The sequence below is a fragment of the Anabas testudineus genome, chromosome 14 (genome assembly GCF_900324465.2).
Source record: "Anabas testudineus chromosome 14, fAnaTes1.2, whole genome shotgun sequence".
NCBI classification, from domain to species: Eukaryota; Metazoa; Chordata; class Actinopteri; order Anabantiformes; family Anabantidae; genus Anabas; species Anabas testudineus.
Window position 1 is genome coordinate 6,550,058 of NC_046623.1, and position 144,179 is coordinate 6,694,236.

At 40.1% G+C, this 144,179-nt stretch overlaps 2 protein-coding genes across 9 annotated transcripts in view; both read right to left on the reverse strand.

The window, feature by feature from the left end:
- Window positions 1-4,919: 4,919 nt before the first annotated feature.
- Window positions 4,920-83,666, reverse strand: LOC113170189 (seizure protein 6 homolog). Of its 3 annotated transcripts, XM_026372164.1 has the most exons (18): window positions 83,279-83,666; window positions 40,130-40,879; window positions 39,550-39,671; window positions 29,186-29,378; window positions 20,981-21,166; window positions 19,942-20,110; window positions 19,228-19,394; window positions 18,945-19,139; window positions 17,881-18,019; window positions 10,835-11,031; window positions 9,800-9,994; window positions 9,120-9,311; window positions 8,457-8,651; window positions 8,226-8,264; window positions 8,027-8,135; window positions 7,822-7,918; window positions 7,007-7,079; window positions 4,920-6,066 (listed from the first exon to the last, which is right to left on the reverse strand). In XM_026372164.1, exons 1-17 carry the CDS (start codon window positions 83,361-83,363, stop codon window positions 7,053-7,055), a joined length of 3,057 nt encoding a protein of 1,018 aa, XP_026227949.1. In that variant the 5' UTR covers window positions 83,364-83,666; the 3' UTR covers window positions 4,920-6,066; window positions 7,007-7,052. The 3 variants fall into 3 exon arrangements, with proteins under 3 accessions (XP_026227949.1, XP_026227950.1, XP_026227948.1); XM_026372165.1 differs by lacking the exon at window positions 7,007-7,079; XM_026372163.1 differs by lacking the exons at window positions 4,920-6,066; window positions 7,007-7,079 and having other exon boundaries at window positions 7,759-7,918.
- A 24,815-nt stretch (window positions 83,667-108,481) lies between these two features.
- Window positions 108,482-144,179, reverse strand: part of LOC113169555 (unconventional myosin-XVIIIa-like) — a 57,504-nt gene continuing 21,806 nt past the window's right edge. For 2 of the 6 annotated variants that reach the window (XM_026371067.1, XM_026371063.1), the window contains 28 exons: window positions 141,773-141,859; window positions 139,788-139,926; window positions 138,906-139,065; window positions 138,622-138,808; window positions 137,036-137,261; window positions 136,767-136,876; window positions 135,510-135,575; window positions 133,862-133,990; window positions 129,038-129,181; window positions 128,747-128,836; window positions 128,462-128,581; window positions 128,232-128,349; window positions 126,916-127,043; window positions 126,562-126,716; window positions 125,558-125,681; window positions 125,216-125,416; window positions 124,854-124,964; window positions 124,172-124,276; window positions 123,834-123,980; window positions 123,554-123,667; window positions 122,494-122,610; window positions 121,355-121,438; window positions 119,204-119,341; window positions 118,836-119,021; window positions 118,599-118,738; window positions 113,547-113,669; window positions 111,507-112,947; window positions 109,747-109,883 (listed from right to left, as the gene is read on the reverse strand). In XM_026371067.1, the coding sequence (XP_026226852.1) occupies window positions 111,522-112,947; window positions 113,547-113,669; window positions 118,599-118,738; window positions 118,836-119,021; window positions 119,204-119,341; window positions 121,355-121,438; window positions 122,494-122,610; window positions 123,554-123,667; window positions 123,834-123,980; window positions 124,172-124,276; window positions 124,854-124,964; window positions 125,216-125,416; window positions 125,558-125,681; window positions 126,562-126,716; window positions 126,916-127,043; window positions 128,232-128,349; window positions 128,462-128,581; window positions 128,747-128,836; window positions 129,038-129,181; window positions 133,862-133,990; window positions 135,510-135,575; window positions 136,767-136,876; window positions 137,036-137,261; window positions 138,622-138,808; window positions 138,906-139,065; window positions 139,788-139,926; window positions 141,773-141,859 (4,875 nt within the window). In that variant the 3' untranslated portion in view covers window positions 109,747-109,883; window positions 111,507-111,521. Of the gene's footprint in view, window positions 109,884-111,506; window positions 112,948-113,546; window positions 113,670-117,945; window positions 117,991-118,598; window positions 118,739-118,835; window positions 119,022-119,203; window positions 119,342-121,354; window positions 121,439-122,493; window positions 122,611-123,553; window positions 123,668-123,833; window positions 123,981-124,171; window positions 124,277-124,853; window positions 124,965-125,215; window positions 125,417-125,557; window positions 125,682-126,561; window positions 126,717-126,915; window positions 127,044-128,231; window positions 128,350-128,461; window positions 128,582-128,746; window positions 128,837-129,037; window positions 129,182-133,861; window positions 133,991-135,509; window positions 135,576-136,766; window positions 136,877-137,035; window positions 137,262-138,621; window positions 138,809-138,905; window positions 139,066-139,787; window positions 139,927-141,772; window positions 141,860-144,179 lie in introns of those variants that run through there. The other 4 variants (XM_026371065.1, XM_026371064.1, XM_026371061.1 and 1 more) reach the window with 3 other exon arrangements.

Below are 144,179 nucleotides of genomic sequence, written 5' to 3' on the forward strand. Positions count from 1 at the left end.
TCCTGGAAGGAAAACATCTCCTATCTTGCTGTAGCTCAGATAATACACTAGTGTGATCTCTCTGCATTACACACATACACAACCTTGCAGGCGCACATGCACAGATACTGCATGTAGCGTGTACAAACACTCTACAAGCTGTATTCATACACAAAAACACGTCTGCTTAAGCAGATACAAATGTCCAATCTATTAAAACAAGTACTTTGGTGCATGTATGGTGGGGTGTACTGGTCTTATCACTGTTTGTCTAGTCTGACATGTAGAAAACCAAATGTTACACTTGCACGTCTGCATAAATAAAAGGAACTTTCAGAGGATCTACGACCAAGAATTGATAATTTACATAAAAGCAGAAAAAAGCATTACAAAGTGATGTTAAAGACTTTAGAAATTACAGTTTGGCAAACTATCTACAAATGGAGACACTTGGACTGTGGCTACTCTACCAAGAAGTGGATGGCCAGTCAAAATGACCCTAAGAGCACACAGCACAGTCACACAGAGAGACAGCCAAAGATTTGAAGGCATCGTTAGAACTGGCTAATACATGTGTTCATGAGTCTACAGTACATAAAACAATAAACAAGCAGGGTGTCTATGGCAGGACACCACGAAGGAAGCTCCTGCTGGCTAAAAAGAACATTGCTGCTTGCCTGAAGTTTGCCAAGGACCACATTGACACTGCACAGCAGTATTGGCAAAATGTTTTGTGGACTGATGAAACTATATTGAACTATTTAGAAAGAACACACAACACTACATAAAAAAAATGGTCACTGCATATCATCATGAAAACATCATCCCAACTGTAAAGTATGGGGGAGGAAACATCATGATTTGGGCCTGTTTTGCTGCATCAGAACCTGACCAGCTTGTAGTGATTGAGGGAAAGATGAATTCCCAAGTGTATTAACAAATTCTTCAGGATAATGTGAGACTAATGTCTGTATGTCAGCTGAAACTGTGCAGAAGTTGAGTGATGTTACAGGACAATGACCCAAAAGACCAAAGCAAGTCCACAACCGTATGGCTGCAGAAGAAGCTGTGGAGTGAAACTCCTGTTGTAAGAGGACTCCCATCCCTACAACTGCCCCTATTCAATCCACTTACCTTTACCTGATTAAACCATCTTATGTTGTTTGTCTCAGCTTATTAACCCCGCATGTCATATTGCACATGCAGACAAACAATTCCTTTGCACCTCCACTTACATCATCATTCATCCCACCCTCACTTTTGGGAAGACCTCTTACATCTGTCCTCCATGCTTCCAGTATTTTCTCTGGGCCCACAAAAAGACAAATTTCTCAAATTTCTCTGAGAGGTTTCAGTCGAACATCTTCCTGCTTTATTTACCATTTATCCTTCCTCTACATCTATTCACCCTCAAGGTCTAAGTGCTGCCCATACAAAAATTAACCCTAATTGTCAATTGGCACATGTTGATCATCCTCCACTTGACATGTAATAGAGCAAGACATGGCAGTGCACAAAGAGCGGACAAAATGTCAAAATGAACATATTATATGTTATAAAGTAATAAAATAAAATAGTCTTTCTCTATGTCTGAGACGTTGTAGAGGTCAGAAATTCAAGCAGCTCTTTGTTTACTTGAGACTCAGTGATGTGAGTGCATTAGGGAAGCCCTGATCCCCTCTGAATGGTGGAGAGTGAGATTTGGCATCTTGCCACATCAAGCAGCATCAGAGGCGTGCAGTGGGTTTACCCTTTGTTTTGTGCAAAATGGCTTCCTGAGGCTCCAGTTTGTGACAACACAGACACTTAGCCCTGTCTGCATGTGCAATATGACATGGTTGCTCTCATCAGCCATTACTCCCCGGGGACCATAACACACACACAGTAGAGTAGGAAACTGGAAGAATGGTGTCAGATGAAAATGAAGAAGTATTCCTTTTCAGCCTCGTGCTTCATCCCAGAACAAAATTTAATTGTTCATTTCATTGTTAAAACAGTAAAACTACTCATTCTCCATATGTTCGCAGCAGTCAACAGTAGTACTTGTAATAGTATTCAAATTAGACTATGTCATATTTCAGTGCCTCTGCATCAGTCCTACATCAGTGTTGTGTTTTAACAAGACATTGGCGATTGCCTTCAATTAAATCAATTTATAAACAGCATGATGTCATAAAATGGCTAAATAAGCTTTATGTGTTTCAAATGAATCGAGTCTAGTGCAAAATATGAAGCACGAGTGCTGAATTGGTTACGGCTCACAGACTAATCTTCTCTTAAAAGAGAAATCTGGGCGCCCATATGAGGTAGGTCTGTGTAAACAAAGGTCAGGCATGAGGGTCACAACCTCAGTGGAGCAACCATCCCTGACGCCAACCTTCAATTGTCCGTGCACACCGGCAGCTACCGCAAAGGTGAGACTGCGTAAATCTGTCCGGGCTCCATTACGGAGTTGATTTGCCCTGCTATACTGTGTTAATGGCATGATAATCAGATTAATAAAACCACGCTTCAGGCAGGGAGAGATGTCTGTCAATCCCTGCTGAAAACACACAAGTAAGAAACTTGAAGCGGCCCGAGGGTGAACCATCAAAAGCCTTGATACATCTGATTAAACTTCAAATGTAGGACAAAATATTTACATAATTCACAAAAATGAAAGAGGGATAAAAGAACGGCAGCTTAACTAATTTGATATCTGGTCAAACCAGCGAAAGCAAAAAAATAAAAAACACACTTCCTCTGACATTGTTTGTGCTTGAGCCTCCAATATACTATAACAAATTATTTTTATTTTAAAATATGTTATTTTTGAAGATGTTTACTTGATTTGAAATGTCAAAACACACTGTAGTGGACATAAATACAATGCTGAATATTTTTAACAGCTAGACCTCAGTGCATACTTTGAATGGATCATTACATTAAACCATCTCTCGCCCTGTGGTAAGTCTACTGTATGCCCTGGGGCTGCTGACACAGACAGGGGGGTCTAATGGTCTGCTGTATTAGTGGGTTAATTGCCATGTCCCAGTCTACATTGGATTGTGAGTTGGGTCATTTTAGCTTAATTGTTAGCCACCCACAGCCCACCACTGGTGCACTGTGGGAGTATTAAGTGTTGGAGATGATCTTCATCATGCACTTCATGCACAGTTGACCCTTCATAGAAAACTGACTTGGTTATAGACTGCCACCTGCTGGCACTACGGTGATACTGAGTCGTCGCTGATGACCATGGGGTCCACACAAGGGACGGTCAATCTGCTGATAGTGACACATGTTAAACACATTTTAACACACACACTTTAATTTTGATCATTAAATTGCTGCCACATTCAACGTCTTCATATGCATTCTACTGTAGTTAGTGTTACTCACGCCAGCACACAGTGAAATTGTTGTGTACTGTACATGCAGCTTGGTCGCACTGGAAATAGTTTGAACCTACATATATTATATATGTAGCTTTATTCCATATCAAAAGCTTTTTATATGTTTAGTTGCTGTGAATGTGTGATTTTATTATTATTATTTAAATTATGTTCAATAGAAGGCACAGTGAGTGATCTCTATTTTTATTGACTGTTACATAAATTGAATGCCTTTAATTTATTACAGTTATTTTAATACGTTTTTTTTAATTTTGCACTCTTTGATTCTGAAAACTGGATTAAAATCTAAACAATTTCAATAAAACTGTAAAATAATAAAAAAAATGTATTGTTAAATAATATTGTAGTATAACAGTTGATTTTTTGTGCTTGTACTTTCCACTTTTACAGCATTATAATGTTTGTATTTTGCGACCCCCCCTTCACCTGACGGGTGCAGTGAAGAGAATAAGCTGACACATGAGCAGATCCTCAGTTGTTGTCCTTCTCGTGGACTGCACAGAAAATTTGCATTTTAATGGCCCTAGCTGCCTGGTCCCCCTGCATCAGAGTGAAAGCTCAGCTGAAAATGTCGGTGACTGCCCGCAATGACGGACTGGAACCAGTTTCCACGTAAACACAGCCAGAAAAACAAAAAACAACAACTTGACATGTGATATGAAACCTTCTAGCCGAATGTCCTTCATATATAATGAAAACTTTATTAGAATTTAAAAAATACTTAACCAAAAGGTTCATAGTGTTTGGTAATGGTTTGTCTGATTTAGTTTGTCCAGGTTAACATGTGTTACTGTGCATTTACTTCACTGTTTATGTAAACATATAACAAAAGTAAAAGGAACAGTTTCCAGCCATCTAACCCACCTTCAATTCAGTTCAATAAAAGGGTCCATGTGCAACATTTCTGTGCTGGATGTGGTTGTTTGGAAAAAATATAGAAATTAAGATTAAGTTGCAAAGATTATTTGAACATTTTACAATACGGTGCATACATTCTGAATGAGTATTATGGGTATTACCAGCAAAGAACTGCACATGTAATCAGAAAAGATGAGATTGTAATGCATTTAGGTTTTGTAGAAAGTACTTGCTGCAATGCTGCCATCTAGAGGTCAGCAATTGAATGACACCTTTATTTATTAATGACCACCAGTGTTTGAAGGGTTTTTATGGGTTTCTTTTGTACTGTATGTTACAATAGTTTGTGTTTTTCTCTTCAATCAGCCGCTCTGTTAAGATGTCACCACAGCCGATTACATCACTGTGTGTGCTACACAGTGGTTACAATAATGAAATTCATACTGTCCCAATATTATTTCAACTTGGTATAGACAATAACTATAAACTACATCTATGACATTTGTACCCCTATGCTTTTGTCTATTGTGCCAAATGGTCCAACGGCTGGCTGATTTTAACCACAGCAAACCCACTAGCTCATATAGTAAACGGGTATGAATATTCGGTTGATTATTAATCAAACATGACAATACTTTAAACAACAATTTATTTTTATTATTTATCAGAGGATTACTGTATATATATTTGAAGGTGATTTGGTTTCCTGGGTGTGGTTGGCCCAGCTGTGCGCTGAAAAAAGAACGATTTGTAAAGGTAAAGGATATACACAAAGGATATGAGGTCTATCTACACATGTAATGTCAGCAGATGCACCACAACAATGTGACCTCGAGTAAAAAGACTTCTCTATATGATGATTTTCTTTGTACACTGCATGCTTTTAGTTGTTGATTTGTGACACTTTTTGGCATTTTTGTTTCAATAATTTAGCTAAATCACGTGATTACTGTATTATCACTGGATTTCACTGGGTTTTTTACTCAGGTCTACTTATATTGAGGTACAACCACATTTTAGAACATACACAAATGAGATCCTTGCCACTTGTCTTTTGAGACAGCCTTCACAGTGTGGCTGAACAGAAAACAAGTTGTGCATAGCTGATGGGTCCCATATGCAAACATGAATCCTCTGGGACTATGAGCATTTGAAACCTCACGTCAGCTAGTAGGAAAATACCTGGCTTCATTTGTTATTGTTTCTTGAAGCGACACTGTATGATCTTTATGACGGAAAATACTAAATACTGAGTGTGCAGGATAAAGAATGCCAGGTCCACAAATACAAAACAATAGTTAAATGAAAATTTTACAAACATTTTCACACATGGATTCTTAGATTATAGTCAGTTGTGAGGCACTCATATTGGACAGGCAGTTTATTTACAAATAGCAGACCCATACACACAAAGAAAAGAAAGTAATAATGGCAAATTGTCCAAAGAATCTTGGGTGATGGGGATTTTATTTCCAACAGATCTCAACAATCGAAACACCGTCTCCCTTGATCTCTAATTGCTACAGGCTCAGAGCATCAAAATGACTCAAAAACATACAATCTCCGATGGTCATCGGCAATTTACTTTAGAAAAATATCACCATGGTGACCCACAGATTCACAGATTTGACCATGGAAAGAAAGACATATTTACAGTAATCCACACAAAAAGAAAAACAAATAGAAAAAAATAAAGAGGGATCAAAAAAAAAAAAAAAAAAAAAAAGGTTTGAAGGAAAAGATGAGCAGTGCAGAGAGGGTCCCAAAAGGCAAAGCTTGAGCAATTCTTGCTTTAAGGTCTCTAAATGGACACCTCTTAATCTTTTCATTTTTCCTGTAAAGACCAAGAAACGATTCAGTTATACAAGGAACAATAATAACAGAGGGTGGTACAATGTCAAAGTAAATACAGAACTATAACTGTGATTTATTACAGTAATGAGAGGACCTCTGTCTTTCTGTGATTTGACATTACAGAACCAAGAGTTTGGTTCATCTTTACACATGTATTAGGGTTAGTAGGTAGAAGTTTCTAGATGATTTATGATAACACACTGAAATGTGCACTGCAATACTAACAACAGAAACAATCACACCATGGATAGACATATGGTTGTACATGGTTCCACTTTACTTCAGGGTGTTCAGCTTTTTATTCTGAGTACCATGTATAATCAAAAAGTGTTATCTCCACATTTCTGACAAATGATAACTCACAGTTCTTCTTCCGCCAGTATTATCTGCACCTTTTGTTTTGCAATTTGGGAAAAGAGCTCACATTCATTTATTTGTGGGCACAGTCACTACATGATGCAAATCAGCTACAGTGCAACCCCTAAAGTAAAGTGATGAAATATGAACAGTGTGCATGTAACACAGCTCTTACAAACAGACATAAAACGGTTAGTTGTTTACCATGAAAACAGACCATTATCGGCTTTGCTGAAATGTCAGAATGACAGATGTAGGGAGGGAGGGAGATAGTAAAAAGTAGCTTCTTTACTTTCACAGCATGAATTGTACAGTATTTCTCAATAGGTCCCCACCCAACGTTGAGTTCCGTACACAAGTTCACAAATGTGGCTAAAGGACAGAATGGCTGGATCGGCTGCAGACAAGCAAAGTGCTGTAAAGTGCTGATTGAAGTGATGCAGTGAAGCCGGATCAGAAAGGGTGGCGGGTTTGGAAGATGCACTCACACAAATATGTGGCTGCGAGGGTCAGGGGGACAGTGAGTGAGAGTGAGTGCTCTCAGCATCCGAAGGAGATCTCACCTCTTAGTTGTCCTGCAGTGCAGCCACTTGGACTGACTGACAGGGTTTAGTATCTAGAATGAGTCTGCCAGTGCTGAATGAGGTGGGGGGGGGGGGGGGGGGGGGGAACAAACGAGAGGATGCTCAAGTCACAATTGAGATCAGAACACCACAATGAACGTGAGAAGACTTGTGTCCACACAGCTGCCTACATGGCAACATGGTGGTTATAACTACTACACATATTTAGTGTTGTGACTCATCAGGCAGTTGGACATAAGAAGAACTGGAAGACACATTAAACTAAAATGACAGAGTAGCTCTTTCAGAGCGGAGTACTGAAGCTATTTCTGTGACTGACCCATCATGTCTGACAAAGGGAAGTCTGTTTGATCATGCAATCACACATATGGTAAATGCGTAGAAGCCTATTACTGTTGAATGAGCAATGACTAATACTGACAATAAAGCAGAACAGTTTAGGTTCCCAAATGTGCACTTACACACCTGGTGTGATCGTCAACAAAACAAAATGACACAGAAAAATAACACTTGCAAGACATGACAAATCACAATGAAGTATGGAAATCCAGGATGTGAATGAGCTCTGATCTCAGTGTGGGAATGAGGGGGAAGTGCCCTTTCTTTGCATTCACATGCATCATCACAAGCTACCTCTTCCTGGTTGACATGATGAGGAAAGATGAGGCGAATGGTGCCCTCTGCTGGTGAAACATGAGATGACGACAGGGCAACAGCCAGATGGGAAAGGATCAGGACAGCACACTGGTGTTCTGTGAATCCACGTCTTGCATGCTCATGACATCTGTACTTACTCCACTCTCATATACCGGGTTGTCGAAAGCTGACTCTTCTGTCATGTTGTCATACGGTGGCAAAGATGTTGGCATTCTGATAGACTTCCCTTGCAGCCTGAGTAAAGAAACAGGGAACATCCAGTAAGGCCTCATTTGATTCCAAGTGAAATAAATGAAGATTTAAGCCCAAGTGAAATAAATAAAGATTTAAGCAACTACTTACTTTGCAAAATATATATAAATCCCAAGAACCACCACCAAGATGACTGCAGCTGGGATGAACACTGCAAGGGCAATATTGGTTCCATCCATGTCATAATTCCTATTAACAACTAGAAGGTAAAAAACATAAGAGGCATTATTTCTGTGAAACATACAGAATAAATATGTATTCTAGTCCAGTTTATTAAAACACAACCTACCATCTAGCCTGCGTTCGTCCACATACTGGGTCGAGGATGCTACAAAGACAGAATCTAGTCAGTATTCAAACTGTTGTGTAAGTTGTTGTGTAATATGAAACACAATCCATATATTGCATTTACATACAAAATAAATGCAAAGTCTTTGTATTTACAAAAAGCAACTAAATCAATGCAATGCATGTTAGGACAACTGCAGACACTGAATGTTTTGGTGTGGGTATGGTTTACCTTTGCAGGCAGGAGGAGTGCTGTTCCACTGTGACGGGTGTCCAGGGACACAGTAGATGGTGGCTTCACCCTGCAGCTCGTAGCCTGAGTGGCAGGAGAAGGTGAGTGTCTCTCCAGCTTGGTAGAAGGCTTTTTCAGAGCTCTGCACACTAGTGGCGGCAGCGCCGGGGTTCCTGCACGGCTCGTACTTTTCAGCTGAGAGGCAGGACAATGTCTCGTGTCACAAAAAAATGTTTCTTTTTGATCAGCAGAGACACTCGCACGGATGCATAAAAGCAGCGAGGGAAAAGACATGAAAGGCAACATAGGCCTTTTATTGTGTACTTAAATAATGCCCACATCCCACATCACCAAAAATGCATTATGGGTAAAACATCACACACGCACACACACACACACGAAAGACTCGCCGTCTGGTAAAGTTTTGTCAGACATTCTGACAAAACTTTACCAGACAGTGGTTCACTGAAATGGAAATAGAACTACGAAACCACAGACATGCTCTATGTGTGTATTGTCGCATGTTTGAAGTGAGCAAATGAAGATTTAGATTTTCTGCTTTAGCTTAATGTGATGAAAAATGAATAATTCAGTATGTGTCAAAAGTAGTAGAAAATCATATATTCAGCAATAACACACTATGAGCATGTGCAAGTGACTTACGGACACACTTCGGCAGCCTCTCGCTCCACTTGGGCGTGGCAGAATCTCGATTGTAGCAGGTCAGGAGGCTGTTTCCAGACAGCAGGTAGCCTTTGTTACAGATGAACTGCACTGTGGAGCCAACGTTGAAGCGGCTGCCCGCGATCACTTTACGGCTGTGCGCCACATTTCCTGGGTCCTGGCATGTCATAACTGGCGTATCACAAGAAGGAGTCACAATAAGAGTTTTATAATCAAGATATATTTAGAGAAACTCCAAAATATCCATTTGGGACAATTAAATGGAATTAAATCAACTTTAGGAAGTGAAAACACTTTGATTTTAAGAGCATTCTAATTTCACAAATCACACGACTGAGATAAACTGCTGTTAATTAGCATCACAATATTTTCCACCTGTGTACCAGGATTTTTTTATGTTTTAAGTAACAAATTAGAGATGTAATTTGTTTCTCTACTGGAAAAATCCATTTGCCATTTGGTGACTTTATTCACACTCATGACACAGTGTCCAACAAAGTGTAGAAATCTGCATAATGCAGATGTGCAGGTTAAACTCACATTGAGAGTTTGTTGTCAATGCAAACCAAAGATCATAAAAAGTATAATATATGTCCGTTGAGGTCTTAGTCTCACTATGATCATATGGAGAAACTCCCTGACTTTGTGTTTCCTCTCACCTTCCTCACACCTTGGCACATCACCACTCCAAGTCAGATCCCACTGGCACATGAGGATCTCGGAGCCAACCAGCTCATATCCAGGGTAGCACTGGTAGGTGATGACCGTACCGTGAATCAGATCAGGGTGGGAAGTGCTCTTCCAGCCGTTGATGATCTCCGGCAGCTCGGGGCACGTGTCGTTTCTTGGCACCTCTGTTGGTGTTGGGCGCAGAGCAGTCGGTGTTGCATTGTGTTGTTAGGCAGGAAGAGGGACAGAACGGAAAGTGCAAAATTGAGAATTACAGACTTGCACAGTGAGGAAAGACATCGGGGGCAGAGAAATGCTTTAAAGTTATTTTTTTTAACAATAAACGTTACATTTTTATGTTTTATACAAAGTCTAGTATATCAAGGGACACATGATGAGGTTCCTGAAGGACATCACAACATTAATATGCAGCAATTTCCTATGCAGGAAATGAAAACGACTGCACGTTTTTCTGTTCTGTGTGCACTAAACTGCGACGGTTTGGGAGCAAAATGTAAATAGAGGCTTGTGATGTTTGCTGGGAGGAACACAGCATGTGGTTTGGCACTAGTCAATCTGTGCCTCCCTAACTGCAGCATACATGGCCAAGAACACAAAGAATTGGGCAAAACCAGCTGACGTTGAAGTGTACCCTATTATTGTGGCTCCGTGTTTGTTGTTATCTAATCATGTGCACCTGCGATAAGGCAGAAGACAGAGGCACAGCAAGAGCAAGAGAAAGAGGCAAAGGCACAGAGGAACAAATAGAGATTTTCTCTAATTGGTAACATGCTGCTTTGTATGAATAACAGTTTCTATTCCATGCTAGTTACAATTTTTTGGCTTCTTGTCTGCCTTGCAAAAGGGAATTTTAACAGTACACGTGTATCAAACGATCTGAATAAAAAAAAAAAATCTAATAAAATAACTGCATTTGATTTAAATGAATTAGTGCAGAAAATGTTTTTTTTTTTTTTATGCAGTCTTGTCACAGTTTAAAAACAAAAAATGAATCACTCTCTTACCAAAGAAGTGCACCACAAAGCCATTATTGTAGCCATATATGTTGGTGGCAGGGTCGGACTGGAACTGAATAGTGACGTCAGCCATGGATGTATAGAGCTTGAAGTGTGGCCGTGTCCCGCTGTACTGACCCAGGATGTTGGCTGTGAGGTCATCACCATCGTAGAAGGTCAGCAGGTCATTCTTCCCCAAATGGAGACTAGGATACACATACAAAAAGTAACTGCACTTCGTCCTAATGACTTAAATTAAGGTTCTCATCTGAAATTGCAGCTGCACTGAACTTCTCCACGTATACGGTGGTGTGGCATGTTTGCTGTGGATGATGTGCAGGGCCTTAACAGTTGAGTTACTAGTGCTACCCTTTGCGTAAAATCAAATTCTGATGACACAAAGTGCTGTCAGCAGTACTAGTAGTAGCAGTACTTGGAAAAACATTAATTCTGTTTATATTGGATGGATCAAATGTGAAGTAAACACTAAATAATTCATGATGTATTTCTCTTTGCCTCCCACATTGCTCTCATGAATATGTGCTAAAGTGTATATACCACCTGCAAATATGAACATGATACAGAAACAATCCAAAGGAATAAATCATTTCAAATTACTCTTTAAGTTACTGGAGTGGCAACCAGCAGCATATAAAATAATAAATACATACATTTCCAATAAGTAATTCCAAATTCTCAATGTGGCAGAGCCGAGCCACAATGGTAATGTCAGTGATTAGCTTAAGAATGCATTAACCTTTTCCAATTGGAGATTCATATTTCCTTGCCCTCTTTATACAACATCAGTAAAGCTTGACATTTATTCATGCACAGGGGGTTGTGAATGGCGAAATAAAATAATAAGTCACCCAAGTTGTAGTTGCTTTTTCTGATATAATAAGCAAGGAAAAACTCGCTATTCATGTGGCTCGAGGCAAGCATCAAAATAGCTGCGCAGGTTGGCAGCGTGATTGTTAATATAAATAATAAACAACGCCATTCTTTACGCCTGTCATACTGTAGGCAGGTGTAATGCATTTGTAGCTACCAGCCGCCCCGTCCCTTATGTAAACTCTCTCACCGCTATTTATTGTGCATGATCAAGCAAATGGCCATGTGCTCAAACTATTTTCAGAAAACCAGTGTTTTGCCAAAGTGGAAACAGATAACAACCCTCCCAGCTTTTTTTTTTTTTTTTTTTCAGCTCCTTTGCACAGTTTCTATTAATGCAAATCACAAAGCCTGCAAATCACATATCTACACAGTAGCTCTTCTCTCGCACATGTAGTTATAATCACAGCCTCATCCTTTTTTCCCCCTGTACTTATCTGTCTTTGTCACTGATTAACTTTAACCCGTCAAAAAAATATCCACGCTGTTTTGTCATCTAGTTTTGCGGCGTGCTCTTTCAAAACAAATGTTTGTATGTATATGCAGATAGGTGTCAGAAACGCTTTGCTATTCCCAGATTAAAGAAGTGCCTGCGTATGCACTCTTAGCGGGGTTGCAGACATCAGACATCAGAAAAAAGGGGAAGCGAGAGCTGCGGCCTGAAAACGCTGATTCAGTCATTTGTATTTCAGATCTGTGAATCAAAATCCAACATGCTAGCTTGTTCGGGAATAAAACAAATGCACATTACCCGAGAGAACAACATATGTAGAATTTATTATATACATATAGAATTATGGTAATTTTGCCCTCTTGTGTATTTCAACTACATTTCATCATCTTAATGAACTGTGTTAATGTAACTTTAATTTTAATCATAGTTATTTCATCATTTACTTATTTATTTCCTGGCTGATAAAAACTAATTCAGGTCATTCTGTTCATGTTTGCTGCTTCCTGTATCATGATATGATTCCTGTCTGGTGAATGCCACCTGAGAGCCATATTTCTTTGTTCATATCGATTTTTCTGTGAACTCAGTGATTCGCTTCACCTGTCTGACACATTATATAAGCAAAAGGGAGATTTGCTTTCTTGTTTCTTCTTTATTTCCAGAGCACAATTTGTGCCATGGCAATGATTCACAGATTTAAAGATAAATATCTGTGATGCAGTTGAATGTGAAGCCCTCTCCACCTTTATGCCTTATTCTTGACCATTGACCATTGGAGCCCATGAAGCTAGAGAGTGAAACCTGGTGATCTGCATATGCACAGACTAACTTAAATTGCAGTAGATGTCAGCCTACTAGGTTTTATGTTGACATAAGGAAACAAATAACCCAGAATCAATTTACCTTTTCTCAATCTCTTATTTTCAATCTCCCCCACAGAATTTCCACATTATTTCTGAGCAGAAACAAGCGGCAGTTAAATAAAAAAAAAAAACACTTCAGATTGAATTAACCATAGCAGGAGCAAGTCCGACATGTAGAATTTATGATGACTATCATGACTTCCCTAAAGGCAACAATTTGAGACAAAAAACAGAATCACTGGTGACTTGTGTATCCCTGTGCAATGTGCAAGTGGTAAAATGTGGACAAACAGTAAATTCCAGCTTTTGCTGACACAAATAATAGATGCCAGCTCCATGAATAAAAGTGAAATGAGGTATTGAGCGACGAAGTACTCTCTCTGGTTAGCTGGCAGGCTATAGACACAGTTTTCACGTCCATGTTAACGATGGTGGCTGATAGAAATAACAGCAATGGCAACGCATGTCTCCTCTTCCACACCAACACGAGAACACTGCATGCCTACTGTACATGGATCTAATGCTAGCTGAAATATTTGTTGCTGAAATGTACGAGACAAAAGAACAGAAACCAACAAACAAAGGCTCTTTCATGTGATGCATCCTCCCCGATTATGATGCAGCCTGCATGCTAACAGTGACTGTGTAGAAGGATGTGGTATTCATTGAGAGTAATAGCACCTGGACTGCAGGTTTACTACTCTCTGCATAAATTGGCAGAGGCTTTTCTTATTCACTATAAAATAACTGGGCGTCCATCAGTGAAGTGCACGGACGGCCGCCACAGCAGGGCGTCTGCATCTGCTTTCGATTTCCACAGTTCCCACCCCTTCTGCTGATGTCAACAAGGCCTATCCGCCTCATCATTGCACTGCCTTTCTCCTTATCTCCCCTCAAAGACCTCCATGCATTCAGACTGCCCTAGAAGGAAGGATGTGATACTGTCAGTTGGCAATCTTAGATTAGCTTCTGTCTCTGCATTTTAATGCTCTCATTTTGCCCCACTCTTTACAGGTTTTCCCAAGAGCCACACTAATGCCATGATCCTGCTCGTTTCTTATTGTCCTGTAATGAACCTTTTTTTTTTTTTTTTTTTTTCCTCTTTTCATGTAGGTCTCGCTCTTGATTTCAATGCTTTTACTTTAACCAGGTTAAAAGTCTAAGCCATGTTCCTTTTCTTTATTTTCCTCTATTTCTCCACAGACCTCAGTAGCATTACTGTTGATGTTCACAATTTCTTTCTAACCTCATACCATTAGCATGTTTTTGCACTTATTGTGCAGGTGAAATGTGCTTTCAGCTTTTTATTTGTTCAGAAGTCAATCCTGTGCTGTGCCTCTGTGTTGTGGATGGATCTTGGATCCCCCCCTTATAATCTCTCTGAAATATATTTTGGTGGGTTCATTCATCAAACGGTGTACTCGTGAACAGCTTTTTCCTTCTGACAAACACAGAGAGACGGTTTTGTCTGATATGCGGGTTACAAGACAGATGTTCTGGATAATTGACAGAAATTTAAATCTATAATAGCATTTAGCAGCTATTGATGCCGCAGTCACATTACCTCACTGTTGCAGTCAAAAATTCAGTAAACAATCTTGGTCAAGATATAAAGCCAACACTGCAGATGTATCTTAAAAAAAACACCAGATTTATGGTTGCTATTATTTGAAAACCCACTTGACACACTGTAACCTCTTCTCCTGTCTTGGTTCTTAAATAGTCTCCCCAGTTGCTCCAACTTATCAAGAATGCTGCAGTCAACCTTGGTTTTAAATTTTCCCACTGACCCCATCTATTCGCTCTACTGTCTGCCTGAAGTGTATTCAAAACCCTGGCGACAACACGGAAGAATGCCAAATTAACACTGCCTTAGGTCCAGACTTACCCAGGCTTTCTGTGGTGAGTCATTACAGGTCGCTCAGCTGCCTTCTATGTAGCAACCTGGCAATCACTTCACCCAAATGCCATTCCACCTGGCCTCTTTTTAACTGATTTCCCTTCCACTCATGAAAAACGCTCACTCTCAATCCTGAAGAAACAAAAGAAATATTGACATTCTGTCTTCTGCATGTCCCTTAGTCCTTATTCTACATTTTAAAGGTGATACTTGTTTAGAATTGTCCTATTTGATTAAATATCTCCTTCATCAGGATGCCTTGGGTATTGCAAAGTTCCAGGGGACTGCTTGAAAAAGGACTTTCAGAGACTATCTGAAGACACCTCTGCATACCAATGGGGCACCAGTCGGGTTCTGCAGATGAGCGGATGACAGCTGTGTTTTGTACAAGCCTCCAGGCATTTTGTCACCTTCACTGACAAGTCAAGCCAAGTCAAGTTTAAAGCACCCAACAAATCTCCAGCAACTCTAACAGAATGGAAATGGCTTTCAGTGTGAAGATTTCAAAAGAAGACCTCCTTTGTCTACTCGTACACATACCTGACATTTCAATTGTTCGGCTCAATGAAAAATGGTTCCCCCTTTTGAAAAAAAAAAAAAAAAACCATTTAGTTTCCAGGCCCCCACAGGCCTCCCGCCCAAGTAGACGTCCAGATGGCATGTCATTCCTGCAGTCTCCACCAGAGGACTCTAGAAACCCAATATGTTCAATCTCTGATCTGGGGAAACTGACATGAACATCACTGCCACTTTAAAACACACTTCTTCATCAGGTTGCACTGTGAACACTTTTTTCCCCCAATACGGCAACCTTTGAATGCTAAAATCCTAATGCTAACCATTTACCTTGTTGTTGCACAGGTGGGGATATCAGGTGTAACCTCTTGTCTCCGGTTCTTGCTCGAGTCGTGCTCTGCGCTAATTAGCAAAAAGCCAGCCCTCCTGTTTGGCCTAAATTAATTAATCAGCCCTCATTATGCACACTGCTCCTCTGTAATTGCCAGCATAGGCATAGTGATGAATGATAATACAGAAAACATTCTCATTAATGTGGAAAAGTGTGTGCCCATCCTTATAATGAGACAGCTCTCATCCACAAGAGCCTTTTGTCACTTGAACATTTTTGACGCGTGCACACAAATAAACACACTTTCGCATAATTCGCATGTTGGCCGTGGCTTTAGAAATGTTACTCTCAAGCTGAGCAGACGAGACACAAGGGTAATGATAGGGTCTGCAGGGATCAAACAGGCTGTGTGTTGCTGCTGCCATGAAGGCCATGCATGACCAACCTTGAGATAAACTAGGGCTGACCACAGTGGCATTCATTTACAGTGGATGGCCTTGAGCAAGCTGGGTTAAAACCAACCTAAGGTTGCCAAAAGTCTAAATAAGATCTCGGAACGAATCAGTTTACCTAAAATCAATTATTTTTCTTCCGCACAGAAAGAAAAACCTCGGGTATTAATCACTGAGTCTTGAGTCTTCGTGCCTGTAGGCTAGAGAGATAAAGTTTGGGGCAGTATGTGCATCGTGGCGATGCAGAGGCATACAAAACTGGGACAGCACAAATACCAGCCGCACTTTAACCAAACCTTCTACTGTAGTGACTCTTTGCCATGCAGGGGAGGGAATCCCTGCAAATATTTTGTTATCCATCAGTGCATTTTAGACTTAACTCAGCAAGATCCACTTCATTTTCTTTGAAATGTAAAAGAAAAAATGCAGATTGTTGAAATATAAATAAACATCTCAACCATTTGATATAAAAATAATGATATAAGAAAATGTGTTGGTCTATTCCTGGGTGGTGCATGAGGGAACTAGGAAATGCTCAAGATGAAGATCTATTATGTCCATCTCCACAGCATTCAGACCTCGTGCTATAATTAAACCATCAAACTGTTCACAAATACATATTCATTCTTACAGCAAGAAAGAAGCAAATATTATCATATTTTAACAAACATTACAAAAACTGAAAGAAAGGAAATGCCTGCGTGAGCAGTAGCTAACAATAGCCTTTGTTTGATATTTGTCAGTGTCTACTTTCCTACAACCTCAGGCAGTATTCCTGCTGGTTTAATTTTAACCTCTATATGCCCTCTTGTGAGTAAGTGCTTCAGGCAATAACAGAAATCACTTATGTTGTAGTTCATGCGCTCTCTATACGATGTATGCGCATTGGAATAATGTGGGAATCACTCACATAAGGCGAGCCGATGCATTTTTAAAACACAGGCAAACAAAGATTCTCATGCATGTATTTTGTCTTTAAAGAAACATCCAATGTACCATGAAGAAAACGTAGCAGCGTTTTTTCATTCACACTTAGGAGCAATAACTTGGGCGGGAAGACAGGGGTGTGTTGCCTGCATATTTGTGTGCACAGGCATGTGTCCCTAGTGCAGTGGGATATTCATGTTCACCAAGAGCCATGGGTGAAGGAGAAACAGAGTGAGGATGTGTCTATTCTGACATCTGCGTGCAGGTGTGTTGAGTGTGTGTTGAATTACAGTTGGGAAAGCTGGATAAGTGGCTCAGAGTAGTTCACTGCCAGAGCATATTCATTTCAAAGCCAACTCTGAGACACACACCAGGGAAGTGGGAGCAGGGAGGCTTACTGGCTAATCTGGTCAGAGAGCGAGCTGGAAGCTACACAGAATTCTTAATGTAGCGGACAAAAAAAAAAAAAAAAAAAAAATCTAATTAGCGACTGCAACCACAGAAACACTTTCCCATGTGAATGTCTTACTGTGTCTATATGCAGGAGAAAGAGAGGCGAGATGAGACAGAAACTGACAGACAACGCTTGTGTGTGTTTGTGCACGTGCGTGTGTGTTTCTGTCCGTCTGATGGTGTACTTAACATCTCGAGGTCAATCTGACCTCCTCGCTCACCTCCCTATGAGATTTTGAGATTTGAAACCTCGGTGCACTCTCCTTACACTTGGATGTCAAGCATGATCCTCTTGTCCTCTTCCACGTGGATGCCCCAGATGCAGTCCTGCCCCTTGTCATAGGCCTCGGGCCAGTTAGGAGACAACACCACGCCGGCAGAGTCTGTGATCTCCCCGCTGCATACAGCTGCAACACACAAACACCTCAGGGTGACGATGAGGGACACATACGTTCCTATTGGTTTGTAGCACATTATCGTGCACCGCATGCATTTCACATGTAAATGAAAGCAAATAAATATCAAATCATGCTATTTGCAATGTGCAGGCAGCTTGGTGAAAAGAAACTACAGCTATAAAGTATATTGATATAGGAACTATGACTGTATGTGATTTCATTGGCTTGGAACTCCGCTTAATAAAACACAGCTGAAATCGAGTGTGAAAGCTCCTTGACATGAATCCTCCAAAACTGCATACTAGCACTGGACCGTTTAGCGCCCATGACCCCCAGGAGCAGAAATTAAATTTTCTCATATCTAGCATTACTTGGGAGCTTTTTAGAAAGCAATTTTACCGTGTGACAGAATGACCATGTAGGCAACAAAGACCGCAAGTAAGGTCAGCGTGTCATGTGTGGGAACTGTGTGAGCGAGGGAAAGTGGAGGAGAAAAGAAGGGCTCAGGGGTAGGGCGCTATTTAGTATGGTCCGTGCAGTGTGGCAGTGTTCATCCTAGGTCAACTATTGTGTGCCTTTAATCTTGAGCACTTCTAAAATCTGCCCTGCAAGCACACATATCATCATGCTGTTTCCTGCCTGCTTAAAAAAAAAAAAAAAAATCACATATCAGAGTAAATCGTTGTTACAATTTTAGGAGGAAATTTATCATGGATCAGAGAAAAGCAGCTTAGCAAGATACCGTTAAGTGCCAGGGGTATTTAATTTTTGAATAAAAGACTTCACCAGCTTCTGCATTGATCGAGCAGACAATGAGAGCTTTGAGTCCTTAGGTCAGTCATATCTGGCTCTAAGTTCCTCTCCAGTGGAAGCACATTTTTAAAAAGACGCAATGTCGCACAATTACTCGAGCCGATGCAATCTGTTCACTCACCCCTACAGGCCGGCTCTGTTTCATTCCACTGCGGATTTTGTGCGTCCACACACTCAATCACTACTGAGCCTTGCTCCAGCGTGTAACCCGGGTCGCATGAGAATTCGACCACTGCGCCCGCGCTGTAGCTGGAGTCACTGCTGCTGAAGTTCCCATACTTCACGAAGGGCTCGTAGCACATGCCTTTTGCAAAAGCTGGGGACCGTCACATTAAAAGTGAGTAGAGTAAACAGGATTAAAAAGTAGTAGTTAGCAAAATGTGCAATGAACTCAATCAACCTGCCTTCGTATCTGACGGCTGCACCCGTCGATGTTATTGTCCCGTCTGTGGTGAACTCTATAAACAGGTAACGTCCTGTGCTGAGCACACCCTCATTGGGCAAATACTCCACCTCATAGGAGTCGTACACAGGGGGAGAGTCTATGTTGTTGCCATTTTTAATCAGCAACCTAAACCACACACACACACACACACACACACACACACATACGCACAGGAGGAAGACTGATTAAAAGAGACATAAATGAGCCTTGAAAGGAAAAAGAAGCAGTTACAAGCCATCTGAGAGCTGCTCACTGTTCCAATGGTGGCTGTAATAACTTTGTGATAACATTCTCCACCACTTGGTAATGAGGTGAATGGCCATGTGTGACGATAGCCATGTGGATCAGTGAGGAAAAATGTAATGCAATTGCAGTTTCCTACCTCTCACTACCTTCTGTAGTCCCTTCAATTCGCTCGCTTGATAGAACACTGATAAAGGATTATAATGATAAAAGGTCCTTTCAAATTCATCTGTCACTCCCTAAAGATTTTGGTTATTTATAGCCTTTGAGGGTTTTAATGCTCTAGCCACGGGCATACTGTTATTCAGAAAATGAGTTTAAAGCCTTAGTGCCATCTATGAGCTGAAGATAAACACACACACAAGCACACACACGCACACACACACACACTCTCGCTCTCAATGTGATTTTAGCTGTGTGCATACACCACCTGTCATCATCCTCTGCCAGAGCCACCTTCTCAAAGTGAATGTGAAGCCGGTGTCCTTCAGGGGCCTCCAGGACCCAGTGACATGTCAGATTGTTGCTGTAGTTGCCAGGGAAACCAGGAGAGACGATTCGACCATAGGTGGCATTTTTTATCATTCCCCCACATGATGCTATATGAGATGGGAGAGATTGAGGGGAAGAAGACAAAGAGTTGGGGGGGTAGGGCTAGATGAGAAAAGTAAAAGTCCCTGCCTGAGCGTAGATTGCATCAGTATCTAGTGGACTGTGGCTGGGCTACACAAGGCAGCTCACATGGGTCTAGGAGTGTGTGACTGTGTGTGATGGACTTGTAAAGAGAACAGCAAAACAGCAGCGGCAACACTATCAGTTCAGAGCAGCTGCAGGCAGGCGCGGGGAAAATGCTGGAACTGGGAGATGAGCCTTTACCAGCAGGAGACGGATAGTCATGCTGACCAGTTCTAATTAAGGCCACGAGGTCCGACGGCCTTGTTTTGCCCCGTCTCCAAAGAATGGCTCTGCATGCTTCTAATCACATGCAAACACACTCATTTGGCCTCAGAGTGTAAGTAATCAACTCAGTAGGAGACAACCCAGTGAAAGCTTTCATTAATCAAAATCACCTGTTTTCAGGGGGAAAGCTGAAAAGAAAAGCACTTATAAAATGCCTCCAATTTAAAAAAAAAAAAAAAAACTATTACTTTGAGCATTTTCATTTTTAAACTGTCAACTTTTAAATATACTGAATCGTATTTTAAGTTTCTTGGAATTTCTTTGGATAAATTGTGAGTCTTGCACATCTGCCAGTCAGCTTGAACTCTTAGACAGTCATCGAAAGGGAAGAAGAAATTAAACTTCAGCATTGCACTTCACCTGAATGTATAAGGAGACGTACAGTTACAGAGATTTAGTTTTGCTCAGCTGTTCCGGCCTTGCTGTCCTGTAAGAAACCTACCTCGTTATCTTGAACTCTTGGTGCTAATGAGCTAACATGTGTCTGGCAATGAACCAGTTTGTCTTACCCACACACCGAGGCTCCTTCCCACTCCAGTAAGGTGTCGTGGCATTACGACAGGTGAGCATGCTGGGGCCTTGCAATTTGTAGCCGGTGAAACAACTGAAGTAAGCTCCTCCGCCGGGATGGAGGTGCGTCACAGAAACCTCTCCACCTGCAGGCTCTTTGGGGAATGCACAGCTCAGCACAAAAGCTAGGTAGGAAAGAATAGTCCGAGATGGGGAGAAAAAAAGAGAGCACAGGAGCCATTTTCATTAATTACAGTAAGTTAAATATTTCTTCATGCTATATTTTTGGCATCTTTGTGGCCTGCTAATGCAATGTCAGCGAAATGTATTCAATGTGTTATTGCTGTGACCTGTCCAGTTTGTAGCCTGTTATGGGAAACATATCACATATCTGAGTAGAACAGCATTACAAATGTAAATGTAATATAAGCACAGTTCATTAAGCTGTAAAATATCAGATATGTATAAATTAATGCACATATTGTATGGAATATTATGCAAGTTTTAGGAGTCCACTGTAAAAAATGACCACATGTATTTGGGTCCCTACTTTTCCAGGATTCAAGGTTTAATTCAGAACAAAAGTCTAGTTGTCATGTTGTCTCTCCTCCAAGCCACCACTGCACCAGCACGCCATACACATTTAGATGTAACTGGGGAAAAACATATTTTTTTATTATTTTTTTTCATTACTTGTGCAAATAAGTCGGGTTCCTATATTATGTCTCTGCCTTCTGCCTTCACACACACACACACACACACACACACACACAATTAAGAATGTTTTATAACCAACCTTCAACTTTGTTCATAAACACTCCGGCTCTTAATTAATTGCAGTTTACCAGTACATACACTATGCAAATGTACAGAGACATGTTTGCAGCACAACAGTAATTAACATGGCTGTGTGGTCCAGTGTGGAGCCACTGCACATACGATGACAAATAGGAATGTTGCCGATCAGTCGAACATCATCGCGGGTCTGTAACGTGATAGTTGGAAGAGGAATTGCCCCTGTGGAGGTTGTCAAAGAGTGGTGATTCCAGCAGGGTAAGATCAATGTTCCCCAGCTTGCTTTGCATTGTTGTCCTGTCCCTGTTTTTAAATAAATTGTGCAGGATGGTATGAGGCTTACGTTGATAATGGAGTGAGCTAACCAAGTCTGTAATGCAAGCCATTAAACAACCTTCTCTTCCTGTCTAATAACCTCACTGTTCTACCTCATTAGTGAAGGCACTTTAATGACCAGACTAAAACTTTTAAACTTATGGAAATGTGCAAACAACAGAACAAGCAATATAATTGGACCCACTACGGCTTGTGTTCCAACAACGCTGTGACAAAAGTACAGAAACCTGTTTAAAAGATGCTATATTAGTCCAACTCTGCAAGTTGCACGTCATGGCTCAGCTTAAGCAAATGTATGCAAAGCCTAAATAATAAGTCATAGAAGGAGAAAACAACAAAGGGCAGCCGGGCGACCTCTCTGTGTTGAAATCATATTTGCATGCAGTTTTAAAAGCAATTATGATAATATTCGAGAATGGGCCATGTAGTGTAAACACCTTAATCTACTTATGTTAATGTGATTGAGGTTATTGGGTCTTTACACAGTGAATACATAGGTTACTGCAATTTTCAGCCACATAGTTGCATTGTTGTTTAATTTAGCCTGTCAACATTTTTTTCCCGCATTTTCAGCTTTTGTGCAATCAAATCAATGAAGAAATTAAACCGTCTTATCCGCATTTAAAGGAAACTTAAAGTGACCGGTTAAGATTTATTTTTCTAAGGTTTATAATAAAGCTGACCTAATCTTGTCAGAATAATGGGAACTTTAACTGCACCAGCATTCATTAATAGACCCTGACAAATGTCCCTTGATAAAAAAGCTAAAACTTTCGTGATATTCTTGATAGACAGGCTTGTACATGGTACACATGAATATTTTAATAGACTTAGTTTTGGAGGTCTTGGCACACGCAGCTGCTGGACAAGTGGAGGTCGAACAAAAAAATTAAACATTCTGCAGCAGGTTGAATTTAAAGTGCTTTTATTCCAGTCAGCCAGTCATAGACGAAAATCACTATGTTAGCAATGTTTCGAGTTTTACCTTGATTCTAAATTGGATATTCATAAAAAAAATAAAATGTCATTCTATCAATCTTTGATGGAACTCAAGGGAAAACAGCTCTAAATGCGTAATGGCTATGAAAGTTTGCGAAACTGCCCCATCGACTATGTTTTAATCTATTGACTTAGGTTTTTCTTTTATACGAGCCACTGGTTCCTGCCATAATGAGACAGACCTTTCTATTGCAGTAAATCAGTGAGCCACAGGGACGAGGTACACTGCCCCTGGGTCATTCATTCAATTCATAGTTTATCACTAGCTCCAATGAACCTAGTTATTGCCATTATCATAGCAGCATTTACATCCCCATTGAGCATGCGGTGGGAGAGCCAGAGGCAAAAATTGTGGAGCCAATTCCTGAAGTATTAAATTACGTGCTGCCTCCATTCCAGTAGATGTGGTACGGGGCCATAAAGTCTGATTGTTTTGCCATTACAAATAATAGATCCACGGCGCAGGCAGCCAGGAAGATTAGCTGATGGTACTGTAGGGCCTCAGGAAACAGATGTGGAGCTTATGTCTTTAGTTATTGTTTCCTTGTAGAGGAGAAGAAATAGTCACTGGGTGCACTTTTCTGTGTTCCCATAATAGTGGACAAAAAAAAAGTCGACTTTTGCAGTGATGGGGTCTGGTAGTCAAAACTTGTGTAAATGATGACTCACCACACTGCGTTTCTCTATTTTTAAAAATGATGGCATTTAGGTGAAAGGGGGGCATCACAGTTCAGAACAATGAGGCCTTACTGACACGAATCCTGCAGTCGCTCCCATGCAGTAACACAATGTGACTTTGTTTTAATACATCTTTAAAAAAATAAAAATAAAGGTGTCCTTAAAAAGATTACAATGAGGAAAAATAGTTAAAGCCCCCGGGATTTATATGGCCAAAAATTAGTTTGAAAGTTATAGTTCTTTTTTTTTTTTCATACAGTGTGTAGCTTGTCAGAACTGATATTTGATAATAACAGATCTGGTCATTGTCTGAATGTTTTTTTTTTTTTTTTTTTGTCACTTCATTGCACTTGCTCACAAGAGTTCAGTGAGAACACATCCTGACTTACTTTATCTCTCTCACTCTCTCTCTCTCTCTTGCTTATCTGTGCACCACCAATGGGTTTATCCTGCCTTTTATTATTTCTATTTATATTGCTTCCTGGCCTTTCTCACCTATCTGAAATTCAAATATTTTGTGTCTTTGTTTATGATGTGGAACCATGAATCTGTATTTTGGATTCAATAATGGATTTCTGAGGCCCTCTGTCAAAAGCCACTGAAGATCAACTTTTGGAAATGGTTTCAAGACAGTATACATTTCCTGAAAGAACTCTTGGAGCTTCTACTCACACACTGCTGCCATTAATGAGCCTTATTCTGCTGTATGCACATTTTCACCTGTCTGAGAATTCAAATCGAGAACGCTGCTTTTCATCCATTAATGGAGAGATGTTATTGACTAGGCCGTAATAGATGAGGGGAGGATGCCAGTAATGGCAAAGTATCCATAATATTTGGACAAGCAAACAAAATGCCTTGCAATTTGGGCTTAATAAACTACTGCACTGTATTTCAAGTGTTGCCTGAATCCCCTCTTGTCGAGCTGGAATGGGATCAAACTTGGCAAGGTGAGGGCAGGAAATAATGAAGCAGGATGACAGGAAACAGAACACAAATAATGAAAAGTAGGTTGGATTTTTGTATTTAATGACAGGAGAACATTTCCTGCATAGCTGACTAGTCACATCTGCGCAGATGTTGTTTGTTTTACGCACTCACATGACAGACGTCCTGAAGTTAGCAGGTTACTTGTGGGAGAGTGTGACTGTCGCTGTATCCGAGCCACATGTCCTGGCTGTGCACCAAGGCATTACCTTTTACAGCAAGATCAATAATGTTGTCTCTGGCAAAGTGGTACCGTCGTCGGAAGCCAGACCAATGTTCTACCGTCATATGGCCTATTGATATTTATGTGGTTGCGTTAAAAACTCAATTTTAATGGTCATTTACTCAATAAAGTCTATTAAAGTGAGATAACTTTAGTCTAGAGGCGGCATCTTATCAATGCTACTGTGAAGTTGTGGCAAATGGTGGATTCCTGCCAGTGGCCGAGGTCCCCTAGCCACCTCGCTTGTCAAACCAGCTTATTAGTCACAGCCAATCAATAATCTCTGTAAAACATCACTGCCTTTAGCAACATTATTGATTAGACTCTACATACTTTATGACAGTGTGGAAGTACTCAGGTCTTTTACTTAAGTAAAAGTAACAATAATGTAGGCCAGTGTAAAAATACTTAGTGCTCACATTATAAATCAGGTAAATACGCTGAGTACATGTCATGCACATTAACTCATTTACAGAATACTGTGCGATTGGAATATAATTGTTCATGCATTATTTTGTTTATGTAGCAGCTGCTAAATGTGGCATTTTGATTACTTCATATACCACTCAATAATATGTAAATTTATAATCAGTTTATATTATGCTATATTATATGTTCCAAATCCGTATCTATGTCTATATTAGGAAGAGTCCCCTGAAGTCAGACTCTAGCAGCAGTGCAGAGATATTCATATATAACATTTTTCAAGAAAGCTAGCTCTTCTCACAGGTCCTAGGATTTCAACCATTTTGCTTGATTAATAGGTTTGGCAGTTTTCTTAATTATCTTAATTATATCCCTAATTATTACTTGGTAGAATCCATCAATGCAGAAACAATGACGAAGAAATGAAGACAGTCAAACACAAATAGTTTTTTGAATTTACGGAGCAAAATAATTTAATAATAGACATGATTGTGTCTGGTGCTGTAGTAGATATTTATCTGACTACATTATGTTTAATATGCAGTAGTCAACCTTTTAAATTGTAGTGTTTGTCAGCAATAGTGGCACAACAGATGTGAGAAGTATTAGTTCATTTACTTAAGTAAAAGTAGTAATACTATGCTGCTATAAGTACAAGTGCAAAATCATTAGCTAAAACAAACTTTAAATACCAGAGCAGAAGTAGTCATTATCCAGAAAAGCACATTTTACAATAATGAATATGATATTTTTTTGGTCATAATTGCCAAAATTTGAATGTGGCACCTGGTAATAATGGAGCTAATTTTAACATCTGTGAATGCTGTTTTGATGACCAAATGTTTTGAATCAAATGATAGTAATTGTTTCTAATCCTCTCTTCTTTTTTTTTTATCACATTTTATCATCATTAATAATTCTAGATACTATTTATAAACCTGCCACTTATAGTCTCACACGGAATCCACCATTGCAGCGACAATGATTAAGAAATAAAGCCAAGTAATCCTCACCAAACTAAATGAGTTGTGAGGAGGAACCCATACAGTATATGCAAAACAGATAAATTTGTTATTTCACCAGCATACCGAAGCAGCACATCTGTTAGCTCGTTCCCACTCAGGATGCACTAAATGGTGTTTTACGTGTGTGCATTGTTACCTTCATGCATATATGCAAACGTATTGTACTTGCACTGGCTGTCCCTAGATATTACTCAGTGGAAACATTAATAACCTCCTTTCTTATTGATGAAGATGTGTGTGTATTAGTGTGTGTTTTAGAGATTAGGATAGGAAGTGATATGCTTCTCTCCAGTCCTACTCTCCTACTTCCCACCGTCTACATCTGAACAGTAAAACCCACTTATAATCGTGTATCAGGTCCACTGCTGATGTTATAGAGGTATCCATCAGTCTGCCATCACAGGCAGAGCCAACGCTGCAGCAGATATTAATTACCCTGAGCTGAGATCCATCTCTCCACAGTTCTGTCTCCTTCTCCACGCTTGTCCAATCACATTTCTCACAGCCCATTATAAAGGACAAGGTGATACACTGCTTACCAAGGAGAGGAACACAAATTGAAATATCTTTTCCGCCCAATATGTCTAATCTTCAAGATATCTGGCCATTGCATTTTTTCTCATTAATATGACTAAATTTACCCCATCTTGTTCCAAACCAAAACAGCTTATCTAGTAGCCACAGATGCAGTTCATTTTCCGTGACTCAGTACAATTACTGCACAGATTTTGACTTAGACTAATTTTCTGCTACCTTGACTTCTCTACATTGCAAAGGGTCACACACCTCCACTACACTTATTTGATAACTAGTTTTGGAATCTGATTATTAATCCCAAATTCTGTGTGATAATAAAATAATGGATTTATTTATTTATTAATTAAGGGAATAATATTATATTAATCCCTGATTTACAATTCACAAGCTGCCAGCAGTAGTAATTAGAAATATAATGTTTTAGCTGGTGGTTTTGCATTTGTACCTGGAACAGAATATTCTTACTATTTTTAATTAGGTAAATGTTTTGCCACCATTGCTGGCAAACATTACAATGCAGATGTGCGGCTGCACGTGTGTATTCAACCACATTTACTTATTTGGACTTATTTGGATGTGTTATGTTAATTTAAGTCTACGTTAAGCTAACACTTTGTATGAAATACATTATTTTAATGAATTATTATTATTAGTTTGATTTTGGACTTTCTTACAGCTCAAATCAACGTTTGGCCTGTGTAGTCAACAACAGATACCAATTATGGATTTAATCATATTCTGAATAGCAATTAAAGAATAATCAAAACACGGTTATTCATTATTCTCTTTATGACTCATTTTCTTGGTTTCCTGAAAGCCTGTGACCTTTTGTCTCCACAGTGATGGCAACTACAACACATGACAGTCTGCACTTAGATCTTACTTACTTTACTTTATGGATGTCCTGACAACATGTTATCATTTAACATTTATGTCTTTTTTTCTTGCTAGTTCACAAGTGGGCATTTTTGGCAGCTGACATTCTAGGCGCAAACATCTGGCTTGACACTCAGTAGCTTGACTTCATTAATCATAATCGGCTCTGACTTGTGTCTCTGTTTGCTCAGATTAAGACAATTTTCACCAGTTTTATTGATATAATATTAGATAAATAGATAAAAAGATATGTGCATAGGTAATTAAAAAGTTTAGCATGTGCTCAGTGTATTAGTGAATGTTGTATGGACAGTAAAATCAGTAGGTGATCAATTACATAATGCAGGGTGTCCGTCTGCAGGCACCAATATATGTGAAAAATAATTTCACATTAAATTATGGTGAATAATATTTATAATACAAAGACCAAAGGAGAAAAGGAAGACCTGACAGTGTAATATATCAACTATTTTTCACCATCTGGTCCCATCTACGCATCACCCTGTATGATCTGCACTGACCCTTCGTTGTCATCATTCAACCTGACCACACAACAGATATTCACACATCCAGCCGCGATGGGCTCATTTATCTCATGTCAGCGGTAGGGTTTTGATGGTTGCTTTCATTTTTGAGCTGATGAAAAGTGCCACAGTAATGTGGTGGAATGAATGTTTTGTCCATCAGCTTCCACCATCAACTGAAATCGATGGGGCATGTAATTGGTGGCCACTTTGTGTGATTGCTAAGATAAACACACATTGTTGCAGACATGGAAGATCAATGTCACGCACAAAACAAGCAAGTGGGAGGGCAGAATTTATGAGCCATCATTTTCACCAACAACATGCAGTAACTATTTTTACTGACAAGGTCTGCTGCCACTATTTTATTACATTTAATAATTAATTCTGCATAATTTCAACCTATGCAAAGGTCAGTGGAATTTAGTATTCACAAGAATAAATAAACAAATTGCACTTTTAATCGCCTCACTAACTCATCAGCTACACTGTGCATGACAGTCTAGGATGTTCTGAGGACGTCGGCACAGTTAGAGATACACGAGCACACAATTTTCTATCCAGGACTGTGCTGTGAAAAGAAACGGAAACACTGACGTGCATAACAAAAATCGATTCTTTCAGCGGACAGTGTGAGGATCACTTACTAAGCAAACAATCCTGTGCACATGTTGTAGAATATGACCGTCACTTAACTGTGCAATGCTGTACTTACAACAAGCTACACAGTCAGCATTTTAGTTGAGCAGATGGTGGAGTGACATGCATCCCAGCTACAGCAGCGTGGTACTGGCTCACCTTGGTAATGAAGCAGGAGGAATCCGGAGTTGTGCTGTTGGTCACTATGAAAACGGATGGAGATCTGGTTGCTCCAGCTGCGTAGCACGAGGCCCCTCATCAAGACTGACTCATTGGCGAGGATGAAGGGTTCTCTGCCACCCGTATCCTCCACTGTCACCTGTTCTCCCTCCAGCACACTCACATTTAGCACCTAAAATAAAAAGAGGCCATTCCTTATGATTACACACGGGGCTTCATTGCTGCACCTCTGTGCATCTTGTTGTCATCTATCAAATGGTTCACCGAATTCTTCTTTAACGCATTGCACAAATGAAAATGATGGAGGGTAACAGCGTATTGAATAGTGTATATGCAAATGTTTTTCCTATCCACTTTGAAAGCAATAACAGGCTAAATTGATTGACTCCACGAGTGTACATAAAACAAATGTTATTGCACACAAACACAGTGACTAACTGTTGACTTATGATGTCTCAGTTCACACCAGATGGAATCTTAATTCAGACCCAGCATGTGTTTCCATTTAAAGCCAGGTTTCGTCTAATAATGTTGCTCTAGAAAAATGGGTCACCTGCTGTGTTACTTTGCTCAGTTGTCTACCGACACAGTTGAAAAGGGATATATTTGGTTAACCTACACCTGGATTGTAGACATGTTTTTGACTTATGGTAGAATCTGTCTGGCCATTTTTCTCATTTGTTTATTGCATGATTGACCTTTTTTTGTGTTGTCCTCAATAGGTTTGAACACAGTCTGCAGCTAGTGCTGGAGAAAGATCCTCATGCATTTAGTTAGCTTTGAGCCTGGAGTACTTACATATTTTGCAGCAACATCTGATTCATTCCCCACAGAACCATTAAAGAAGTATGTTAATCCAACAGTAGGTCATGATTATTATTCTGTGTGATAAACAGCTTTCACCTTCAATTGTTTTTGCAAGGCAATGTTGAACAGAGTTAGGGACTTTTATTGAAGCTAATCCAGTTCAAATCCTTTAAAAAAATCAAATTATTGAATTGTATTTTTGATGTGTTTTTAATTGCACTCATGGGACAGAAAAGGAGCATGTCATTAATCTGAGCCCCGTGCGATAACTTTTAAAACTAAAACTCTCAGACTGACGTTTGGATAACCTAAACAAGATTTCTAATGAAAATGAGAGAAGGGAAAAATACAGCTACTTCACCGCTCCATGCCTAATGGATCTTGTAACCAGTGTTGAAATTGGCCCAGCTCCTGTCTTGGAGAACAAGTGCGCCATCAAAACTAATTCCGCCACGTCTGTTTTAGCGAGCAATATAATTCATGTCATGTTTTGAAAGCTGATGCTGTCATAGGTAGTGGGCTTAGGTCTTAGGTATGCCATGAGGCAGAAAAAGGGTTGTGCTCCACAGAGTGATGTCCCTGAGCTAATATGTGTGCTGGAGTGGAGTGTGCAACAGCCAAGAAAACTGAGACAGTCTGCAGGATGAACACATAGCACAACAGCGGCAGCCAAATGACTTTAGTCACGTTGACTAACTGTCACTCCGTCGACAGGGAGCTGACAATAAACGCAGAGAGGCTAATGGACACTCTGAGATTGAGCTTGGAGGTGACTTCTTCTGGAATGATCCGTGAGGTCAGCCACTCCGATTGATTTGATTTTTATCACGACCAGAATTAAGCACCGGTTTTCAGACAAACTGAGAGTCAAACAGCAACTCAAATACTCAAACAGAGCACACTCCAGGGTTGCTGCATGCGCGACCAAATAAGTGGTTGTATGTTTTTATATCAAGAAAATAATAATAATAATGTCAGTGCAGCTTAGGAATTTCGTCATTGCAGAAGACACAAAAAGCAGCATCACAGTGAGTAATAAAGGAATGTCACATGGTTTTAGAATCCCTGTTTCTCAAGGGCAATAGCAATGACAAAGCCTTAGGCACAGTTTTTTCACGTCTGCTTTTTTGTCTGTGAGTTAATAAGGACTTGGAGATTTTGCAAATGAGGAGACTTCAGCTACTTTCCCATCCTATAACCTTATAATTCACCTCATAGATCAACACAATAAGTCTCCCTCAAATTATATATGTATTCTTTTTTCTTTTTTTTTTTACACATTTTACATACTAATATAGTCAAAGAATATAGAATTACGATCCACTAACCATGGGTTTAGCTTGTCTGACAAATTATACACATGGATTCTCCACTTTAAATTACATGATTGCCTGTATCACAGTTCATTGTTAATTGGTACGTTCATCAGTGTATGCTAACCTGCACTGGACATTGCAGAAAAATATGTTATGAAAAGCAGTATACCATCTCTTTGTTTGTTTTTTTTAAAAATATAATTCACCATCTCATTCCACTGTCTGTAATATTACATGAATTTATAATCAGATTCAGCGAGGTTAAACAAATTGTACGACAGAGACCACTTGGTTTACAGTACATATAGCAGGGAGGCTTGTGAAGGACAGGTGAGCAGATAGTGTACATTGAACATTTGGGCTGATAGCTTGGTCCCAGAGGGCCCTATCATCTGTCATCCACCCTGGGACCTGTCAGTGCAGCCAGCAACAGCTGTCCTACCTCAATTATGAATCATTGGGCATGTCAGGGGACATCAGACTACCTTATCTTCACCACTGCTGCAGCCAAATGCCCAGAGGGACTTTTTTCTCACTATCTCACTCTCTCTCACTCTCTTTCTGTCACAGATACACACATTGATGTGTGGGTGTGTATTCGCATGTATGTATCTATGTATGTATGTACACACACACATGCATTTTCCACTGGACTGTAATGAGAGCTGGTTTATTGTAACTCCTAGTTGGAAGCTCTGCCTCAGCAGACATATTTGTGCGACTGGGGAATTGGCTGACCAAGCACAGTTCTGCACCTACCACAACATTATCAGAGCACGCCATCTAAACAATGTGCTGCTCTAGTTTGAAAATTGTATTAAAAGAAGAAAGTCTGTTTAGTGGTTTTGGTCCAGCTTATGAAAGGAAAACACTAAGCAATGCAAGAATAAAAACTATCCTCTAGGTAGGTGCTCTTTCATTTCAAGTACTCTTCTTCTCTCCTCCACTGTTCCAGTATTATTCAAAAAATTTCCCTGAGCCCCAAAAAAAAAAAAAAAAGAACGAGAAGAGGAGAGGATTCTTTCTCCTCTAGCCCCTGTCTTTCAATCAAAGCACTATAATGAACAGACCATCCTGCAAGGCCACAGTACAATTGACGAGCCTAAACCAGCACTCAGAAAAGGTTTCAAAGAAAAGCAATATTTGCAGGGATGAATACCGTGATCTTCTTGTTTTTTCCATTACCTTTGTTGAATGGGAGCCTTCCAGTGGGCTATACTAGTAAATTATGAGAATGAACAGTGAGCAGAAATGAAGATTCATCTTATCAAGTCCAAGTACCCTGGCAAGGCTTTTAATCTGTGACTTGAGTCACTGCCCGGATCTAACACTTAGTCCCACACAGGAGATAAACTGAATAATCTGTATCTTGTAATTACAGAGTTACTATTACATTTCTCCTGGTGATTCGAAATAAACAATCTGTCAAACAAATTAGACTTTTTACACATGCCATGTAATCTTTATTCACTCATTTATTAATGTATCCATAAGTACACAGTCTGAGTTAACTATCCGCAGAGGTTGGCTCTCACTGATAATTTACTGTTATAAACATCTGGTGGTGCTCTGCAATGAACATTTACACCGACTCACAGGAGTCATTGCAGATGCAGAATGAGCAGTATGTAATCGAAATGATCCCACCATACATGGAAATTAAATGACCCTGCTGCTGGGGCCAATAAATCAGCAACCATTGAACTCACCAGCTGCAGTGTCATCATTACTATGATAAAACCCACTGGCTTATACAGTGCAGCATGCTGGTAGTTTACCTTCACTGTCCCATATCTGAGGCTTACATTTGAATAATCTTGGTACACCACATCCTGTTGGTGTTTTTTTGTATTTCCTGATAAATTCACACACAAAAAAGAGTTCTTCCAGTGCTTATTATATGAAAAACGTTATCTTAATTAAACATTCACCTCTATATAAAAGAGCCAAGGCCATTTCCTGTTCGCCCTGTTGTCTAAAACAATGGATCCTCACCAATCAGCAAAGCTGAATTTTAATGAGAATGCACCGGAGCCAGTGGCTGAACACAATACTTACTCGCTCATTGTCAATTGTGTCACATTCGCGATGGCTCATTTTTATGCTCTTGAGATCATGAAATACCTTCATTAAATAGTGACCGTATTTCTCTAAGAGTTATCAATATCTTCCATCCATTCAGAAGCTTCGAGTAAAGCAGAGATTAAATTCATCTGCATTTCAAACACTTTCATGAGATGATATTCCTGCTCTCTGATATATCAGCCTGACTTCCTGAGATGCCTCTTGAGCCTTGACATCTCAGTTTATTTGCTGCACTGTGAATTTTTGCATAGATTTAAATTCATGCATTGCTGATTACTCTTCGTATTTACTTGCATGCATCTTTATTCTCCTCTCCTCGTGATGACACTGAAAGAGTTGGAGAGAACATAGCCTTCTGCCAGACAGAGTCTTCTCCCTTTATGACAGCTAGCTGGGTGTAGGAGCAATTAGTGTCACCTGAAAGCATTCCTCTCAGGATGGCTAGGCCCCATGAAAACTCATTTCAGCAAAGCCCTGACACCCTAAAAAGCTCATCAAGATCAAACTGGCCTTCTTTATGTCCTGCCTTACTCCCCCAAGGCACAACATAATGAAGGCTTCCTTCTGCCTCATCTCAAGTTGATTAAAGGCAGAAAGCCTGCCTTGGTCCCCATTACTCAGTCAGGCTCAGTTTCTCTGCGACATATCTGCTACATGCCGTGTGATTTGTGCTGCTAGGGCCCAAGTCACAGAATGGTCAAAACATGCATGCTGCCTTTTTAAGGCATCACTTAAAGCATGTCAGAGGTGAGGAGGAAGGATTACAGACACCATTGTATTTTAGGGAACTCTGCCATTGGTAGAAATGTCATAACGCTTTCTTGTGGCCCTTTCATCTTATAAAAGTGGTCACTGAGCACCAACAAAAGAAATTTAATTCCCTCCCTCATCAGTCACACTCGGACCTCGGGTCAATGCCATGTACATTTTGCTTCTTTTGGAAAAAATACTGGAATTAAAATGAGAGTGCAAGGATCAATACAACAATTCACCCAGCACTGAGAGGAGGCAGTGTGTCAAGTATTGGTGCTGCTTATTAACATGACTATTGATTGGAGTCAGAGGAGCGTGGTCGCAGAGGCAGCATCAAACACCAATCGTTAACCCTCAAGCCGGGGTTAGCTTTAAACACTTGGCATGCTCTGTAACGTCTCAATTCTCAAAAGAGGCTCATCCACCTCAACAGTGCTTTATCCGCCTCTTCTAGTAGGTGTAACTCATTAGCACGTGAAGCCTTGAGCTCATTAGACATTTGGTTCTTAAGTTTTGTTTGGAAATGTCTGAAACAATTTTCATTCATTTGAGGATGAAAAACTTGGAAGCTATAATTTCACCCTCTGAGACTCAAAGCCTCTGCTTGATTTTTATAAGCTTTAATTAAAGAAATAAAAGTTTTGTGTTCTTTTCTCACTTCTCCTACACAATTATTTACAGTAAAGCTATATTTAGCTGTTGAGAGCTACTTGCAATTTTCTAATCTGCTGTTGTTACGTTGTCACGTTTCGATGTGACTATCGCTTAACATTTGTAACTCGTACTTTTAAATAGCACAATCAGGATAAAGAAAAAGCAATTATATTACAAGTCACACAATAGTCATGTTAATTTGATCCTGCATCTTGATAATTTATTTCAATGTTCGGAAGAGGTGAAGCTGACTGAGACAGAGCAACTAGTAGGAAAAACAGTTAAAAATGAGAGCAGAGAAAAAGAAAAGATGAGATCCACAGGACTGATACGATATGATGGTGCTTTAAACATGTCAGAAAATAGAAACATTTCCCCCCAATCTGTCTTTGTGGCAGCGGGAGATATTGGCCACGTCTGGACTTCTAACCTCTGAAATGTATCAACTGCTCTCAGTCCTCCCCACACAATACATTCTCTTTTAGCAAGTGGCCTCCATGAAACAGAGCTCGGACAACCTGTGTAGAGCCTCAAATGGTAACTCCTTGAGACCCAGGCAGGTAGATCAGTGAGCACGGGAGACTAAGAAATCAGAGCGGGACAGATGGCCTGGAAGGAGCTGATAGCTAGCTAACCCACTGGATTTATTTGATCAAATAAATAAAAAGCACCAAAACAGATTTTAAGCGTTTTAATGCCACAGCCCAGTCCTGGAAATACTCCATCTGTCCCCTACTAAAACCTTACTGCTAAAGTGACTGTGGAGAAGCGAAGGAGACGGATATAGAGGACAGAAATAAGATGTGCTTAAGTTCACTAGTAAAAAGATTTCATTTCCACGTGTAATTTCACAGCGGAGAGTTGGAGGCTGAAGCTACAGGAAGCACAGGATTTACACACTATCGAGTCTAATGCGTAGGTAAGTATCTCTGCAGTTGTTCACTGTTTTAGACATGGTCATAAAATAAATCTACACAAAACAGCAGAGAACTTAACTTGATTATCTTACAGCATTCTACGCTGGTGAATACTAAGTTTGTTTCCTTATGGTACCAAGTGTCAATGACGTATAAACAGAGGGAACTAAACTCCAGAAAGCCTTGTCTTCTGGAGTACAACAACCCACTCTGGCTTTGAAGCTATTCATCATTGCTAACCTCGATATAATAGGTGGGTCACGTCAGATGAAAATCAATATTTTTACATCTTTACTATACTAACTGACAGTTTGAACTTTATCTGTTCAAACACAATGCACATATTTTATACATTTAACCACTAAGTACTATGTGCAGCATAGCAACCTTTTTTCGAACATGCTTTCAGTGTTTATTCCATTAATAGTTTATATCTGCACTGAAGGTTGTTGTTACATCAGCCTCCTAAAATCTGTGCAATTATTTCGCAAATAAATTGTAATGTGTCCAGAATCACCAGATGGGGCAATGTATTATATGCTGCTAGCTGTGGCAGTGGGGTTGAACAGTCAGGCAGAGGGCAGTAAATTCCCCTGATACATTTTTCATCCTGCCTCTCCTGCAAACTGCCAGGCTGCTGAAAGGAGTATTGACTAAATTCAGAAAAGGTCTGATCTTGCTTATTTATTCCCCACCAATCTCTGAGATGTTATTGAATGCTGGTGGAAATCAGAGGGGTGTCTAAGTGCTGTAAATGACAGACATTGCAAATCACAGTGGAGAGAAAGCACAAACGAGTCCTTTGGAATAATCTGCATTAAGATTTAAGGTTTTACTGATGTAAATTACAGTCAGATCGTCATTTAAGTTACAATTATGATCAAACACAGTATATTATAACTGAAATTACACAAACGTCTTCTTGTTTCTATTGACTAAACCCTTTTCAATATTCACATTGTGGGTTGGAAAGAAAAACTATGTGAACCCCAGGCTAAACACAGACACTCACATATGAACAATCAAAAATTTATGAGATGTGTTTTTCTCACAAGAACTTCTGACGTGATTCATCCCTCGCAAAGAAGATTTACCTTAAGATTTGTTGATTTGAAAGGGTAACAGAGTCACATCTATGGGGTTCTATATAAAAGTACACCAGCCCACTAAATGTCTATAAATAGATATAATTTAGTTCTGTGCCTGCTCTCCCTCGAAGTTGTCTCCCAAAAGGTAATAGCTTAAAGGAAAGGAATCATTGGAGCTGCAGCTCTAACACATAGATTCAAATGGGAAAATGTTCTGTGGCTTGTTGAAACTAATGCTCAATTGTTTGGGAAGAACACGGAGCACTGAGTAAAAATGTTGCTGAAGTGTTGTGGAGGGAGCATCGTGGTTTAGAGCTGCTTCGTTGCCACTGGGCCTGGATTGCTTGTAATCATCAACAGAAAAATGAATTCCCAAGTTTATTAAGGTATCTTCCAGCATTATGTCAGGCAGGCTGGAGCTTAATAGAAGCTGGATGATGCAGCTGGGCCACTATCCTAAACATCAAAGTAAATCTACTACAGAACGGCATTAAACAAAGAAGATCTGACTTCTGGAGCAGCCCAGAGTCCAGACCATGAACCAACTCAGGAGAGCAATTCACACCTGACATATATTAGTTTAACCACTTATTGAAATGGTTCACTTATGTTTCACCAATAAAACACAAAATATCATAAATATATGTGTGTTATTTGTGTTTTATACTTAAATGAGCATAATATTATGACCAGTCAATGCAGGTCATTCCTAAAGATTCATATATAGTGTATTTTTCCCTGCCACTGCATGTTTTATTGAACCATAAGCACACTAGACCAACATTATTATACAGTCATTGCATCTGTCCTTCAGTTTCTCTCTTACCCAATTTCCTTCCTTCACCCTTGCAAACTGCTGGTCTGTCTGCTTTAATGATGACTGCCTTCCATAACGGAGGCCAGCTGCCAAAACAGGAGCATGCATTTCAACCATAATGTCTCTCCTATGCCCCTTCCGCTCTGAAATGTGGAGCATAAGCACGGTCCCCATGTTAATGTTTGGCACTTTAAATTGTATCAAAATTCAGCCGACCAGAAAAAGGTGTGTCATTCCTATAGAGATCACAATTTGACAATGACAGATAAACTCATCAGAAAACGGATTAAATTAATATAGAAATATTTAACCTACAGTATATATATCAGATGAATCCCATTACCATTAGCTAAATGTGTACCCATCTCCATCTGCTTGCTTTAATTAAGAAATAAATGTAATATTAATTTAATTTAATAAAGAATTAAACACAGATGAGTGAGGAGGTTGGAAATTGTGAAATGCTGAGAACTAAATAGCTTCCAAATGTAAAAACACTCAGAACATGACAGTAACGTAACATTTCTCAACAGTGCTACTTTGTGAGCTCCTTCATTTCTTTAAAAACCTTGAGACCTGGAAAGTCTCCAGGCCGAGAAGCTCCACACACTGCTGATGAGAATATATGACACATGCTTGACTTCAATTTCTATCTTTCCATCTTCAGACAGTTTCTATCTTTGCCGGGAAAAGAGACCACGGCTCCCCATTCCCTCCAGCCATGCCAAGCAGTTGTCTGTATAGTTTGCCATCAGATCACTATCAGATTAGCTGTAGGAGGGAGGGCGACAGTGGCCCCATCTGTTCACACTGTGGTGCTGATCCACAGAGATTCCTCCATTTTCTTCATCGAATCTGGTCGATGTTTGAGGATAAACTGTCTATATGCTTTCCTTTTAACGGCTGCAGTTTTTAGACTCTCCAAAAAAAGTTTTTTTTTTTTTTCTTCCAAATGCTCTGGAAGACGCTGTGAAAGTTGGAAAGTTGATGTATCATGATGCAAAAGGCACATGTGCAGGTGAGTGTGTCTGCACTTACAAGGGGTTCAAGATTTACTTAACTTACCCAGAGGAAGCTTTCAGAGAAAAACACACTCTCAAACATATACTCTGTCAAGACTTATCTTAGCCCTCCAGAGGCAGCAAGACAAAGCTCACACATTTTAAAGTCTCCAGTGGTAAATGAGGTGTTTGAGGAATTGCAAATGCCAAGGAACACACACACACACACACACACACACACACTCACTGACAGTTAATTTTTATAACCTTTTGTGAAAAGACTTAGCAAGCAAACATTCAACCTGAGACAGACCCCATCACTTGTGCCCCCATCCACCTACTTACCCAAGCAATTTGCTGGCTGTCTATCTCCATCAACCCACACAAGAACAGCGAACACTGTAACAGCTAAGACTAAGCCAAAATATGTCACTGCTCTTCAGTGCTTGAATAAATCCTTTTTTTTTCCCCCTGCTACATTAGTTAACTTTTTTCTTAAGCAGTGTCTACAATCTATAATACAGTCTATATAATCTGGACTATACATATAATATAGTCTATGTTCAATATTTAGTCATAATTGTGCAACTTTCAGCTCAATGTTCTGGTTTTACAGCAGCAACCTTACTGTTTTGGTTCAGTCTCACTGCTCTAGTACTTTAAGTGGAGCAGGAAGTAGAGCACTAAGTATTGGATTTTTACTGGGTGGTCAGAAACTATTTGCTATTGTTGTCCCATATCTATTGGATGTGTAAAGAAGTAACTGCTTGCTTGCCATGTTAACTTAAACTAACATTGTCAATACATGTAGTGGTGTGAATACAAAAATGTAATGTTGTACTTTAGTTCATCAGTTGCCTCTTGTTGTTTAAAGTGTACTAATTAGTGGAAACATTAACACTGACCTGAACCTCAATGCCATATCCCAGATATACAGTAACCAAGTAGTTACACTCCACTCCAGATTCAAGTTGCTGCAGGATTTCGATGGTACCCTCAGGGTCAGTGAAATTCAGACTGCATGGCTCTGTGGGAGACAGTAAAAAGAAAAGTGATTCCCTTTTTCCCGGACCACTGATCTTTCTGACAGCCCACCTGTGTCTCTGTGGCCCTGTAACCCTCTAACTATCTCTGCAGATTTTCTCTCCGACACTGCTCATCTGGGCCTTCAGGCCTCTGTGGCCAGTGGGAAGGACAGACAGGGCACATCAGGAAAAATCAGATTGTTTTTGACACATGAGCAATTCTGTTGTCCCTGGTGGAGAGATGAATAGCTGTGTGCAGCATGCAAAATGAACAGCAGTGATGTTTATGGGCTCATGCATTGTTTTCTTGTCCTCTAGAATTGAAATGTTAAATCTAAGAGGGAAGGTATTCTGAATTTCAAATTTGCAGCACCAGGGAAAAGTGAGCTGCTACTAATTATGTCAAAGTTATCGAGTCATTCCTCTCAGTGTATCTTTGAGAGCCACACAACATTCCTACCTGATGTTTGCGTGACCGTAATGGTGGTGGTTGTGATGACGGTTGTGGAAGTTGTGGTGGTATCTTCTACTTGGGACACTTCAGTTGTGTTGCTTTTGTACTTCACTGGAGTTTCCCTAACTTCCCCTTTCTCCATCCTCGCTGAGGAGGGTGCAAACGTGGTCTCTACAGGAAAAGCACTCCAGCTTTGAGGTTGACTCCTCTGTGAGGACGAGGAAGCCCCTGGGTCTGAAACTCTTTTATTTGGTGCCATCTGAGTGGTGAGGGAGTCTGTTGTTGGCTCTACCAACTTGTCTGCCCTACTGGCCTTCTCCTTAGAGGACTTCTTTTGAGGAAGAGACATGGGTGGCCTGGGTGTTGTGGGAGAAAATGTGGTTAGTGGGGAAGTGGCAGCCACAGTGGCAGTAGTGGCAATGTCTGAGAAGGCTGGAGCATCCTCATGGGGAACTAATTGAGTGACAGGGTCTCTTTCATCTGACACTGACACAGAGCCCGGCATGGTGGGATACGCAGCCACAGAGCCATCCCGCCTAAAAAAGTGCTGATCCCCCTGGAAGTTCCTTGTAAGTAGGTGCTCATGAAGCAGCATGTCCTTGAAGACAGGCTGGTGGTTGGGGATGTTCACCGGTGAGACTGTGGTGACCGAGTGGAGTTCACTCTCTGTGTCCTGTGTTGATGATTGCGTGAACATAGCAATGGGTCTATCTGGGTCCAGTGTCCTCTTATTGATGCCGTTGCTCTCCTTTGGATCTGCGAAGAAATGAATGAAGATAATATGGTTGTGTTAGGCAAAATATTGCAGTCCAGTGAACTACAAAGGCAACATTCAGTACAGAGCAGTGCATCTTTTTGACAGTTTCATTATAGAATCATCAACTCTGCCAGCCTATAATCTACCAAAATTATGCCTAATGAGGTGAGAGTCTGTCCCCTTGTATAATTCTTCCACACATATTAAGCTGCTATTTTAATGAGTTCATTATGCACGTACATGTGAATGTGAGCATATGTGTGTGTGTGTGTGTGTGTGTGGTTTTTGGGGGTAGGGACGATGGCGTAGGATAACGTTTTTAGTATCAATTATAGAGACTTTAATAATAGCAAAACTATCTATGTAGGTCACTGCAAATAATGTACAGTTTGTATGATGCATGTATAATAATTTACAGTTTATTTTTAAGAGCGTTTTCAGCGGTAAAATCAGGACATCATGTTCTCTTTCAGTATTTCACTACATTTACTAGACTGTACATTTCACTGAGCCTCCATGAAGGACATTCTTTTAAAAGTCGTGTGGATTAATATTGACAGTCGTGAGTCCCAGCCTGCACAAAGCCAGTTTATTATGAAAGACAAATTCACACACTGCAGGCAATGGAATCTCAGTGCAGAGAAACACTGAGCAGAATTTGTCTAGCTCATTGTGGAATAAAGAAGGGTTAACATGACATGTTTTTCTAAAGGCTCCTTTTGTAGACTACTTTTCTTATTCCATCTTTTTTTTTTTCTCCAACTTCCCAAAGACACACACCAGGCATTGATAAAAGTTCCACATGAAAAGGACTCAACCAATGAATAGTCAGTAAACCACAAATAAACAAAATAAATAATAATAATAATATATATCCAGATTAAAAGATTAGAATGAGAACAAACAGGAGTTATAGGACAGTAAATTATGTTGGATCAGAAATGTTGCTGCACTGCATAGGAGATCTGAATAAACAGATACTAAATCACTTGTTTTTCCTTTTTCCCCACACTCTAATTAATTGTTATTGTCCAAAACAGTTTACTTGATATACTGTAGCTAGAACTACAGCGCTGCAGTTGTATGCCTCTGCTAACCGGTGACATTGTAAATGCCTAAGTCAGAGCCGATGTTTGTCCCAGATGTAATGAAATTCTTTCCAAGCATTTCTGAGGTATAGCACAGAGAGGACGGGACAAGAGGTCTCACTGACCTTGACCTTTGACCCTTTAACCACTGACATCTATTCAGTTCATCCTTGACCCCGAGTGACAATGTGTGCTACATTTGAAGAAATTCCCTCAAGGCGTTCCTGTGAAATCGTGTTCACAACAAGAATTAGATGCACATTAGGTGACTGTGACCTTGAAATGTGACCTTTCACAGCTAAAACCTAAACAGTTTGTCATGTCCATTAGGTCCAAGCAGACAGTTGTAGAAAATGACTTAAAAAAAAGATAATTCTCGATCAAGGACCGGGCGCAGTTTCTATGGTATTGGCCTTAAACCTATGGCCACCAAACACTCAGTTCATCAAGGACCCAATTTGGACAGCTGTACTGAAATTCAAGAATATCCTTTCCAGCAGATACTGTGATCACAAGAATTAGTTGGCCGTACACACGGACAACCTGAAAATATACTCTGGCCCTGGCTATCACCAGTGAGGACTCATAAAACATGCAATTCATTATTGCTGACACAGGTTCAAACATGAATCCTTCACCCGGCATTTTACAACATAAGTCAAAATTAAAGATGTCCCCTGGAGTAACCGTGGCATATTAACAAGCTAATCCATTTAAGAGACAGCTACAGCTCTGACTTTAACAAAACAATCACGTAAACAACATTAGAGTTTGGTGACAACATTTTTGTTCTACCCCAGCCAGATGCATGCATTTAATATTTGATTAAACAATAACTTTCAAACGTAATAATATATTTCCACAAATGGGAAATAAACAACATGAATCTGATTATTAAATTAAAGACAGGAAGGATCAAAGCTGCACGTCAGCTGCAAATGTCTTTGTGACATCTGTCTTATCAGCATTTGTGCAGTAGAAGAGCCTCCCATTTAAATAAGACAATGACACTTTGCTTCAGGCAACTAATTCAAAAAACAGTTATGGAGGTTTCCTCACTGGTAGAAGGTGACTAATCAAATATAAAGGAACAGTTCAGCCTAATAAAACTCGCTGTCAATTCACCTCTATCTTTTAACAGGCCTACAAGGACGGGCAGACCAACCAACTCATGCAGTGTAAGTGTTTTTGCAGCCAAATGATTGCACTGTGAGTCCAGGAGTGCCATATTTACCCCATTATCTGCTACATTTTCCTCACATTGGTTGTTTAGGGGGAAATCTGGCGGTTTGATGGTTCCCACCACTGCAAATCCTTAAACGCTCCAGACAGTGTAAACATCAGCAAAGATGAACTCCTTTCGCATGTCCTTAGCGGCTTTCACAGGACATTTATCCTGAAATGATCAAATGTTCTCCAGCTGGCTGCTAGTTAGCCCTATCCATACTCCGATGACAACAAAGACTTTTTTGCCTCGTTGATGAACGTTTATGTAGAAAAAGGGATTTTTTGGATGTTTTGAAATTCTAATGCTGACTTGCTGTTTCAAGGTCTGTTTTGGCAGGATTTCTTTCTATCTCACTGAAATAGAGGTGGGACTATAATGTATTTCTCTGGGTACCGCTGGACAAAAATGAAACATCTATGGCAATCACCATCCTTTTAGGATGGTGAGATGAGCTGACTAATAATACTACAGCCCACTGTGAATTCTCTCTTTCATGACAGCATCGCGGCTGTCTCCATCTTTCTCTCTTTGCATCCAATTTTCAGATCTGTTTCACCTTTACCTTTTGCCTTAATGTTTCCCTATGCACAGCTGTGTATTCTATGGCTAATCTGCAAACCAAAGGTAGGGAATATTAGCAAAACACAAATGTATTTTGAATTATAGCATGGATAATAGCTAAGATATAATCCTCTTACGTGTCTATGCACATGTGTCTACATGAAACAATGCAGCCTGCTTTGACACCTTAATTAGCTTGCATTCTGCATGACAGTTTGTCTTAATGAGGCAGAAAAGCTGTCAGCACGTTTTTCATGCTTATAGATGAAAGGATGTTGTTGACACAGGCAGCAAATGAGTGAGATATTGCCATGGTGAGTGTTTCTATTAGCTACAGCCCTCCAAGAGGATGAAGGAGCCTCAGCTGGAGGTCACGACAGATGTAAGATTCATTTAAAAAGGTTATTCAGAGGCGGTTAATATGTTAAGGCTATACATTTGTCCTCATGTTAAATTAAATATAGCATCGTGTCACTTTATCTCACATGCTTTCTTCCACATGCTGTAAATGTTTATACCTTGAAATGCTCTATCAATTTTCTAGCTCCACCACCCCGCTGAATCAAATAATACATCTTCTGGTCATGGTGAAGTTCATGGGCATTCAGTCTATTGTCTGTACGTGTTTAATCCCCCTGATTAAATTATGGAGCTCCCATACTGTACGATTGACTGATTCTTTTCAGCCGTATTGATTACTAGCAAAGCTGATTTACTATACATGAGACAGATGCTTAAATATGTTCACCGGGAGGCAAATTTTGTCTTTATCGACTCTGTAAGGATTCCCATCGCAAGAAACAAACATTTAAATTTCAAGCGAGAAATTGCATATGAATACATGTCAAAATTAACTGTGCCACAGGAGAAGCTCTGCTTTGCTCATAAAACTTGCAAGCCCAATGTAACATTTTGCTAATGCAGAGTCGTTTTACCACCACCCAGCACACTAATAAAAGTTTGATCGGGCTATTCGAGAGTAAGAGTAAACAATTTTGTTACAAAGCCTCTCCCAGGCTGACAGAATTGACACATGGTTTTACATTTTACTGGCAGCTGTAACAACCACATTTATCTTTCTTGGCGACAGAAGCAATTCAAAGACCTTTTGATGTTCTAAGATGGAGGAGAAACATTTCCTTGTAGCCTTATTCTGTCACAACAAGAGCAACCGAAGCCGTGCTATAAAGGCAAGCTAAGCATATTTGACATGTCTCACTACCAGAGAGAATAGAGCGTGTAAAAGAAGGTCTTCATAAATGATTTAAGTACATAAAGCTGCCCCCTCCTCATAATTGTAAACTATAGAGGACTCTCACACACACACATGCTGCATGATAAAGCTTGGGTACTGTCCTTTTGCCAGAATTATCGTTATTGCCGCATCGAACTGGTAACTTTCCCCCTGCCTCTTATTTTCTTATCTTTGTTGCACTCAATGTCTCTATCTGTGTTGGTCCGCTTTTGACCACCCAGTCGCTGCCCTTCAGTCGAAATATCGAGTGAGAGAGTGGAGAGTGAGGATGGAGAACTGGGTTAAACCTGAGTTTCTCATACACAGATCAATACAGGATCTATGTGTACAGGTTGGAGACCTCACTGTGGTGATTACAGAGGAGAAAGTACGGCTACTATACTGTTCTCATCTCTGAACCTTAATTGGATGTTTACAGCTGAGGTTTCAGAGAATGTCACTCATAACTGAATTTTCAGTGTTATTTGTTGAGTGCGAAGGCATGTATGAATCTCATCAAGTCAGACTGTTTGCAAATATGATAAAATATTTATTGCGTGAGAGTCACTGATCATTAATCTACTCTGTAAATTATGTGAATTATACCTTTTGTTGCTTGGCAACTGAGATAAATAAGATAATAACATATTTATACTAAAATAAGCTCAATGAAAAATGCAATGGGGAGAAAGCACAGTGGTCATAAGACAAACTGTAATTGCAGGGCACGGAAAGCAATAAAAAAAAAAAAAGATGATTTCTAAATGTAAATTTTGAGAAGCATGTAACAAGCTTCTTTCCCGAGGCTGCACCCGGATGGCAACAACGCCCCAGTGGAATCTGATTGGCCAGTACTGGTTCCTTCCCTTTACCAGATTTTGAACATGGCAGGCAATTTACCCTGTCATTGTTCATGTGCAGAAAACATATGAACAACAGACAACAACACGTTAAAATAACATTCTGTATAATGATGGATGAGCAAATATATTTACAAAGAAAGTCCTGCATACTTCAGCATCATTAAACTGAAATCCACCAGTATAATCGCTTTCGAAGAATATATCCCAATTCATTTTTTTGTTAATGTAGTTTAAAAATCAATTCCTCCTTTTAAAAATAACTTGTATTCATTAAGCTGCTATCAAGTATGTGCTGCAATAAATGTTTCACAATCCTTCAATCTCATCATTTAGAAAAATAATCACTACTATAAGAGCAAAACCATCAGTAACACTAATACAAATGCTTAAATTACAATCATTTGATTCACTTTTTAAACCCAGATCCCCTTAAAAGAAACACGGACTGGCCCTGTTCTCACCTGTTTCCATCCAATCACACCCTACTGGCAGCCAATTTAAATTTATTGTGCTTGAAGGACTCCAGTCAGATATAGATGTACTGTGGTGTACTGATATAACCAGTGTAGTGTCAGAGCAAAGTGATCTTCATGTGATCTGTCAGGTTCACAGAATCGGTATCGTGCTATCATATTTCACTCTATATACAAAAGCAAGTGTCCCAAGCACTGAACAAACAAAGAGATTACAGAAATGCTATTTCTTTTTTAAGTTATACTTTACTCCTAGTGGTTATAATGTTTTGTATACTCAGGAGGTTTTGTGGGCAACTGCTTAACATCACCTATTACTGGCTGGTTAATTAGAGCTAGTTCATAAATTAAAGGTGGTAATTACCACGATGAAATGAGATTACTGTTATCTTACTCTGAGCAGTGGCACAAATACAATAAAATACCATTTACTGTCCTTTGGGAAATTTAGTTAGTGAAATGTTGCCTCCGTGAGCACATTCAGTAGAGCATATTTATGTCAGGGCCTCGGAGGAATCAAATGGTCCTATGAGTGTGGAAAATGGCCATGTGTTTCTAAAGGAACCCACTGTGTCCTTATGCCCCATCACATCCAGCAATAATGTCATACAAACCTTAATGCTAATGGTTATCACTATTTTAAAACTCAGGTGACTTATGCAATCGTCTTCTAGTCACTGATGTAGAAAAATCATACGTGATAGTGTAATACAGAGGTGGATGTAGTAGTCACACTAGTCTAGCTGTCTTCTGTCAAGCCCATGGAGATTTTCTCTCATTGGTCTCTTCTGGAAATGCCTATTCATGTGGTTAAAAATGTTTTAAAGACATGTAGCCCGTCTATAAATCCTAAAAACAATGTGCAGGATATATTGTGAGAATGAATTGGGTGTTGGGCTCAAATTGATTGTCCATTTGTTTTTCTCTAAGAAAAACATCAACCGTAGCAAATACCATTTGCACGAGGCGTCTAAAATTCTAAAACGTCTTCACGGCTATTAATCTCTCCTGTACTGAGCCGATATTAATGACAGATGTCCAGCCGTCCTTATTATGTGAGACCTCTAGAGTAGAGGTACAAGCGCATGCTCTGCCCTGATGGATTCGACGGCTGCGTGACAATGTCCCAGTCAACACTGGCTAACATGACAGAGGGAGCAGTCTTGGGGGATTCCTCCTCAAGATGGCAACAGACAGGCTCCTCACTTCAGTTGCATATCAATGGAGTCATCAGTGAACACTCTAGAGCACTAATAGGATGGGACAGGGCACACTTGAGGCAGGCTGCTGATTGACATCAATCTCCTTATATCCAAGGGCTTTATTTCCTTATTATTACAGAGAGCCACTAGACAAGCAAATCAATAAGCAGCTTCCGCTGGGCACAGATACCACGTCTTCACATCACTCTGACTTCTCTAAGGGTCCTCAGTGGAGGTTTGCTTTCATTAATTTATTCTAACACCTAAGGTGAAAAATTCCTGTTAGTAAAATTTGCTGTGATTCCCACAGTATGTGCAGTTTCTACTAGTTTTTTTTTTCTTTTCTTTTTTTGTGTGTGTGTGTGTGTGTGTGTAACGAAGATGAAAGACTATAGGAAATAATGGGGTGAAACTGATAAATGATTCCATTAGTCAACTTAATGAATTGATCATTTACTTTAGTTTGTGGGTGTAAAAGATGCATGAAAGGGGAAATAAATAGAAAAAAGGTAGCAGGAAGTAAATAAAGAAAATTTAATTAAGAGGGCACTGGGTGGAGGAACAAGCCGTTCAAAAAACTAAAGGTCACAATTTCGTCCCTCACGCTGTAAATTATACCCCAAAAACAAGAACAGCGCATCCATGACAGTGCAGAGCTTGCAATTCTGAAGCATAAGATTTCCCTTTTTCTGTCGCATTGGTTCTTTTTGAGTCATGAGAATAGCAGCATGTTGAGATGAGACACCCTTATCCTCCATCTGCCCTTTGACTTCATTGAGCGGAACCATAAGTTTTCCCTTTCATTTATTATGGCCTCTCCGTGTTCTGGTTCATTGAGCACTGTCCTTCAGACAGGCTTTAAACAAACTGTGTCTTAATGGTGCTGGGAAGCTCATAAGACCTGACCTTTAAGCTGGAGCAGAACAAAAACAGAGCTACTCAGCACCACTATTTGCATGAAATCTATTGGAAAGCACCAAAGCTGCTGGGGGTAAATGGGACAGCATTAAACAAATCTGAATTCTACGCCAAAGGGTTGAAGTAGTTTAATTGTCAGTAAATGGTTTTATAATCTATAATTTAGCTCAAATCAGTACGTATTCCCATTGCCAGAGTTATCCCTGCTTCGCCACTTCTGGACAAATCTCAAGTTTTCATTTCATTCTGCCCAGGATCTAAAGAATGAACGAGTTCACGACTTGTTGTACAAATACTTATCATTAAAATTGCATCATTTTCTGTAATCATGGAAAAATCTGTCTTACACATACTTTATAAGCCACATCCTTTTTTTTGTATTTCAATTTACCAAGATGGTGCATCCTAGGAAATATTGGAAGGAATGTCTCTTTTTCACACTTCATTTCCTTCCATTAGAGTAATTTATCTTTTCATTTTCTTCTCATTTACTCCATGGTGGAGTCAATTAGAGAGCTGTGGGTGAACCAAGACTTACAACTTTGAAAACTGTAGTGGATTACCGCGGTGTTAGAAATTTGCTGTGTGTTTCCACAGCAGTTGTGAAATAGGATTAGCCATAGAAACGTTTAATAAGGACAATATACTGTAGCTCTCTTTGGGCTTTGCCCTGTATTAGTTATCGTTATTTAGTCGTAGAAGCAAACATACATAATGTCAACCTAAGCAGAGTCAGGTTATACTTTGAAGACCATTCTCTAAGGCTGCAGGTTGTATATCTGCCTCTCCTTCTGACAGCACGGCCATTAGCAGCAAATTTAAAAGCCTCTTGATTTCCAAACGATTTCCCGGCCCCTATAACTATTCCATCAGCAAAAGGAAAACACCACTAAAAGACCCCAGTGAAAGATTTTCAACAGCATCTGTATACTTGTCGTACACTGACATATTGACGCGCCGATGTAGGCGATTACACTTACCAATGCTCTGTATCTCATATGGGGGGGGGGGCTTTTGCGACAGCACTGAATCATCTGCAGGCCATCCACAGACAAATTTAATCTCAACTAATTTTGCTGGGGAAAAACTAGGAAAAACAAAGTGCCAGCAAGAGAAACTGAGGACATTTGTCATTGATTCGGGTTTTGCTTTGGAAACAAACACAGTGATTTTGTGTTGATGTTAATAAAGTTGAGCTGTATGTTTTGTTCAGCTCAGCAGGATGGAAGAAAAAAAGAAATCAAGACGGAAGAAGACGCCGATTGGAATACAATTAACCTGACTTTAACGTATACAGTATCGACGACAATGAAGAAATCCAGCGTCAGGCCTGCAGCTCGCTTCACTGTGGCTGTGTCATACTTCACAGTTACCCAAATTCCTCCACTCAACTTTCTTATCACTCTTCATATTCTGCATAGCACTCATGCAAACTAGAAGTCGTGTTGCCTCACACACTGTGCTGCAGCGTCACCTTTCTTTTGGAAATAAGCCTCCTGGCATTCTCAGTAAAACAGACACTGTCTCTGTGTCTATTTAAGTCCAGACTTAAGCCCCAGCACAGTTTACCTTGTACCTCAGTTCTCACCTGACCAGCTGTTCCATTTGTCTATCCCTTTGTAGTTTCACATACAGTACAGCACCACTCCTATGATCTGTGCTGCTGAGGGAAGCACACCCGCATGCACGCACCGCTTGGCTGCGCACAGACACACACTGCAAATGCTGTTTTAACACCAACCCTGTGCCTCCCTTGTGTATCAAACCCGCAGACGCGCTCGCATTTGACAATACACCGAATTTGTGTCGTTACTCAGAAGCAACATCATGTTGTGGTCAAAAGTGAACAGCGAGCCATTAAAATAGCAATGTTTGCTGACTCGTGTTTAGAGGAAAAATATTACACACACCCTGAAAACCCAGCTGAACATTTGGTTGGTGTTTTCTTAAATTGTGGTCTTAGTTTTCAGATCTTTGCTTCAGGCTGCTAATTTCCATATGCTGCCATAAAAAGCTTATTAGACAGTCAGAATGTGAATATTATGATTCACCAATGACTGCTAATACTAAGATATTACATAGAGCAAATTCATGGTTCTCACTAGAATTTCATCTACAAAACACAATTTTTTATTTTTATTTTGTTTTTTTGCACGTGTCCTAACAGTTTGCCTTCGCTTTTTCATGTTCAAAAACGTGGATGTGAATAAGAGGCAAAAGGTGAGTTTACTGTAATAGCACTGGAAAGGAGAGCAGCAGCAATCGCATTCAAGTGTGAACCTTGACCTCCGTGTATTTACTGGATTGGTTGGAAAGGGTGGGTAGAGGAGACTTTCAGAAAAAAAAAAAAACCTGACTTTTTTGACACTTACATCTGCCCGAATCAGGGCAGTGTGAACGGCACAAGTATTTTCTGTGCACTTTGCTGAAGCAAGTGATGCTGCTAGATAGAAAACCCATCATTAGTTTATCATTTGTCAGGGGGGATGTTATTTTCTTCACTCTAAACATGACAGGCACACACTGGAAAATTGCATCTAAGTGAAATGACCTAAACATAGAAAAGCAACTAGAATCCATTGTTCTGGTTTGGATCAGGACTGCATTTCTTACGCTAGAGCCTTCGGTTTTAGTGCGTTCAGCCTTCTTGTCAATATTTCATTTTTACATTTTTGTAGAATCTTTTGGATGCCTTCAGAAAACAGAAGCTTCCCTGCAGAGGCTCAAGCTACATTAAACTAGCACATTGTCACGTTTTCAAATAATTTCTACTCATCATTGTGGTGAGGTATTAGTCTCAGACAATAGTGATAGCAGTTGTATGCACATTTATCAATACTTCTTTCTCTATAACAATGAAATACTTTTTCAAGCATTCGGAAACCTAATCGATTGCAATAGGACTGCTGTCATCTTCCACCTGCATTAAATGAAATGAAACACACGAGCATTTATAAAAGCAGTCGCAAAACAAGAACCAAAAAAAAAAAAAAAAAAAGGAACGAAAGAAAAACACAAACCATAATAACCTCAAACCCGGAGGGAGTGACGAAAGAGAGCGAAAAAAGGGAGAGGAAGATTTCTTCAAGCAGAGGCATTTTAATATGCTGGCTGCATGTAATGTTGAAATTAGTTTTATGTGTTATGGCAGGGAGATGCCAGAGAGCAAAGCCAGGTGAGGGCCTGTGAGTACACAAGTCAGAAAACATAAATGCTGTAAACCGTAACACTAAGCTGCCTATTGGGAAGTGAGAGGAAACAATATTAACACTGACAGTGATAGATGATGATGCTTCCTGTAGCGGTCTGATACATATGGGGCCCTTTAGAGCTGAGAAGCACTGCGTTCGCAGTGGTAGAACCTGCGTTTGTACGGTAAAAGTGCACATTACACATGTCCTTGTGTTGCTGTGATGTGTCTATAAAGAACTTAGTGCCGGGAACGTATCACAGCACTGGCACCAGTGTTGTAATATAAAACTGGTGCTTTACCCTAGTCCTCAACATGTTTGTATGTGTTGATGTTTCTCAGTAGTATGTCACAGCAAGTGTCTAGTCTTCAAATCCGAGAAACAAATGCGGCAGGATCTGTTGCATTGCAGAAGAAGAACAACAAGTAAACAGTGGATCAACAGCCCTCCTCTCTAAAAAAAACAAACTGTTGGTCAGTATAATAGCCAGTCACGTGTGGTAATCTAAGTTTGAGCTTATCTCCCCTTCAAAAGGTTGAAGGGGAGATAAGGTCCTGGAGGATAAAATAAAACACAAAATTGTCATTGACAATAAGAAGAGATATGAGGAAGCTGCTAAGCCGTGCAGCAGAGGCAGATTGAAAAAACCATAGAGGTCATACAGTAAGCCAGTTTTAGCATTTTTGTCATGCTTCTGTTAGAGAACAGCTCATGAAGACACTTGTGAAGTACGTTTCTATGCGCTCCACATCTATTGCTGCACGTATGAAAATAATACATCAAGGACATATTAAGTACACGAATTCAAAATGATCCTTTTGATTAAAATTGTGTTATGAAGACTTTGAATACCCTGCAAAACAAGACTGGATCACATTACAGGTAACATGTCACTGTGGTGAGAATAAAAACAAAAGTTTTTTTTATACTGACGTGTAATACTGAGGTTATTTCTGTTTTATTGAAGCAATCATCCACTTTACAGTAGGACAGTGTTTTACAGTTGAAGTGCCTTTTTACTGTCTGTTTTAAATAACTGCAAATCACAGTTTTTGTGACTTCTTGTAGCTTATGCTTTAATAAATTGTGACTGGTGGATCAGCGTGCTCACGTATGACTGAGAGGCTCGAACTAATCTGCTCTGATATTATTTAAATTTCTCCCAGGAACGGAGGGCCCCGCCTCACGGTGCAAAAGCAGGTTTGTTATGAAGTGCCGCAATTTGCCACACCAGGTAACTGAGAGGGACATCAGAGGAACCAATAAAGTTGAAGCACTGGCAGATGGTAAAAAAAAAAAAAAAAAAAAACCAACCCGGATGATGAACAAGTCTCTTAGCAAGCAGCTGTTATTCTTTAAAAAAAAAAAAAAAGAGCTTTGCATTAACATTGTTGATTTTCATTGTGCGATCTCAGTAGCACCCACATGGACAGAATCACTGCATCGAGGTTGCCAAGTTGTTTGCCACTGCCTCCTGAGTAATGAAAAGAATCATCACACTTTATAAACTTTTTTTTTTTTTTTTTTCATTTATTTATTTATTTAGTTATTTTTTTTTTTTATGTTCTTTATAGCTTCACCAAAATTGGATTTCAAGCCTGGCTACCCTAAGAGGATCTACAAACACATGTGGCGCAAGAGCAAATCTGTGTAGAGGAGCACCAAGTGAAAAATAAATAAATAAATAAATAAATAAATAAATAAAAGAGTGAAAATTAAAGTGGTTTAGCCTGAATGGATTTAAGGGGCTGGGAAATAAATTTTACTGTCCAGTCATTCATTCTTCTCATATCACAGTTAATATAGATTTTCAGCCTTCGTCATGCTGTTAAACTGTTGTGTGGGTGGAATTAAAGTTTCACTTCATTAATCCGGCTCTATTAATTATAAATCCTTGCAAGCAACACTATTGTATAATGACTGACTTATTAGTCAAAAACAATATTGTAGTTGGAGGCAAACACTGGACAGATAATTCAGTTTTACGTTGTCAAATATGAGGTGTCAGTTGCAAAGACTGGCGATGTGTCCTGTAATCCAATAAACATGGAAAATATGTGTTCTGCACATATTAATAAATGAATTAGTCGCTTCTCTGGCTCAGAATTATGTAACATCATCGTTTTACATCTGAGTCCACCCACCTCAGTGAGAAGAGCGCAGAGAAAAAAAAAGGAAAACAGAAACCAAAAGAGTTTGGTTTGGCAGTAAACTGTGTGTTCGCGTTAGAGTTTTTTGTTTAAATGAAGGAAACAAAAGAGGCGCACGCCAGCTTTTGTCTTTCTCGTCGTGTCTGTCTTGTATCCTGTGAATTCGAACCAGACTGACGGAATCCCAAGCGCACATTACAAATTCCTCCAGAAAAAAAAAGAACAATACTATATGGAAAGTAATTACATGATTTAATTTGAGTGTCTGTTGATGAAAAATATCTACTGCTACACGTAGGACGTCGGCTCTGTGAGTAGTAGAAGGAAAGAAAGGCTTTCAAAATAAGAGTTTGTTTGTACAGTAGGATAATAAATTATAGGCAAGAGCCAGAGACCCAAGGTCTAAAGCCAGTTAAGAATAAGAAATGATACTGGATCGTTTTCCGTGCTACTCCATGCTTATACTTGATGTTGTATACATCTTATGGAGTTTTTTTTTTTTTTTTTTTGCATGTGAGGCATGATTGACTGGCCACCATCTGGACCAAACTGAACTCAAGGAGAGCCAGGATGAGCATTAATTGGCGCGTGAGCTGCAGCACGAACATAGTTGACAATCCTCTAACAACGAGGAGGATCTTCTCCTCTCGTTTGCCTCTTTCATGTCTCTTTTGTATGCCGCTCTTTGAACCCTTTTTTGAGAATGTAGTGCAGATCCTCAAGGACGGCAGGTGGTCACGACGCCCACGCCATCTCTAAACTCCTGTGCCATCTCACATGTACGAAGCATATTGTACATCAAGGGTGATTTTTTTTTACATCTGGGGCTGTTTATTCCTTTGCTATATGCAGCAAGATGTGAGATCAGTTGATTTTGAGCTTGCTGGAAACCATAGTTCTCTTCACTATAAACAGTCCCATTCAAGTCGTGTTGTGTTGCTGTTACACTGTAATGTCAAACTCGTCAGCTACAAAACTGCACTGTAGGGCACGCCAAAAAGGGTCTAATTTGCCAACATTGTTTGCTGCCATGTTATCTGTTTTTGTCAGCGGGATAGCCTTTCATGAATTTCCTACGCTCCAGCATGCAATGTTCAGGTTTGTTCTGGCTCGAGATCTGTCCGCTAGGAGCACTGAGTCATGCGGATAACATCTTTCTGCGTTCTGTGTTACAAACGTTGTGTTTGTGACATTATGTCTGACCTGTTTCACTATTGTTTACTTGCTTCCATTGCTTCACACCGCTCTACAGTATCACCACACTGAATTATGCTCAGGGTGCATCTAGTAATGCTTTAAAACTGTGAAGAACTGCAACCAGTTAATACTAAACTCCCTCTCCTGGAACCTCATGGTCGTAAGATAAGATCATACGATTATGGAAGGCATTTCAAACTTACCAAGTACAATAGATACATTCAAACAGACTTCACGACTTCATGTCCATATATAACAATGAAAACCCATATCAGCGCTGATCAGTATCCTCTGGCAGGTTTCACAAACATGACCCAAAAACTTCTCCCTTATCTACTTTCAAAGTGAGTGACAGTAGCCGTATCATGCATGAAGCAGGGTGAATAATTCACTGTATTTTTTAAAAGGACAAAAGACTGGGGGAGAGTGACAACTTGTCAGGGGGAGATAAACTGAGCAAATGAATAAGAGATGAAGAAAATAAAAATGTGTGCCAGCTGATGTAGGTAACCCAGTGCCATCCACTTTTCCACAGCATCCTTTTATATGTGTTTATCACTTTACCCTTTTCTGTTTGTTGTTGTGTGTCATGAAAATACTCCTGTAAAATCTTCGATGTTGCAGTTGCCATGCAGTCGCTATATTAGAGCACAGAGAAGCTGAGGCCAAGACAGGGATTCCTAGTTCATATGGGCTCATGAGGAGAGAGGTGGAGAGATGTTTAACGGTGACTAACATTGGCTGCTAATGCCTTTGGCCACTCTGTGACTCACTTTAGCTCCCATCGCAGCGAACTCTGACCGAGTGTGTCCAACACGGCAGGCATGCAGAGGGCTGAAGGGGAGGTAACACGGACAAGACAGGAAGGAAGGGGTGCAAAGCATAACAAGGGGAGAAGCCAGAAGGCAGGTTTTGCTATGATTTGTCTGTTTATGGTCAGTGCATTTATCACAAATGTCATCTTTCATCACTGCTGAGCTGCACCACATAGCCTGCATGTGTGCAATATAAAGTAGATGAAGCCATCGGTGGAAACAGAAGTTCTGGAGAGAGGTTCTGATAATGTTTTGTTGCAGAAAAAGTAATAAAATGCATTTCTAAAGCAATGTAATTACTGGCGGCCATCTCTGGGAGTACCGTAACAACATAAGCTACATTTGTTTTAGCTTGGCAAAAATATTTCTGTTCTTTCTATGCAACATGAATCATCATTTTTCAAAACTCAGTTATCTAAACCAAATGATCACCTTCATTTGTTTGGGAATGCAAAATAGAGAAAGACACTGATTGGGTTTCATACATAGGTTTTCTTTTGAAATACATACTGTATTTTAAACATATTTTATGTGAGGTAATTTTTCTGGAACTATCATAACCCAGCGAAATTAGGCTGTAAGTATTTCATTTCGCTATATTTTTTTTTAGTTTTAAAGCTAATAGATATAAGTTCTCACATACATTATAAGAAACGTGTGATTCTCTAGGGTTCAAGCTCAAGAAATGTGTGTGGATTCCAATTGCTTTAGCCGTCACTGCCTTATTGTTAAATATTGTTTTCTTCCAGTCAGCGCAACTCCAGGAGTAGAGATATTGTTCATGCGTGCATACAGTATTCTCTGCTTGCAAGCCCCTGGCCATATGTTACTCCTCTGACCTTAGGATTTTAAAGCGCAAACAAAATCACGATTTTCCATATTGGGCTTAGATGTTTTTATTAATGTCTAAACAGATTAAGTTGGATATTGGTGTAATCAGATATTCTTAGTTTGATTTCCTTTGCCTCGCCACTGCACCTCAAGTGCCCTCCACAATCACATTGCACTAAAGCCTTGTGGGCAACGGTACAGTGCATGTTATTAACATCAAAATGCCAAGGGCAGAAATGAAAAGTTCAGTATGAAATTAAAACGTCAACCGTATGAATAGCTGAGCACCTACTGTTTTGAAATGATCTCACGATGAAATGAAGCACATTAGTACACGAGAAACTAATTACACGAGGAGTCATCTCGAGAGCTTGAATCATGAAAGAAGTATCTTGAGTATCAAATCCTCTGTCTCTTTGAATTTTTGATAGGAGTCTGTGGTGGCAGCGCTTTTCCTAATTGATACATGACATTTTGGAAAAGCCTTCAGAAAACCCACTCAATAGTTTATTGTATTAGTTTGTAGTGCAAGTCTTGATCGTTTGTGTTTAAGGGCTGTCCAGTAATCTAAGCACTTTTCCATCACATGTATCTCTGTGGAAAATAATTAAATTAAGAGACTGTGCTACAGAGTGTGTGTTTGTGACGTGGAAATCTATCCATGATGGTAAAATGTGTAATTTCAGACGTTTGCTCACAAAATATGATCTACCTTCCAGGAGATATGAGAGAAAACAATTAAAATTCATGTTCATCTGTACCATACAGGACAGTAAACATGTACTGCCCCAAAGTAAATCTGGTAAATGTGTACAATTGCTGGTTAATCTGAGTGGCAAACGGTCGACACAGTAGTGCAAGGTTAAGCGGTCTGTAGCAACATGGAAAATAAAAGCCCAGTCTAATCCTTTAAATCTTGGCAGCTCTACCAGCACAGGGGGAAAAACATTGTAGCAAGCATTACTGGAAACAGATACTACGTGACACACATTGTCTCATTGTTAAATGTTTGATTAGCTAAGTGTCCAGCAAGAGCTCATCCATCACTTGATACTTGCCATATGTTTGGCAAAACATATAATACATGTATATATTGACACATAAAGTATGTGAACCTTTTGGAATTTCATGGTTTTCTCATATCTCGTGTGTGTGGCTCTCTTCAAGTCGTTCTATATCATCTCTGTTGAGGTTTGGGCTCTGACTTGACCACTACAAAAGGCGGATTTTGTTTCTCTGAAGCCACTCTGTTGTGGACTTGTTTTGGTGTTTGTTTGTTTGATTGTCTGAACTTCTACAGAGTTTCAGATGACGTACAGACATTCTCAAATTATCCTAAAGAATTTTTTGATACAATTAGAAATGAATTTTCCCCTCAATCACTCCAAGCTGGCCAGACCCTGATGCAGCAAAGCAGGCCCAAATCATGATGTTTCCTCCACCATACTTTATGATTGGGACGATGTTTTCATGATGATATGCGGTGACCTGGATGAATGAAGTGACCCAGCTTAATGTAAATCAACAATTCTTAATCGTACATCCTCTGAAAGCTTCTTTTGGCAAAGCATGGCTCACATAAGCATCTTCATGTTGTGCAGTGCAAACTCAAACAGTTTGAGGGGTTTTTGTCTCTCAAAGTAGTTCTAACACACTCCCTCAAAATAATAGTCCCACTAGGACTATTAGGGTTCAATGGTTGTTCTCAATAAAGGATTAGAATAAAGAAATTAATAAAGAAAGACATTTTTAATGCTCTTAGATAAAGCAAAAATCACATTTTATCACAAATTAATGCCAAAAAAAACATGAAATTCCATCGATACTTTTTATTGCCAATGTGTATGGGTTTTCTTATTATATGTATGATTGCAAATGGAGTGTTTAGTGTTTATATGTTTTGACCAGTGAATATTTAATTAAGTATGAAGTCTTAAATCAAGCCTGAGGTCTTTGTGGCACCAGCAGTCTCTGACTTAAATACTTAAATGAGAGAGATGTTTAGGGCTTGTTACAGCATCAGTTGTCATCACCACAAAGTCAGCCAATGCCGTCATGCAGCTCCAGCTACCTGCCTGCTCAATTCCGCGGGGATGTGAATAAGCAAGCGGTCCGCCACATCAGTGTGTCAGTGCTGCAAGCGTTGCCAGCTACAAGGTTAAAAGGACAGCAACCTTTCTGTTTGGCTGTTCACTTAGAGGTTATGCTAATTTAGATCTTAACTACGCCTGGAAGAGTTGCTGTTTTTCATTTTGCAGCAACATATCATAATTTCATCGCCTCTCCTGGGGAAAAAATAAATAAAAGCAAAACCAAATCAGAGATTTGGGCTGACTTGGAGCCTGAGAGCGTTAGACCTTGTCACCCTTATTTTAATACTGTGGATGCAAAACACTAACAGATACACACATTCATCTGCCCCCAAGACAATATTTGAAATAGGTGTTTTTTATTTGTTTGTTTGTTTTTTTTCATGAGAAAAAATGAGCATGCAAATAACTGGCTGAAAGATGAATGTAAATGAAATATTCAGACAAGAAGGGAGGTTAAATAAGTCTAAAGTCTGCTCAGTCATCAATACTTTGCATATGTTGTTGTTCTCTATGGATTTTGAGATTTTTTTTGGGCCACTTTTTTAATCCAGACAGCCAGCTGCTCGTTGCAGTGAAATTGCAGTTTCTTAAGTCGATGTTCTCTGTCATCCCATATCCATCAAGCTTAGCATCAATATTGCTGATGTCCGACTCCCTGGAGGATGAGGGACGTGTCGCAAAGTGCTTTGTGAGATCCAGAGAACAGTATTTAGTATTTAGTATTTAATACACACACAGTATTCAATACAACACACACACACACACACATATGTGTATATATATATATAAACAACATATATAAAATTAGTTGTTGTTAAGCAGGCTGGCAAGAGGTAATTTACTACTAAATACCCTATTGATAAAGCTGGATAGCCAGGTTGTCTGATGACTACTCTTTTACATCCTGCATAGGACAGCAGCAGCCATGACCTGCCGACTGTACTTTAAAGTGCTGCTCTTATCAGCTGGGAATTTATGTCAGCATGTGTAGTGCAATAGCTACATTTACAGATAAAACCATCTATCTCTCTCAGTCTGATGGCTGAGGACAGAGAGAGTTTAGGTCACGCTGTTATAGTAGAGAGATAACTGATGAAGCGATGACCCTACGGCAGTACAGAGATTGGCATAGACGGAGTTTTATAGCTCAGAAAAGGTCACGGAAGCCATAAACAAAATCAGGTGCTGAGTGAGCGGGTGAGGCTGCTGATTAAAACCGGCGGAGAATGTACAAATGAGACACAAACCCGGTGACCATTCTCACCATTATTACAATTAGGGCGGTTCCATAGGGTGATAAAGCAAACAATCAGCTGATATTGTTAAAAGTAAAAGTACCTGTAAAAGGAAAAATGAGCAAGAAATACAGAAAAGACGGCACTCGTACTGTCTGAAATACTGTCAGCTTAAAAAACAAGGTAGATTACTGTCACCCAAGCATTTTCAAAGTGTGGACTGCTGAGCTTCACTGAGTTGGCAACATAGCCCTCTGAAAGATTTAGATAAGAAACTGCCCGCTTTACAGTATTTTTTGTGTCTGTTATTTCTTTGATTGCTGTCATTCTCAATACATCAGATCGGTGTGAAACATCTTCACTTTCACATAACTGTGTCAGTACAAAGAAAGTAAAAAGAGTGTCTGACCAAAGAACTCATGTTCTCCATCCAGCATGTAGTGTAGACTAATGGTCCTTATGAATATTTTGTTTATTAACAGTGGTAGTGTAATGTAGTGTGTGTGTGTGTGTGTGTGAGAGAGAGAGAGAGAGAGAGAATAGAAGTTATGAGGGCGATAAAAGTCAACGTCCATCTACGATGCTCTGTTAAATGTCCACTATGGGTGTTACACCTCTAATTGAGTTAAGTGCCTTTATCAGTTGAACACACACTTTTTCCCAGAGATGTCCATAATTATGATAGAGTGATGGAGACCATCCATAATTCATGTAAGCGTCTCTATTACCCCAGTGCAGTACAGTGCAAATAGAAAGAGAGTCACAAGTTTTGTTGGTAAATTTATAAATTATTAAGCTGTTTGTCAGACGCTGGCAACAGAATTTGCTCTGACTCTGCATAGTGCTGATGCTGCAACGGTACGCACAATGGCATTTCATTCCATTTCTGATTGAGTGCAATTGTCAAGCTAGGAGCTGTAGCGTCATAAAAAAAAAAAAAAACATGTTTTATTGGAGTAGCACAGCCAGGCTCTGATGGGAGTGGGATCAGTGTTTGACAGCACCAGAATAAAGCCACGACTCTATCAAAAGAGAGCAATGTTCGACAAATCTGTACTAGATTAACAAAATATTGACTATAAAGAGATTAACCCACATGTGGATTTCTTATCTCAACAACAACAATAATAAACATCAGAACTTGTACAGCTTGCAGAAGAAGATTCGGACTCTCGTGGTAGATTTGGAATAAGCACTGGAGATCAATATGAAGCACCGTCTGTCATGTGGTGAATTTAAATATATCCTACACATACTGTACATCACACATGACACAAATCATATATGGTTTTGAATAGTCATGAAAACAATAGAAGAATGATTATTTTTTCATTTTCACATAATATGGCACATCAGCACAGCCATGATCCCTGATATAAGATCTGAGGAAGCAGCAGAAGATGCCTGTCTTTGCAATCTCTGGCTTTATTTCTCAAAAAGGTCCTTTGCCCCTCTTGGTTGTCGTCTACTTAAGTACGACAAGAACGCTGTTATCAAGCTTGAAATGTACTGTAATTGATTCAAACTACTGAGAGGGACAAAAGGACAAAAAAAAAAAAGTGAGTAAGAAAGACAGCGAGTGATGTTAGGAGGAGATGATGGCAGGAGAAACCCGACCATCTAGCAGAATTTTAATTACTGCAGGCAGCAGCACTTCTCACAGACTAATCTCCTCCACAGTAGGATTTATAGGCATTACTGATGCTGACAAAGTGATCGCTCAGGGAGAAATAAAACATTTTAAAATAAAGCATGAAAATGGATATGAATAACATGTCCTCCTCAAGGCAAGGTTGTTTTTAATATTTGTTTCACTAAACTGCATTGCTTAGTACCAAGTTGCACGAATGTACGCGTGTGCCGTAAAAGTTTAATGAAAAAGTTGCACCGTGCACTCTTTATGAGGTTTTTTGTTCCAACCGAACTGAATAAAAGTCTTTCACCGGAGTTTTAGCACCACAAGTGTGAATTTGCTCAGCAAAGGTTAATGCCATTTTAAAGATGTGAGTGGGAAGTAATAATAATGATTCTGCACTAGCTGTGGTTTTCAAGCCTTGCAGTTAGGACTCTCCCTTCACCCTTCCTTTTCATTCCTCTTTCCCCTTCCTGACATTTCTATTATTGAGAAAGTCTAGGACAGCATGTTACTGCTGCCACACTATATCCTCTCCAACTTAATCCTCCCGGCATTTCAGCAGCCTGCTCTCTTCCCTCACACGCACCAAACTGTTTAATTTTTAATCCACTTTGGATCAGATTACCAGACTACGGGTTAGTTGAAAGTTTTGGCAGGGGACTGCCTTATCAATGGTTATGACGCCTGGCAATTTTTTCTTTTATTTCCCTTTGGCCGTGAAATGGAACTGCGGCTGATTGTGCTTGTTGAGCGTGAACAGGGATTGATGAGAGATGTGAGTTCCTAATGAACAAATAAATCAAACATCTGAGAATGAGCAGGTGTCTCGCCGCCTGGATCACAAAGTCACATCCTATCAGACTTGCTAAAAAAGATGATCAAGGGAACTAATTGAATTGTAGTATACACACACGTACAGTGCAGCATTCCCCACCCCCAAACAACTGAAAGCTTTCACCTCGGTGGGCATTGCCTTTAATTTCACAGCCTGAAGTCAATTTCACAGCCTGCAATCTCCATATGTTTATCTACAGAAATTTAATTTATGTTATTAGTGACAGTCCTTTCAGCCACATGCTCAAGTGCTCACACCCACATGTCATTAACAAACATGTACACAGACACATACACACTCTGGAGGAATGCACATGCACAAGGTATACCATCTTGTTTATGTACAGTGTAAAATATATTGTTCCTAAATGCATTTATTTGTGCTTGTGTAGGAAACTGTTGGGTGAAACCACTCAAGAAGACTGTTTTTTCACCTTTGGATTGACATTTTGTTTTAAAAAGGTCCAACGGTATGAGCAACCAAAGGATAGGGTGACTTTGTGTTGAGGAATTGCGTGGGCTGGTGTAACATACTGTATTTTGCAGTATTGATACAGCTGAGAACATACAGTACTGTAACTTCTGGTATTTTCCTTTAAAGGAGAGCTGATGGGCTGAAGTAAAACTCTCAAGGTATGATTAATGCTTTAAGTAAAGCTTTTCATACGCCTACATTGTTGAGGCATTGCCTTTGCTTTACTTTGTCTACAGGGATTCCTGCTGCCAGTCTCACAGATGGGGAGGATGGGGATCATTACTGGAAAAATCAGGATATTTTCTCGTGTGATCAAAATAAAAGTACTGGCCTCTCTGGAGGCTTGACGGCCTAAGATTAGAAACAAATCTATCAGCTCGTAAATCTTGTGAATTAAATGCAGTGATAGAAACTCAAGATCTGGTTTCAAAGCATTCCACAGTTATCCATCCTACTGCATCTACAGTACTACTGTGGTACCTGCAGGAAACATGAAACCCTCCAGGAGCACAGATAAAGGTAAAATCATGTCTGGCACATACAAAACCCTGGGTAATTTTCTCTAAAACTTGTATAATTTCTATTGTGTATCACACTAGGTTGGCGATTGTACTTATTAGCATCTGTCTTTACACTTCAAATTTAATTTCAAAATGACGTAGAGTGTTGAAGGTGGCTTGCAAAGCCAGACAAGCTGACTGTTACACTGCTTGTGTGGCAGTGTTAGTGATGAATCTTGACCCTATATGATTTATTTCCACAATCTAAAGCAAATTTATTACCAGAAAGGATGGAGGTGCAGTATGTTCATACTGTACATTTGCAGGGACTGCTTGCACAAGAGGTTTATGTTTACTTTGCATCGCACTCTCCCCAGTGTCCCCAATGTTATGAAGCAGAATAAATTAAAGAGTTTGTGCAAAGTAAGCTCATGCTATTCATCCATGTGCAAGGTACCAGACTTGACTTATTCCAATTGTGCATCTCAAAATATCAGTTTTCTCGGTAGAATCTCACCAGTGGTTTAAGTAATGTGAAACATGGACAGATTGATTCTAAGCATGGGAAGATGCTGAGGTTCTAAGCCGGTCCCTTCAGCATACAGAACTATTGAGGTTGTTTCCAGCTTACGGTGATTTTGTACGTGGTTCAGGAAACATCACAACAAGTCTCACATGGAATTGGGAACCTGTAGGAGAGGGATTTAGATGTTTTGCCAACCAGCCTATGCGATTATGGAGAAACTACATGAGAGCTGAGCGCAGCAGCATGAAAAGTGAGATTTGTAATGTCGAGATGTGGACTCGGTGAGACAACACAAAATGTGGGAATGCCCACTGGCCTCTTTCCTCAAGCTTACATATGATAAGCTGCAACTATCGTGTCCTGATTCGCCAAGGTGGTGTGTAACACGGCCTCATCTGCTCATGGCAGTGGGCTATGACATTTCACTCCACCTGCCAAGAGGATCCTTCTTCCATCTCCCCTCTCCAAAGCTCCAGTGGAGTCTGAGAGCACAGTCAGAATGCAGTGGTCAGTGTTCGCTGATTGAATTAACTGACACAAAACTGCTGGATAGACGGTGAAAAAGCAGGTAATGCAAGAGTGTGTCTTATGCCCGTTTGTATCTGCTTTCACTAGGATGTCGCTCACACAACCATTAGGATAAACACATTCTCCGCGCTACATCAAATACAACTGGGGCTACGGCACAAGATAACGACCCTCAATGCGTGGAGGTGGAGCTCTCTGAGGCTCAGTGAAAGGTTTCACTCATCAAAGGCAGGGTTGCTCGTTTAACGTCAATGTCTGTTTCCCAGCAGTGGGAAGGTGGTAGCTTAAGGTTAAAGAAGCAGGCATGTGACTAGAGGTTGCTTGGAAAGTGAGGGATGTGGAAATTAATAAGAAGCACTTTCTGGTGGTTGCAGCAGGCAGCCCTCAAGAGATGAGTGAACACAATTTCAGGAATTGCATACTGCATAATCCTCTTTTCCCCTGCAACTTTTGCCCCAAGGATGTAAATGAATGTGAGGTATGTGGCAAGTGAGCACACCTAGTTAGAAAAAAAAACAAAGAAAGAAGTAAACTTCCTGTAAATTCAACATCAACCATTAGTGCCATAAACACAACGGGTGGACTGAGGAGAGCTACCCTATGATCAAGAGCACTAATTGGTGTCTGGAGCAGTGTCGTTACATGTGGGACATTCAAGGCTAGAGGGCAAAACATGAATACAGCTTCTGGGTTTCTTAAAGCAGGAATTGTTTCCCCCGGACTGTACGTCCTGCGCAGATAACACTTGTACTGGATAGAATAAAAAGTCTCCGCCTAATTTCTTTTGTGAGATTTTTCAAAATAAATTAATAAAGAAATCTACTGAGTGGAAGCATAGGAGAATTAATCTTCCACTAAACATTTTGAATGGCAATTCAGTTGGTCTTTCATGTGTGAACACTGTGTTACTGAACACAGTAATCACTTTTTTCCTACTCATGAATTAGTGTTGCTGTATCCAAGATAAGACGTTTAGAGAAGAAAACCTACATTTGGAGCAAACCCTGGAGGACGGGTGTGAGTTTAGCCTTAGGGATCGACTGGTTGAATCCCTTCAGCCGTTGAGGCTGGCTTTGAGAGCCACTAAGCAGGTTTCAAGGGCTCTCATTACCAACACGTACATGTAAAGCTGTTCACTGCTGCCTGATGCTGTCTGCAGGAGAACCCTAAATTGAGTGCTACAGCGCAAATGATGGATCGCCTTGTCTGGGATACAGATGGCTCCTGCAGGGGGTCCGACTCCCCTTTGGGACGAGTCAGCTGGTCTGAAGACCACATGTTGACAGCCAGAACCTCTTTGCAGTGTAACATAAGGCATCTCCGAACAGCCTGGAGACCATGCATGTCTCTGAGATGCTGTACTAGTATCACACAATCAATAAAGCAACCAAGTGTAACAGCATCAACATGCATGTTATCCCTCCTTGACGGTGCATAGTAAAGTGTGATTTAAGACTCACTTATTTAGGAAATACACATTCTTATTCTATATGTCAAACCTGAAATAATAACAATGTTGCATCAATGTAAAATAGATTTGAGTCATTTTACCAACAGGAAATGATGGAAGCACATTCACTTTCTGTGGTAGCAGAATTTTAACAGCTATTTCTCAACAGATCCTAATTCAGTACTACTGAATGCAGAGCCACAGAATAAGAAGATCTGCGCTTCTTGTGTTTATGTCACTTTGACTGAGAGGGCAGGAGGACGGCAGGTGATGGAGTGCACCCACAATCCTCCAGGGCACCAGAATTACATGTTTTTATGTCCTGTCCTTTGAATAGGCCATGCCCTCTTGGTCTCGCTCACCCTAGCTCTCCTGTTGGTACAGGTATGGCTAATCACAGACTGTGGCATTGTGTTCATGCAGTCAGCCCTGAATAAAACATGGAGCGAAAAATTTAATCAAGAGAGGGCATCTGCAGCTGTCTCAGGCTGGTGGTACCAACACTCCAGCTATTCACCACGTGTCCTCACACTAATGACAAGCCTAAAAGGAGGCAGAGGGCAACCTCTTTTCATAATCAAAGTGTTTTTATTCATGACATGTCTCTTAATTAGTTTGGAATAGTCGGGACCATGTGCTCAGGAGAATTTAAATTGGCTGAAGAGGATTTGCCCTTTCTCTGTTGAGCCAATGATTTCTTGAAAAGTCTTTATAACCAAGGAGGGACAAAGAGGGGGAGCCGAAGAGACAAGGAGATAGAAAGGGGCTGTGTGTGTGTGTGTGTGTGTGTGTGTGTGTGTGTGTGTGTGTGTGTGTGTGTGTGTGTGTGTGTGTGTGTGTGTGTGTGTGTGTTTCGGTCTGTCTATCTGTCTTACTCTCTCTCCCTCTCCCTCTGTGAGTGATTCATAGAGCCTATAAATCACCGGGGGCAGCAAAATTGAAGCTGTCAGTGGTGTTTGTCCTGTTACAGTGTATCTAAGCTAGGTGTATATATTAGTGAGAACACACAAACACATTTAAATTCAGCAGAAAAATAACCCTTCCCAAGTCTAACTTGTTTCTGTGCTTGTCTTTCAAGTTAATCTTAAAAAAAAAAAAAAAAAGAAACTGCAATAAAACTTCAAATTGAAATTCATTAAAAAGCATAGATAACCTCTAGAAAGTAATATCTGACAACATTTTTCCAATAAGAGGCAAAGTGAGGGTTTCATAATAGTGAAGGAATATCCTCAAAACACCATCACATTAATAAAGGAAATAACCCATAACTGTCTCCAGTAAAGACATCATACATTTCTACAAATAATAAACAATAAGATTATCAGATGGACAACAACGCCCACATCGAGTCTTGAGAGACAATGACATGACAACCAGAGAGAATTGGGTAATATCCTGCATCAGTGGCCCCCATGTATTATCCCACTGTAGCAACTAGCATGACTTAGATAATTGCATGTAAATGTGTTCTCTCACGGCTTAATCTCTATCCTCTGTGTTTCACCTCCACACAAAAAGAAGCTATTAACATCTGTTTATGTCTCCTGTCATTAAAGCTCGACTTCAACTTCTGTGACGGTTCAACCTGACATAAAAAAAAAACATTTGCTATCTGCCTTTTTTTTTTTTTGTTGTTGTTGTTGTGTAAATCAATAACAGTATCCAATTCAAAACCACAATAATAGAACCCTATAAACAACCCGTCGCCGGTGCACTTAACAAACAAGCGTGCAGTATTGACACTTGTCAAGACATAATCAGCGGTGATGTTTTAGTCATGGTGAAGGATGGAACAGAAGACAAATTGTTTGCTAATTCTCATTTCACACTCCCAATGTGAAATCAGCCAGGCACACAGAGCACCGGTTCCTCTACATGCACAATGGTCTGGCTCGCTGCGTAACACCAAATTATCTTTCCCCTGGCTTAATTATTTATTAGGCAAACATAATTAATTTAAGAAGCTTCTCTCACAGGAAGTGTTTCAAATAAAGGCCAGAAGGACAGCGTTCTGCCTAATCATTAACTGAACACAGAACATAGCCAAGAACCTGCAAAGATCTTAATGCTTTATTGAGTGTAATCTGCCAACTTGTGCCAACTATTTTTTTTTTTTTCACAAGATAGAAAATTTGGGAGCTTGTGTAAAAATGCAATGTTTTATTGGAACAGCCAGTAATACCTTGTCAATGTGTGTAATTATCCTTTAGCCCTAAGTAAGAAATTAGACCACTGCACAGACGCTCAGATGATTTTAGGAAGTAGCAGGAAGTCTTTGCTTGAACACATCATTTAGTTGCTCCTATTTCATTTCAAGGTGTCTGATGGGGCCATGGCGCTCGTGTGACAGAGAGGATTTCATATCCAGACAAAAGGATTTTCCTCTGCAGCTCATCCTAGTCAACCCATCTTTCATCCTACACATTTTACCAAAAAAAAAAAAAAAAGAAAAGGAAAACACCTAATTACACACATGCTACACAGGCAGAAATGCACAAACCCTGCGCTCTCTTCTCCTCCTTTATCTCCTCTTCCTTCGCTCAATCTCCCTGACTCTAACAGAAGCGTCTTAGAGAGAAGACACGGGGCTTTGATCTATCTTCTCCATGATTCTGAGCTTTCAGATCAAGGGCCGGGTTGTCTTCAAGCTCACCAAATCCTCAGATGGCCTGAGACAAAGAGCAAACAATCTGAAGTGCCTTCCCAGATCCATTTGCGTAATGGCAGAGCTGTCTGTTAGTGTGTATGTGTGTCCCCGCATTGACCGGTTTCTGCTGTACCCTCTTGTGCCACTCTATTCCAGCAATCATTACAGTTGTCTTTTGTGGTGCATTATTATTATTAATGGTAGGAGGAGTAGTAGTAGTAGTATTACACTATAGCTTTCAGTGTTGTTGAGGTATCTAATTTAAAAAAGTAAAGCTCCCCAACCTCTTTTACCATTGTGTGTGTTCACCTCATTTAAGTTAAGTTTCTTTGTGGGATTACTCTCTGCAAGTGAATAATGCTCACTCATATTTCCATGGAAACAACTAGGTTTTCTTTTTTTTTTTTTTGTTTCCCCGAGGATCTATTAAAACACTTCTATTCTGAGGATCTCTTCATAAGTCAATGAAAAGGGTGAATATGACACCTCTGAGGCTGTTTCGCCAGTGTGTCTCTTAATCAATAATTTTTATTTTAAAGGCTCCAAACCAAGCTAAATTAAGGAGATGTGGATTGTTTCGGACAACTGATAAATATATAACAAAAGTATGTATGCACGATGACAAGCCTCTAGCACTGCACTGTGCCTTCAGTTATTCAGCAGCTGCATAAAGGACATACAGTATAGTGTGTTCAGCAGGAATCCAAAGACTCTAAGGATTTCTCAGACTCAGATTCAGAAACGACTGGAAGAAGATGATTGTTAAGGATTCAAATGATTGTTGACCTTCTGCTTTGTTTTTATATATTAATGCACAGACTCTCATGTCAGTTTGTCCAAAGTTTGACCCTTTAGCCACCACATTTTACATAATTGAGCATTTTCAGCTTCTTAGGAAAGAACCTAAAAAGAAAAGGAATGGTGAATACTGAGGATAAAATGTTATTATCTACACGTTAGTTCAATAAGAGTGCAGAAGACAGTGAAAAATAATCAGTACAAGCTGCAGCTAATATATCTTTTTTACCAGTTTAACAAATGCGGTGGTTGTACCATCATATTATATCATATAAAATGTAATTAAAACCCATTTTGCTAGTTGCCACAGTCATTGTTCCTCAGTAATACTGTCTAAAAATGACATTGAAACAATTGCTTCAGTGCAAATCTCTCGCGAGCAGTGACATGTGAAGGTAAATGAGTAGTGAGCAGTAAAAACATTTTCCAACCTTTACAAATTGTTTGAACTTGTGCCTTGAAATTTGTCCTCATATTTGCTTTCATAATCAGTTTGGACAGACTGGTTTGTGCTGTGAAATGAAATGTGAGCTCGCAAATCTCATTGGCTTATAGAGTGACAAATCCAGTTGGCTCGAAACCTTTCACTTATCTCTGCATCATTTGCAGTTGAGTGCGGCAAATGCGGAAAACTCCACGGTTAACTTTGTTAGAGTTTAAAAGGTTAAAACAGCTCGGAGTATCCCCCCTTCACAAATGGCAAGGGCTATAGAGACAGAGAGTGCACATGCAGACAATACAGTAAAAGACAAAAAAAAAAAAAAAAAAAGGGGGCTGCAGAATAAAATGACTCCAAAATCACGGCAGACGTTTAATCCAATTTCCTTGGTAGTTCAAGCGGTGTTAAAATCACATAGCGGTTTGTCCCCTATAAAAGCCATAAGGATGGATATATGCTATCGAAACAGGCAATCCAAAAGCACCGAGAGCACAATTGATCGTGAGTTAAAGTAACAAGAGAAAGACAGATTCAAAGGGGAATGCACTGCAGCTGAAAACAGGAAGCACTAGGAGGACTAGACTTCCGTCCTTTTCCCATTGTGTTCTAGTGCGTTGGACTAAAACCCCTTAATGTCTTTCGCTGAGGCCAATTGATAATTCTGGCTCGAACAATATGAAGCTATAGAAAGCATCACTGACATGAATCTTAACTGCAGCAATTTGAAAGTGTGTGCACATGAAGTTTAACCTAGAAGCAGATACATTTGAATATAGGGAAGGCAGAGAGCATGTACATGCACTCCCCAAATTAGAATCGCGAGAAGCAAGAGGAATATTGGTGAATTTGACCTTTAAAAGCAGCCATCTGATAAATCTCCCTGGAAGTCAAACTATACTTTATCCCGTTTTTGTATTCTCTCCACGCTACTAAAGCATCAAATTAACTATAAGCTGACTTTCACTACTTAAACCACGTTACTGGGAGCTGCCTCCTCCCCTCTGTCTCTACATTACCTTTCATCACTACCTCAAATGTGCATCCACACACGGAGCCGAGGCTCCTGGAGCGCGGCCAGAGAGCGTCCCTACAGCCTCTCGGCAGAAACAGCTTTGTCAAACTCAGTTAGCCGCCTCTGAGGGGAAACACCTCTTTCCACAGTAATACTCCAACTATTCACATCATGCCCCTGCCTCTGCCTCAGCCACCTCATCAATCCACACAGCAACAAAGGTAAACAGCCTCGCACCTTCCAAACAGAGGCCCGTGCTGCTTTGTTGACACAGTGTATGTGCAAACCGCCTGCACAGAGGGTGAGCGACTCACAGGATAGACTCAGCTTCATTTACAGAAGGTAATTGCATTGGAGCCAAGTGGTGCACTTTTGTGATGAGGTTTCTCACAGCTTTGCAAAAACCTTGTCTAGATTTGTTTACCCCGCTGCTTTGACAGGGACATACGTATGATAAGTTCAGCTAAACACAAACATGTCACCTTCAAGCGGAAATGGTCATCGACGTTGACAAGCTATTTGCAAATTGTCCCTCTTATTGTGCACACCAAGGCATGAAATAGCGTGATGCCTGTTAGGTCAGGATCACTGAAGATGCTCTGAATGAAAACACTGATGAATATTAACACTTTCAGTCTACTTTCTTGTTTTGGTGGATCCTCTACACTCTCCTGGTAGGCACTCTAGATTAATGCACTGGCAAAATGGTCCAGCTTATGTTTATTCAAATATGAATCGAAGCCAAGATGTTTCCCCACCACTTTGCCCTCATTTCTCTCCTTTCTGCTGTAACAGTGCACTTGCTTAGTTTTGCAACCCCCCCCCCCCCCCCCCCCCCCAAAAAAAAACCCCACTTGTCAAATTGTTTATAACCTGCTACCTTACTCAAGCTGTGGCACAGTTCTTGTTGTGAAAACACATCATATATCGTCCCAGCTGTGATTCCGGTGAATATGTTCTACTACCCTCATTGTGAGGGTGCTGTGCTGTGCAACATACATGTCTCTCAGTCATTCTATGAATTCAGTGTGGGGGGAAAAAAAACACATTTTTAAAGGAACTAATGTGGAAAAAAAAGGAATAATAAGAAATTGGCATCACCCCATGTGCATCAATAATAGGCGAGCAGACATTGTATACTGGAGACTCTAACCAAGTCATTATTTCCACAGCTGTCGTCACGTCTTTTAAATCTGGGTTTAGTCATTCTATCCTGATGAAAAGCACAGGATGTAGGAGAACATTTCATGCACAATGCAGCAATAGAAAAGAAGAAAACTCGAGAAGCGCGAGAGTGGTTGGAACCAGCATGGACACTTGTTCAAAAAATGCCCCCAGATGATCTTTCACTGAAAACGTTCTGATTTTCCTAAGGCTGCTAGCTGATAAACATCTGTGTTTTTGTTCCCTGCAGAACATGCTCCAATATAAGAAACCAGACATGTTTATGATGCTTCTCACATTGACATTGAAAGAAAAAAAAAGAGAAACACGGGAGACCAGCCTATCTACTAAAAAGGCTCCATCTGAGGCCTTTTCTTTGAATCGCTTCAGACTTACCTCTTAATGATTACAACTCACTTACTACTGGGGTCAGATGTGTTTTTCAGCGCAAGGAAATTTGCGTTAATCACCACTTCTTCGAAACTGGCGCATTTCTAGGCAGCATGGCATGCCGAGGCGGTTAGCGTTGCTGCTTCACAGCTGGCTGGGATTTGGGTTTCTCTCCCTCCACAGATTCTACCCCAGAAAATATATGCTGAGACAGACTGAGCTACAGTGTGCTCTTGTTGCAGACTTGACCTGTTACAGCTCATTTTGTGCTCGCCCTGCTGCAGTGAAGAAACTGATCCACTGCAAGACTGATGCAAAAATGATGGAGACTTTGCTGGAGCTGGACCTATGTTGGGCCAGTTTGTTCTTTGGCAATTTGCTTAAAATGAATAAGTAAATAACTGGGTTATGTGATTAAGAAAATAAAACATTAATTATCATAATTTTACCTTTGACACCATCTAGTAGTTTTAACACAAATACCATTAAGCTTGTTGATACATTTTTAATTTATTACAAGCACAAAAACTAAGTTAGAAGACATTTTCCCCATAGGTTAAAAGCCTGCCATGGTCGTATCTATTCACATTCTCTCTCTTTCTTCCTCTGCTTCTGTCTCTTCCTGCATGTTTGTATTAATCTTGTTATTAATCATGCCACGTTCTGTAAATCGGTTCACATAGTCTAATTGTGAGGGTTTAACAGAGGAACACTATGAGGCAATCCCTGAAATTTTAGTGCTAAGACTGTGTTTTGTTTTGTTTTTTTAAGAAATAGTTTAACAGTTTGTCAAATATACACATTGACTTTCATGCTGGGAGCTACAGTAGATTAGAAGATCATTAACACAGCCACGTCTGTATGTTTAATAAAAAGCTAGGGCCAACAGGGTTAGCTAAGCTCCGCTTAAAACATGATGCAACAATTTGTAAAACCACAGCCTTCTATTGTTTATATTTTTGTTTGTGTACATTTGAAATTAAATTAAAAGATATATTGTGTTCAGTTGACGAGCGATAGAAGTTATGTATGTATTTTCACTTTAACAGATCCAGCTGTTTACTTTTACTTTTATTCCTTGTGCTAAGTTAAGTAATCAATCTCCAAGAGGTAGTTTTACATTTAGCAGAGAGTCAGTGTGAACCAAACTATTTTTCATGACAAAACATTAGGACAAAGCTATAGTGAAGTAAGAGTTGGGTTATAGTGTCTAGGAAACAAACCTGTTTCACAGCATCTATATTTTTTCATTCTCATAAAAGTAGTTGATGCACTAAAGAAGAAGGTAATTACACAATTTAAAGTTGACCAGTATGTTCATACATGTGTGCATTCACACACACACAAACTGCTCCATCATTTTTTTATTTGTAAAAAGTTTATTATGAAGAAATACTGTCAGAGACCCAAACTCCCCGAACAGCTGGACAGCAGGGCAGAGATATTTCTTTTTAAAGGTATTTGATAGATAGAGTCTCACCAACCAATGAAGAGAAGGTCAATTATTTCTAATTGACTGTTGTGTTTTGAGCCTCCTTATTGTCATATCATAACCCTAACACCCAAAGGACTGAGCAGTGTGGCAGAGATCAGCACGGCAGGGAGAGGCTGAGCTGGAGAGCTGTGCGGAGCTGTGTCTCAGGCTGCTGCTGCAGTATCACTCCCATATGGTTGCATATTGTAACTTCTAAGAATCACAGTGTTGCCGCTGTCACACCCTTGTCTTGAACATTGCAGCTTTCAGATGCCTTCTCATCCTGGCCGAGCTAATATAAAACGTGCTGTAGCTCCAATTTAGAATTTGACTTGCACAGCCCTTACACAGCAGAAGGATTGACTTAAGAGAGAGTGCAATTTATGCACGGGGCACAAACAATGGTAACTACATGTTTTGTTTTAAGTCTCTTATTTCTGTAGTATTAATCTAAATGCCTCAGTGCATAATTTGCACTAATATCGTGTTGTGTTCGAGATAAGCAAAGCACTATCAAAGCTGTCAGACTGTGATTTTTAGCTAAAGTCCAAATATTGTTTCCTGTGGAAGTTTAACAAAGGGTATTTTATTATTATTATTTCATAATATGGCTCGTCAAGATCACAGAGAGTTTTTAGTTTTGCTTCATCAATCTAATCGCCAAAGTAAATTAAAAATAAGTGTCCTGCGAGTCAGGGACGGTCCTGTCTTCAACAAAGTTTACATTTTGTGTTTCTACTGGAACTATTTGATTATTAATTTGGTTTTCATGATTCACATAAACAAAACACACACCTCTTCTAAGTGAATCGTCTTTAGCGAGTCTCATCAAGCAGGTAATTTAAACTTAGTGGTACTAGTCATGAAAACACCACTGAGTAATTAAATAAAAGTCTATTTTATTGTGCTAATGTGAACTAATCACTTTCTTATTGAATATAGAATCGACAGATACAGTGAATTTACAGATTTGCCACTGAGGCTGACTTTTTCATCAAGGACTTATACTAACACTTTAATATTGTATCCTTGGGAGGGGGTTAGCATTACAGATAGAATTAGCCTCTTCCCACACAATCTCTTCATGAGCATCTCAGTTTGCTCTGCACATACTGCATGTGTAAAAGGCCATGTCCAGTCTTTGACAAGGATCACCCCCTCCTGTCAGAATTCCTTTTCTGTTTGCATTTATAATTCAGAATAAATCCTATGTACACACAGCCTGGCTTGATGGACTGAACATGTGCTCCAAGCTACAGAGGCACGTTGAAGAACTGATCTCTGTGTTAAAGCACACGTCAACTGAGGATTTTTAAAAGTAACAACGCGTTCTCAGTTTTACAGAAACAAAACAGAAAAGGCAGCTGTAAACTATAAGACAACCTACTCATGAAAACATTTGTATGGACTGATAGGGAGTCATCGAGTTGCAATCATCATTTGCTGAATCAATGGATCAATTATACACATCAGTTAAGTGTAATGTTTAGTAACATGAGTAATAATCTATTTAGTATATGACATGCTATTATATTATATTATATTATATTATATTATATTATATTATATTATATTATATTATATTATATTATATTATATTATATTATATTATATTATATTATATTATTTTGTGTCAAAGGTCATATGTGCTGAACTCTTAAATCAATATTTAAATGAATACTGAAAAGACAATTTTAGGATTTTCTATTCAGCTCTGGTGCAAAACAAGATCATTTTGTACTTTTAAAGACAGGTTGAAAGAGGCTGAAGAAATGTAATTAAAAGAATTCTATATATTCTCAGCCATGTCCTTCAAGAATAAACATAGTGACATACAGCCCTAGTGAGTCTATTCACAACTAGCATCTCAGTAATGCTGTACTTTAGAGCAGGTGCTTTAAGCCAAAGGCTTTTGTCAGCATGGGGACATGCTCACAACTAGCATGCTGATATATAGGAGGTTTTTTTTTTTCCCGTGTTCACTCATTCTCCTTAATTTGTTAAATACTTCAAACACACAGCACAGCTGAGTGTGATGCTAATGTCATTACGCATGTACTCATAAACCAAAGGATAAAGGGTGACCAAAGGGTCAAACCACTTGGGCACAGCTACACAGATGCATCCAAAATCCAAGCAATAGGCAAAAAAAATAGACGTGAACCTTGTCACGGCACAAAAGCAGTGGACTGCCCAAGCAAAAGACTTAGCCAGCCCTAGAGCCACGCTACTAGAATGATTAAAAATATATATAACATGGGGTCAAATACTGTTCAGCATGTCTGCCTTAAAATGCCAGTGAGTCTTTTCCGAGCTGAAAGGAGGAAACAGAAAGAACACAAATAGATTAAGCAAAAGGTTAAAATATGCTCCTGTCAAAGATGCTGTTTGGTTTGTTTCGGTTTTCCTTCTTTAACAGGAGGCTACTAGACGTCGCTTCACCGTTTATTTCACACGCCATTTGAATTTATATATATATATATATATATATATATATATATATATATATATATATATATATATATATATATGGACCAGCTTTTACAGCTAAGAGCTGCAGTCCAGCAATCAGTGACGTATTGTAACAGAGCCCCAGCTGTCCCCTGCTAAGTAATCCATTCTTAAGGGCGAGTATTCTTTTTAAAGGCTGCTCACTGACAGATGAGAATGGCCACAATGAGCTGGCTCTCCATCACCAGGAGAGAAGCGGAGGCAGGGGACTGCCTTATAACTGACAGACAATTGCCTGACCACCCTGCAGTTGCTCGGACTGACAATGTTCGATATTTTGAAGACGGTGGTCGATGTTCGAACCTCTAAATTATACACAAGGTCCTCTGGGACATCACTTTAATATATCTCACTACGGAGAGTGAAGCTCACGGCCATAACTCAGCCTTCTGCTCTGTCTCTGTATCGTCTGGACTAAAGACGTCAGCAGCACAAAATACTTGGAAATGGATGAACGCATTGGATGTCTGTGATACTTCGCTTTAGCCGGTGACTCACGGATGTTATTTCCACTGCTGGTTTTTGTTGTTTTTGGCAATCTTATGATCAGCTTGTAGGCAGCACTTGAACTTAAAATCTTACTGTCTGGAAATAAAAATTGAGACAGAGGAGGAAGCACAGTGGAGTGAAAGCAGACGAGTTGCAAATACTAATGCAGTGGCTTACCCCAGCGTCCTGCACACTTTCTTTGCTTGTGTTTGTCTTTGACTATTTTCAATTACGCATGGAGCTACTATCCCCTTCCTTGATCTATCCACAACATTGTTATCTTTCACTGCTACTTTTAATATGTTTACTCATCCTGATGAATTCAATTACATCTTTTCAGAGGAAATTACTGTGGAGGTGGCTCAGCCTGCCAGAGGTCAGCACTAACTGTGAATACTAAAAAACTACTCCCCCAAACACATTACACAGCCTATTACCTGCTGCTTTCCACACAACACTCTTCGACCCTACATAAGCCTTTCCACTGGCACAGATGAAATGCTTTTTAGATGGGATCTGGCATGGAGACGAGGGGAAGAGAGCTGGACCTGTCCCCAGGCCTAATCGTTTCAGAGAGCCATCCCCTACTGCAACCACAAAACACGCCAGTCCTGATTAGGGGGGTGTGTACACGGCCAGGCAGAGCGTGAAAGGTGCGGAAAGGAGGCCTGGCCTGAAGGAGGCTAACCATGCCGACTCTTTTTTTTTGTGGACAAATGGTGGGATCGATACGACGCAAGGCCACAAGCCAAAGCAGGTAGAAAGTAAGCCAGGGACGTAGTAGCTTGACAAAGTGGTGGACATCACTCTATTGGAGGTTTTGCTAGAGTTAACTGCGAATGTCCCCCACTCTAATATGATCAGCCACAGTTCCTCCATAAGTCCACTGCCCTCCATTTTCTGCCCCATCATCTTCTCTGAGAGGGAGATTTCATAAGCGGAGCAGCTCTGGTTTGGCCGCTTCCGATCCTGAGGAAATCTCTTCTCCTCCTCCTTTGATGATAAATGTTGACAATGTCTTTGTAAACCTGTTACTCTGAATCTCTGAAGAGATGATTGTGTTGGGACAAAACACAAGCTGTCGGAGCAACCTCTCACATAATTATCTAAACGCAAGAACCCATTTCAGGTCCATCCAAACTGTCAAACTGATTAAACCAACAGAACAGGAAATGCTATCAGGAGAGGGACGGTTTGTTCTCTTTGTGTCGCTGTGTAAAAATATTTGACTGTACTACATACAGTATATATTTTGGTTTTTATATATATATATATATCCCATACAAGAATAGACTCTAATCTGCCTGCAATAATACTGTAGGTTAAATGCTGCAAAAGTAAATGTACAAAGAAAAAATGTCAGTTTTCTGGTTCAAGTTCTATTGCTTAAATGCTTAATGGCCAATATCTGTTCTTTGTATTGGAAAAGAGAAAAAGTGAATTAGTGGTTAGTTTGTGCCAAAACAAGGACGTCAACAATTCCAATTACTGTGGTGCAAATAAATTCCAAGCACAGTTATCTCTGTGTTTGCTTATAGATGAACTATAAAGCAAAAGGTTAAATAAAATGGAAGAGTTACAACAACAGGACAAAGAACCTGATATTAACACTAAACATGTCAGTATTTTTACAACCCTTTTGATGCCCTAATATCTAAGAGTGATATTGCATTTTGATCAAATGGTAAGAAAATGGGTGAGTGAGAATCTAAACCCCGGTTCCAATCACTTCCGGTTCTCTGCAAAAAAATTTTAATATTGAAGTGCAGATTCAGCTGAGGCACAACCAGATTTAGTTAGAACAAACCAGCTGTTGGATAACCATTCAAAGGCAAAACAGTCATGAAATCTAAAATGATCCTTGCAAAAAAAAAAAAATAAACTCTTTTCCTTTGACAAATAAAGCTCAACACTTTTGAGGAAGGAAATATATCAGGCAATGACTCAAATTAGGATGCATAGAGCATTCTCACGGAGCGAGAAAGGCATTTGCACATGAAGAGTTGAAAATGAGTCGCATTCAGCCAAGCTGTGAGCTCCACCTAGGAGGCAGTGAAAGAGACCGAGACAGGCACAGAGAGGGGCTGAGGCAGGCAGGCGCCAAGCCTTGAAGAGGGGCATTCTGGCATAATGACTCTCATTTACCATTGACAGGCCTTGGGAAAGTTAAACTAATTATGACAGCACACAGATGCTGAATAGCCCTTGATGAAGTTAATCACTGGCAATCCAACAAACAGGTGTTGAGTGATTTCTGTTACCTCCCCTGGAATTATCGGATGTTCTGATTTTTCTAGCACACACCGCTCAAAGCAACAATCCACCCTAAAGCAGAATTATGCCGTCTTATCCCCGTGATCCCGAGAAATTTCTTCAACATTTGTGAATATGAATTACACCTTCAGTGCTGGAAAACAGAGAAACGCTACTGTAACCTCTAACGTTAGTGAGACAAACAGAGAAATTGAAAAATGAGTGGAATAAGCCCACACAAAATGTATTTTTGAAGCATGAAGTGAGCCTGTGTTGACCTTGTCATTTAAAAAGTCACAGACTTAAACAGAGTAGGAAACACGTTCTCTTTCCATATAAATTGTTGCCTTATCTAAACCGGAATAAGCTGCAATGGTAAATTGTATTTTTCAATCTGCTGATTCAGTGTGAGCTGAAATAGCCCTCTGATTTTAAACAAATATCAGCACTAATGTTGTTGCCATCAAAATCCACTTCTTCACCTCTATCCTAAAAAACCACTAGTGGGGTTTCAAGAAGAGCTCTGTCAAGCAGAAGACGATCATAACTTAATGAGCTTCAGGACACATAAAACATCCCTTTCTCCAACTCCCAGATCACTACGGATCATTGTTAACAGGCTGAGATAATGTGGAAGCATAAAGGTAATGGACTCAGCCAAATGCCATTAAATTGTGTAAACTTCGAGTGCTTCACCGGGGCCGCCGAGAAGCGCTCCACGCTGAACGGATGCATGATTAGTTATTAAAAGTCTGTCAGGATTTTATTAGACATACTTATTTGAGCACTCCTATAAAATTCTATTTGTATTGTTATAATCTGGTTTGATGGGAATTAGCAGGTAATAACTGTAAAATGTGTTTTTCTCTATGAACGCAGTGTCAGCAGTCTGAATGTTATTATGTTGTTAGGAAGGCTCCTACATGTTTCAAGGAAGTTTGCAATGTGCCGTGTGTTGCTCCATTATTTCTGACTGGGAAGCTGACTGGGTATTACAGTAATAGTAACAGTTACTTCTGACAGTGTAAATCTGAAGCTGGTGCCTTCAGGTTGTCTATCCTAGTTAATGTTCATGAAAAGTTCTGTCAATTTGCTCCTCGGAGATTTGCACTGAGATAATTAAAGGCCTGTAGCGTTCTAAACTCACACTTTCTCAAAACACAGTTGCTGGCCTCAAATATGAATATATATATATAACATATGGCCTCATTTTCCATTAGATAAAGCAAACACACTTTTTTTCCTTCACTTTATTTATGTATTTATTTTATGTGCCCACTGGTGATGTGATAAAACACTGGCTGTTCCTCCAGGCTGTTTTTTTCAATGGTTATCGTTTTTTTTTGTTGTTGTTGTTTTTTATTTTCTTCTTCCCTAAATAACTTTTTCTTATTAATGTGGCCGATTAATTTGCAAAACGACGACTACTGCTTTACCTCTAGTCGTCTGATTACTTGTTTTTAGTCAGTCAGGGAGTAATTTGTTTTTGCATGCCAACATTTGATTTTGTCTTTTATATGCTTCGCTTTGTATTCTATACAAATTTTGGTCTTGAACCTAGATGACCATGATGTGTAAAAGAAATATGATGCAAATTTAATCTAAGGACAGGACACATACCAACAAAACACAGCTTTAATGCCGGCACATTTTTGACTTTTAAAAAGGTACAAAGTTAAAAGGCAATATGTTAATTTGTATCAGTTCACTTTTTTATATTTTGTATTAATTCACTAATACCTCTAGATCACTACACTCAGTTACTTCTTTATGAAACAATCCTGGCAACTAGAGTGGCAACACACAGCACATTATTACTACAGTGTTTGTATGGCACATGACGGTTGTCCTAATAACATCTAATAACAGAAACTGAGTGGCATGATAGTATTCAAGGCATTCACCATTCAAAACTTCCCAACGTCTCAATCCTTCCATTTCAAAATACATCATCGGCTATTAGAAATTATTGTTATGAGTTGCTATTGATGAACTGTCAAATCTTAGGAACAGTGCAACATGAAAAGAAAACAAAACCCCGGCAGTTAAGAAACAATCAGTTACTTGTAACTGTGATAACCCTTTAAAGCTTTAATTATACTAGAAATGATTAACTGAAAGAGCCATTTTTTACACAATAATGTGAATTTACACGCCACACGGGGGAGAAGAATGGCACAGTTCCCAAATTCTCTCCATGCACTCGTGGCAGCGAAATGGATGGCTGTTTGTATTCTCTGCTAACAGAGGTAACAGACTGAGGCAAGTTCACAACAGCGAGCAGGGCCGCAAATGAGAGATTAAGACCTAAACGCCACACGTTCGAAATGTCTCACGACGGCAAAACATCAAAACCTTGAGTATTACTAATTGAAGCCTTTTGCCGTCTAAGCAGCGGCGAATAATTCACTAATGGAAGCTGTTAAATTTTGCTTTCCTCTAAAAATAGTGCACTGTGCATTCCTCCTCTCCCTGGAGTTTTGTGCAGTGAGCGAACAGTGCAGGTGTGTTCTTGGGATATGTGCAATTGTGACTCCGAAGGCAATCAAAAATTTACATGTTTTCTATTACTAAGCACTACTAGGTACGGCTTTCCACTGCTGAGTGTGTGTTTACTCCAACAAGTTGATTAGATATTTAAACAGTATAAAAATTCTTCTAGGGAAGTTAGGCTATGTCACAAATAATTGGATTTTGCTTATGTTAGCTTCTGAAACTCTGCACTAGAGTGACGCAGGACCCTTCCTCCACGAGACAATCAATCAGCAGTTGTTTTGTTGATAGTGTAAAATATCGTTTCCGGCTCCAGAATTGCACAACGGTTTGGAATGAGATGACATCTAATGATTGAGAAAAAAAGGCCGGGCGATGGGAATATTTATTTTCACAGTTATTGCATTGTCTACTGTTCACTTGTACTTGAATGTGTTCATTTTCAACATGAAACAAGAGGTTGAGAAAAAAAAGAAAAAGGTTTTTATTGGGAGAGAAAGGCATTCGATTTGATGGCATTTATTCAACCTGATGCTCAAGAGCTGTGTTACACTGTGGTTTGTTATATATCTCTATTTATATCTCTATTACAATGAACTGAGCTAATGTGTTGTCTGTGCTGTTCAAAGGAACTGATGTAGATTTATGATGATACATATTCTGTTCACCTTACTTCTAAATAATTCCAGATACAACCACTCCCTCAGAGGTGAGACGTGTCTGTGTCCACTTACCTAACTAATAACAGATATGCTGCACATCACTACAAAAAAAAGAAAAGGGGGGGGGGGGGGGGGACAGTAAAACTATGTAGACAAGTTGAAGCACACAAAGTATAGTTATAATGATGAAGAGAGGGCAGCCTCACAATAGAGAAATAATTAGGACAAGCCGCTGTGCATGGATCCGTTGCCACTTCCCACAAGCACTCAACTGTGTCAAACAGCTTGGTCAATAATCTTCAGCAATTCCTGAGGATTAGAGTCTTATTACTGAGCACCGTCTGTCACACAGACCTCAGTGCCCAAACAAGCCACTTCCTGACTATTTCCACCAGGTTGCATCAAATAAGTAAATGTCTCACTGGGTAATTGATCACATTAAGTAGAATATGGTTTGTGCGCCTGCCTTGTTAAGTTTTATTTTTCACCAGGAGCTGTTTTCATGCTCGTATCTCTGGACATATGTATATGTTTACATGCAGTCCCAGCAGATCAACAGTGAAACGTTACGCAACCGACTGTTAAACACATTTTACCCAGATCTATAACTTCTAATTAGCCATGCACTGTGTTCAGTATGGAGCCAAATGGAAAGCGATTCCCATTCATTGTTTTCAGTCTCCTGCTGGTTTCATATTTGAGGAATTGTCCGTTTTGTGCAGGTAATTGATGCGAGGGTCTCTGCAGGCTGCAACTTTTAAAGCAGCAAAGCATCGCTGGTCGTTTTGTCTCTTTTTAGCCTTTTTTTTTGTTTTTTTTTTTTTTAACCAGCAAGCTGCAAACTTCAGCTCAACCATTCTGCAAAGGCGACACACACACACGCACACGCACACACACACACTTGTAGATCTGAGAGTCGTGAACCCGGGGTGCCATCGCCACAGCACTAAGCTGGTGCCTTCGCCTTGTATGAGGGGAAGTGCACGGAACAATCCAACCCCCCTCCAACGAAGTACGTGCAAGCCCCCAAGTTCTTACCTTGCCCGTGCATTTTGGCCACGGCGGCGGCGAGGAGCAAAACGGCGAGGAGGCTCTTCAGCTGACAGTCCTGTCTCACACACATGTCTACAAAAAAGTCAAGGTCGCACGCAGAACACGTCCTCGTGTTGCAAAAACAAATACTTCCAGGGCTTAAAAGACACGAGAAGCGAAGCGCGATTTATTTTTTATTTTGTCTTCTTCCTTCCTCTTCTTCCTCCTCTTGTCTCGTATGCACAACGCAAACAAAGCCGCGCGGCTCGGTGCTGCACTTCCTTAAGAATTCGCGGAGTGAAGCCAGTCGACGGAGCTGATGAGCTGGAAATGCAGAGGTCCCTGTTTATTTCTTTTCATTTGGACGCTCACTAAGCGGATTCCCGGCCGTGTGAGCTCCCGGCGCATGAAGAGAGAAGGCAAAAAAAGGCAGCCGAGGCTTCAGCACCGCGGACAGCTCCTAGCGTCAGCTGATGGAACAGCCTCCTCAAAGTTAGACGGAGTGCAAAACACTGGGCTGCAACGCTGGGCTCTGTCCAGTCAACGCATGCATCCGATTGGTTTTGCTGTTTTTACATTTGCAACCAGGTTCACTCTAAAGGCAAATGTTCCACCCAGTGCTGCAGGGTCCAACTGTGTCTTCTTGATTTTTCTATTTGTTTAAGCACTCATTTAAATCCACATTAAAGTATTTCAGGAGAGGCCCATGCACCACAGGTCACAGAGGCAATGCACTACACAGTAGTGGTTATACATTAATAAAAAAAAAATCATCAAAGTATGATGAGCATCATATTTATTTTTTGTAATTGAGTAGCATTGCATTTGAATTACACTTTCTATATTATGTGTGAACATGCAATATAGATAAAGCTCAAATATCATATGGCCGCAACATTCCAGTTTGATTTATGGGGTGGTACATGTGGTCCACTTGAAGTGTTGAACACTTTAAGAGGGTACGATTTTTTTTTGCATGCTATTTTCCCCGTCATCACCGCTGCATTGCTTTCTATTACTGTCCTAAATATCAGCTTGCACCGTCCTGACGGGTTTGTTTGTTCACAGGAGACCAGAATGCACCCGAGTGGAGATTCCTTTTTAGTCCTGTTCCTGTTAAAGCTCAGCCTGTGCATGAGCCCCCGAGGTGAGACATTCCTTTAGGTGCTGAAAATATTCATGTCATGAATCTCTGAATCTCCTAGGTCGCTTTTTCTTTTTTTTTTATTCTGTCTCTTTCATAGAGAGGGGCCACTTCATGTCTCAGGGCTGTATCTATTTGCCAGTGAGGTATATCCGGCCGGTGTTTGAAGAAGAACTTCAGAGATATGAATGAAGTGGAGCTGACAAATTGGTTGCTGACAGTAGGGTATAATATGTACAGTGTTTAAGATGTTTAACAGTAAGAGCCGAAGCCATGAGATGAACATAATGGACAATGAAACGCATCCTTCTTCTGTGTAGGCAGAAATTTAGCAAACTGAAGGATGAGCGAGAGACTGAACTCCTACAAGGTCTAAGGGCTGTTGTTGTATGACCGCTGACCTCCCAATGGAGCCTGAGCAAGTGAAAAGATGGCTTCTCCTGAAAGATCAATAAAGTACTACATCATTGTTCTTGTAACAGCAGTTCATCAGTGTAAGTCACCAAAGACTCCCTTGGCCAGTAGAGTGGTTTCTACAGACTGTGCATTTAATTCATTAGTGATCGCATCATCCATCGTGAGTTTGAAGTGATATCTAGTGAGATATGTTTTAGTAGTATTTTATCTTTTGTTCCTATTTACTAAACCTACTGGTTGATATTATCTTCAGTTCTTATCATTACACCCCTTTTAGTTATCTAGGTCATATTAGTCTGTTCTATGAGAAGAGGCTTAATATAGCCGGTAAAATAATTGCTGTGTGCCCACACTCACCGTACACTGTTCATCCAGTGAGTAACTTCTATTGTATGTAAGTGATGCATGAACAATAAAATTCAGAAATGGCTCAGTCTATAGAGAAATACCAGCAAAAAAAAAAAAAAAAAACGTACTGGTTTTCTGTGCTGCATAGCAGGTGGAGATGCATTCCCAGGCAGTCTGTTTGCAAGACAGGGCAAAACAGCATCAAAATAAAAATAATTAGACGACAAGAATAGCGACAGGGATGGGAGAGGGAAATAAAGTTGCTGTCAGAGAACCAGAGTCAGACTTTATTGAAGACACTAAAATAGTATGTGTCAGCAGATGCTATTTCAAAACAAGACCATTTGGTCTAAAAATAAAAATGTGTACAGTGGAAGCAGTAAAATGTGCACCTGTTCTTTGACTTCTTTATGTGCAGCATCCAGCCACGAGCCAGGGTTTGATGTTGTCGCGAGTGGAGGGATGAATCTCATGCTTTCTGTCACACATCTGGCCCTTAAGACTCAACTGACTGTGATTAACAGTTTCTCATTACCAAGCATCATGCACGTCGGTGTCATTGAGCCCAGACTCGTTTTGTGCTCTCCTTCCTTTTTTCTTCTTTTCTTCATGTTGACTTTTTCCTTTTCAGGTTCTGTTTGACTTTGCCTCGCTTTGCCTTTCTCTGTCTCCTCTATCCCCGCGCCAATGTCTCGCTTTTTCTTCTAAATTTATCTCTCTGTTCCCCCCCCACACACACACACACATACACACACACACACATCCCCAAGCATGGGACAGTCTCCTTGCATCACGCCCCTACTCCCTCTGGCATGACTCAGAAAAGGCTCTAATAGTGCAACTTTCCCTTTAGTGAAGCTCGGTGGAGCCATAAAGCAGCCCGGAGGTCTAGTTGGCAGCCAGATGGTTGCAGCCGAGCTTTCATTCTGCTAATGGGTAGGGGGGCTGAGGAGTTAATGAAAATCAGAGCCTTGAAATGAAATGACCAATGTCCCAAGGTAATGAGGCACACATCGGCTGCAAGCCTTTACAAGCATTAAGGTAATCTTCGATGGCAGTATTATGTAAAAACATCTTATGATGGCTGTTCATTAAATAGCTAAGGACTGACTGATTATTACACAGCATGTTCAGCTAACAAACACACTCCTACTGAATCAGAGCACTGTCTGTGATATTTAGATCGACTGACTTGGCTAAGTGCTTCATCCAAGCAAGGCTGTGTGCCAAATGCTATCAATGAGTCCCTGCTCATGCAGCATTACAACCTACAATTTACAGCCCGCATTACAGTCGCAAACAGCAACAATATCACAGTCGCAGGACTCCCAAACGCATGCAGGGCTAATCATTGTGCATTACATTCACAGTGCACAAGCGTGACCCCTTTCAGCCAACAGCCGCAATTAGAGTACAGTATTGAAATCTGCTCACTGTTCGAGGGTCATTTACTGCTATTTGTCTGACATTAGGCAATGGCAATCGTACTTCAGCTATTAGTGAGGAGGAAAATGTGAGAGATTTAAGGCTTGAAACTGATTGAGACCAGTTAAGCTAGCAGCAGTACAACAGCATATTTTCTTATCCAATCAATTCAACAAAGGCTTAGCCTGGTCCTTTAGTTGACGAGTCCCGTTGATTTTTTTTTTTTTTTCTTGTGTTTCCTACATTTCAGCATTTGAGATGTTTTTGAAAATATGTATCATTACTCTTGGTGCGCCACATGCCGTGTTAATTATTTAACCACAGTAAACATACCGAGACGTCTGATCATAGTGAACAAAACAGCTGCTGTTACTGTGCTTTTATATATATATATTTTTTTTTTTTTTTTTTTTTTGGGGACATGAAGCTCTAATAATATTGATTTCTGTCAAGAGTTTCTTTTTCTTCCTCGTATGATTGCGGAGTTTTGGATTGTTTTAAACCTACCGTCTGCAGCAAAACGCAATTCAAAGAAGCATCTTACATATTTTCACAATAACGAACACGAGCACTTACCATAAAACATTGGTATTATTTAATGGCGTCGGCGAGTGTTCATGTCAGCTCTGTGAGATTTGTGTTTTTCATCCGACCACATGCACAATGTGTCATTTCACAGAGTGATGCGTGGAGAACAGAAATATGTTATTACCTAAGATAAAAGAAAGCTGAAAACCTCTTGTCTGGTCCTTGCTCTTTTTTTTTTCATTCAGCTAGACTGTAATTCCTAACAAAGGTGCTTTTATTTTTTAAATCCTGCATGTAGTGTAAACATGCTGATATGACTGAAACGTGAATAATGTGATTTGATTTTAACGTTACCATATTTCATCATTGTGCACAAACAAACAGGTTCAGGTTAAGAGTCTGAAGCATATAATACAAATCTCTGATGAGGAGAGGTGGACTAATCTAGACCCAAACAGGCCTGACATGACAAACACACGACATATAAATTATAGTTTAAAAAAAGGTATCATCACATGTGAAAAAACAATGCTGTGAATGTGAATGTTACAGTTAAGAATAAGCTAACACCCAATAATTGACCAGCTGTGTTAATGCAGCTTCTTTCTGTGATCATGTGGTCTGAAGTCGTAACTACTGCAACATTATTAATGCTCCCTATTGAGAAAATCCATACTATCACTGGTAAATAATACGAGTTCCTGCAAAGAGCCATTAATATATTGTATATATGTGTTTGTTTATATGTTTTTTTACAGATTTTCTTTACACCGTTACCATCTCTATATGGCTAATTAGTGCTACCTGACCCAATTATCCCTATAAATATCAAGCTCCCTCTTAACTTGTCTGTATCTGTGTCGCACATATAGTTGAGTGTAGGCTCTAGCATTGTACTGTCTTTCTTTTGCTCCCCCTCCTCCTTTGTTGTGTACTTCCTCCTGGTAGAGCCCAGTTAATTGCACATCCCTCATTACCATGTTTTGAAAAAAGACTCCCTCTGAGCAAGTCATCTGTGCAGTACACAGTTTATATAAGCTTTCTGCACATATCAATTTTCTGCAAGGCGAAAAAGGGAAGGGGTGTACACCGAGTTCCACTTGACCTTTGAACCTCGCATTTTGAATTTCACAAACATGCTTTTTTGGAATTGCAACTGTTTGGTGCAAAAGTGCTGGGAGAGGCGCTCTGTAGGAGGAAGCATTTCTCTTAGTTGCCTATTTTCTTGTTTCCACAGCAAACTGCGTGTTAACATTATGGATGGTTGTTGGGCTCACTCTGCTCAGAGTCCCTACAGTGGGAATAGACTGGATGTGACCCCAAAGACTGAGCAGCATCTGTTAACCCCCTGATCATTGCTTCTATCTGATGGCTAGGCTGGTGCAGCGTATGCCCAGTCATGCGGGGACTTGCCAATAGATTCAGCAGACTATGGTAATGAGCCTGAAAGGATTCCCAAGCTCAGTGCTGTCACTTTGATGACTCCAAAATTAACTCTGTGCTAGAAATTCTCAACACCTGCTGTAATAACATTCAAGATAGAAGGAATATGTCTTTGGTAATGCAGGTACAAGAAAATTAATGTAACTCCTCTTGTCAAACGTAATTAGAATCACAGTGGCACCGATATGGTGCAATGAATGTTTTGAAGGGGTGAAGCGAGAAATTATGGCTGCAGTGAGAAACTCTATTTTGCCCCGATAACAGTATTCTGTGTGCCTTTGCAGAGGCGTATTTTAAGATGGAGTTTTCTGTCCAGAAGTATAATAGAATGCTGGGCTAGAAGTGCTAGTAACCACTAAACCATTCATTTACACAGCAACACACACACACACACACAAAGGCCAACACTGCATGTGCACGCTGCCATCATACAGCACGCTGTGGCAGGAACACACATGAACATGCATACAAAGCCAGAGCATTAGCATTTTTCCCTCTCAAAACACATGCAAACCTTTCAGGGAGTGTGTGACATGTTGTCCCCTACTTTTACATCCACATCTCTGTTCACCATTTTTTTTTTTCCCCTTCCTCTCGCTGCGTCCCCCTCCCCCTCCTTGACCTTCTCTTTTCATTAGTCAGAGTGTGTCTCATGCCTCTGAGCATGCTGATAGTGCACTGCTCCAAGGCTGCATTTATCAAGATGATAAAGCACTCTCAGACAACAGCCAAGTATCTCAAGGCTAGTGGCCGCGGTACCTGACAAGTGACAACAAGTCACACAAACAGTTCCACCTCCATTCACCTGACCCTCCCCCTTATCCCCGACTCGCGGCGCCCATATACCATGCCTAGTTGGTCACAGGTTGTTGCCTTATGTCACACGAGCCCCTAATGAGAAGTTAAGTGCAGATGAAGGCGGGTGACTCCACAAGACAAGAGGTCTGCCCTCCACCTACACATTCACACACCCTCTCCCTGCACACACAGCCTGGTCACAGCACACAGATGTCCATTGTGCCGTGTGTGTCTGGGTTTAGCAACATCCTGTTAAACCATGCAAGACCCGAGTCACAAAAATGCAAGTCTTGCCACTTTGGCTTCAGCTTTCATCTTTGCCCCCAGCTCACCTCACTTTCTTCAATTCACTGACTGCTTTCCCACTCTCAGCTATAAAGCTGCTGCCTGCCTTAAGAGCAGGGGCTCAAGCTGGCAATCACTGTTGAGCTTTCAGACTCTAAATAACGGCCGAGATGATTGGAAACTTATATTATTCTCTTCACAAGGAATTAGCAATTACACTAATGAGAGGCAGAGGGTAAATTTGACAAGCGTGCATGTCGTGTGTGTGCGCGTCTGTGTGTGTTTTTCTTCCATTGTGGGTATTTTTTATAGTCTCCATTAAAATTCCTTTGGACATCATTATTAGATTAAAACACATGTTCAATTAGAATTTAAAAAGTAAATTGTTCACTGGAAGTCATTTACGATCAAAAGACTCAAAAGGCGATTTCACTTTATTGCCGCAGAGTCAGATTTCTTTTATTCCTTCCTGTTAAAATGTGCTTTTCGCTCTGCCTTTATTTTTTTCTTTCTCACATGCTCACATGCACGTACGTGACATTGCCGGCATAGTCTCTTTTTGTAAAAGTTGTTAATTGGCAGTAGCATTTGAAATATACAAACGAAAATACATATACATGAGATGTACTGATATTTTATTACATACAAATGTATATAATTTGACAAAAAGAAAAAGAGCAAGCATGTGACTCTCAGAACCAGCTGGGAAAACCATAGTGATTGCTATCTGCAGTAATTGCTGCAAAAAGCAACTGCTTGAGCTGCGGACTCCTTGATGAAATATTAAGAGATTCAAACGGGCTCCAAACTCTCCATACATGTTGTTGCAGGGGCACAGTAGTGCACTCTGCTGTGGGCTGTGATGATGGCTACAAAGGGGTAATAGAGGACCTCTTTGAAGTGTTTCTGAAATACCAAATGTCAAGGAGGATGGATGGCCATTCTAATACAGTTCTTCACATTCTGCGGGAGCTGAAAGATTTTAAAAAGCTTTTTTTATTTAAAACGCTGCAGAATGAGTGATGACTGACATTATATTATATCATATTAATTTATATTATACTATACATTATTTAGGATGATAGCATATTTTAAACAGCAATTATTTTCTATTTCTGTATTAATGCATTTCTAAATCAGCCATTATGAATTTAAAAACATGTTTAAGTGACATATGCAATTAAATCCCAGCCACTATTAATTGCGACTTTATCATTTACAGTATCGTGCACAAACACAAGGTTCAGTTTACACTGTTTTTATTTCTAAGTCCAATTTTGCCTCCACTGCATCTCTCGTTATACACAGAGAGACGCTGATTTCCAGTCCTGTTCTTTTATGTCTTTTTTCATTCTTGATCAGATGTCTCTGTAGAGGATTAACTTTCACCTCTGTAAGTCCCGCTGCATGTGAACTGTCTGCTGAATCATAGCCTACAAAACCTTTTCAGCTCCAAAGCAAAACCTCAGGGATCATGACCATTGCAGTGTTTTTCTTTACATCTGAAGCTTGAACAGTTTTATCGCTGGCAACGTTGTATATTTCACAATCTGAACTTGCTGACAAGTTCACTCCGTGACATCTCAGCAGAAAATAACCCACTCTATATGGTGGTGTTGTGTACTTGACATTGGAATCATTTTGTTTCATGCTTCACTATTTCCTTTAATGTTGCTTCGCTGTGTGACTACTCGGATTCTTAATGGCCTCCTTGTGTTAGACCCTATGTTACAGTCATCAGTGGCATGATCTGGACCCTTTTTATGTATTTGTGCCTTGTTTTTTTTCTCCTTTTCTTATTCAAAAAATAAAATACAGCTCAGTTGGCTTCCACCGGCTCTGCTGGGCTCCTCTTTCTGGACTGTACTCATGATAGTGGCATGAAAGTGAGACTGACAACATGACTGGGTAAACATCCCAAAACAAATAACCAGATTAAAAAGCTGTGATAAAATGTTCAGCAAAGTTTGGACTTTGCTGAACATTTTAGTGTCTGCTAGTATTCTGCATAAACATGTGACTGAATGAACAATATTATAAACACCTCTAAAGACAGAAAACTATATACAGCATTGGATTTTCTATTGTGATCCATCGTCCCCATTGCCAGACTGATTTATTTTTATTTTCTCAGGACTCAGGGGTCTCATTGCCAGATAACTGACATGGCACAGATCACTGGTAAGTGATTATTGCCTGCAAATTATCCTTGTTCAATTTTTATAGGAGGCGCTGAACCCTCATGCTTCCCTCAACAGGCAATATCTAGGCACCCTTAAGCAAACTACCTCTTACCCACTCCCTCTAGAAAAACCATGGATGACAAGTTATTGTGAGGGTGTAATTATGTTTAGATTCTGGTGTATATAAAAAACAAACAAACAAAAAAAAAAACAGCAGGGCTCAGTAACCCTTTACTGGAAAATAAAAATGAAATAAAAACTGTGAAATTAAAAAGGCTGCTATTCTATTTTGAGTTATGCCGGTCCAAGCGCCTGGCTGAGGCTGTGACCTCCTGCAGGTTGACTTTGACCTCGCTGAATGGCCTCAGCTGTAGCCTCAGCTGTGGAGTGATGAGCACTGTTTGCTCAGAAAAGCTGCTCCTGCCTGGCCTCACTTATGCTGGAAGGGATAGATCTTATGTAGCCCTGACCTTACTGGACTTTGGCAAGATTCCTTCGTGCAGAATTTATCATTATTTTCTTTCACCTGTTCTCAAAAAAAAAAAAAAAGCCAAAATGCCTAAATGGATGTTGTGACTTTCGTTTCACTTCTTTTCACTGTTGCTCTCCATTGTCTTTTATGGCCAGCTTGTATTAATTAATTCAGGCTAGTTGAGACATATTAGGGTCAATGAGGAGGTATTGTTCAAACAAGCGGGAGCAAGGGGTCAAGTGATTAACCCTGCAATTAATGATCAACTTTCTCTTCCACTGATCTGAATGAAGACACATCCACCATGGATGACCTCCTTCCAAAATCAAACAATTCAAATTCTGACACCATTAATGAACTATTAATGACTCTTCAGAGAGTGCAGGGTTGCAGTGTGATTGAAGTTTAGCTTTACATGGGTTTAGTTAGTGCTGTATGCATATACACAACACAAAGATGCTAACTAGAAAAGTAGAAAATCTTTATGTATTTTAAGTATTAGTCGCTAAAACATTTTCACATGCAATCACTTCTGATGTGTTGCTGAATAGTTTAGCATTAGTTTCAAATCAGTGTATTTAAAACAAATCTTTTGCTCATCTGAACAACACTGATTAGCAGTTAATCCTTGTATCGTTGTTATGGAAATTTAGTGTGCGTCAACAAAAGAGCATATCACACAGATTTACACTCTTAAAAAAAAAAAAAATTGTCATAATGAAAAACTGCAAACAGAATACAAACATGCTTCCTGAATGCTGAAGAATGAAGAATCCTCCTAATCCTGACTGAAAACCAATAGGAAAAAAAATTCAATAAAGAGTGGGACAGTGTCATTTCAAGCTCAAGGCTTAACACTGGGTGGCTGTGCAAGGTGTAGCCAGACGCTGAGAGGTGAGTGGGATGCAGCAAAAGTCAGGTGGAATAAAGTGACCATGGAGTGAGAGCAGAAAGGGGGGGTGATAATAAGCAATCCATGTGACTGACTCAGAGTGATGGGCTTACCTGCCTATGAATATTTCAGACAGCAGTGAGGTGTGTTATTACAGCTCAGTGGGAGCACCCACAACATGGGGCAGGACATGTGCCATCAAAAGATAGGACCGTGTGCAAACACACACGTGCACACACACACGCACACAAGAACAAACAATGGCTTTTTTTTTTTTTTATTCTTTTTTTCCAGCATTCAAAAAGAACTCATTTGAAATTGCTCGTTCACGTTGAAACAGCTGAATAGCAAAACATTTTCATCAACAAGCTAACAACAGCATCTTCCACTGACATGCTTCCTTAAATCAATATACCAACTAATCAATAAGCAGGGGAAGGTTTGCACACTATTGGAAGCCTTACTCTGCAAGCGGAGACAGTAAAACAAATCCGTGTGCAGTATTTCACTTGAGATGGAGCAGTCCTATATGCCAAGAAGACGATTAAATAAATATTCTGTTTACACGGACTGGCTGCCCAGGGGTCTGCAGACTAGTACAGCAAAGCAGCTTCAGTCAGCTAGCTAACAATCCAGAGCCTCTGGCCATTCTCATTTTATTTCACTAGCACTGCTTCTCAAGACGCCATCTCTTTTCCAAGACAGTGTCTGGAGAGGGGGCTGTCATTGAGTACTGCGATGTGAAGACTTGAGTAGTGCAATCAACTTTAAACAGTCAGGATAATGAAAGAATTATTGCATATGTACCAGGCTTTCATTAAATGCAAAGGTGAGATACTGTACAGCACAGAAACGTGATGCCTAAGATAAGAAATAAAGGGTATTTCTGCAACTACGGTAAATTCTGCTCTTTGTTTTCTTGGTTTAAATCGTAACCAGAACTAGAGATATTAGTTTTGAGGTTAAAATAATATAGAGCACTATGTGAAACATCAGCAAACCACTCTGAAAATTCCTCAGCCTTTACAGTATGTTAGACATTCAGAAACAATTCCTGGTGGATGGTGACTTCCAACACCTTCCAACATGGACGCCCGAGAACCGACAAAGGCCCGAGCACAGAACAGCCAGCCTTATGCATTATACATCAGCCCTAAGTTATTCATCAGAAAGGACGTGTATTAACCTGTGTGCAACCTAGAGAGCACCATTAATATTCAGCAGATAGCGCTGTTTGAGCAGGTCCAAAAGCAGTGCGAATCGTGCACGCGTGTGACTGGTAATTAAGACGCGTGGCATTGTGGCCACACATATGATCAAAAGCACATGTCATTAGCCAAACGTACGACTTTATAGCTTATTAAAAATATGACTTCAGTTTGTAAAGAGTGTTATTTTCTCCTAAAACCCTCTGGAGAGCGTGTATTCATTCGCTGAATATACTCTGCATATTTTATTTATAGCAACGTATTTATATATCATGTAGCAGCAGGCTGAGAAAGTGCTACTGTTGGGCTTTTGCACAGTATCTCATTTATGTCTGTAGACCATAAAAATGTCTTGTGAGACTATTTTTGAAAACGTATTGACTTGCCTCTTCAGTTATTTACAGTCGGGTCACACGTGCAATAAAGGGACAAAGAATTGGGACTTCAAACGCAAAAAGGACAGTGTTATAATTTGAAATTCAAGTGCTGTATTTTGTGTTAAAGTTATTATTGGTTGTCAAGAGAGATTTGGATTCTCTTCTGTCTTCACCTTCTGCCCAGCCCTCCGTTTTACTGTACAATGAACGTGTGCAATTAGCTCTGTCACACACATAACATAAAGCAATATTACTGAAACGTTAGGTCAGCAAATGAGTTCAAAGTGATAGCTGCAGCAGCTATTTGTGCTCCCATAGATGTTACAGAAATATTTATGTCTCTCTGGAAAGTACAAACTCAATATTTTGCCCAGCCAGTTTAATTATTCACTGCATTCCGGGCAAAGCAAAATGATGCGAGAATCCAGGCCGTGCAACAGAAACTGGAAAAAAAAAAAAGTTAATGAAGCTCACCTGTGTAGTAGAAATGCAATTCTTTCGCTGATTGGGTTAGCGTTTGAATTAGTGTGATGAGCTTTCCATCGTGCTGATAGGCGCAGGACTCATTGGTTTTAGACTGGAGGGGGGGGGGGGATCCTCTAAGGAAGCTGCTGCCTTTGCTAGTGTGAACAGCACCTGTGAAGTAGTCAAGCAGGTGTACAATCGACATGTGTGGAGTGTTCTAGCAGAGCAAATTTTTACACCTGCCAGAATGTAATTTTGGAGAAGCAGCAGGACGCCTTCCACTTCATACACAAATCACACTGGTTTCATGTGTGGGTAGGTGTGTGTGCGCGTGACTCATGTGTGCATAAGATCTTTTCTCTCGCGAGCAAAGCAAACAAACTACTTATGCCACTTTAGCTTCACACCACGTTGTGTTTTTTCACATATTGTATAAGGAAATAACCACACAGTGTTGTTGAACTAGATCAAGAGATGTCATTCATTTACTTTAAATATGGTCAGCATGTGATCAGTGATCAAATGAGTAACAACTGGCCGCAGCAACTACCTAGCGATTATTAAGACAGTCATACACTGCATGGGCTGCAATCATTTTGGAGAATGGAGGAATGAGTTGGAAGATAAGAGGCTCCTAATGTCCATCTGTTCTCAGCTTTTTATTCCCACCTCCTCTCGTGTGCACAACCCTCACACTGAGGTTACACCGAGAGCTTCACTTGGTTAAAACAAAAATAATTCAACATCATCATTACCAAGTACATATGTTGCCTGGATATCATGTTTTATATCATCCGTCTCTTATTACCCATAAAACAAGTGGGAGGTCACCTTGCAGTCAAGTTCATTTGTATAAATGGAGACCTCTGGATACGCAGGGAGAGACGAGCCAACCAGCAAGAACACACATAAAACAGGATGGAAACTGAATGTTTCTTGGACCAAAATGAAAATATTTAGTTTTACTGCCAGCAGACGGGCACAGACTTACAACATTTGCAAGCGTCATTCACACATAAAATGATCAACATCAACTACACTGTATGGTAAGTAGTGCAGTAAAGAGGTGCTCCAGCAGTTCAGCGCTGCATCTCTATAAAGGTACAGATGAGATTGCTGGAGGATGTACAGGTGAATGTTTATCATGCATGCCGATATTTTCTATTTAGGACTATTCTTTCACAGGTATTTGGTCATAAATGACTGCTTTTATATTATTTTTGTATTATTGTTGAGAGTTTTTGACCTGGTCAAAAATCTGCAGCAGCAAAATGACAAAGAAAAAAGAAATGTAACACATTTTATTACAACAAACTGAACTGAACAAAAAAAAACAATAACCACAGTAGAACCACTGGTTTTACTAGTAATAAAAAGCAAATAATAAAAATAAAAACTGTCACACAAATACAACAATGCATTGTTAGTGAAGTGTGGGAGTGCTACAGCAAACGACCAGGGATCAAGTTCATCTTCTGCCCATCGTGAATCCCTGTACCACATTTTATGCCAACGTCTAGTAGCTGTTTGGATATTTCTATAACACGTTTGTGGCACTAGAAGAAGATTAAAAGTAAACTATAAAGTAGGATAGTTAATACTTAGTGAATAGTTAATGGAAACTGATCCTGCAGATCATGTTACTGGATAGTACCACTAAGAACTAAGCTGCTGCCTACACAACACAGTGGATATTTCTTTAGTTAAAGACGTTAATGATCACTTCTAACAATGCGCGCCCCACTTAAATGTTCAGGTTCAGTGTATCCTCTGTCAGGCTAAATCTGATTTATCAGGTTTATTCGTCCTGAGTTTAAAAAGGGCAACTAAAATGTCAACCTCACCATGACATTTCTCTGTCATCTAAAAATAGCCCAACAAGAAACTGACAATAAGCGGTGCCTAACAGTAACACATATGAAAGAGAAACTCCAGCATTTAGTGAGACAGCCGGTCCAGTTGCTGCCGTCGTGTCAGCACCTTTGATGCTTGTTGCTATGATGAATAAACGATGAAAGTGGGATGGCAATGCTTCCACGTTCACTTTGTGTGGACAAACGTGTCTTAGTTCACGGTGATTTCTATTAATCAGTGACAGGTTTGATAAACTGAAATTCTAAGGTACATTTTCTTGCATCCCACTCTCTCCCTCATTGTGTGTGTGTGTTGTCCAGAGAGCACCACCTCAGTGCTAAGAGCAGCATGTTGAATGACTGGTTCCTTCTATTCGCTGTTGCCAAGGGAGCTACAGCGGACATACATGAATAATCTGGAAGAGCCGCATGCAGGACTTTATCCTCCAGGAGTGCCACCAGCTTTGGGCAAAGTTAGAGGCTAATGCCACCGAAATGTATTTGAGCAGTGGAGCAAAGGAAGCTGCAGCTACCCTATCATTAAATTAAAGAAAGCAAACTTCAGCTCTAACACCTCCACATGGAGTTTTTTTTTTTTTTTTCTCGGTCAGCCACTGTGGTGAGAATAAAAAAAAATAAAACTGATCCTCATGATTTTAAAAATCATTCTAGATGTTTAATTTAATCTGTCGAGAATTTTATGCATTTGGCAAACTAGTAAATTTTCTCTGTTTCCTAGAATTAAAAGGAGTAAAAGTGGAGGTCACAACACAAGAAGGAAATTATAATTCTACCCTTGCATGCATTCTTATTAGATTGTAAGATATTTCTCTTTTTATTTATTTATTTATTTATTTATTTATTTATTTTACAATCTTTGATTGCTTTGAAAGATTCGAAGAGGTTGAAGGAAATGGTAAAATCCGCGAAAAACACTCGGAGCATTTAAGGTGAACTGTTTATTTTTGAGCTGACAAATAAATAAATAAATAAATAAATAAAAACAGTGCAGTCACAAAGTTGCAGATCCCCGGGGGGAGAGTTGAATGACCTGCCAAATCTAATATCTCAGTGTGTGTATTTACCAGAGTAGCTATAGTGAAGGAAAATGTATTGTGTCAGCGCCTGGCAGTTCTTTCTGTTATGGAAGTTCAGTGACCCATTATTTAGTGTTGTGTTGTGCACCGTGGTGCATAACAGACAAAAAAAGTAGGAATCATAAAATTACTTGATAGCATACTGAGAAATTTCATATTCCACTCTGGCATTGCACAGGCCGCTGATTAAAGATTCGAACACAATGAAAGGTCACGCTTTAAATGGCTTGTAGGTGGATTGTAATAGCGAATGTCTCGCAGTTTAAGGATTGGATTTCTTATTACGCTTTGTGCACACACACACACACACACACACACACACATGCAACAACAAAAACTGAAAAACAGAACTGTTGGAGCTATTAAATCTTACGCAGATTGATATGTTCAAATAAGGGGATACTAACAGCACTTGCATAAACACTTTAATAACTTGCAAGCTACCAGATAATGTACCAATCTCTACACGTAATAATCCTTGACACTACTGTCAGCAATCTTTTGACAGTTCAACACAGAAATGAATGTGCTGAGCCTTTGAGCGCTTCGGTATAATGCGTTTGAATTTCTGTCTAAGACCTTGCACACGGTGAAAAACAAAACAAAACAAAAAAAAAAAAAAAACATACTGATAAACACTTATTTTTAATTTACCTGAGGAAACTCCACAAGCCCTCGCAGTCCCCACAGATCTTTGTTCGTTACTTTCTCACCAGCACAAAAACAGTGTCAGTTAATAATGTCAAAATGTCAGGAAACGTGTCAGTTAAAACGTGGCCGTGAGACACGATTCACGCTTCAAAGTTGGCAGGAATCACATTTTTGGAATAAGATTTGATTTTGCTTTTTTGTTTTTTGTAACTCCATGCAGAGTGTACAGTATATGAAACCAGGAAGAAAATATCTCAAATCAAATAAAACCGACTTTGTGGTACAGCATCCAAACACGCCCCAGGGAGAGAAACTGGTTTGTTTTCTCATGTCGCTTCTTTATTTGTTTGTTGTTTCTGTCCCATCTTCTTCTTTTTTTTTTTTTGCTTAGTCACCACCGTGCTCAAATGGCAGAGTGCTTAATCTTCAGCACGTTCGGAGAATGATTGAATGTTTACAACTATTGAAAATTAATATGGAAACAAGTTTGACATTTAATGTTTACAGTCAGTTGCATTGTCGTTTCAAATGCTTTATCTCTTTCATCTCTTTGTATTCTGTCACACTGAGGGTAGCACAACCCGATTCTCTATAACCTAACACTGAATTCTGCTATTCACTCAGCAAAGGCAGTGACTCGACCAAGGCTGCAGGAACGAACCTAGGGGAATCTGATTTCCGCCCCATGGACAATGAGGCCCATCACTCAGCATCTGCCATGTAGTACCATGGATCATATTTACACCCAGACAGCAAATCAGGGCTCCGGGGACGCACAGGAACCGGGGGTCACTTGACCAAACACAACCTATGCAGGCCTGTGAGAAGAAAGCAGCAGCCATACATCATGCCAGAGGCCATCCATCACCCGGACCATTCGATCTGAGGCAGCTGCTTGGAGATTTGCTGCAACCACCAACCCTTAGGGGACAAGCTGGTGACGGAGGCTCCAACGTACAGTACACACTCTTCACCTCTCCCAGACAAGACTCTAGGGTCAAGTCATAAACACACATGCGAGGTGTTGTACAGTAACTTAAAAATGCATAACTGCAAAAAGAGGGTGTTTACTTTTGCTCCGGCAGATGAAAAGATAGTGGCGTTTTTGGTGGGTACAGAGGGAACCATGTCAAAATAGTGCCTGTAGCAATGAACCGGTGGTGCTGTATGCAGACTGAGCCCAGCATAGCAAATCGTCCTTTTATGGTGCAATCAGAAGGAATCTGGCAGCGGTTACAGAAGCGTAGCCTAGTTCTGCAGCGACTGGAGTATTTTTGAATGAATGGAAATGAAGCCATGATTGAAAGCGATTTCTGATGTTCCTGTGTTCTGTGTTAACGTTCGCCTACATGCCAACATTGAAGGAGCTGGTGTATTTTAAACAACAGTCAGACGGTGTTTCATTTCTAATGATATTTCTGTTCCGATTTCCCAGCTTCAAATTATATTGTTACCTCTACTTTTTCTTTGTCTGTGACAAAGGGGGGATTTTTGCCAAAGCCAGAAACTCCGAATGCTTTATGTTTGTGCTGGTTCAACAGCTGCAACTTTTCTGTCTTTTGTTGCGAAACAAAGCAGCAGATTCCCTGCGAAATCCAACGGTTGACACACGATGCAAAATGCCAACTGTCTGACTAATTACATCATTTGTTTAGTTTTGTTCAGTCACTGTCTCGAATGCTGTGCGGTAATGATGTCTTTAACGTGCAGTCTCATGAGCTGTTTTGAACAAGGTGCTCAAAACTGAAAGTGATCATCAACGTGCGGTAGGTGGATGTCCATTAGATGAGATAGAAACAGTTAAGTGAATGTTTGTTTGCAGCTTATAGCACAAAAGAGGAATGAGTATTATAGAACAGAGGCTTATTATATTAGATTCCAGTAGAAGCCTTATTTACGAGGCACATGTGAAACTAATCTGGACCAGCATCAGGTTTAATTAGTGTAGTACTAGTACTTGTGCTGGAGTGGACTTTTGAGGCAAGCACTTGCACTTTCAATTGATGGCGAGAAGAAGAAGTAGACATGTTTCACAGTTCCCTCTCTAATTAGCTCCCACTTTTATGTTCTTATAGGTTCTCATTTTTGAAACAGGTGTATTTTATTTTTAGAGTTATGTCTGATAGCTATTGAGCAGATGAATGGTGCTGGTGCGCTTTGAGTTGTGGATGTATCAAATCTGTTTGTTACTGACGTGATGATGATGAGGAGGAGGAGGAGGAGGAGGAGATGGGAAGAGTAGCAATCAAGTGTTTTAGCTGTGTTAATAGCAGGTCACGGTGATGCCGGCCCACTACTGTTCCACCTCACCAACAAACCCAACATACTTTCACCTTTGCCACTTAGTTAGCTGCACATACAGGAACTGTCTAAGCATAATAAGCACTTACGCACAGTTTTGAACCTCAAAGAAGCCCTTACACTGTAGTTTCCAACATGTCTGCAATCTCCTATTTTCCTGAAAAAGGCTACAAGCAATTTCCTTTTATCTCTTCGTTATACAAACAGTGGTAAGTGCTCCTTCACTGGCAATACTGCAAAATGGTTAGTTCTGAGGCAGTGCTGTTTGAAGAGTGAGAATTACAGACTAAGCTGTTTCATATACTATATACACTACCCTCTGCAGGCCTCAATTGCAGGTTTGCGATTACTTATTTCTAATGTTGAGGATATATAGTCAAATCTTTTATGCCTTTGGAGAACCAGCCTTTTCTTCCTGGCGAGGTACAAACAGGATAGGTGAGAGCTTACCTCTCATTGAAATGCTGTGTTGTTTGGCCGGGAACACAGCAGATAGCAAAGAGAGGACAGCTCTAAATTATATGTCTCTGTACATTCAGCCCCGCAGGAAGATGTGAAATAAATGCCTGTGCCCTTGTACTGTATGAGGCCTGTTGCAGGTGGACAGGCGGTGTAGATTAATTCGTGCCACAGGAAGGGGAAGGTTCCGTGCACATACACTACAGCGAAGCCTGAGCAGCGGTCCGGAAAAGAGAAGAGAGAAGCAGGAGAAACACAGAGACGTTCCTGACTGCACGGCCTTCGATCGCCATTGCAAAAGGATGAAGGTGAGGAAATATTGCACAAAAATGGATTCGCCTGAACTTCTAAGGATGCGAAAAGGTCTTAGGAAGAAAATAGGTCTTCCGTGCTGACATAACGTTTCAGCATCACCCCCAGTGCTCATACTGAATAATTCAGGGCCTATTAGTCTACCACTTACCTGGACATAACGTTTCCTAGTAACATTGCTTGACTTCATGATCAGGTAGCTACTGTATCAAAGGAAACATTATATATACGTAGCCTATACTTTCAACATATGAGGTGCGTTAGGAGATTTTATCAAAAGTCAGTAGAGGGAGTTCTCCTGAGAATAACTTGACCTAGATTTCCTATTTTAACCTTTTAAAACATTTTTCTTCCATAAATAATTCATACCCGGACCTTAAGGTATGCTTGTAGGGTCAAACGCTCAAAATTAATTAGTGTACACGTATAGTGTGACAGGATTGATAACGTTCAGTGTAAGAGCTAGGAGGAGAAATATTGAGCCATTGACTTCTGATTTTATTTCGTCTTTATGTGACCAACAGATAGTAAAAGGTCATCAGAGAACACTAAGAAACCCCCACAGGAAATACCAAACAAGCATCGACATAATGATGTATATGCATAATAAATACAATTCACTAATGACTCAGACCATGCACTGTGATTGCATTTTGATATAGGCATGCTTGCCCACACTTCACTGAGGGTGAGAGAATGTAAATGTCAGTGGCTTGTCACTCAAACTCAGTCCCACGTGAGCAGTGAGCTGGAGCCTGCTAAAAGGGAAGACCGAATGACAGGACAGACATTAGTATCCTGTCTGACTCACTCAGTGTCCAACTGTCAATCTCTGGACATGTTTGAGGCACTATTTTACCACTTTATGCATTTTCAAATTTCTACCCGCTGCCTGATTATATCCATTCAGTAGCTCGCTGTTGGATGTTGATTGGCTCTCCTCCTTTGAATAACTGGTTTTTTGAATAAGGCTTACCAATCGGCCGAGGCTTCAAATTGCTTTCCCCCCCCGATTTCAGCAGGGTTAAGTTGAAATGGAAAAGAAATGATGTCTAAGATTCAAAGATCAGATGCGAAGCGAAAATGTCTTTATTTCAATCGCTGCAGAAACAAAAACTTGAACCTCTGAAAAGCATCATTACAAAAATCAGACATCCTGAGATGTATGTCTACATTTGAAAACAAACACACATAGCAGCACGTGCCTGATCTTGCTTCTGACTTAATCATTTCATTAATATGAGCTTGTTTTAGTGTTATAATTCAGTTAGAGAGGACTACACTATGTCTCCACCACCTGACCACAGTGACGTGCATATGGTCTGTGACAGCCATCCAAATCTGCTATAGATTCCAGCAGGGCTGTGCACATTTTCACTCTGCACATGCCAAGACTCGATGATACAATACCAGTCCGGAGCCAAATGGCCACTAGGCTTTTGTATTACTTTAAATAAATGTCACTTTGGAGAGGAATATGTTCCTCTCGACAGTGATGTAGTGGATTATCCTGCGGTTTGAATAAAGTGACTCCGAACACACCAGTGACTTCCATCTGCTCAGTGAGTTATTCTTTTAAATTCTGCAATTAGATGCTTAGTTAATTTTTGCTATCCATCAGTTTATGGCTGTGGCACATGTGAGTTTGTTGGTAAAGGCCACCAAGCTGTCAAGTGCTGGCGCAAAGTCGAGAACATTTCATCTGTCAGCACAATGACTCGTGCAGGGCAGAGCTGAAAAATGTATTAAATGTCTGCTGAAGTCACCATGATGCATGTTCTCACACTTATTTTCAAACTTCACTCATCTTCTTTTTGATTGAAGACCTCAGCATTCTGGAGGGTAAATTAGCTTTAAGCTTTCATCAAGAAAAACCCCCCAAAAAACAAAATGCTCCTGCAGTGAATGAGTGCCAGGAGGACGTCTAAAACTGTTAGTAACAGTCACTTGAGGTATCTTTGGGATGGGGAAAAGCTCCTGTGCAGGATGTGATGACCATGAAGTGGAACTGCATAGGCAGCTTGGCAGAAGCTCTCAGGAAACAGCACGGTCTCCTGCTTGGAAGTGGAATCTGGAGATTCAAGGACCATTAGAAATGCACCTTAATAAATGAATGTAGCTGCAGAGAATGCAGGGAATAGAAATATTATTTATAAATCATGCAGCAATTAGGAATTCGCTTCTTTCTGCCTCCTTTTCCATTAAGACACGAAGATATTGGTGTCACAGCAAGTGCACCTGTGACCGCCACATCTAGAGAGTTAAAAGGCTATTAGTAATCCATCACTCCATTCATCAGCTCAAGAGGAATGTGAAACTACAGCAGCAGCCTCCTACACAAGTCTCAGTCACCTCCCCCACACGTCAACCCTCCCGTCTGTTTGGCCATTAATTAATGTGGACATGGAAGTTGCATTTTCAAAATATAGTGGCCAAAAAAAGTATGTGAACCTTTGAAATTGTATGGTTTTCTGCATTAATTTGACATAAAATGTGATCTGATCTTCATCTAAGTCAAGAGCATTAAGAAATATAATGTGCCTAAAATAATAACACAACAAAATCTGATATTTCAGGTCTTTATTGAGAACAACCATAAAAACCTCATAGTGCCATTTGAAAAACTATTGAACTCTCTGAATAATGAGTTCATAAAAGCTAATTGGAGTCGGCTGTTAGCATAACCGGAAGAAAATAATTTTAAAAGTGTACAACAGAGCTACTTTAACTGACAATAACCACTTTTTTTTTACTTCACCCTGCACAAGACGAATACGCTTATGCGAGCCACGCCTCGGCAAAAGGAACTTTTTAGAGGATCTACAATGAAGAATTGTTGATTTACATTTACTGACTTGAATTTCCAAGTGTGTCTTCAGCCACACTTGTCCACAACAGAATGGCTTCAGACAAACAAAACCCAAAGAATATGACAGAGCTGAAGCAGCTCTGCCTGAAAGGATGGACTATAACTCCTCCTGAACGAGGTGCCGTATGATGTTTTTATGGTATATACATTAAATCTCTTGATGAAGGTCAGATCACATTTAATGACAAACTAATGCAGAAAACCATAAAATCCCAAAAGGTTCACGTATTTCTTTCTTGCTACTGTAGATATTGGCTAATGAGAGCAGAGATTTAAACAAGCCAGAATACGGCTGGAATAAAACTGCTTCGTCAATGGTCAGTCTTGCACTAGCAATATAACAAAGACAAATAACACGTTGTTTGTTTTGTGCAGCTCTCCACCAATGACTATTTCATACAAATAAGGACGTCTTTAATAATAATTTAAGCCAGCAATAATCCACCAGGCCTTTTTTTGCAGCATTAACATTTGGTCTTAGAGCTCAGTCTGTGAACTATACAGTATACATATCTATATGAGATATACATTCAAATTCCTGAGCCTACTTTTATTGTTCTGGGGATAATTGGAACAATAACACTTCCTCCAGGTAACTCCTACAAACCAGGCTGAAGGAATCAGTGTAAAAACGATTACTGGTCAAATTAGACACAAGAACATTACGGTTACGTGGCACAATCTCACAAGTCTGGGCTTCTAAGATCCCCCAACATCTCTTGTCAGGATTGAAACATGATAGGAAGTAAAGGCAAAAGACAACAGAAATAAAATCACATCACTGGGCAAGTGCTTGCGGCATTTGTGAAACAGGTAAATGATCTTTTCCAACACTTTCCCACTGTGAGAGGCTGGGAGAAAGGACCATTTACACTCCTTTCAAATCCCTCACATGTAGTGGACTGCTGCAGAGTACATCCAGAGTCTTCATTTCCTCATCACCCACACACACACACATACACCAGCGACAGGGGCAGCAACTCTCCTTTGGCAGGGACACTAAGCACTGAACAGCTCTGAGCACAGCAGGAGGCTTTGGCCACCTGCATACTGTGGAGAGGAGATAGAGAGACAAATCCAACACAGAAATTGGTGATAGACACTACAACATTTCTTTTTCCACTCTGAGGATTTCTGCAATTTGTTTTCAAGGTTTATATTGTGCTTAGGTATGAGGACTGACATGAAACAAAATAAATCAAAGAGTTCCCATTGCTGTGGGTGTTAAAAGTGATTCGCTTTCATGGTAGGTCCCACACAGGAGAAAGAAAAATGCTTCTATTGTTCCCCAGGCCCCACAAAGACCTATGCAAAATGTAAACATTGTTTGAGCCTACCTTTGAGCCTTGTTACAAGGGCCCACTACTGTGCAGTGTTCATTAGAGTGGAAATGATATGTGCAAACAAAGAGAGCCGCCGAAGCAGCACACTTTGCCGTGTCTTTTTGTCTTAGAATTGCAAATGAATGCAGCCTCCTCACCTGGTCCCCACAGGCAATGTCCCGGTGCCTCCAATCAGCGCTTTATTGACAGCAGGCATCCAGCAGAAATCTGGGAGTACTAATAGTCGAGGATGATGCCTGATAAACACATTCTCCCCTCTAACTGCACCCCCACATAGCTTACTGCCTGACAGGGTGGCCTCCAACCAAGGTCAAAATGTGGAGTTGCTTGGCAAACAGAGCTGCTTATGCATACTGGAACACAGTTTTACTTAAGAGTCAGCTCTGACTCTGTTTGGCAGTTCTCCATCTGCTTTGTAATTTTAAAAGGTGCATCTCTCTGTCCATACCGGAACAGAGGCTTGTCGGAGGAGACAAGTGGTTTTCATGAATATGTTATGAAAAGGTGATCCAAATTCCAGATGAACGGGTACATAACATACTCGCATGCAAGCAAACAGCATGTACAGTAATCTTAAGACTACTGGCATTCATTAGGGCAGCCATGTCCAAAGAGGTGCAGCATCAGACTCTCAGTGCAGCAAATGTCTGTGGCCAAATCATTCTGTCTAAATAACGGGGAGGGTGGCACGGTAAACACAGACTTGCTTGGCTTTGTCGAGCTAATGACTTCCTGCTCCAGTGGCTTGTGAAACAGTGTTAGAGCCAAAATAAGTAAAATCGGGAGCAGAATTTAATCTGTCACTCAATGGAAAGCCTTTAAGCAGAAACATGCAGCCACCCAGAGGGTGCGCACAAGTGAGGTGAAATTACAGCAAAAGCTCCCTGGCACAGAGTGAAGCACCAGAACAGGTTGTGTGTAGGAATGAAGATTACAGATTGCTTGGATAAATAGGGGATTCTTTAAAGCAAAACACACTGAGTGTGAATGTCAACCAAGGTGGTAATCTAAAACCATCAATCCCTTTGAATCAAGGTAAGCATCGCCCATGTAGAATAGAGATTGATGTGGGAAGGAAGAGTGTGTTTCTCTCGGTTTTTGATCTTCCCGAATTTGCCCCAAGCTTGGTTTTGAACGGCGCAGCTATGCAGCAGTCATATTAACAACCCGAGTGTTGCGAGATAGTGTGAGCAACGTTCAGTCTGCTTTTCCAGCAACTCAGAATTAATCATTTCTAAGAATTGTTTGTTTCCTCTGCAGTCTCCTGGGAAAACTGGATGGGTATGATGAGAAGCTACTCTGGGGTAGAAGAGCTAAAATTAATCAAAAACATCAATGACTTGTTTTGCTAAAACTGTCCTGGCTCTTATCTAACTTCCTTTTCTCAAAGTATTTTCTGATGGAGTTGAATTTAAAACTAAATTCCATCCGAAATTATACCTTACAGCAACCCGACATTGATTCTGTAAACAAACTGCTGAATTTATTTACTGAAAATCACATTCATTCATATTACAAATGTTGATCTGTTCCATAATGAAAACAGAAACATCTTTTTTTCAAAGGATGTGGGGAAGTGTACAAACTTTTGAAGCATTACGTGCGATGCCAGCATCTCCAACTTGGAGGCGATGAAACTTACAATACTATTTCCATTTAACAAGTCTATTCTGGCATCAAAGTTTCCTGTGTTCTGCATTAATATTCATGTCTGAAGTAAAGAAAAAAACTGAGAAAATAAGACATGAAATGCAGATTAGCCTCTTCTGAGAAGATATGCAAATAGAAAGCCAGACACTTGAATCTTTTCTTTGCACTTGAGCAGACAGTTTGCATGCACATCTATATGCTTCTATATTCTAATGCACCCAGACATTATTTAAATAGTGCTTAACATGCATAAGGCCACAATCATTTATGGATATCATTTTCATTTTGTTAGACTAAATATAGAAATATACATAGGGTTTCATATGCATCTGATTATCTAACAATTTTTGTCACTTCAGATCTGAAACTAGAGGATACTGGCTTTAATCCAGTCTATTTCGGACAGTACTGTATACAGTTTGTGAATTTAAGTCTATAAAGAAAATTATTTAGAGCAAAAAAGTCAGTCAATATGGTTTAGAGAGCTACTCATTGTTATTCATGAATAAACCTCTAAGTCAAACCTCTTCTCATGTGCAAACAACTGAGAGTTCAGTGAGCAAACAGTGTCCATATGTTGGTTTTTGCACCTTAAAATAGGTAGACCACGAGATGATGTAGTACTTTTACCGCTGGAACCCGCAGATGCAAGGTGAACCTTTAATAAGTAGTTAACAAAATGGACACTGTTCACGATTCAGCATTATACGAGTTTTAATTTATTCTGTATGGTAGAAATCCATCGTTTATGCATCTTAACAAAAAAAACAAAAAACCAAACAAACCACAAAATCAAAAACAAACACCATACGTCTCTGCATCTGCAAGTTCTATAGGAACCTCCTTTACAACAGCAAATGCATTCCCTTTAACTTTGAAGAAATATGACATTCAAGAAATATATGATAAATTATGATATCTCTATATATCTGGACAAAAACAGGTCAGAGCCTCGAAAGAGCAACACCAAAAGCATTGTACACCACTTAAATAAAGACTAACTCAGGAATATAACAATCATTATCTTAATAAAATAGGTTTCTCACTAGCTTTAGAAAATCTTGCTTAATTTGGATTTCACGTTTATGATTTGATTCCACATATGCATATCAAATCTATCTATCTATATGTTTACATATATATCGCTCTCTATAAATATATATAGATATAGATATATATGCTGAGATGATATTTCGCTATAAATCTATTTCTAAAGATTTCAAATGTCTGAATGGGGATCATCCTTACACATCTAACAGCTCAGCTCAAATAAAAATTTATTTTCCAAAATTATTTTACTTCAATGTCTGCTACTGCGATTCAGCAACACTCTGTTCAAATGACAGATATCTCAACTTGGAACAAGAGCTACACGTAAACTTACAGCAAGATAATTAATTGAGAAGGGGTTAATTCCTCCCTCTGCGCTCATCCACATTAATGGGGAAGAGATAAGAACAGCCTTAATAGTTGGTCAGACCGTTTTGAAGACGTCCAGCCAGAGTGGGCTTATCTAAATCCTCTTGGCAGAGCTATCTGAATAGTCAGAGGAGAGCACTGAGGGGTGCTTAAATTTGCCTGAAAAGCAGCTCTTATAAATTAAGTAGTGACAGAGGTTCTTCTGAGAGTGCTCAACTTTACCGTTCTGTATAAACTACCTACTCAATGTGCTGTGTTAAATAAAGAAGAAAAAGTTCACTCAAGTCATAGAAGCAATGTGTGTTCACCATGTGCATGGATATACTATACTATAAATATGAGAAAATGTCCAGGCTAAACTATTTGAAAACTGTGATTGTGTGTGTGTGTGTGTCTGTGTGTGTCTTTTCTCTGTCCTTGCCTCTGGAAGCAGCTGGCCTCTCTTGCCAGCTGCAAAGTGATTGTAAAGTTGCAGGGAAATAATTGTGTCCCCTCTGAGTGTTTGTTGTTACTGAAAAGCACGAGGGTGACCTGAGTTTGGGTTAAGATGTGCTCTCTCCCAGTGTGCCTTCACTGTCGCTCTGCCTCAGCGTCTGCTTGCTGGAGTCTCTGTCCACCTCATCCTCCTCATCAGACCTGCCATGACTCAGGTGTCTCCGGTACATGGGAGGGCTATAGGAGCCAAAAAACACACAGACACACCATTATATCATTACTGGGAAACAACACTGAAAGGTAACAAGAAAGGAGGCGAAATTATTGGATTGGAAACCACAAGCAGCTAAGACTACAAGATCCACAGTCATCCCCGGGCAGTGAACAACACAACCTCTATAGTGTGCATTGCATACAGTATGTGCACATTGTTATCACTGTTGCTTGAAGTATTCATTTTAAGGTTAATTAGTATATCGGAAACATGCATGAACGGAATTATTGGACCCTTGTTCCTGATGAAACAGCGTCCTGTGATTAAATAACAGACACCAACACAACACCACACTCTGAATATAAGTCATATCCAGAAACATTTACGCACTGTGGCTCTGGCACAACGTTAGTAACTAGACAGAAGACAGAGACATAACGACAGACTGTGCAGGTGACTGAGAAATAGATGATAATCAATAGCTCAAGGTATGGCTGAAAAGGATTGTGACCCACATTATACCTTGCTTCTCCTACCTACCATGCTCATGTTAGTTCATTTATAGAGATGGCCTTTACATCCTCAGATTATGTTGTCATGACAACACATAGCATCACAATCATTGCATTACTTGAATGGCAATTTAATTCATAGATTTTGTTTCATCCAGGCTGCCATATGTACTACAGAGAAGAACTCTTGGTAAAACTATCAGTGCTGACATTCTGTACTTCAAGTCTGAATACAGGAGGAATAATAAACTGGGAAACTACATATACTGATGACATGGTGACATGGTCAGTACTATATTAAGTCCCCTGAACATTGCTCAACTTTCCTGCCAGCAAACATAACATGTTCAAGGCCAACTGAAGTCAATTCAGCTGCCTCGCATTGTTTAAATCACACAGGAATCAAAGATGCTAAAACTGTCAGCAGAAGGAATCTTAAAATAGATACTCTTTTGAAGCCGAACGCTAATTTTAGCATTACAATTATGATGTAGTGTTTATACTAAATGATATCAACAGTCATGTCTCACCTTTGTAAACTCTTCTCAATTAACATATTAAAGTAAAAATCTGTGTAATTTTATTTTTGTCTCATTGCCAACATCTGTTTGGGCTTGAACAGCAGCCACAGCCAGACACTACTCTCGTACAAACACTGTATACTCATAACTATATTAAAAAAAACACACCTGCAGAGATAGTATCCATCTTTACAACATAAAAAAAAAGAAATTCTGTTTTACAAACACAAGCATGTCTGATTAGGTGCACTGTAGCTGAGGATGGGACAAATAAATCCATATGCAATCTAAGGTAAACTATGTTACAAAATACTGTACAACGCTAAACATATCAAAATCTCATTATATTAGCATTTACAAATTCAACTTAAGTGGCGGGAGCGTGTGAGCAATGCAAATGTGGTATCACTAGAGTATCAAATCACTAGAGTATACTGCAGGAAATAATTTTTGGCGGCCTGCTCTGATTGGACACGTGAAGAACACAGCAAGCAAGTCAGATTTATAAGGATCATCAGTTAGTAACTCACAGTCAGTTACAGTCACAGCAAACTTAGTGAGTGAAATCTAATCCGTTTCGCACATGCCAGGCTACCGTCACAGCACGCATCACCTTCCGCTGTTGGGATCAGTCACTGTCAGGCCTGTAGAGGTACTTCATCATTAAGCTATCCACCTTCTTCTGCTTCTTCTTGGTTTCCTTCTTGTTAGGAGTCCCACGACCTGTGGGCTCCTTCTCATCCTCAGATGTTTTTCTTGTGGCCCTTTTAACGCTGCTGGAACTGCGGTAGGAGATAGTCGAGTCGGAGGAGGAGGAAGAGGAGGAGGAGGAGGAAGAGGACTCTGATGACTCTGAGGAGGAGGATGAATCCTCTGACTCACTTTGCTTCTTCTTCTTCTTAGATCCCTTCTTTGATTTCTTGCCCTTCTTCCCCCTTGAGCTCTTTCTGCTGTGACGGTCATCTGAGGAGGAGGAGTCCGACCGAGAGACTTTGCTTTTCTTGTCTTTACGACTTCGGGAGCTGCTGGTACTCATGGTGCTGGACGGCCGGTTGCCATAGTCCAGAGCAGAGCTTGATGTAGAGCGAAGCAGGCTAGATGTGCTACAGCCAAGCCCTGTGTCTTCTCCCTTTTTTCTACTCTCCTCACTTCCGGCACCCTTCTTCTCAGCATCTTCATCACCACTAGACTCATCGAGTTTGCTGCGCTTAAACTTAATGGGCTTGAAGCTCAGCACCTCATTGATGGCAGCCTCCAAATCAGGGTCCAAATAGTTGCGGTGGGTGACCGTTTTAACATCAGACATATCTGGCACGTTGCCTTCTGAGGTGCGAGACTGAGGCGGATTAGAGAAGCTGCGACTCGCTGAGCGAGGGCTGTAAGATGAAGTCCCACCTTCAGTAAAAGCGACACTGTGGCCATCGTCGTCATCGTCCACATGCAGGCCAAATTCACTGAGGCCACAGCTGCGGGCAAGGGACAAACGTGAGCTACTGCGTTTGTCTTCTTTCCATGAGGTGCTACGATGCAGTGATCTGGGGCTAGAGCGACTCACGCTACTGATTGTCGACTTATTGTCATCTTCCATGTCCAACATGCTCCTCCTGGTAGACATCCTACTGGAAGTCACAGAGAACCCCTTAGACTCCCTATCAAATTCAGGGCTGCTGCGAGAGGTCCAGCGGGACTCCAAGCCCTTCCTGGCTCTGCTGGTGGCCTCGGAGTAGGCCATGGAGATGACAGAGCTTTTGTCGTCCAAGTCGTCCTGCGCCTGGCTCTTTTTCCGGTCCTCCTGGAGCTCTCCAGACTTAGACACGGCTTTGCGCATTTTTGCATGCCCTGGTATGTCAGACTGCTCTTTCAGAGTGCTAAAGAGGGAGCTCTCATCACCTGTCCCACCTATGGAGTCTTTCAGGTTGGAACGCTTCCTGTAGCTTAGGGAACTCATGACAGACACTGATCTGTTCTGCTCTACCTCTTTGCCATCTTTACATCCATCATTCATCTTCTCCTTAACTTCTTTCACATCTTTGACGTCTGCATTTGCTGAATATCTAAAGGGTTACGTAATAAAATCAGGACCAGAGACATCCAACATGACAATAAAGGAAAAAAAAACAGAAACTCTGCAAATTTAATGGTAACAATCTAAACTTTACCTTCATGCATAATACAGTGTGTCACACCACAGCTGATAATTGGCCCTGTCACTTGGTGGTGTCTCTAATGTCAGACTGTTACAGAATAAATCTGTCATTTTCACTTTGTCCTTGGGGCCAGTCAGAAGTCAGGGAACATATACAATACCTCAGTCCACTGACTCTACTGACTCTGTTATGTACAGTAGAAAGTGAAGCAATCAGCCTGTGAGAAGATGTATTTAACTTAAGCAGAGGCGTCATTTAGCAGGCGTGCCAACTGGCCACCGGCCACTTCAATAAATGTGACAGCAGCCGCTTCGCCATTCCGCCTCTTGTCATTAGACCGATTACCGGGAGAGATGACACCTAATCACACGAAATACCCATCCTTCTGTTGCAAAGTGCCCCTGGGCAATTTTAAGACAGGGAATGTGGGTAGTTTTATCACTGGGCTACCATGGGGATGTACATGGTTATACTGTGTCAAGATGCCAAAGGACATGAGCACTAACCTGGTGCTCTTCAGGCTTCCCTCATCTGACAGTGTCTTGGTGGAGCCTTTGTTCTTCGAGAGCCAAGACTTAACTCCATCCACACGGTCTTCCACCTCAGAATCTGTTTCTGCCTCATCCCCACTGTGAAGAAACAAAACCAGCTAGTCTGTGAGAAGCATCTTAAACGCTGGCACGCAATATTCCCACATAACAAGTCATTTCTCATCATCTAGTTGAAAAACGTTTGTTTTCCATACGAATTACATATTTAAACTTAGTTATTTAGATTATTATAGTTTTTATAATTCAAAATCCAATCCGAGAGATTTCCAGACAAGAAATGACTTGTTTGAGAAAATATTTTAGGCAGCGTCACGGTCACATTTTCGCATTTCAGAAACCTTTTGTTAGTAATTTCACAAAACATTGTTAGTAATTGGTTTTATTATTAGATAATAATAACAACAGGGGTCAGTATGATGCAAAGCAATCCAGATATGCTACAGGTAAACATGCAAGGTTATATGAGGTAGTAATCTCTACAAATTGAACATTCAAGACCTTTTTGTTGTTGTTGTTGTTATTTTTAAAGATAAAGGAAGCAAACACATTAACTAAACTAACTGCAGATGAAGCTCTTGGAGGTATAATTAACTTGTTTGGCTGGTTCTGGGCTGCTAGCATCTGTGTGGCGTGTCACCTGCTCCTGGTGATTGTTATTGGAGTGGAGCCATGAGACAGCCTCACGGCCCTGTGCTTGACACAACAATCAATATACAGAGACCTGCAGAGTGTGATGAAAAAGCTAGCTAGATCCCACCTGGATAAGGTCACTCCTCATTCATTTGTTTCCAAATCCATTGTGCATTTTCTGAATTATGCACCCCATTGTCCTGGAAGGTTAATGTGACAGGAAATGGCGAGGAAACGAAGGGTAGAGCGACACATCCTCTAAGTCAATAACAGTCGAAATGTGTTTGGGTAAAAAAATAAATAAATAAATAAATAAAACCCTCCATTTGTTTGAGCACACACTGCTTCTAACAACAGTGATAGATGCAGAGTCTTCCTTGGCTACATAATGTGTGAGAATCATTTTTCACATTTCACGTAAACAAGTTTTAAAATTGCACAGAGCCACATATGTTCTGAAGAACGATATAAACTGCGTTTTGGGTGTGCTGCTGTCAGAGAAAACTACATTCGGCATGATACGGTCGGTGGTTTCAGCACATGACAACATACTGTATATTAATAACGCTGATGGCAGGGTTGTTGTAAAGGAGCTGCACATTTCAATTCTTCTTGATTTATTGCAGACTTTGAGTTTCATCTTTGCTATTATTCATAGCCTTACTTTCAGTATCTTTTGGAGCCACACTACATCAATCTAAAAGATTTGCCCTGTACAGCTCAGAACTGTAGATATATTTCATCGTATGTCTGCAGACGGCTGACTATCATTAAAAATGAGAAACAGCGATGTAGGTAACACATCGACAAGCTTATCTATCTTAACCTCGGAACACGTAGTGAAATGTGTATAAGGAGAATCTGAGCTTTTGTCACTGAGCTTTATGTCACACATTCAGTCATGTTTCCTTGGAGAAGAGAGTGCCCTCTCTCCTCCCGTCTTTCTTTTTTTTGTCAGTAGTCTGCCTAAAAGCAAGTTTTTTTGTTTTTTTGTTTGTTTTTTTACACAAGAAAGGTGGCGGCTGTGCTGGTGGGGTGTGAGCGTTGTGAAGAAGTGAGCACAGACAGAAATAAGCCTTCAATTCTTGGACTGAATGGCATTCGGGCTTTCAAGCTTTCTAAGAGCATTTACATATTTAACTTTCTCATCATCACCATTACGGCCAGGCCTTTTGCGTGGTAGGTGATAATGATCCCAGAAAGACTTAATGGCTGGATTATATCACAGTCTATAGAAAAAAAAAAACATTCATTTTAAATTTTGTTGGGTTTTTCATGAGGTAGCAAGCTGAAATTGTGAGTCCGAGTTCAGCTATTAAATGTCATCCCTTTATTTTCCACTCCCTCCCTTTCCCTCCTCACGCTAAATAACTGATAAAAGCTCACCATAAAAAAGATAATAGGTTCATTACACTGGCAAGTTGATTACACATGCTGCCCATTTGTCAGCTCTGTGATGCTCTGACTTTTTAACATGATATATTACACAACAAAATGCTGAAACCAGCCCAGAGAAATATCATCTCCCTCTTCCCCCCTCTCTCTGAAACACACACACACACACAAAATAAAAGGTGGCTCGCAATTGAGTGCTGTGCAAATGGTGTCACAAACAATTTGTCCTTGGCCAACCACTACTAGCTAACCAGTCCTGAGGCTCGTAGATACAAACAAGCCCCAAGAATTTAGAAATGAACATTAATCGCTTCTGACAATCGGTCTGCACTGGTTGTAAATCTTTGTCACAAATGCTTACAGTCAGCATCAAATATCGTATGGCTTGGTTCTATCAGTTTAGCACTTGTAGTATCAACAAAGTATTTTTATGGTATCTATTCAACACGAACAATTTACATTTTGACAGAAAAGTCCACAGTGCCATCGAGTTATGTTGATAAAACAGTATGCACTACACTGTGATGAGTAATTCACATACTCAGGGAGATTTAGCAAATTGTAGTGAAGATTAAAAGAAAAAAAAAAACAAAAAAAACACCTGCTGTTGTGAGGGGGGGAAGCCCAGAGCGTTTCTTATATTATCGCCTTCTGTAATAATAAAAATAATCCTGCTATTGTAACCTCTGTTTTGAAGCATCCGCTACAAAAATATTGAATAATAATGTAAATCATCTGGAAAATCCACTTCATAATTACAAGAAAAATCACCTCCTCCATTATTGTTCATCCATGCTGCTAATGCAATGATGTCGAAGGAGGGAAAAATGTAATTAAGTAAACAAGGAAAATCATCATCTTTTCCTAAGGTTGCACAAAAAGAAAAGCAGAGTGCTGTTACACACTGGTTGTCTGATGGATTTGTAAAAAAAAAAAAAACAATAAAAAAAACAAATTGATAAAGAGCGCGATACCATGCCGGTTTCTTCTTCTTTAATAGGCTCTGATGAGGGTTTAAATTATTTAACATGCCGCAAAAAATCCTTTCACTGTATGAAAATGGGAGCAAAATGGAGTTTTGTCAGTCAAAAGAAAATATGTAGCATTCACAATCAATGACTACACGTTTTACAAGCGAGACAAGTTGAGCATTCACATTTAAACGCAAATGTTTTCACAACACTGAAATGAGATTGGATTAGTGGAGCATTTGCATGCACGGAATTGAGCAGCAGAGCTCTGGGTGACAACACTTCAGCAGTGCGTCGTGCCATCACTGTCTTGCACCACTTGCTGACTATGCAGCCATGGACATTCAGCATGCTGCAATCATTTCACAGTTACAAACGTCGCTCGCACAAATTTTGTTATGGGTCAGACCAGAGCACATGTAAAGGGGTTGGTTCTTACCATCTCTTTATGTTTGAAAATGCACAAAATAAAATGTAAATTACTTCCTAAATTGTATAGTTAGACATGACTTCATATCAAAATTACCATATGTTTCTATTGCATTAAGTGACATATGTTGTTTTTCTTAAAAAGAAATCAAATATAATGTAATGATTTCAAAATCTATTTAAATCTGAGTCCCTGCTGTTCTCAGTCCTTATCGCTACAATATGACCTGTCACAGCAACTTGTGACGAGTAATATTGTTGGCTTGTTACATGTGCTATGGCAGAGCCTCTCCTGCAAAAATAAGTTCAACCCCTGATCCGAACAAATGCGTGTTGAAGGTTTATGGTGCTGCTGCAAATGTAGCAGAATATGATGTTGGACACAAAAGTATTCATGGAGACAATGATGCAGTATTACCACAGGTCTGTAACGCTTGCTGTTTTTTTTTCATTTGAGTTTCCCACAGCAGCGGGATTGGCTTAAAGCAAGATGCCGGTGTCATTTAGACTTGTATTCCATTTACCATTCTAGTTTACATTTCCTCTAACATTGTGTGAAGCATCCCGGGTGCCATTAGATTTTTCAAATAACTTATTGTTGCTGTGAAAATAGGAAAAACAAGCCTTGAAATATCCAACAAGCCCGACTACGTACAGACACATCCAGACACTTGGCACAAAATAAAATGAAACAAAATGAAACACCGGGGCCACGCTTTAAGCATAGCCTTTATCAGAGATGTATACCACAGACACAGCTTTTCATCTATTTAAAATTACTTCTCCTCACTGTGTTATTGTGAACAGCACAGGATAAGGAATACTGCATTATTCTCTTTTGTGGTTGAGGAAGGTGAGAAGAAGAGAAAAAAAAAAAAAAAAAACACAACCATAATGACAGAAACAAAGGATGCATTTTCCATTCTCACGTTTTGTTCTTTCGTTTCTGATATTTTGTCACCATGTCTTGCAAACTGCCAGGAGTGACGACGACACCGAAAGGGGAACAAGAAGAAGAGAATCAGAGGAGGTGAGATGCATAAACAGCAGAGCAATGAGAGGACAATAATAGTTTCACACTTACACGCACACATACAATAACTATCCATTCTAAGGCAGTGACTCAGTAAATCAACTCGTGCTGTTGCTGGCCTCCTGCTCAAACAGAGCCAGTGTGTTTAACGTCTTCCTTTTAGATGTCTGTATTATTGCAGTCAGTGTTTACCTCAGTGGGCTCAGAGCTAGCATAACCCTCAACCCTACTGCAAAGAGGGAAGGAGTAACCAAACAGGGAAAACCAGCAGTGAGACAAAAGATCAAAACGGGGAGCAGAATTAAACCACATGAGAAGTATTTGGGGAACAGACGGAGAGTAGTCTGACTCAGACTACAAAAGGGGTTAGAGAGAAACTGATGTAGGAAGATGTGGGGGAAGGAGAATGAAAAGATACAAGTTGTGATTGACAGGTAAAAAAAAAAAAAAACAGCAGTTCACTGCTGTTCTACTTCTTCTGGTAACTTTGTTGTACTTATGAGGAGAGTGTGCTCCAGCTACATACAGTATCCTCTGATGCACCCGTACCTGTTGATTAAGTCATCATTGTCGTCGCTCTCCATCTCGTCCTCAATGGCCGCCTGCAGGTCACCTATTCTCTTAAAGGCCAGCTTAAGATCCACTTGTAAGCTCTGATTTGCCGCTTCTAAGCTCTCAATGTCCATTTCCTGGTGAATGAATCAAAGCACAGAAGACGTGCGGTTACCTCCTATGGTGTAAACGGCCGTGAATCACTTCAAGTCTCCCAGCCCCCAGAGGACTTACCAGCTCATGCCTCTTCCGGCTCGCCTCAGCCTCCTTCTTTGACAGCTCGGCCATTTCTTCTTTCATGTCTCTTATCTGCCTCTGCATACGCTTGTTCTGTTCTTTCTCCCTGTTTTCGGCAGCAATGCGCTGGTTTCTCTCCTCGGTCATCTTCTCAAGGTTTTCCTTCAGACGACTCACCAGGCTCTGGAGAAGTGAAGAACAGTTTTCTTCTTTCAATATTAACGCTTTGCGGATGCTTTTTAAAACCAATATCTTAACTACAAGGGGCACGATACCCCTACTTTATTCCAATTACAAAATTGTACTTGTCCTGTAGGCTCTTATAGGTTCAGACAGTATTTTGTTCACACAGAGGATTATTTCACCTCTAAACGTTTGATCTGTGTCCTCTCAAACTCCAACTTGGTCTCCAGCTCACGGATCTTGGCCTCCTGGCGGCTCACAAGAGACTTTTCCACCATGGACTGTTCTTGGAACTCGAGCTGACTCTGCAGCGAATGAAGCTGTAAGGAGGACACGAACACACACACAGATAAGCACACACAATCACTCCCAGAGGAGCGGCGCTCACTGCACACCTCTTTCCTGACCTCTGGTTTTCCATTTCCTTTTGCTGTACGTGAGGGCTGTGAGATACTTTGTGCTGAAGTCATGTGTACGTACTAACAAAAAATTAATGTTTATTTTTTTCCACACCCTTTTTAGTGTAAATTTAATCCATCTTGGTCCATGTACATATTGTGCATTCAGTCTGAATAATGAGCTCCAGATAAGCCCCCCAATCTACCGCAAATGGTTAAAAGAAGAGCTTGCGGTTCAGGATACAATAATTTCACAGGCTTTGGGAAAAGGCTGAGATTCATGCAAAGCACGTTTGTCCTTTCTGAAACGCTTTCTCATGACTGATAAAAGGAAGAGAGATACGTCACAACAACACCGGCCCAAAAGGCGGCATGGCACCTAATGAGGGACTTTGCATCTAAGACAAAGAGGATTTGGAGTTCTCCTTTGATATTATTAAAGGAGTCAGATTTCCCTCCTACTGGGGATGAGATAACCACTTCAAGGTCAGACGCTTTAGATGGTTATCACTGCTTTCTCTGGCACGTTTTAACAGCGCCTTACAGCCTGCTGTGTGTCTCAAATGTAGCCAAAATATTCGGACGGATAGACCTTGGGTGGACGAAAGCTTTGGCAGGTGCATTGCTGAAAATAATAGAACCAGTGTCTGTTGTTGCAAGATCTCAATTCTGTCTGGTTGTGATTATATTTGAAACACATTCTGTTCAAGACAGATGGTTGTGCTTGTTTAGTGTAGAGGAAAGCACCCTCTGAAAGTCCAGTCACTCTGAGACTGAGCATGTACAATGTGAACAGAAACACACGCCACAGATCATCGTACTCTAGCAAAATTCAGCTTCAGCAGCCCAGCTGACATTCATTTAGTCGACAAATGCATCATCTAAGGAAGGGGCCGTGCATTAACACATGACATATCATCCCCTGAACAAATACGCCACCTCCACCTCCATCAGAAAAGCACTGCCATTATAAAAGCACTATTATCAACATCAGCTTAAATCAGGTGCATTAACCTTTTTGATCACGTGATTCCACATCTATGCCGAGCCGTAAAGTACACAGAAACTACACTAAACTGCACAGAAATCAACAGATGCTAATGTCAGCATGCTCGCAACAGCAATGTTAATGATGTTCAGCAGGTGGGATTTTTACTGTGTTCACCATCCTGGTTCTGTATGTTAACCTTGCTGGTCATCGATTAATCATCTTGTATTTCAGAGTCACTCTTCAAATGCGAGGTACGTCTAGGTTGTTCTAGGTCTTTTTAAACATATGCTAGGTCACAATGTGATTAAATGTTTAAATATGAATTGAAGACATCTTTTTTTTTTACGTGAGAGAGTAAAATAGCACCTTTGGGTTTTTTTAAATTAATTTCAAATCTTTTGAATGATGCTTGAACAAGCTTTTGCAATTATTCCCAATTATCTGCATTTTTATTGCATCGATAGCCGAGTCGTCACCGGATGAGCAAACTAACCACATCACTCAACACCGTTTTCTTACTCGTGTCCAATTGCCACATTTTGATTTATCAAAACGCCGTCTGATATTTTAAAAAAGAAATCATGCATTGGCAAGAATTACACTAAGAATGAAGCTTGAGAGAGAGCTATTGAAAGGGCAATAATGAGTGCTTTGTCTCTAACTTTATCTAATTGGGCTGCCAAGTTTATGTGCATGACCCTTTCTTTCAATAGGACTACAGAGAGGCAAAAGAACAATTTCCCTCCCTGACTTTGCGGATTCCTTCTATTTAAATGCAAATTGCTTTGCAGTTTTGGGAAGGAAACTGCCATAGAAATGAAGCTTTTTTTTGGTCACAATAATCAGAGAAACCCTGAAAGCTGAGGTCTAATCAGAGAGAAGTGTTGAGGCAGCGAGTAGGTTCCTGGCAGGCGACTATAGTGCTTTTGAATACTTCCTTGTACCTTTTCTTGGATCTCCTGCTTCTCCTTTGTGGCCTCCTCCAGCTGGGTCTGCAGGTCACTGATCTGGCTCAGGTCCCTGGTAGACTAGTACACACACACACACACACACACACACACATGCATACACAGATTCAACATGAAGAGCCAGAGAATTAGTTTGTGTAACAGAAAAAAAAATATGAGTGTCCATGTAAAAATAATGCAAATTCTTTTATTTTATTTTGATCTTTCATGTCTTTATTGAGAACAACCATTAAAACCTTTCAGTGCAACTGGAAAAAGAATGTGAACCCTTTGAATAATGACCTCAAACAAGCTAATTGGAGTCAGATGTTAGCATAAGTTAAGAAAATTTGTTTGGAGTTGTGGACTGAACTCCCAAATGTAATGTCTGTACTTCAACTGACAAAAAAAAAAAAAAAAACACTCTCACTTTTGAGGAAGAATGTGCTTATGTGAGCCATGCCTCGCCAAAAGGAGCTTTCAGAGAATCTACAATCAAGAGAAGTTGATTTTCATAAAGCTAAAAAAAATAGTTACAAAGTGATGTCAAAGACTTTGACCAAATTCACCAGTGTTTGGCAAACAATCAACAAATGGAGACACACAGATTAAACCATTATTAATTCAAAGGGTTCACATACTTTTTCCACTATCACTATGATGTTTTTATGGTTGTTCTTGAAAGAGACATGAAAGAACTGATTTTTTCATGTTATTATTTTACATTATATTTGATAATACTCTTTTAAGACAAATTAATGCTGAAAATCATAATTTTCCTAAAACATTCACATACTTTTTCCTGCCACTGTATATGTATATATAGCTCTTTCAATGCAAATGGTTAATGAACACAATACATCAGTGCCAGATTATTTGTCATGTGATGTGCTGTAGAACAGATTGCATCGCCCTGATTGCAGAGCACACACTGTGTTTAGAGGGGAGTATGTCCTCCAAACCTCAAAGCCACTCTACTTCAGATGCAGGAAAGAACAGAATGTGAATGTCGACGTTAGAGAGAGATGCTACCCCACAATGTTCATACAAAAATAATCACTTAATACAAACAATTAAAGGAAGCACTTGATTTTTTGGGGGGGATATTTTTAAGGCTCACTGAGGCATCGAGTTACCTGAGCGACCGCCGCCTTGTGTTTCTTCAGAAGCTCATTCATGTCCTCCTGATCCTCCTCCATGCGTGTCTGTAGGTCGTTCTTCTCCCTCTGCAGACGACTGACCTGCTCCTCCAGCTGAGGAATAAAGAGAGAACACACTTCAGTTTCGAATGACAGGATTTATTCATGAGCTATTGAATATGATAAATGGTCATTAGTTGGCCAGGCCGTGGCAGCCCTGGAATCTCATCTAATGGTGATGAAACACAATCTGGACGAGGTTCAGGCTGGAGGATGAGACCAATTGGAGATAATCAATTGGCTCATTTAGGCAGGGAAAAGTGCAGCCAGTGCAGCATACTGGTGATGTCCTATTTAGAGTTCATCCCCTGTGTTCAGGGGGAGACTGGGGCCCTCAATATTCATTCTCTAATCTGAGACATTTACAAGACCTTCCCTTGCCATAAATGCAGCAATTAACAAGCAAAGCACAGGCACACAGCGCTCTGTGTGTCATCCCCAGAGACACAAACATCCTCAGTCTGAAATGCAGGCAGTCCTCTCAAGAGACAGCCATTAATGAGCAGATGGAAAAAAAAAAAAAAGTATTCGACAAAGCTTATTTATCCATTACAACAAAATGTTAAAATCAGACATATGCCAAAGGGCATTTATTATTTTAATATATCACCATGGCTTGATGATGTATGCATATTAATGCTAGAGCCCTGCTCCATTTTGAAACGTGATAGGCACCAGGCTGCCATTAATTAAACATTGTTTGTTGTTTTTGTTTTAACTTGCTCATCAAAAGGAGGCAACAGAAATATTTACACATGTATCTCTCTCGTCAAAATCAGAAATGATTAGGTGCAGGTATCTCTCATTATCTTTTTTTTTTTATAAGTGACGTTGATTAGGGCTCATAAAAGCAACACACAATACCATACTGCGTTAGCAAAATATGCAGAACCGATTAGGATTGAAGCCTGCTCAAGTCGAACACAATTAATGCAGTTCCACTCCATTTCCCATGTTGCACCCTCAGGACAGGGAGCTAATAGATATCAAAACTCACCGACATCTTAGCTTTGACCACATCCTCTGTTTGGATATGCAGGTCCTCTATTTCAATTTCCATGCTCTTTCGAGCCTTCACTGCTGCAGCACAAGTGAACTCTGACTCCTCCAGCTGTGGGGAAACAGGAGGAAGGAAAAATGTACCAGGGAGGAGGAGAGGAGCAAAACATTAGTACGCCAAGATCAAGGATGTACGCAGCTTGTTCACATCTTTTATATCTTATTTCGGATTCAAACTTTCTGAAATCTTCTACTGAAATCCAACAAAGTGTTCCTACTTGATTTTTGAGCTGAGTAATCTCCCTCTTGCTGGGGGCGTTACTTTTCAGGTGGTCCAGCATAATCTGTGCATCAGCCAGGAGGACTTTGGTTCTTTTCAGGTCTTTCTTGAGCCTCTTCTCTGTCTCCACATCCCTCTGGTTCACCTGAGTGATAAAACACTCTTCTCCAGCCACAATTGCTACACATAAATGTTTTTTTCTATCCTTCTTTAAAACCCACAGCACCTCTCAAGACTCAAAAGCAGTTTCTTTCCAATCAAAAGAAGTGGCCCACACTGAATCACACACACTTAACTGCACCGACTAGAGACTAGAGCCAGGAGTGATGGAAATACCTGGTCTTGGGCATTCAGCAGTTTGGTCTCCAGCTCTCTTCTCTCACGCAGCACTTTCTGCTTGTCTTCATATTCCTCCTCCAGCTGTACCTCCATCTGTTTCAGCTGCAGGACACATGCGCAGAGTGTCAGGATGCACAAACAGATGACCAGTGATAAACAAAGTCAGACTGAACACACTATCGACCATCCTGTTAGACATGGCTGCTGTCACACATCAAAGACAAATAGTTCCCTCCAGAACAGATCTGCTATCCTGCAGATCTAACAGACTTGGGGAAAAGAAAAGCTGGCTACATATCAGATGAAAAGAACCATAAACACCATTTGTATTTCGAAGTTTGTTGGGAAGGAGCATGCAAGAATTTTAGCTAATTTTGTGTTTACTATTCCTAATAAATGGTTACACAGTGTCTGAGCACAGCTAAAGCACGAGTTTCACTTTCTTCTTTAGAATGCAGCATATTTGTACACAGCTCGGAGCACACTCAGAAAATCAATATACATCTGAAATAACCAATTCAAGAGCTTAATAAGTTGGGTTATGCGAGGTAGGATGAATTTTAACATGTTTGTGAACACAAGTGTGTGTCTCCTGCTTGTCCAGGTCTCATTAGTTATTAGGTTTAAATAGAGAGATGTGCAAAATGAGACAAGTTGAGAGCGGACAGGCTGCATGTACCTTCTTACTGCAGGACCGTCTGATCTCCTCTACTTCTTCATCCTTACTCTCAATGTCTTTCGTGTGGGTCTGTCGCTGCCTCTCCATCTCCATCTCAAGCCGTAGCTTGGTCTGAGTACAGAATGGGAACGCACACGTGCAGTAATGGCACAAATAAAAATTCAAATGCACAAACACAGATTTCAAAAACACACACATACCAGAGGCTCTGATTTGCTCCCAAAGTAAGAAATATCCCATCTAACAAAAGAAAGTACTATAACAATATCTCTCAGTTTAAAATACATAATAGCTGGATAAAAACTGCTTTTAGCAGTAAACACTCAAAGTATCCTTGCAGTATTGCCACAACAACCCCGTACCTGCTCTAGCATCTGGATGGTTCCAGCCTGTTCATCCAGTTCTTCCTCCTGGTCTTTCACCTTTGCTTCAAGGTCGCGTAGCTGCTTCTTGACCTTGGCGAGCGAGGCTTCATCCTTGGACTCCTGCGAGGACAAATCCTGTAGCTCTGCCTCCAGCTGCTGCACCTTCATATTTGCAGCACACAATTCATTCTCCTTGTCCTGCAGGTAGGAAAAGACACAGTAATGAGCATGTCTGGACCAGCCCAGTTATGTCATACCGAGACCAGAGAGACCAGACGTGCAGTCTCCGCAAAGAGAACATCACAGTACATCTGGAGTATGTTCTGCAAAGAGGCTTACCTGCAGCTGCTGGCGGAGGTTAAACATCTCACCACTCATTATGTCTTTCTCTCGAGCCAGTTTCTCCCTCTGGGTCTTTTCTCTTTGCACCTCAGTCTGAGTCTGGTTCTGCTCCAGGTCAAATCTGGAACACACACACACAGATTGAGAGGCAGCTCAGCAGGACAGTGATTATGCATAAGACTTTGGCTTCAGCTGAATAGTTGATAAAATCATATTAAAATGCACAGACCATCTAATTATACTTTGTGTTAATCTGTGCCAGTTCACAGATGACTAATAACTACAGGAGATACATAACAGAATATTACATTTTTGTGAAGTGACGCAACATAGCTGTGTATGAAAAAACATCACACTGAACATTAAGTCTGCTAACTCAATATCTAACTTCAGTTGCTTAGGAAATTTTCATTTTATGGAGCTATCCTTGTCACAGAGCCCACCATCAGTTCAGCACTACTTCTATTTTAGCCTCAACCGTTATCCCCTTCCATTAGCAATCAATTTACAATTGGGTTGTAATAATGTGCAAAATGTTTTCTTCAGTTGTCTAGGGCAGAAGCACTTATGGTTAGTGAACTTAACAGCTAAGTGTTTCATGCTGTCAGCTCGTTGTAATTCCCTGTTTTTCTCTCTGAAGCGCAGCTGAAAATAATTTCACCCACAGAGCATCTTCAATTAGCCACAGGGGAGAGATCACATTCTGCCACAGCGATAGCTTCTCAAGTGCTTAAAGTCTGAGTCATTTTCTCAGCTAATGCAATTCCACAGATTACAGAACATCTCAGTCACTATTCAAATTAAAGAAAACTTTAGTGTTCTGCGGAGTGGGTCAGAGTGTCTGTGCTGGGCAATTCAAGGAGGAGAGAGCAATATGTTCTCTGTAATGCGCATCTCTGAGAAGAACGAGAAGAAGAAGTATGGATAAACAGATAAACAAACTGCTAGACTGGGTCGTGCGACAGACAGAACGGAGGGTTGGGGAGTTAGGTGAAACTGACTTCTTCTGTTTCTTCTCCAGTTCATGGTTGCGGCTCTGCAGGCCCTCCAGGTGAAGCTTGGTGTCCTGCAGCTCTGCCGTCAGTTTCTGGCACTTCTTCTTCAGCTGTTGCACAGTGCGCTGCACGTCCTCATTATCTGTCTGCAAATCAGCCAGCTGCAGTGTGCACCCCCACACCCACACCACACACACACACACACACACACACACACACGCGCAACAAACACATTTTTATGTTATTCTTCAATGACAGGTCACCGCATAACATTATTAAATTCCTGCACCTAACATGCTGGGAGCGTGTGGCAGTCATAAAGCAAATACACTTGATTTAATATTACAAAATGTTTCTTGCCCTTCTCTCAAGATGTCTTTTGCTCTGCTGCTCTGTCTCCAGCTTGTCATCAAACTCCTGCTGCAGTTTCTTTTTGGTGAAGTCCATTTCACGAATGGCTCGGTTGTATTTTATGCGCCACTCACCTCCTGGAGGAAAGACATACAAATCAGAAAAAAAAGGGCAGTGTGACATTTGGGTGTCTCCTGTCTTTTATACAGGCCTACCAGAGGCATCCAGAGAAACAAGCTGAGGAATCATGTATAATGTGGATTATAGACTGCGATGGTCATCACATTCAGGGACCAAAATAATCGAATCCATAAGGAAACTTCTTTCATCAAACCCTGACCTTATGAGGTGAACATTTTTGACAGGAAACTACAAAGGAGCCTTTACATTTCAACTCTAATCTTGGATAAACCTGAGCTAAGAATTCAGAGCACACCACAATAGTAGTTAGAGAAGGACATGTCTAAGTGGCACTTTCCACAGTTCTTAGCCGACCCTAATTCTGGAGCTGTCAGAGGCTATCAGAACTATAACAGCAGCCAGGCAGACATTCAGGTTCAGGTTCATTTCCAAGCCTTATCATTTTAGAGGCTGTCCATTTCTCCTTCACATACCAACACTGGCTCCTCCATCAGTGCTGCTCATTAGCATATATATAGCATAATGACAACTTGCAGGGCCACCGGCTCTGATCCCAACGATTATTTTCTCATTCATCTAAGAATTCTGATATGCTCTGTAATGGCTTGTCTGTTGAGGTGGGTTGAAGAGGGGGGAGGGGGACACAGAAAAAAAAGTCTCATTGACAATATGCTCTCAGCAGGAGCCCTCTTTCCCAGCAGGTGGAGACCAATCAGTAAAAGGCATTAGTTGTATGCCTGGGAGGAAACATCTTAATCCCCTAGCGGTAAATCCCAAACTTGGAAAATATACTTAACAGTATTATGCAAGATGTGACCAAGTCTGTCTCCTGCTGAAACAGTTGAACAAAGCCACTCATTCCTGCAGCTATAATTAGTATAAGGGAGATTTTGTTTTTTTTTCAATGCTGCCATGAGTGGTTCAGTAAATTGTTTCTGGCCTGAGCTGACATGCCTATTAGGCAGGCCTGGGCAAGATGTTGCAAGTGTCACAAGGTACATTTAATTAGAGGACTGAAAACAAATGTTTAAAAAACTGATGGGCAAGACGGTGCTTCTGAGGCGACAGATAAGTCATCACAAGTCGTATCTTAGAAGTCTAATAGAATTAAATGCATGAAAGGATAAATCTCAGAGAAAACCTCCGCTTGGTGATGCCAACTAGCAGACTCTATCTCAACTAACCAGCGTCATCATCATCATCATCCATCTCCCCGTTGAGCTCTGATGTCTTCATGAGCCGAGCTTCCATCACCTCCATCTCCTGGGATTCTAATTGTTTCTTCGTGGCATCGAACTTAGCCTGAAATGCACAGATTCACACATCAATCAAATAGAGAGCCTGTCAGTCAGATAAAAAAATTGGAATTTCATTTTTGAAATGCTGTCTTTTTAATATTAGCGTATATATGTGCCTGCAGATCTTTCATGTCCTTCTCCAGGCGAAGTCTCTCTGCAGTCTCAGCCTCCAGTAGCTGGGATGCTGACTCACTTGTGCTTCTCTCATCAGCCAGCTCTGCTAACAAGTCTGCAATCTGGACACACACAGACGCAATGTCATGTAAAACTGCAAAACAGTCACCATGACTCCTCTACAAGTAAGGGATCAAATCGTTTACTGAAATGAATGTGCAACTCCACCACCACAAATCTCAAACACCATCCTCCCAGCATGCACTGCCACAGGCGAAGGGACCCACCCTGCTTTCCAATCGATCCGTGTTCAGCCTCAGCTCATTTCGTTCTTTCTCCACCCTCTCGAGCTTCGATTTCTGCAGCTGAATCTCCTCCTGGAGTACAGTAGTTATACAGTGCTTACACTCCTATAGGTTGCACACAATCTTACACATTAAACTGTAAAATATTAAGTGTTACAGTGAATATCAACATATGATGACAGGAAGTGCCATTCTGCCGTGGCAGGTGGTGCATTTTGAACGTGGATTAGAGTCTGTCTAGCTGAGAGGGATCCTTCTGAAAGGTCTACTCACGTCTTTGCTTCGCATCTGGTCCTCTGTGAGTTGGACTTTAATGAGAGGCTGGACAGTGGTGAACAGCTTCCACCATGGCCAGTCCTTCACACCACGGTTCTTCTTTATGTTTTTCTGAATGCAACGGATTGCTAGATCCTGAATCTAAACACACACACACACAGAAGCAGTCATAAAGAGGAACACAGTAGTGTGTGTGATTACAAACATTTGCTGTAGTGTACACGCACAGATCGAGTCAATGATGGTGTATTATTAATGTAATTTCTTTGAGCTATGGGTGCAACTTAATCATCGAATACAAATAGGTGTTTTATAATCTATACGACGGAGACAACAATAATTTTACTGTAACAGAATAAACAATGGTTCGTGTTAAATGCAGTATATGTAAACAAGCTTTAATGCCGAGAGAATGAAACGCACTGATATCATAAGGCTGCAGTGACCAGTGGTCCATGAAACAATCCCAGAAAATTAGAAAACTCTTAATTACCCAATGGAATAATTGCTTTTCATAACTCACCCAGTGTTACTTATCATCTTCCCCACTGACAAACAGTATTTGAAAAACACTGCACTCCTCATTTTTGTGTTATATTACTTGTTTATGAACTAGCAGCTATCCCAGGACTTGCCATCCTCCTCTGGAGAATTTTCTGCAGAGTGTGTTCCAAGGCTGGAAGCTAATTTTTGATTAATTAAATCAAACATGTTGGCAGTTAATTCCAAGTATTACACGATTTCCATGCTGCTTATGCATGAGGCTCTCCAGCAGCAGCAGATTATGGGCAAACCCAATTAGAGCAACACAATTCAGCATCAGGTACATTTCGCCCTGAAGGTACTCTCTATGACCAATTAGGATTTGTCACACAGTGAAAGCTTTACCATAGAGCAAAATGCACCAAATCTCTGACAGAAGATTTAAACGGGTCTCACTTGTCATATTTAGTCCAAATTGAACTGAAAATAAACAAAAGATTATACGACATGAACACCATGGATAAACATTTTGGTATTCATACTGTATCACATTAAGAGTGTGTGACAACTATGAGGCTGTGTGCTGAGATTTAGGTTTGCAAGCCAAGATTAAGGCAGAAACATCATTGCCATTCTCTTGCTCGATAGTCAACATTTGCATTACAGTTTCAAATGTGATTTTAGCGTGTGTGCATGCACACAGATGCAGTGTGCACACACACATGTAAGTATCTGACTGCTGCAATATATCACCGCAGCCTTCTCTCGTGTCACTTTGATACACACACACATACACACTTTATGCTCACTTTCAGGGGATTTCTTGAACATGGAAAATGCTTTGCTGCAGCAGCCCCGATGACATGATTGCACAAGGAAGCTGTTGGTTTGTCTTTCAATGTTAATATTATTATGATACTGATGTGATTTTAGTCTAACCACTATTACTATTTAAAAGAACTAGAATAGCAGATGCTAGCCTTAGCATGGCCTTAAAATGCTACTGGTAAATATCAATATATACATACTATACTAATATAAATACCATCAAAGTGTACCTCATATCAGTGCAGAGCCTAGAAACACCCTTTTAGTAGAAGGTATTCAATACGGGACTGTGGGAATGCGTGTTTCTAATCAATGCCATATCCTTTAGAATCCCCTGCCTGATAAAGGTATATTTTAACATTCAGTGAGACCTGCTGCAATGAAAGGAACATGTCAAATAAATAGATATAGCATTACGAGGCTAAAGAAAGCTTGTGCTTGCTGTTTTACACTACTTTCAATGTAAATAACTAAAAAAAAAAGAAAAAAGAATACACACACTCACAAATCTGTAGGGTACCTGAAGGACAAAACACCCAATATGGTAAGTGCCTGCTGAGGCAAAATAACAGACTTTTAAAATGTCAGGGTGTCCCCTTGAGGAGACATGCGAAAGAGTGGAAAAAAAAAAAACAAGAAAAATTGTGGTCTTGTCATTTAATGTCAATGGGCTTGGCACAGCTTCACAAGGTTAACATGCCGGAGAATATCAATCAAGGGAACTTGTGACTTTCTGTCACATCCATATACATCAACCAGCAAGCGTCTGAGAGGGCTTCACCAAAACTCATCTACACTGCTCCAGAGGCAAATTACGATCTCCTGTACCTGCTAAGACTGGATGCTTCAAACAGTGCGAGAGGCAATGAAGTCTTATCAAATTTCACGAAGGGATAACAGGGTACCAGCAAGGGTGATAGCGGACGTTATTATATGATGATTATTATACAATTGAACAGCAAAGCACTCTGTAACTCTTCGATGTGGAGAGAAAGTGAGATGGAAATCACTCAATAATCCACTACAGGCCTGTTTCTACTCTGTTCCCCACTAATTGAATCAGGAATAATATAAACTGAACGAAATTTAGTGGGAAAACATGTCCTTCAGAGGTGGTGCAGTAGAAGTACACAAACTCAATACTCAAGTAAAAGGCCAAGTACCTGCCTACATAAAGACTCCACTAGAAGTAGAAGTACCACCTCAAATGTATTACCCAAGGTAAAGTACTAAATGCATTTAAAACAATATTGAATTTTATGCAAGTCTAGTCTAGATTTATTCAAGAAAATGTGCTTGAGCATCGTGCTGACTTTAACGATTTGACATACTGACAGGTGGTTAATACATAATATTAGAACCTCATTTATTAGTTGATTAGTATCACACTTGAGTAAATATATATATATATATATATATATATAGTTACTTAACACCTCTGGAAGACAGCGTGTATACCAATCATGTAACAGCTGAACAGTAATAAAGCCAGCTGCTGAGCAGTGGGAGAAACAAGAAGGAAAGGTAAAAAAGCAAACCAAATTGCTCTCTGCTCTTTACTTCTGATATCTCTACAAGGCACATTTTCACATCTCAGTCCAACACTTCACGGGAGATATTGAACTAATAATGGTAAAAGCTTTGAACACTGAAACATTTAGTAGGTTTTTTTTTTTTTTAGTTGCTGGTTTGACATGACTTGTTAAATTGTTCCACTATCAGAGACACTGATAGTGGAACCAGTGTACCATTGGAGTATACTGCAGTGAATACACCCAGCAAACACAGAATCATATACTGCATGTTCACAAGCATAAGAGTCACAGAACAGAATGTTTTTGTATCTACATATCATAACACTGACTTTATGTATTATTATAATCTGTTCATAGGAAGGACTAGAATGCCTTTTGTCTTTATATTTCCATATGGTAAAGTATTTGTTGCACAACAACACAACTCACATACTCCTCTATTATACAGTAAATAGCTGGTTAGCTTAGCTTAATTCAAAGTCTGCCTCTGCATCTGCAAGGTTTACAAAAAGCTGCTACCAGCATGGCTTCAGACCTCACCTGACATTTTATATCTTGTTTGTTTAATCCACCTACTTTAAAACTTCATATTTACTGTGCCACTCAGTCAGGACTGTTATCAATATTTTCATCTAGAGACAACTGGTTCCTGAAACTGCATTCTGTGCGTTAATTTAATTGGATTGAACTAAATGTTGAGAGGAACCGGTATAACATTAACATAACAATGACGTGCATTATCATGTGCACCGTTTAGATTAGCCTCTACACTTGAAACGCTCTGCAGCAGCTCTCATGTCATTCATACTTGCATGTTACTTATTACACTCTTGTCAACTCACTGTAAATGGAGTTTAAGGGTAATAAAATGACAAGCTAGAATAAAAATAAAGTTCAATACAGTTGTAGGCGATAGGTGGCATATGGGGAGAAAGGGAATAAATAGCCCTTTTCCTAATGGATTTTATAATTGCACAGTTGCCTAGCAATTTTTAATGTTGCCTTGCTGTTGATTTTCCTCAAGTTCTTGCAGGTTATGAAAGCACCAGGCTCTTAGCCTGCTTCACTGTGTGAATGACCTTTGAACCATGATTTTAAACTAACATCCATTTCTGAAAACTCAAAGTAAAAGTGTGGGAACAAAAGAGGGAAGGATGTCAAGTAACATGAAAGGTTGCATCGATTTACCTCATTACAAATAAGACAATTTAATAGTTTTACTAGAGTTATTTGCAAGTGAACGAGCTATCTAGTGAGTAACAGAGTGTCACTGTGGAAGGAGAGCAGTAACGTTGATTCTGGTTTCTTCAGGTTCACCACCAGCCCACAGAGGCTGCACATTCACTTAAATAGTAATCACAGAGAGGGAGAAGGTCTGTGGGGCTCATACATCACAAAGGGACATGTATGAGGTCTGGAGAGATGGGCCCATCACATGCCGGGAGAAAATGGGTGGAGAAGCTTGGTGTGTGAGTGAGCAGCATGTTTGATAAGGCAGAATATAAGAGGAGTGGTTTAATAACGTGACGTGTCACTATCAAATACCCCCTTTGGGAAGCTGATTGGATAGGATTATAGTACAGGAGGGAGAGGGTTAAGGGAGATAGATTTAGAGAACACATTTGTAATTAATTGAAGATTTACAGCAGAGCTGGTTGGAGCTACCCCAAGAGCAGAGCAAATAGGAGCTAAAATTAGCTCAGAACAAGGAACTCTCAACTCCTGGTGGACTCCTAGGCAACACAGCCTCTGAAGCCCACATTCTTCATCTACTTCAGAAAAAAAAATAGAAAAAAAAACAGCTAAGGACTTAAATGGTCTTTGTACTAACTCTGTTAGTTTTTTTCAGAGTATACTTTTGTATTTGCAACCTTTGATTTGACTTTGTGAGAGATAAATACAGCCACAGCCATAGGTGTTTCAGGTAAAACCAAATTGAAATGAAGTCATTCACGTCAGTGTTACGTCTACCTACCTTTCTCTTCTTGAAGGCTTGCCGTGCCAGGTAGCCTCTACAGGCAGCCTGGAACAGGATTAGATTGCGCTTGGTCTGCTCATCCCTCTGCTCCTCCAGCTTAGCCAAGGTGCCAGCTCTGAAGAACAACTAAAGCAAAAGATTAATTATTTAATTTAATTATATACACATACACACACACACACATCAAATTGACTTATTAATACAGGATACAATTTTTGAGAGATGCTTAATTTAGACATGAACAAAATTAGTGGTGATGTTTTTGGGTGAAGCACGAGAGCAAAATTAAAACAGAACTTGGGTAAAAAGTAAATAAGTGCACTGAAGCAGTAAATCAATAAGAAGCAGTGTAATCCGTGGACAACTGAGTCTTATCTAAGTGAGAAAGCTGTGATTAAGTTATTATCTCAGACAATCGGCCTTGTCCGTTTCCAATCTGGGCCAAAGGTAAAACACAGGTAAACAGCTAATTGAAAGCAGATCACGTCACGGCCTGCCAATACCACAGAGAGGTGAGCTACTTCAAGTGCATCCCAGATATGAAGGTGGCAAGCTATTAAAATGGATGGATGATGACACACAGAAAAAAATAAAAACTGTCTCTACCCCAAGGTCTTTCTAAACAAGCCCCAGTGCTTTATAAATTACCAAATCCATATGTGATTTGTTAACAAAGCGGAAGCAGGTAATGATCAAGCAGCTTTAGCAGAGAAATCTGCAAACCAGTAGGGAGGAGGTACACATTCAATGACATAGGTGAAAATTACCCTTGAAATTGCTTAGTTGAGCTTAAGCAGAAGGTGTGTTTCATTATCACCAGATGCATGTTATCCTTTCTATACGACTATACTGGTTTTAGCTGTTGTTATTTACAATGACAGATGTATCCTGTTTGGGATTCCACTGCTATAAGGTTATCAGGGCCCGAAGTAATTGGCATGCAAGTGAGACAGGTTGCTAAGACGCTACTGGAATGCTTTGTGAATGGCCAACTGTGCTCGTCTTCTTCTGAGCCCATTTCACACTCCAAAGTGTGCCACTGTGTGGAGCCGCCTCCAACCCCTTCTTGTGTCATGTGTTTATAAGCACTGTATATATCTAGGAGCATAAGTTCCACTGTTTTGTACATTATTGTTTCCTTTTATTTCCTTCTTGGCTGATGGCCACTTTCCGGCTGATAGGATTAGACCTCAGTGTGCCAGGCAGTGTTTACTGTGATTACTTTACAACAGTTGTGGTGAAAAACAAAGAGGGCCATCAGTTGCGAGAATTTGCTCTAATGACCTGAAAAGAAAGAGGGAATTACGGTCACATCATCAGGCAGGGTAGAGACATGCCTCTCGGGTAGCCACCAGCTAAAAGACTGGAAGAAGTGGCAAGACTTGGCAGGTCTCCAAAAGAGGATGGCAGACAAACCTCAAAGAAGGACAGGTGTAATCAAAGACACACTCCCCCAAACAGCAAGTGCCCTTTAAAAAAATAAAAATAAAAAATTTTTAAAAAAGCATACAAAGAGGTGTTTGCCGCAGCTCTATTTTTCGAGCTCGTCCAGAAAGAGGTGTGAAACTGGCACCGATTCACGGCAAATGCTTATTCAATCATTTTAAAGCCTTTTATTTATTTGAGATGCAATGGCATTACTCACCCTGCTCAGACCCATGTGGTAGCTGCTTTTCTCCAAATCCAAGGACTCCAGTAGCTCCTCCACAGCCTGGGCAAAGGCACAACATGTACACAAACATACACACACTTAGTCTTTCAACTGCTGGGTCCAGTGGGAACTTCTACTGACACCGTAACAGTTCAGTAGTCCACAACTCCCCAAAGTTGCCATGCTGAACTAATAGCACAGTGCAGTTTTTCCTCTTTTCTCACATCCATTCCCAGCTGTATTTTGTTTTGAAAGTAAGACAGTAAGCACGGGGAAAGTTTGGCTCCCTAGAACCTCCCAACCTCAGCTACAAACCAATTACAACTCGTCCCCCAGAATGCACCTGCTCCTGCCTTATTCTTCATGATCCCCTGGTGGTCTTGCCGCTATTGCAGCTTTGAACACATACAGCCTATGCAGAGGTACACTGGCAGCATCACTCCCTGTCCATCTAGCAGCCTGTGTATACTGTAGGTAAATTGTTGTCTCTGCCGGGTTTTTTTTCCTACCCCTCTCTCTCTCTCTCTCTCTCTCTCACTCTACTCGAGCCTCCAGTCTGAAAGACCACATCTAGATTACACCAGAAGTGGTTTGCCAGGAGCACTGAGGGGCTTTTGTTTGCCAGTGTTTCCACAGAAACTCAGGCCCAATACACTGACACAGGGGAAGAGAGCTTTTCTCCCCCTAAACTCCATTCTTTCTCTGCTTCTCTCATTTCTGTCTAGAAACCAACTTTTGTAACTGGGCTTTTCTTGCAGGGGAACAATGCACCAATGTGCAGCACAACCTAATTATTAACTTCCAAGAAAACCTACACCGAGCTTCAGCTAAAGTTGTTGTTTTTTTTTTTTTAACAATCCTTCTTAATCCATTTAAAACAAAAGCCTTAAAAAGATGAAACACCTGTATTGTCAAAGCAACAGGAAAAAACCTTGGCAGCTAGTGTTCACTGGGCAGATTACAAAAGATAAGCACATCTACACAGAACGTATTTTGTAGCTTTGAATGCAGTGAAGCACTGGCTAAGTCTCAATACTCATGTGCCTCTTTAACAGGTGTGATACTGATAAGGTTAAGTTGATTAGATCATTACAATAGCTCTGATGAATGAAGGCTTATTTCTCTGTCAGCTGGCTGCTGACAAATCAGGGGCAGACGTAATGAAGCTGTCTCCTCACAACATTAATCTTTACTGTTCTTGGCCACTGGCGGAGCTGTATATTTTACTGCCTCTCTCGCTGATTGACTTACTCTCTTCTCATCCTTCACTATGTAATTCCTCCCGTGCTTCTTGGTGAGGTGAGGTGCCAGTACATCGAAGCGCCTTCGAAACTCCGAGAACACCATGTGATCGGGGTAACCTGTGAAAGTCAGTATTAGATAACAACATGAAATTCTGGAAATACATACTGTATTGTGTGGTACATATTTTAGGATGACCCTTCGGCCTGATAAGTATGGAAAAGGAGGTCTGCGTTTCTTTACATGTCCATAGCATGTGAATGAAACAGCTAGCTCACCTTGCCTGTAGATCCTGAGAGCATCGAGTAGCTTGGAGCCACGCAGCTGTGCTCGGAGCAAAGCTACATCTAGTTGCATTAATCCGGGATCACCACTATCCCCTTGAGCCTCGCATTCCCCTCCTTTGAACAGGGATCCACTCAGGGCCTTGAGGGCATCTGCCTTAGGCAATATACAGTGAACAAAGTGAATCCTGGACCTCCTCACCATGTCAAGGAGAGCATCCTGGAAAAGACAGAGCAAGGTTAGGGGCCGTGGTAGAAGCAGGCCAAGAGTCAGTGCAATACCATCCACTGATGTAATCAGTAGTTTAACTTCTTCACTCACAACAACTAAGTGTTCGACATTTGCTCTGACATGCACATCTTGCAATATTATATACTATTTGAAGGGTTAGGGTTAGCATGTGTGATTCTGCATACGTATGTAGTTTCATGTAGATTCCCATTAAAGGCTCATGTCATTCTATTTTTGTTACTGTTGTTCTTATTGTCCCTCCTTATATAAAAGTTAGGTTTGTCCATTTTCTTTAGTTTTCCTTGCTGTTTTAAGCACAATCAGTTCAAACAACAGTTCTGCATATATCGTGTTATGGCTTTTTAAGCGTTTCATATTTATGGGTTATTCAGATACTATGTGCTTTGATAATTTCCTGCTACATTGTGATGTTGAATCTGCTCCTCTCTTCTGTTTTTCTTTTGTCACTTTAATTTTCATCACCCAGTTTAAGGAACAAACAGCTTTGTATCTTTAGAAAGCATGTCCATATTGAATAATTCCACTGTTTATTGAGTTTCATCTCACTGTTTACACACCTAACATTGCAGTTCTTCACCATAGCGTGTTTGCCATAAGATTGTTGCGTGCATTTACTGAACAAAATCCGATTTTTTTAAAATGGCATGGAGCTGACCTTAACTGGCCTTAACTGTTAAATTAATGTAATCCAGCATTTTGATGAATTATCCAATATTGATATTCTTGTCAAACCACAGGGTTGGAAGCAAATTAGCAGCAGAGCTTTTCTCACAGCACTCTAACACCACAGATAATATTCAGCTTTATCTCTGCTGCTACCCAAACAATGGCCTTGATGCCATCCATTTTCTGTAAATCTCTACTAAGAGATTTATGACTACTACTCTAAAATCACCTAAAAAGACTCCAAATAATTTTACAGTTAAGACATATTCCTTCAACCTGTTCCTATGTTCCTATGGGTAAACCAGTAGCAAACAAAAAACTGAGGGCTGGGGTGTTTCATCCTCAGTGGGATTGGCAGCATTATTACATTAGAGTGACTCTAACTTCAAGAATTCAACTTTCTCTTTGTCCTTGACAAAACATAAAACATAGAAATGACATAAAACTAGTACTACTACTACACAGAAGGAGCTCTGGAAGTTACTGTTAGCAATGTTGCTCATAGAATTTAAGTTTTTCTTTTTCCATTTTTATTTGAAAATGAGATAAGTTTTGGTCTGATGCCCGGTGACATCCCTAAACTTAGCACTGACAGTGGACAAACACATAAAAACACTTTTTTGATGTTTGATCAATGATGAGTTCCATCTTCTTCTCTCACCACTTGAAGCTTTATCTGGATGCACAAGGACTTCTTCTTCATAGCAGCTACCCCTGTGGTGAAGGTCTTTCTCATGCTGGTGGCCCGCCGCAAGGACAGCTGGGAAACACCTTCAAGGCCTGCAATGGAACCGGACAAAACAGTGGCTCCAGCCACTCGGCTCGTGCACAATGAGCTGATGATCTTCCTAAAAGAGATACAGTGCCTCAGTTTATAATCCAAAAAATTCATAGAAAAGTAATAACCCGCCAAAGATTTAGCCCTTGTGCATGTGTGATGCTTACTTCTGCGAGTCCTGTAAAAGGCTGGTGGCATTGGTAAAGGCAGGATTCTGCTTGGCACAGTTCAACCAGCCATGGGCATCATACTCCACCCAATCAGTCCCATGACTGTGGCCCAGCAGGAAATGACTATCCTTTTCACTCTTCAACAGGAAAGTGTGACCTAACACAGAACATGGCTCATCACAGATATGCAGAATGTGGACAATATCAATAAAACCTGCTAAAGGAATTATCCAAGCTGATTAATCTTGTCTTGATTACTTTAGTATGTGCATTCTGTCACAGTCCTACAGAAACGTAAAGAATAAAGAGAAAGTGACAATAAAAGACAGCATATTCCTAACCTAGCTGTTCATGGGGCCTATCAGTCTGTCCACACGGTTTAAGTGTGAAATGTTAGTGAAATCCTAATGTGGATACAAAATGTCCATGATACTATGCTGTCATAAATAATGCAACGGTTTGACTCAAGCATCAGGCGGTAGACTATCAAAGAGATATGGGTGATAAACTAGAGAGAAAATCTGGCCTATATACAGTAAAGAGTATGAATGAGACGCTTGCAGCTGTAGTTTTAGAGGGCTAAAATGACACTTCTCCCTCTGCTGAGATCTCCTGGGTGAATTTTTATAAGCTCTAACCTTGCGGCAAATGTCGTCAAGGTTGCCAACAATGTACATAGAAAAGATTTCTATAACACATCGACAGTATGACACTCGTCAATCTGTCAGCTAGTATTTTGTGTACAGTCTGTTCTATCAGTGCCATGGGTCTATTGTCCACAACAATCAGTTTTTTCTTGGGGAACATGGTGAATGCACGCCGCGCTTTGTCTTAAACTATGACTTTCTCTGTGCGTGTGTTTGTTTGTCCTCTGCTTGCCTTTGCTCTCTCCCTCAGCAGGCCCATAGTAGCTAAAGAGACGTTGCAACAGCGTTTCCTCTGATCCTCCAGGCTGCAGTGCCTCCTCTTCGATCAGCCATAACAGGCCCCGTGCCTCATCTGTTCGGACTGTCCGCACCTGCCAGAACATAAACACACGTCATGGGTCCCTAGTGAAATCCTAATGTGGACACAAAATGTACCCTTTTCCTTTCCATCCTTCAGAACATCACATTAGTAGAAATAACTGTTTCACCAAAATTAGCTTTCTTTATCTCGGTTTTCATTTAACCTTTTTTAATAATTATAACCAATGCTGAAATAATGCTAAACTAGATCTACCTCAAAAACAGTTCACTAACAACAAACCACCTTGGAACAGCGATATATAAACATTTATTGGGAGCACAATAATGAATAATGATATTTCAGGTTACTTCACTCTTAATTGTTTATCCACCTCCTTGGCACAGTAAAAAGACACTATACTTATCAAAGATTCTGAAATCATCTTTTGAACGAAGAGTCCTGGCTCCTATAGTCAGTGTTTCATTAAATCATTATTGGTCACTAAAAGAACTTTGCTGTTTATTTTCCTGGTGTGAGCCACTTGTGACAAGTCGTATATTAATAATAACGTCAGACAATAAAGTTTCAATAGCATTTGTGGTCCCTGCGCTCTTCAGCAGTTACGGCGATAATAGCATCATCAATTTGGCTTTTCCTTGTAATCGAAATGGAAACAAAAAGGGTTCATGAATACGAAGTGTGGCGGGGGACAAGGGATTAAAAAGAAATACAATTAGTATTTCAATTAGTGTGAACTCGGAGAGGAAAATAAAATCCACTCTAACACCATGAAGTAATGGTCATGGAGTAAGTGCACAGGAATGGTTGTTGCTCTTATTATGGGGACATCTCAGCGGCCATGATGCATATATAATTTATATATTTAGAATTAAACAACATATCTTTTCTGTTTATTTGCTTTCACTATTAAGCTTTAGCTATAGCATTAATGTCTGCAGATATTTGCAATAAGACTCTACTGCTTTGTGAATGACAATGAGCCAAATTGGCTAACATGGCTCAGGCCCGAATCCACCCAGAGAGCTGAACCCACAAAAATCAAAAACTGTTTTAGCAGCTATCAGGAAGTTACACTAGAGACACTCTTATCAGCAGTGCACACTACCACAGACTGCAAGTACAACACAGAATATCAGTTTGGAGGAGACACATGACAACTATGAGGCTTGCAATGAATTGAGCATTAAGGCTGTTTGTGATAACAGACATCTGAGCTACAACAGGAGAAAAAACATATGAGTGAAAAGAGAAAAAAAATCTTTGATCAAAATGTCTTTTTCTTCTGAGCAGCAGATCTTCAGAGATGACTTTGGAAGAAATTATTTTGAAGAATCAGGGTTTATTTTTGTCCATCTGTTTTTTTTTTTTTAAGAGTAATGTACTACAGCTCACTGCTTCTGATGACATTCCCATTAGAGTGAGGACCCTTTAAAAGTAAAACACTCATACAAAACCAAGTAGTGGAATTATACCACAGTGATCTATGACTCTCTCAACTCTGCAATTTCAGTTTCCATGGTGCAGATCACAGGCTGCAAAGGCCAAACTGTGATTTTCTAACCTTTCCTTTCCTGCACTACCCTCTCTTTTAAACCTCTTCCAAACAATACTATTCCATATTTAAAAACTCCCATAAACAAAACTTCTGATGCTTAAAAATCATATTCATTGTTGACAAAAAAAGGGTGCCCAGAGATTAGAATGTGAAAATAGATCATGAAAGGCATGCAAGTCCCATAGGTGCTCCGGGAGGCTTTCAGAGGCAAGCTATTACACCAACACCAGATTTATGCATGAAAAGATCAAGAAAAAAATAAGTAACTATGCAGGAGGGAGATGCAGCATAATATAAAGATAGAAATGAGACAACAGACACATCAAAACCTTAAACTTACCAGCGCTTGGCTTGAGGCTTGGTCTACCATGGCAATAGACGGAGATGTGCTGGTCTCGGCATCATCTAAAGCAACCTCTATGTTCTCCTGGAGGAATAAAGGCAGATTGACAGCATGAAGGGAAACAAAACTAGTTAGTAAAACTAATTTTCCAAAAGATGTTAATAGCGATTTGGGGATTAAAACACGAAACACCATTTTGGCTCTACTCTATGTCCTGAGGTTGGTAACTTCAATAGTCCTGTGGTCGTAGTTTCCACATTCAAACTGTAGCCTTAACATGGAACATGGAACAATTTAATAATCCACTATAAGGAATCCCAGACAAAGATTAATGGATCACTACATCAGCCATTTTGGGATTTATGACAGTAAACTAATACCTTTGGGTTCACAGTTTCACATATTGTATGACAAATTGCTAAATCAGATAAACAATGACCAAATACATCTATGCTGAAAAGAATTAGTGGCAGCTCTAATCCCAGATGCCAGGTGACAGGTCAGAGGTTCTTTAGGGGAGAAGAAGCCAGAACTCATCCCACTAACCATGAACACTGGTGTCATCCAAATACAATCCTGATTTCCCTTTATTATGAGACAGTGAGGTGGTACCTATCCAGTGTAAGTCAGGCAACCCTAATAATTCTTACAATTTTTTTATGGATAATGCACTAAAAATAGCATGCTACTGTAGATGTTAGAAAACTAAAAGCCAAACAAATCTATTATAATAACATGAACATTTGGCATTTACTTGACTGTTTTTCTCCTATCAGTAAATGGAAAATCTAAAAGATTTCATTACTGTTGCAGATGATAACATTTCTAGGATGAAGTGGAAATAAATATGCTAAATTACTTTCACCAGAGCAAAACAGGCACGCGGCAGCACACGGTGACAAAGTGCAGGCAGGCACTAGAGATGTGGGAAAATGTTGGCAGTGCTAATAGTGTGGCTATGAGAGATTCCAGTGTTCAAGTTGATTGTGTGTGTGAAGTAGCCTAAATTATTTTTGTTCTCTGCTGTGGAGAGTCAATGTGCAGAAGAAATACAAAAAAAAAAAAACTATCCACACAGCTGCAGCACTCAACAGCATTTAGTGTGAAATATAAATCATTCTCCTTTGTGTGTGTGTGCATATGTGTATGCACCACAGTTTAACCTGCCTGTCACTGCCATTGTTGATACTGTGTGCTGTTTTAAATTAGTTTGACCCAGTTTTCAATGACAGTTTCATGGCTTCTTATATTTTCAAGATGCACAGACGAGGGAGAATTACACCACACGCATTTATGCAATGCTTCATTTCGCTCCAATTCCCCTTCTCTCAGGGAGAGGATGTGGGTGGGAAGGTGGGTGGGAAATCCCAGGATCCTTGTTCACAGTATTAAAACTAATACAATCAGGATTTCTGCTTAACTAATCAGTTGGGATTTTGAATGAGAACTCATTTCTTTGTGAGATTAAAGTGGGGACAGGAGCAATGGATGAATATATTATAAATGTTTAATATACAGTATATACTTAAATTCATAGGGATGGTTTTGCCTAGGTATTATGGCCATGCTCTGGTAGATAGAACTCTAAGGAGGACAGAAGAAGAATGGTTCTATCATCAGTGAGCAACACGCTGTGCAGCTGGGCGTGTCTCCCAAAGGCAGCTGTGAGTGACTTTACTTTGATCTCGCCAGAAGAGGTGAAGACTGGCATCACTAATGAGAAGGTCTAACACATGAACTACTTTGGCTTGTCACAGCATGTGACAGGTGGGAGGGATAGTTTATCTGATGTGTGAACACATACACTATTGGAGTTGAGATACAGAGGCAAGAAAAAGTATGTGAACATTTTGGAATTTCATGGTTTTCTGCATTAATTTGTCATAAAATGTGATTTGATCTCTATCTAAGTCAAGAGTATTAACAAATATAATGTGCCTAAAATAATAACACACATAAAATATATGACCTTTTTTGTTTTTGTATTGAGAACAACCATAAAAACTTCCAAAGCTGATTAGAGTCAGGAGTAAGCATAAGAAAATTTGTTTAGAGGTTTGGACTAGAGCTACTTCTACTGACAAAAAGCACTCAGACCTTTTGAGTTTGCTCCATACAAAAAGATTCGCTTTTTCGGGCCTTGCCCCGCCACAAGGAGCTTTCACAGTATCTACAATCAACAAAAAGCTGGAAAGGGTTACAAAGTGATGTCAAAGACTTTAGAAATTCACCAGTCTACAGTTAGACAAACAATCTACAAATGGAGACACTTTGGGACTGTGGCTACTCTATTAAGAAGTGGATGGCCAGTCAACAAACACTCAAAGAAGCAACCCCAAGAGACAACCAAAGATTTGAAGGCATGATTGGCACTAGCTAACATCTGTGTTCATGAGTCTACGGT

Bases quoted from the DNA above. Each gene is read 5' to 3' on its own strand.
- LOC113170189 (XM_026372163.1), bottom strand. From the start codon at position 83,363: ATGTGTGTGAGACAGGACTGTCAGCTGAAGAGCCTCCTCGCCGTTTTG. The intron at 20,111-20,980 runs GTAAGACAAACT...CATCTCATATAG, and splicing joins GAAGGAGCCTCGGTGTGTGG to CATCATGTGGGGGAATGATA. The intron at 8,265-8,456 runs GTAAACCATACC...CTGTCTTTGTAG, and splicing joins CACTCCTCCTGCCTGCAAAG to CATCCTCGACCCAGTATGTG.